General features: G+C 39.0%; 1 protein-coding gene and 1 long non-coding RNA gene across 3 annotated transcripts; one reads left to right on the top strand and one right to left on the bottom strand.

Annotated features, from left to right (window-relative positions):
- Positions 1 to 15848: 15848 nt before the first annotated feature.
- Positions 15849 to 23610, top strand: LOC118778505. Its single transcript, XR_005004986.1, has 4 exons — positions 15849 to 16065; positions 17224 to 17289; positions 20342 to 20396; positions 23047 to 23610. It is a non-coding gene; the product is annotated as an uncharacterized LOC118778505 (long non-coding RNA).
- Positions 23611 to 39900: 16290 nt separating this feature from the next.
- epb41l4a (erythrocyte membrane protein band 4.1 like 4A) lies at positions 39901 to 122835 on the bottom strand. 2 transcript variants are annotated; one of them, XM_036528935.1, is made up of 24 exons: positions 122265 to 122835; positions 121744 to 122068; positions 91585 to 91689; positions 77178 to 77229; positions 74547 to 74625; positions 73942 to 74039; positions 71543 to 71663; positions 64509 to 64596; positions 64143 to 64231; positions 63759 to 63822; positions 59558 to 59649; positions 58113 to 58190; positions 55919 to 56034; positions 54199 to 54289; positions 53845 to 53937; positions 50248 to 50361; positions 48252 to 48299; positions 46986 to 47063; positions 45487 to 45606; positions 42960 to 43007; positions 42767 to 42835; positions 42008 to 42118; positions 41572 to 41653; positions 39901 to 40745 (listed from the first exon to the last, which is right to left on the bottom strand). In XM_036528935.1, the coding sequence occupies exons 2-24, from the start codon at positions 121840 to 121842 to the stop codon at positions 40635 to 40637; spliced, it is 2046 nt and encodes a 681-aa protein (XP_036384828.1). In that variant the 5' UTR covers positions 121843 to 122068; positions 122265 to 122835; the 3' UTR covers positions 39901 to 40634. The 2 variants fall into 2 exon arrangements, with proteins under 2 accessions (XP_036384828.1, XP_036384829.1); XM_036528936.1 differs by having other exon boundaries at positions 74547 to 74622.
- Positions 122836 to 124965: the final 2130 nt, after the last annotated feature.

Raw genomic sequence — 124965 nt, 5'->3', positions numbered from 1 at the left:
TACAAGTATGGTCCATACTCTAAAGGTAAACCCTTCTTTGGGTTTCTGACAGAAATGACCGAAATGACCTACGGTTCTTTATCCCATAGGCCTTATTTTAATACTCTATGGTTTAGTACTCAGCTCATTGTTTATTGTTTTAACAGCATTAACTTCAAATTTTTATGGTGATAGTGGATCAGCTATTATTGTTAGCAGCTAGAATATATCCACCATCATAGCACAGACATAATATGAATAAGCATAATTGTACTGCTGTTACAAAAGGCAACTGTTTCTATTTTTAACATTACATTGGCTAGTGTAACAAAAGTTTTATGCCACATTAATTTTCATGTCAATACAATTAGTGTCAGACCACTATTTGCAAGTAACCTTTTGCAAATGTTTAACTGGCTTATTCAGGATAATTGGTTTGTATTTTTGAGTAGTTTGGCCTTTTTGTGCATGGAAAGGCTTTTTGTTTTATTTTGTTTTTTTAGGAGATCACAGAAACCATAGAGCACAATAACATGCAAATGCAGTGTAGATGCGGGGTTAGGCTCTCAAGTATCCCTAAAAGCCACTCTACAATCCTGCATGTTTTAATTTGTTTCTGAGTAACTTGGTTTTGTACATGTTTTAATATGCTGTAAGAAAAAAGACACAAAGGTACAAAGACAATAACTTTATAGACATTTTTTTTCAACTTGCCTCAGAATAGCATTTAATAAGCATTGCATGTTTGTAGAACTCACACTGTCTTGTGATCAGCAGTGTTACATAAGTGATACATGTGTGAAATTTGACATGTATAACTACCAGAAAATGCAGTTCAGCATCGGTCACTAAATAATCTGGAAAAAATGAGTCATTCTTTCAAGGAAAAATACTCATGAAGTGGGAATTTTCAGAAGCCCTTCCTACAGAGAATTGATTTTTAAAATGAAGAATGAGTCCCTGAAGTTGTGTTTAGAATCATGTAATTATTCTTTCAATAACACCAGAAAGTTTGCACAAGGGTCACAGAAGGGCAGTAAAGACATTCCATCACAGGAATTTTAAACGGTTGGTTTAGAATGAAATAAATTGTCCACTAGGTGGCGATATTATAAAAAAGTCAACAACTGTCTTATGCAGAGCTAGGGGATTTTGTTACTGGTGCATTCATGGGGAAATAGTTTTTGCATGTTTTACATTTAGATGAAAGAAATGAAGTTAAGCTTTGCAACTTTACTGTCATTCTTAGCACGTGAACAGTCCTTTTCAGACAAGATAACCAATAATGGCTTTCGTCAATGCCAGAGGTTGCCAAACATGTAACTTGCATGGTTGTACCAACTAGTTCTGGAGAGTGTCAGGTTTTCCTACAGCAAGAGGTACAACTAATGCTCACATATTTACACTAGAAATATGCTCATCAGTAGCTGCACACTTAAGAATTCATCATTCACCATTTCTACAATGACTGAAGTCCAAGGACCACAAATTAAGAAAGCATTAAAATATTCACTTTCAATTCAATAAACAATACACAAACAGGCTTTGTAATATTTTTACAATATTTTTACGATGTATGGGATTATCTAGAAAACTTGAAAAATATATAATCTAACATAAATATTAGACTATGGTTTCTCACACTACTTTTTGTGCTTGTTCCTGCTTCTTTTTCCACCTTTTCTACTAAATCATTTTGAGAATTCCCTGGCTCAGGAAGTGCAGAGGCTTGTGTCTGGGAGTTGACTACTGGTAGACCTTGTATTGGGTTATTTATTTTGTTAATTTTTTACTGCTTTATAATGAGTTATGCGAATAAACATAAAGGATGGGAGTGGGATAATGCCGATGCCAAGCTGACCTCTCCTTTATTACAAAATGGGACAGTAATGAATTCCAGTGAGGATTTCTTTCAATTCCTTTCAGTGAGCTATGGTCTCAGCATTAAAAAGATAATGTGCTTGATTATTAGTGCAGGCAAGTAGGAATGGAAAGTGTATGAGGGAAAGCTACGGTGTGGTAGTGGTTAGGATGTTGGCCTTGTGAACAGCATGCTTGTGACCTCATGCAAATGTCACGGAAAAACAAACAAAAAGAACGTTTGATAAAAATAAAAAGAAGATGGAAAGGGGCGGCAGTGTAGCGTAGTGGTTAAGGAGCTGGACTTGTAACTGAAAGGTTGCCAGTTCCATTTCCCACTGGGGCACTGCTGCTGTACCCTTGGGCCAGGTACTTAACCCACAGTTGCTTCAGCGAACATCCAGCTGTATAAATGGATAACACTGTAAAAAACTGTAACCTATGTAAATTTCTCTGGTTAAGAGAGTCTGCTAAATGCCAATACTGTAATGCAATGCTACATGTTTGAATCCTACTGTAGATGGCACAACTGTTATACTCATATACAAGGTAGCTGGCCTCAATGGCTTCAGTATTATTTACATTTATTTATTTAGCAGACGCTTTTATCCAAAGCGATGTACAAAAGTGCATACAGTGAGTATAGTGACAGTACGGGGACAGGATGTGTACAGTTCCACAATGAGACAGTAGTTCTCAGCTGAAAGCAAAGTCTGTTTGAGGATGCAGTTCTAGCTATTATTCCAGAGAGCCACAATTTGCTTTGCATAACAGTGTATGATAAGCAAAAATTATGTATAAGTCATCCTAAAAACTATTTTGGACAAAAATGTGACTAAACAAATAAAAACTGAAGTTATATATGGACAAGTCCTCAGCATAGATCAAAACTAATGTTCTAGATGTGAACTGCTGGGCTGTGGTAACACTTTTTCACATTTACATGCCCAAATGATGTCCTGATCATAGAAGTATCGTATAAAAAAGAGATAATTTCCTGTGTCTTGTCATTTCCCTCAGTCCACTCCTCGGCCTTCTTGGAAACGTATCAGTAACTGGTATAATCCCTTCATCTAAATTTATATCTCAATGGCAATAGCAAATGAGGATATGCTTTTCAACTGACAAGACAGACATAGCTTTTCAATAGCTCATCGAATCAACCTTATGTGTGACCATGTGTGCCTGGAACACCTAACCACATCTCTCTATAACCAATTAGACAGCCACTATCAAAATTTTGAAAATTTAAATAAATTTAATTTGGCTTCCCAGGGGGGAGGGGGAAGGAACAAATGGAAGAAAAAAAAGTTTGAAAAAAATAATGATTCACTTTATATACCAATATATTAGTATGATTGGTTGCTGAAAAACCTCCCTGGAAGTCAACAAAATGAATGTTGTTTCTGAGAATTTCTGTTTTGCTTGTGCTATTGCTTGCTTGCTATTGAAGGAAGTGAAGGACTTACTGAGTGTTCCTGGGTTTCACAAGCTGTTTTGAAACACTAATAGAGAAGGAAGACGATTGCTATGGGAACCCTGTGTGACCTTCACACAACTGCTTTTGATGATAACCATTTACCTGATGTTACTTGCTTTGCCATCATTATTTGTCAGATTTCACTGGAACAGGGAAGGTTGCCAGAAAACAATGGTATTACCTGACTGGGCTCACAGACCACTCAGGGGCTGTTAATTTGTCCGAATCCATCCGCATCAAGTTGGCAGCTTTGCAAATTCTCTCAAACCATTCAAAACTTTGCAATTATACACATTTATCCTTAACCTAGAAAGCAATTTCACACACCTTGCTGTTATTGTATGAATCTACTATAATCACTCATTTACCAATCGCTCCATAATTGCTTTGTCAGGTAACAATAATGTTAAAAAAATATTAGAAGGCTGAGCGGTTGCATGATTCATTTGGGATACTTTTCTGCAGAGATATCCTTTAAATCAGTGCTTCAGGTTATCTGAGGTAGAACACTTTGTTTTCATTATGACTAACAGTTGCTATAAGCAAATTGTAGGTAGACGGGCAGGCAAGAACAAACAAGCACAAATTAGGCCTTGACCCACAACCACACCTGTTTCCAGAGTACATACATTTATATATGGGGGGAAAATACTGCTGCTAAGCCCAGCATCTAAATGAAAGCGCAAAAGAGACATTTAAACAACTGCACCATGGTTATGATATTCAAAAAGAATCCTAGAAAAGGCCAGTGGATTTAAACATATTGTCCGTCTGCCCAAAATAATGTAACCAGAGACCATTCACAGGTACTGGTTACAGGTTAAAAGCCAATAAACTGCTATTCTCCGTCCTGCATAGCTGGTGTCAATGCAGGTCTAATTACTATGCAGACTGTGAACACCTGTTGTCTGCCATCAGCCTGTGGGATTTCCATACCCTGTCCTCATACACATTTGAACACCTGGAGATACTGTGTGAGGCCTGGTATTGCTAAAACCTGTGGTCTAAGCAGGCATATGCACACAGGTGATTGAGTTGACTGAAATAACTCAAACAAAGCAAACAATGCAAAAATCACAATCTCCAGGTGTTGCACAATGTGTAGGCTGCAGTTTGGTGGTGTGACCGGCCCCTGAACTTTTATCATTGGGACATTCTAACTCTAGTATAGCATTAAAAAGCATTAAATACCATAGAGAACATGGTGGTACTGGTATTATGCACATAGTCATTTTAGGAGTCAAGACAAAACCTTCTTTGCAAGATGCTTTGAGAGACTCTTAATTGACAATGCAATTCAAATACAATGATACTGCAGTGATCAATAATGTCATCATCATTGTTGTATCTGTACTGGACATTGATAGTGCCAGATACTTGCAAAACAATAGTGATAGATTCCTTTGATCCTTTGTTCTAATTGATCTGAATGTTAAATTATTACATAGACTGAAAACTCTCTGAGAATAGTGATTCACCAATACCTTACCTCACTGTAATTGTAACAACATTTGCAGTTTCTCTGTTTTACTTTTACCTTTTTGCTTGAATTCTTGAGTTTTTCTTTCTGAGTAGCAGCTATCACTGATGTGTCTCATTATCTTAAATAGTATCTATTATGACACCAGCTTCACTCAGACCAAATGTGTGTGGATTCTAGTCATTGAAAGTCTCTGAATCATCCTCAAGTGGTGTCCTTACAAAACCAAACATACACATGACCTCTGGCCATGACTGTTAAACAAAATGGGATGTTTAGTCTTGCACAAAGCTATGTTACAAGGGAATTCCCTGTCCCCATCTCATCTAAGCTTGTTCTCAGACATCTGTTGAGTACTCAGTGAGAAAAAGGCAGTGGGAGTGGTACATTGATGATGAGCAGAGTGAATCACTTGCATGATTTTCTTCTAAAAACAGAACGATTTGTTAGAAAGCCCACACATCAGTCAAGATAAACTCATTGTGCCATCAGGATAAAGTGAGACATAAGTACACTATTATGGTCAAAAGCTACTTGTCAAACTCATCAGACTATATTCTGTAATGTCTCTGTGCCCTAATTCTGCCCTATTGCAAAAGAAATTGTGTTTTAAGTAGTAGGATCATAGATATTGACTGCCAGATGGAAACCATCTGCACTGCACCTCCTGAAAGCCACACATGGTTACAAATGGCCTTCACAGACTCCTAAATGACTCACCCCGAATGACTCATTTCATTTTGAGACAGCCAGTCCTAGCGCTGCTATGACTCCATGCTGTGGAGCCAGCATATTCAATATTCGATTGGCAAAGCTGATTGGGTTGACCAGAGGGAGACGTCTGTTTAGTCACATATGAAAAGCAAAAGTTGAGCAGTAAGATTTTCCATTAACTTGAAACACAGTTTGTTGACCTTTACATAGTTTTACACAGGGCTGGGAAATGCAACCCTGCAAGTAGTTTTAGAACATTTACATCAAAGATCAATGATCAATTATAATCTACCACCACAAAACCCTGATGTATATCAGTATAGGGAACATATGAAAACAATGTGAGAAATAATTTTTGAATACATGACAAAATGTATCCTCTTACAAAATAGCATAAAATACAAAGTAATTATGGTCATTTTCACATATGCAATCTTATTAGATACTTCACAGATAATGCTTTTTGGGCTTTATATACATTCACCAGAAATCTGTCATTGAGACTGTGACAAATAATGTTTAATTGATAGCAGATCTTTGCTCCAATAAATCACAAAAACCTAGAACAGAAATTTCATGCAGATTAGTCTTTATAATTAAGAGATTGGGAGGATCGAAAAACATTCTTGTTTAGTTCTTCATGATTTAACCAGTGAAAAGTAATACTGAAATCTCTCATTCAGATCCCTGTGTTTCTCTCTTTCTTGGGTTCCCCATTAAGATCAATTCTATAACATTTTTGTCTCTGTATGTTCTTTCATTTTCCTGTAGAATGTGGATTGTATATATTTTAAAGTAAGCAGCATCAGTGATAAAATCAGTACAGAAGCCATTGATACTGCTACATACTGTATGCCAAACTAAGAGACCATTATCAAAAAAACTTGAGAATTGAATTTTTCATCATCATTCAATCATTTTTTATATCACATTTTTTATGAAAATTCCCTTATCCTAGGTCTCAGAGGAGAAAAGGGTGTGTGGAAAAGGATCCAAACAGCTTTGAGCTCTTTGTGAAAGCTGAGCAACTTTTCAAGGATCAAAGTAAGAGTGCTGACGACATGGTTCAGAAGTGGTATTAGCTTCTGTGTAAGAGGTCAAGGTGGCTCTGCTATGATCTTGAGTATAAAGATAACTATGTCATAAAGCAGTGGAAGTGTGGGTCAAACATATCACAGCTTCATTTATAAAGAATGGCAGACATGACAATTTTGGATGTAAACAGTACCGTTACATCCAAGTAGTAGACGGTAGTAGAAACAATACATTTTTACATGGAAAAAGTGAGCTTAGATCTGAACCCCTAAGTCTGAAATCCCCTCTGACCACTCCAGCCGATCAATTGAAATAAAAAACAAAAAAAACAAAAAACAAATCAAAACAGATTCAGTAGGAACAAATTTTATTTATTTACAGAGGGGGATTTACTGAAAATGAGTGGGAAGCATGATAGTTCACATTTCCAGCTGAGCCTGTTATCTCTTCACCAAACTCCCATCCCATCCTGCCAAAGCCAAAAAAGGGGAAATCCAAGGCTGAAATCTGAATTTCATGCAGTGTTCACTTTTCTCTGTGATATTTCAACACATGAACAAATGCTTGATTTATATATTGAAACTGTACAGGAAATGTACAGGAAGCATGTGAGTAATTTCACAGCTCTGATGTTATAACATCCCGTCTTTACATTTCAGCCATGAGCTCTGACTTGTGAGTTTTCTGGCTTTTGTTGGGTAATGCAGACTTTGCTGGATAAGAGATTTTACTGAATGAGGGGAGGGGGGGATGTTCTCAGCAGCAGATGGCCAGTCTGCTTTGGTTTTCTGTTTACCCGCTGCTGAGTCAACCTGTTCCGTGGCATAGACACCACTCTTGATGTCTGTGTGCTAAGGAGATCGGGCTGAGCCACAAGTTCTCAGACTGTCTCGTTCCTTTGCTTTATGTGTACCTTCAGACAAAGAAATGTACCCTTTGCTGAATCTCTGATGACTAGTCACTTGGGAAAGGCCTTTAGTGTGGTCCATGCAAGTAAGGGCAAGGGTGACCTCATTTCAAATGATTGACGACAGCATGCAACCAGACCTTTGCAATTACAGATTTTGATTTGACAGAATTTTCTTGACACCAGATCAGACAGGGGAGATGACTTGTTTGATTTTCTTTTCATTAAAAACATATTTGATGATGATTTTTTTCTAAATTGTTTTGTGCAAAATCTGGAAAACTTTTTGGATAATAACAGCAGAGACTATTAGAAGATATTTTGGATAAGTTACACTCAGATTGTATGGATTTTGCATTGATTTTTGTGCTTATTTATATTTATACTTCTGTTTTCTCATTCCCATATTTCCTCCACTTTACTGACCCTTCAGAAAAACCTAAATACTGACATATTAATAAAAAAGCATTACGCTACCATTATTATTAAATCACACATATTATTATACATGTCAAAAAACAACAAATGCAAAAATACAAAGAGTGCCATAATGTCTGATCATTCACACATTTGCGCCAGGAAAACTGAGAAACTACAGCTCAGAAAGCAGTCTGAAAACTAGATAGAGGAGTGGAAAATTACTGCCTTTGAAGTCACAAGTTGGTCTTCCCCCTGTCTAGAATCATGCCCTCAGGGAAGGATTTGGATGTTGGTCCAGGGGAAGGCAGTCTGTGTTGTGCTAAAAGCCAAGGAAAGCATGAGGATCATGCATCACCGAGCATCTGAAAGCAGGCGACTGAAATATCCAAATAAAATCCAACTATGAAGAGATGGGCTCCTCGGCAGATTAGTACACCGCAGTGTCAAAATTCAATGTTTTTTTTTTTTTAATTTAAGAGCTTTTTACAGGGCCAGTTTTTTCTTTGTAAAATATTCCATGTGATATATTGAATATGTGCTGTTTACTGTCCTACTCTTATAAAAATAATTATACCAAGTGAATTCTAAGACCTTAAACAAAAGTAAAATGTCAAAAAAGTGTAATTTGCATTAGTGTAATATTCCACTGTCTGGAGAAGACAGGAGCAATTCACTGTATTACCCCACTGCCATGCTTAAGTTTCTGACCATACTGTGAATTTTTCACTTTACTTAAAAAGTCCAATGCTCTACCTAAATCTGGGACTCTCTTTTAATGATAAAATCCTATCCTGATGATCCTATTTCCTCATGCAGACTGCAAACTACCATTCAACATTCAACAAATCACAACAGGGAAGGTGCCACACATAAATGTTGGCACTTCATATGCCATGAGCACTTTCACCTCCTCTTTATGTAGTTAAATCCATTACATCCATTTTATGTGATGGTACCACATACAAACAATGTTCAGAACAAAAAATGTTATGAAAATTAACTATAAGCATGTAGTTACAGTAATACTGGGCTTGAAGTTTTAGTATCTGTCTGATAGTGACTGATTGTGACTGCATTATAGCAAACATTACAGTGCATGGTTATGATCACAGATTGCTGATGTTTGGCATAAACATAAAATAACTAGTACAGTTCGCTCAGGAAGACTGGAAGTTAATGGCAAGAGGGTTACAGAATGTTGTCCATCAACCAATGAAGCCTATAGAGAGACCAAAAGAAACAATATATAATTACAAGGTGTAGAATAACTTGGAAGTTAGACAAAGCAAATCAACAAAGCTATGGAGAGCTGAGGAGAGATTCCAATATTTTGGTGAGCAAAATCTTGTAAAAACTAGAGGCTATCACAGAAAATAAAAATACCCAGATGGAAGACTTGAACAAAGTAACAATCCTTCACTTGCACTGACATTTTGAATATAGTTACAGCAGTGAATAAATATTGTTGAAGAGAGGGAAGAACATTTAAGTGAGTGCAAAAATATCATTTGAAATGCAAAAAGACAACATCTAACAGCCAACAGCCGATGTGTATCATAGGGAACAGCTGGAACAGACATAAATAAATGGAAAGAGATCAAAGTCAAAATAAGACTAAGTGGCTTGCGAGAGAGACGGGGGGGGGGGGGGGCACAATAACATAGAGAAAAATAGTGAGAAGTGAAATATTGTGTAAGATCTGTCAAAACAGTGTACATGGAGGAGTTAGCAGAAGCACAGGAGAAAAACAGAGGAAACCACAGAAGAGAACACGGTAGACTCCGCAGTCCAACACGGAGGATATGAAACTACTATAGATCAAATATGGAGTAGCTGCGAAATCCAAAGAAGGAGAAATGATTACTGACAAATAAGAGCGATTAGTAAGAAGAAGGGGAATTTTAAGGAAGTTCTGGCCACAGAAATACCACCAGAGATTGCTGAAGAAGGGTAATGGGTAACCAACAAACATAAACATAGTTGCAGAAAAAAAAAGTATCGGGAAAAGAACCAGAAACTGACAACATTCAAGCAGAATTAGCAAGGTTGGACTGGGACACTGCATCATACGCTTAGGCTAGGATTTCTGAGGTTGTTTGAGGAAATGAAGATTTCAGGGGGAGGGACAAGCAGCGGTTGGAAAAAGGAAAAACCAACATATTCTCCGGACCTCTAAAAAAATAAGATTTAACTCTTAGAATCTTGTATAAGAAAATGTTGAGCAGCACTGTTCATTCAGCGCTATTGACAGCAAAGACGCATCCTTGGGAAGACTGTGTCAGCATACAGAGAAGACAATCTCAGCCATTAGTATGGCTAAGCTGTTATATACGAGTGACAAATTCACAGTAGTGCATGATGAGCAATGCTGATGATGGTTAGACTCCCAAATGGCTCAGATAGCGCAGGCTTAGCCCTATGGCTCAAGCATGAAACTGGCTGTCGTTAGAGGACAATGACTGGGAATCCAAGTGGCTCATTTCAGCAGAGAAATTGATGGGTAGTCTGGCCAGGGTCACTCACTGCTCCACTCTCAGCACCCTGGGACTCACTTCGGTGCCTGTGAGTTACTCAGATAGTGTCAGGAGGATGTACCTATCCTCTGATGGCATTTTCCTGTTGGTGCAAGGAGCAAGAGAGGGAAGAGTGTGGAGTAGGGAGGGATATTTGGAGAGCTGAAAGATGAGTGATAAGCAAGAGGAGAGAAAATGTGGATGGAGGGCTGAGACAAAAGAGAGCAAGGGGGAGACAGAAGGAATGAGTGGTGAGAACAAGGAGGTCAAATGAAGACAAAACAGAAAGTAGTTAAACTTTCTGTTTTAAAATGAGGAACTCTGTGGCTTAAGATATGCACACTAAATTTGTCAGCATAACTGTACCTTTTTAATTGGTAGAAAAATGGTTAAATGAAATGTTGGTAGAGTACATTTTGAAAGCATATAAAATGCATATATTTCAGTAAGCATTAAATGCTGGCATTACTTTAATTGTAGTACAGAGTTCTTATTACTTGTATTTGTTTTCAAGAAACATACATCCAGTAAAAAGTACACCGTGCAGTGCATTTTCCAAATTATTATCACAATGGTTTCAACATACTGTACATTCACACAATACATGTAAACCCAGTGATCTGAACTCAGGGTCTAGCAGAGTACTCCATGGGCTAGACCAATATGCTTTCATTTTCAGACAGATCCTGTGAACTGTACTTACGTGAGTTGGTCCAGTTTCCTTTTGTCATTGTGGGAGCTCCTCTAAGCTACTTTCTTCACTGAATTAGCTTCTGGTTTGAGGCTAATCCAGTGGAAACTGGAATGTCTGTCTACTCTCTTTTGATGTGTCATTAATTTGTTATATGACAGGGAGTTAACTTCTGTAGCAATGACACACAAAGTGATACACTCATACAGCTTGCAATAGTCATCGTCTTCAGCTGTACATGGCTTTGAGATTTGCCAGTACACATTTTATTGCAGAAAACACCTTATATGTGAGGTTTTAACATGATGTTTATAATCAGGGCTCATAATCCATTGATGTTGTACCCTGGGGCACGTTACTTAACCTAAATTGGTTCAGTAAATATTCAGCTGTAAAACTGTACAGTAGTACAGTAAGCTATATAAGTTGCTTTGGATAAGCAAAATTAATGTAGGTTCCAACTGACATATCAGATATTGAAATATCTGATTGATGAGAATTCAGCATCAAAATGTGCAGTTTGACATCACATTATATTACATTACATGAATACTCTCTTATAATCCTATCCATACCACACTTTGAAAGATATCTTGAGGTATGTGCTTTTACATGACATCACATCAATAACTTTCCATAACTGGTTTCAACCTGGCTTACAATGGGTATTTTTGACATTTTTTTCTGATGCCAATTTGCTATATTTCACATTATAAGTTATTTTGGCTATGTCCTGGAGCACTGAATAAAAATAAAACCTATTTAATGTATTTGCAATACACCTTTTTGGTTTTTTTTGAGGTAGCTAATAAAAGGCTTTTATTGTGGAATCAAGATGACTGAAATCATATCATATTATTTATGTTTTACTATTGTGCACACTACCCTGAACAATATCAGTGTCTACATAATGTTCTGAAACCCACTTATACTGACAGCAACTGAAGCAAAATGTTGCGCTTACTGGCACAAGAGCAGTGTTCCAACCAGGGATTAAATCCATAGCCCTGGGGTCTAGTGTCCAATGTGCTGTACTAACCACTCAACACTGCTACTACACATCCTTCCAAATGACCTCTGCATCTCTTTCCACATCCAAAACAGAGTTTGCCCATATGTTTCTTGTTATCTGGTTAAGAAGCATGGTGGGTCACACAGACACTCAGCATCAGGCGACCACATATCCTGCAATGAAACATATTAATGAAATATATGGGAGGAAATGCCTGCTGCCATCAATGTTAATGCAATCACGGCCTAGCTTTATTGGGTCAGCCTGTAGAGCTTGGTAACACTGAGAATTTTATGAATATTTCTGTGGTTTATCTTGTAGATATCCATGTTAGGCATTACACTCAGGTTTAACATTTTTCTTAGTTACCTGAGTGTATTTGATTTTGTAATTTGAAAAAGCTGATCGACTATCATATACATTTTCTATACTGAACCCACACCATCGTAAAAATAGGTTGAAGTTTGGGATTTTTTGAAACTTATTCAGGTGGTTAGGAACCAAGTTGTGGTTGTCCAAATGGCCTGCAGATTGATTGACTTCAGGGTAATCACTGACTCAGAGATGAATGTGCAGAGTGCTATGGAGGAAGTGATAACCGTTAATTACATATAAAGGCAAAATAGAAGGACAAACTGCACATAACACACAAGTGAGAAAACACTATTTTTAATTTATTACTGTATTTATAGGTAATAAAACTAAAATATTTTGAAGATTTTCTGACAGTATACACAGTAATTTGGACATACTGTTCCTGTGAAATAAGACCAACTGATTTCTGTAGAATTTCTGTACAGGGGAGTGTGGTGTAGTGTGCATAGATATTTCACCACTCGGGAGTACATGAACTCAGCCCATGTACAGAAAACAGGGTGAACAGGGTTGCTAGGTGACCTCACTACACAAACATTCCTCACTGCTTCCCTCTGCCTGCCACTCACTACGTCTCCCATTAAACAACATGACTGGAGAGAGAGGAGGTGTCCTTATTTAGAACTTTAATCACGAATCACACAACTCAATTAGATTGTCTCTTTCGTCTCCTCCTGCTGAAGTGGGGAGCAAGTCTAAGTCAAGCTGTGTTACAATCAGCGAGGTTTCTTCTGTTTCCTCAGTTTGGCACCGCTGGTCTAATTAAAGGGTTTTTGTCAGCCTGTGGACGGCTACCAGAGATCGTTATCATACCTGACAAGCTTCTGTTCTGAGGGACTGAATAGCCATATGAGCCTGGAACAAATGATAGACTGATCATTACTGAACAAAGAGATACCCTGCGTGTCATCCTGTTCTAACACAGAACCACAATTTTAGTCTAGAAGTGCAGAGCTGACAAAATAGGCATATACCACTACCAATACCACTGTTTTGTGTAAAGTCTGAGATCGTACACTTCAGGTACCCTCTATATTCAATACATAATAGTTGTTGTTATTACTGGCAGCATTTGTGTTAAATGAAGTCCATACTTCATTTTAAATGACACTTTTAAAAAAGATCTATTGCATTCTGAATATATGACACATACAAAGATGAGTTTAAAATAACACAACTCTGATACAGGAAACACACACCTGTTTTGACAATGACGACAAAAGTTAGAATTAAAAATGACACCAATATAGTGCAACGATCACAAACCAAATATCTGTGATTCAAACCGCTGAAAAAAACTGTCCTTTTTTAAAATATTCACATCTTTATTCTTTAAATTGCAGTCATAAAAATATCCATTTTTAACGTGTGAACGTATTCACTGAGACCCAGAATACAGTGAGTAAAAATTTCCCCACTGAGTCATAACACCAGATTGCATCAGAGGGGTGTCACCTCACTCCCATTTCCAAGTTTTAGTTTTATTGAGCTCTATTCAATTTTTGCATTACACAGGCATTGCCATGACCCAGCAGTAATACTTGGATGTGTAGTTTACTGATTCAGTGGTATAGCTCTTCAAAGTAAATGCATTCTTTTAGGATGGATTCAAGTTAGGAGAACGCAGACACAGTCTTAGGAGATGAGTGTTTATAAGGCAAAGGAAGCTCTGAGTCACTCTACTGTCCTGGCAGTGATGGGGCGCTCATTTTACCACTTTGTTTCCAAAGCTGAGCTATTCATTGCCAGATACCGTAGTACTTTCTGTGGATCTGTGAAAATGAAGGACAGACAACTGTAAAGGAGTGTTGGGAGAGACAAGGCTCTGTAGCAATGTAGAGCTGTCTGATCGCGAACACGGCATGCTCTCATATGAGTTCTGAAATGCATCCAACTGCAGCTGGTAGCCAGTGAGGGGACGTGACATTGGTGTAGTTGAGAAGGGAGATGAGTAGTCTGGCAGTAGAGGTCTGCATTGTTTGGTGGGGTCTGCTAAGGAGGCCTGTGTGGAGGGAACTGCAATAATGAAGGAAGGAGGACATCAGGGTCAGGGTCAACAGCTGGTCAGGGCAGATGGTTAGAAACCAGTTGATTCTGCAATGCTGGACACGAAGAATCGCAAGACGTCAGTCAATGCTACATTGCTCTCAAAGAAGGTGAGTATATTGACAATTGTGGCACCCATTTCCATGGGTGGTGGTGGTGGGTCATAGAAAATACCATTTTATATGGAAATGGTGAGGCTGTAGGCTGTGAGGAATCATTTGAGATATAACGCATGTGGCTGAGCAGTCATTCAGGAGGAAAGGACGACTGCTGTCAGTCAAGAGTGTACAGTATCATAAGGCACATGTCTTGTGACAGTACTATTCCCTCCTCTCCTTCTTTAATACTGATTCTGACGAATGGTTTATTGAGTTGAAATTGCTGTTTTAACGGATCCTCTTTCTGATTTTCATCCTGAGATAAGAGGGCTCAAACTATAACTAGGGAGGCTGCCCGTCATCTAATATGTAGCTGTTCACAGAAAGGTCACAGTCAACGATGAGTTGACCATAGTGTGATTTCGATTTTACCTAGTACAGACCACCAATGTGTTATAATTTTGTATGTACATGTAAATGTACAATAATGTACATTTACACGTTTGTACTACTCAAGTAGCCACTTGCACAACTAGCACATAAGCTAATATATACTGAAAGCTTAATACTGAATAGTAAACGACACTACATAAGTATTGTTGGTCTTTCAGTTTTAATAACTAATCACCAGTCTTTGTTATACTGCCTACTTTGGACAAGTAGACTATATCTGCACTAAGCGCTTACGCTGGGCGTTAAGGTTGCTCAAACTTTTTTGCAAAATAAAAGGGACAATAATACTTAAACACAGTGAATGATCGAAATAAAAAATATTTACAAATACCAACGTTTTTCCCCCAATGCCCTTTAGCAATGACCAGTACAGTATGTGGCTCCATTTACCGCTCTTGGCACCTGCTCAAAATCCTGCAGTATCCTCAGCTCGAGTTCATGTCTATTCCTCAAATAACCTTGCTATCAGTCCTAGCGACAGTCTGAAAGGATAAACCAATCAACGCCGAACGCAACGACACGCTCCTCTTTTCATTGGGCCATAAGCGCCCCGTGTCGTTCAATCATATTACGTTTCGGACAGATCCCGGGAAGAAGGGGCGGTTTACGCCTTCATCTTTGTTATGATTGGTCCAGGCGGTGCGTCCAGACAGTGTGGAACCTTGAGTTGCCGATTATTGCCGAGTAAGCAGTCTGGCTGTACTGCAGCTAAAGAGGAGGAGGCAGAGGAGGAGGAGGAGGGACAGATTGGGGGGAGAGGGGGGTGGGGGGGACTTGGCCTTGAGCCAGCAACAGCAACCATCAGAATTAGCTCATTGTTAAGAATATAGCTAGTTGCTACAGACATAGTCAGTCGGTTAAACGCAGCCTTGGAGAGGGTGCTTCCTCCCAGGGCTGCAGGCTGCACCCCTTGAATGCAGTTTTCTTTCTTTCCTACAAATCGTTGTCCTATTTCGTGCACCGATATTGCAGTGCATTTTGTAACTTACAGTGAAACAAGAGGTAAGGAGCCGGCGCCTTTGTCTGTAGAACAGCGACAGAAAAAGCGAACGTTGCTTTGGTTCTTTGGCTATCTTGCTCGCTAGACTCTAGTTACCTTAATCTTCGTGATTAGCTAGACATTGTCCACTGCTTGATAGCTATGTTCTGCTGCAGAGTGGATTCGTTTTGTGGGTTTCTTAAATTTTAGCGTGCTGGCTAGCTGCTGTGTCGGGTCACATGAAAAAATAGTTTATCAATTTATTCTCCCAAATGCGCGGTTTCTTTTTGTAGAAGGAATACTGGTAGGTCTTCGGGTAAGGTTAGCCAGCTACTTTGTGAAGTCACCACAATGACCAGTCAGCCAGCTAACTAGGTAGCCATCGGATTCTTTGTTCTTCAGAGAAGAGACTGTGTACTTTTGGGAATGGGGTGCAATTGGCATGCTTTTCGGGTTTTAACTTTACCACTGCTGCATGTATGAATGACAACTAACTCGCTAACTTATCCACTCATCACAATACAAGACCAATAAATGCTCAGTAGCTAGCTGGCTGTCCTGCTAGCTAGCTTCACCGATGGCTCAGCTGGCTAGCTAGGTGATAAAGTGTAGCTTACTAACACGTCGTTTGATTAATGTTGAAAGTAATTTCAGACATCTGTCTGTGAATGAATACTATTCACTGGTAGCTAGCTAGGTGCTATTTGTGCAGCTAGTATGTGATGTCATTAGTATCGAATAGCGCGTTGCTGCATTTGGCTGTGTCCTCAGAGCAAGTTCAACATGAAGGAGAACTGGCAAAGCCAGCTAGCTACTTAGCTAAATATTATAGATAAGCATCACCGTCGGTATCATGCTTTCCCCCCCCCGACGTTAGCGAGCAGATTACTGTGCGATTTCATGCTTTTGCAAGGGGTCGCCAGGTGCAGTGCTTGCATGGGTTGCTTTGTCCTATATTTAGACACAAAGACAGATGAAGTCATGCATAACCTCTTAGCTAGTCCACATGCATTTCATCTTGACAGTGCTTATGCATTAGTGCATCCACAAATGTTCCATTCCTAGACCGGCATAGAAAGGTACGTTGCATCTGAACAGCACTTTAATGCTTTATTCCGAATGACAGGCATGCCTGACACATTAGCATTACCATTGACTACTGTGACTCTTTTGTCCTGCAGCGTTCTCTCCTACCGCTGTGCAACCCAGACGTTGCAGTCCCTGTACTGCTACCGAAGATAATCATGGTAAGACCATTGAAACTGTTTTCTTCTTCTTTTTATAATTTAGCGTACAGAAGCATTAATGTTAAACCCAAATGGCAAGCTACAAGCGTATATTTTCAGGCTGTCGAGACGTAGATTTGGAAATGGCATGTAAATTAGTTTTACCGTACCTGACAATTGCAGCTCATTATTAATTTGATGCATTTAGAATTTAGCACTGCAGATGCATAGCACAGGGTAACATCCAAGGGTACTCATGTTTTTCGGGAAAAAAACCCCAGACGGATTTCAGTGTTGCGGTTGGCTTAATTGTTGTCATTCATCTCTTAGCCTTCAAAAAGGAATTTGAAATGGTCATTTTTTAAAAAACTGGAGATAGTATGGCTTGGTATTTGGCTTATCTTTTCTTTTAATATTCAGTGGCAGTGGTATGGTTGCAGAGTTATAAATATCACACAGAATATACAAGACCTTAACCTCCCTCTCCCATCAGAATACCAGTAAAACCCACTCTGAAGGGTTGATCAGTAACACATGATTTATGACTTGCTTTGCATTACTTTACCCACTTGCCCACAGGCTACCAATAGGAAAGTTGCTGCACTTGAATGTGAGGAATGTCTAACGATTTGGGGCCTGCTCAGTCACATTTGGGGAGTGTTTCTCATTTCAGATCTGTAGATGAGTATACATTGAATGCTTTGTTGTGGCCAGGCTTTTGCATGAGGTGGTAAAGTGTTACGATAAATCGGATAACTCCCTTGGGTTGGCAATGCACTGTGACTATTTTATAAGCTCACAAAACCTGCCTCTTGGCACATATGCAAAAGTAGGTGTTTCAATCTTGCATATATGGCAGGGGTTCCTTTTAAAGAAGGAAATAAACAGTAAAATGTAAACATTTTTGAGGTGTTCCCAAACATTTTTGGAGAGGGGATCAGTTAATCCAGCATTTGATGAAGGGACACTTTACTGCCACTGTGCCAAGAGAGGTGACACGAGAATGTTCACAAAACCGATTGACCTCAGCCTTTCTTAGTGTTTTTGAATTATTGGGCAAATGGCACATTTTTCAAATTTCAGAGTATTGCTTATCCAAGAACTCAGATACTTGCTTGGCGTATATACCCGAAACACAGAAATAGCCAACTGAATAGTCTTTTTTCAATTACCTCATGATGTCCAGCAATTCCTGGAGAATACCTCATGCCTTAACAGTAATGAACCAAGTGAACTGTTTTGCCGTTCCCACTGTTTTGTCTGTTGTACTCTTTGGAATCCTTGCTATCTTCCATAAGTAGCCTAAACAGATTAGAACAGGAGGTTAGATGCAGGACTAATACGTGATTGGGTTGTGGCAACTGTGTTTTTACTGTAGCAATATTTCGTACATAAACACAGAACAGTTTCCCATTCATATGTAGTCCTGTGCAGTGATCGTATCATTCTTAATACATACTCAGTTCCTGTTTGTCCGGGGCTGTAGCACAAAGCACACCACCAGCACAAGTCTGTGCCGACGGACAGGGCCTTCTGGAGTTTCTGCTCAGCTGCAGCTGAATAAATAAGCGCTTGTATCCCAGCATGCAGCGCTGTGCCGTTGAAGCTGAGAGTTCACTGGGTTCAGGCGCCCTGAATGGCAGACTGGCTGTGGAAAAAAAAAAGTGACCTCCTTTGACTGTGCCTGGAGCTGCTCCAAGCTGCAGTTGCGCGAGTGAGAGAGACGGGTTAGTAACAGGTGGTAGGCCTAGCGTAATGACCGTGTGCATTGACTTAAAAAAAAAATACATCCCACATCAGAATAGCCTATATCATGTGCTTCCCGAGGTGTGCTTTGGATGCATTTTAGCTTATTTTTTTCCCTCCCAAGTCCTTGGCAGCTCCAGATTCCTGAGCTAAATGCAGTCCATCACAAGATGAATTTTGAGCATGTAATTTGAAATGTCCCTGTTTTAAAAGGCTTTTTCAGTACATCAAAGGCCCATATGCATTTTTCCTTGTGTGTGAAATGTTAAATTGTTAGTTAGTGCATAATGGTGTGTGATAAAGGACTCAGACATTGAAGGCTGGCCCAGATAGGGTCTAAGCTCAAGGTTGTCTGGAGCTCTCATGGCACACAATTGATGGATATTCTGAAGGCTTTGTCTGCAAGTCTGCTGGACCACATTAATCCAGAAAAGATTTAACATATTTCTCTCTAAGCTGACCTCTGTGTTGCTGGCATCAATACATCAAAGGCACAAAACAAAAGCATAGTAATAATAATGGATTGTTTTTATATGGCACCTTTCAAGGATGTCAAAATACTTTACAGTGAAAAGGGTTGACTAACTTCAGCCAGCTCCAGTGTGTAGTACCCTGGGTGATTCACAGCAGGCATTTTGTGCCAGAACAATCACCACCCATCATCTTAGGTGGAGAGGGAGGGAATATTAATCCAATTAGACAAAATGGCCAGATTGAAAGAGCCTGATTTGTCATTTTGCTAGCTCACCAGCAAACCCCCTACTCTCTACAGTATCTGCTATGGGATCTGCAGAGACCAGAGTCAGTTGTAATGTCTTATCTGAAAGACGTCCCCTCCTACCATGCGGTGTCTTAGTCACCGCACTGGTGCCATGGTCTTGTGTTTGGTTCAAGTGAAAGTCTGCCCCCTGTTGGCCAAGTAATTCCACTTCCAGTAGAAACATGGTTTTCCCTAGGAGGTCTCCTGTCCCAGTACTAACCATTAGGCAGAACAAAGGTACAGGCTGGTATGGCTCTGACAAAAAACAAAGCATAGCATGACCAAAGACAGATGCATTTTCCTTCTAATTTAGGTTCTGTTTGGAGTGTTGAGAATTCAGGGACACACTGACAATGAGATACAGCTGTTAAACGATTGAATAAGAATTATCAGAACATTTTGCGTATATATTTTATAGAGGTGTGATAGGTGTAAGTAGGTGTTTTTTTAAGGTATCATAAAAGGACCTCTAAATGTACATTACCTGCATACTCCCTGTACATCTGATGTCTCTTACAGGACAGTGTCTAATACTCTTCCCATCTCTTCACCCCCTCCCCTTTACAGATGCTAGCTTCCGCTTCTAAGTGAAACCAGCAGTTGCCATGGAGGATTCCCTGAGGTAAATGATATTTGATGAGAGAATGATTGTGTGCGCATGAGAGAAGAGGTGACTCCAGGGTTGATGCACTGGAACAGTGGCCCACAGTTTTAATTGCCGAACCTTCAGAACATGGCAGATGACTGTATGTATACCCATGTGGAAGAAAGACTTGAAAATAATAGCCCAAGTCATCAAAGCTCTGACAGCTCTCTCCCCCAGTGGCTGTCTCTGCTTACTGCTGGATGAACCATACTTGTTTATCCTTTCATTTAATGCTTTCTTCTAGGATAACCAGAACTGTCTCTTAGCTGTCTAAGTTAATGACAGTATCACTCAAGCTTATGTTACAATGCATAGGTATTAGTCAATTATCAAAGATACAACAGGGAAATGCCTCAAAATCAGAGTGTGTGTTTCAGAGAGGGGGTGTCATGCTTGTCAAGGTGAAATAATGTAGGTATTAAGGTGCAACACCTTTGAAGTAAGTATGGCATATAAACATCATAGAGGTAGTTAAGTTTAACAGATTACCAGTAAAGATGGCATTAGCAAAATCCCCCTCCAAAAAATAAGAAATACCGCTGCATCTTTGGGCTGCCCAGTTATCCAGTCATTAAACTCCAGCGGTAGTGATCGGGCGGGTTGGGGGCAGGGCCTGGTGGGATAAAATAAATAGTATTGTTTTTGAGCTGCCATCTCTAAAAGGAACAATTTGTACGATGTGTACTTGCACTCGCATCCAAGCATTCACAGTTCAGTGAGCAAAACCTTCAGAGTGCCATGAAAGCGGCATGACCACCACCTGCATCTTTGCTGGATGCAGAGAGGAGCGCTGCGATTGAGAGGATTTCTCGGAGTGAGCCAGCTCCAAAAAAGGCAGCGAAACGGACGGGCGCCATCGCAAGCCACTCCTGGGTGAAAATTGCTTGCCCGGGACACTGGAGCACACCCCGTTAGGTTGCCGGAAAGTCAACAGAGGTGGCTTTGTAAAGTTAGTAAACTGTTGAATAGGCTATTTTTGTCCTCGTTCAGTGGCTTAGCAGACGCTTTTATTCAGAGCGACTTGCATAATTGCAATATTTACATATTATCCACTTACACAGCTGGGTATTTATTGAGGCAATTCTGTGTTAAGTACCTTGCCCAAGGGTACAACAGTGGTACCCCAGTAGGGAACTGAACTGGCAAACCTTGGATCATAATCCCCCCTAATGTGTGCCACTGGATACACACTACTGCTACTAACCTCAGTTAACCGACAACCTCATTGGTTTACAGAAGCGCATGTCAGCATGCTAATATTGTTATGATTTCAAATAAAAAACACAACTGGTTTGTTTCATCATACATTTGCTGCATTTGACTGACATTTTGTATGTCTTTTGTAATATAAAAAGCAGCCAGTTTTGTAGTAACAAAATTACTTTGCATTAAAAGTAATAAAGAGCAGCGTCTTTCATGGAAAATCTGACATCAGTCCTTGAATGTCTGTAGCTACAGTACTAGGCAATTTTTAAAAGAGATGTATAAAATGGGATTCTGAGTAGCAGAGTTGGCAAGGTGTTCGTGTCACTGCAGGGACATTAGTTTGCTTCTTTCCACCATTGTTAGGGGTTGGTAGATTGGACAGGTGGAGTAGGACCTATTCTTCAATGAGTGCTCACTCCACTGTAGTGGGCTGTTTTGTCTGAGGTGTGAAAAATACCCATTGGCTGCATGCAAATGTATTGGAGGATTGCATCTGTATCATTTCAGCACTCCTGCTAGAGTGAGAGTGTTGCAATGAGGTGAGCATAATATAGCACTGGAGATTCCCAGTAAGGTTACATAAAGAGGGAAAGGCATGGAAAAATGTACAAAATGTTTTTTATGCTGTGTTTGACTTTTGTCTCTTAAATATGAAAATACCAAGTATTGTGAATATACCTAGCAATATACCTTTTGTACATCAGATGCAAAGGACTGACATGGCTTTTATATAGTGTAATGTATGTGCATTGTAACTACCTTTCATATAAGCAAGTCAGCTCATCTGCTGTAAATATGTAGCACCCGATGAGATGGCTTTTAATTTCAGGCATATGCTGTAGGATGGGTGGGGTGGAGAGCTGACATTCTTAGAGATGTTCCAAATTGAAAACTATTGCCAATGCTCCAGCAATAGTTTAGGCTGGGCTTAAGATCAGGACATGGAGTTGGGGTCAAAGAGAGTTTCCTTACGCAAGAAGGTACTTCAATTTTGCATCAGTTACTAGTTGACTGTATATAGTTGCATTGAACTGTGTACAGGGTGCACTGTAGTTGCATAGCTGTGTTCATATCATGCAAATTGGGTAATTTCACTTGCTGTCCTCTCTTGATGGGGAAAATTAGAGCTTAGAGCTGATTAATTAGAAATACTTTGTCCTTGAAGAAATAGCTCAGGTAGTCTCTATAAAGGTGACCCTAACTGTAAGTGCTGCTGTTGTTTTTGGTAATCTTTATAGCTGTAGGTGAGTGAGGTGTGGTTTGGTCAATTTCATACATCTCTACCAGACCTACCATGCATTTCTACCACCCATTTCTCCATTGGTTGTGTAGGAGGTCTATGAAAGTACAGTTGTGACAGGTAATACGCGTACAGAAAGCAAAATGGCTCTATTAACTGGTCTTTCCGTGTGTTTTATAGGGCTGTTTGCAGGTTCCCTCCGCTTGCCGGGCTGAAGGGGAACAGCGCAAAATCAACATTCCTTTCTAATGATGTTGGATGAACAGTCCCGCACCTAAACCAACAAATGAGAAAAAGATCCTCCTGTATATTTTAATTTTCTGTATCGTGTATTCTGTTCAGTTTTTTTTTTTTTTTTTTTCCTCTCTTTAAGTGTGTGGTTATAGATGAGATCATGACACACATGGGCTATTTCGTCCTTCTTTGTTTATGTAATTAATAACGTGTAGGTATACTTGGGACTCTAAGCCTTGATGATGCATAGTTTTTTCCTCTGGAGCAACATCAAATGACACAAAACAACTCAAGACAGACCTGACAGGCTTGAGCGATGTCAGGGACCCTACGAGGTGTCTGTTTGCAGACTCTTCAGGGTGTCCCTCTTTGGCCGGGATCAACTTGCAGCAGCATGTCTTCCACTTGTCCACAGTACGCATCGAAACGGCTGTAACCTTCTCTCTACATGTACACACTCTTGACAGTATTTTACTGAGGCTGAGAGTCCCCACTTTCCATTTAGTTACTAAACGCTTGGTAGTTTTTCATTTCTTTCTTTGTGTTTTTTTTTTTTTTCCTTTTGGTTGAGTAGTTTTTTGCTTTTTTTTTTTTTACTTTGCTAGTATAAGTTCATATGTTAGACATGTATGTTGTGATGTATAGAAGTAGCTGTAGAAACGCATTGTTTCCTTGTGGTAAGTGACTGAGATGCTGCCACGGATATGAGACACTGATGAATGGTGCTATTTTGGAATTTTATCTGCTCCTTGGTAAGGTAGCTCCGATGGGTTTCGTTTTATACTTTCACGTTCTAAGAAGGTGTTGGTTCTTTGTTGTCCGGTTGTTGTGACTTGGTCTGGATTGACTTGTTTTTTTTCCTGTCGTTTTTCTGTGCGGCTTTCTCATTGGGTGTAAGATTATGAAAAGAAAAAAAAACACACAAAAAAAAAAACCGAAAGGCAGATGGTTTACACGAGAAAGGGATTACATGCAAGATTATTCCTGAAATAAATGGGGGGGGTGGGAGCAATCACAAAACTGCAATCTTAATACTATTTTCCCTTTAATACCAAGATGTGCAATTAAACTGATTACATGTAGTCCCCAGCACTAGGCACTTTTTAAAAATGTGTTTCTCATATTTAAGTTTTGTCTATTTGACAGGCAGTGTGAAATCCTGACTGCATGTGTATCCCTCTGGCGTTTAACATATGCCACACTCCCTGAGACAATATTATTAATAGGCGATGAATTGGTCCCAAAGTAGTCACCAGGAAAACTGGCACCAGCATTTCTGGAATTTAAATAGATGTAAATTATTTCGCCCATGTCATGAAATTGTTTCTTGAAGCACTAAAATGTGGTCTGGAAGCAAAAAAAAAAGATTAAAAAAAAGCAAATGTATCCTGTCCATACTTGCATACTTAGTCCCAGGTTGGTTTGACTTCAGGTTTTTCAGAATTGCTGCACCTTCTCGTACACCAGCATAATGGCTTTATATACCAGAAGTATGTCTGATGTACTAAGTGTGAAACTGTAATGACACAATTCTTATCTCCATCAAAATGCAGTTTCCAAACAAGGCAAATATGTAGCGTGAAAACTAAACACAGGACAATCCTTTCATTAATGTCTTTTAAATGATCAGTGATACCGATGTACAATACTTGAATAATTTTGTAATTAATCTTAGGAGCATCCTTGAGGGGAAAAGAACAAACCAAAAAGCTTAATTATGTTTCGCTAGTGATTTAACATCAAAGTAATGTCATTCAGTATTTGCAGTTTTGTCTTTGCTTCCTGTTAATTCATACCATCTACAATTCTAAATGATAACCAACTTGAAAGCCCACCTTAGTTTCTTTGCTGTCTTCTGTTTTCCTCAATAGTGGGGACCCTCCCAGCTTGTTCTGATCTTTCCCTGACTGATTTTTAACTTTTCAACTGCATGCCTTTTTCCTTTGTTTCTTTTGTAATTATTTTTCTCTGCAATTGTCTTTGTTAGACTAGGAATGCCGGCTGTTTTGTACATAGCCAGTGACTGTATTAAGCAGGTCCTGCATTAGTTAGTTGAGGTATACTGTGTCTACAGTTGTGTTTGATTGATAAATGCCAGCTTTTGTAACTATGTGATCTTTAATAATGCACTAAGTATCCCATGTACTTTGGCTATTTTAGCAGTAGTTAAATAAATATGCAAGCTCTTAATTTGATGTCTCACTTTTTTTGTTAAACTTGCAGCAAAGCCAACAGGTGAATTTGTGCATCAAAAAGAATGCACCTATGGAATTGCTTACTCTCAGATAGACCCCATTGGCAGCTGACATCTAATGAAAGTGGATGATTATCAAGTACATGCTCATTGCAAAAGTGATAAATTGGATCATCCTGCCAAATAGATTTACTGGATTTTGTATTGAAATAAGTTGCAACATCCCTGCACAACCCACCGAAGCCTCATTTGTTTACATGAGGGAAAAAAATGGTTTGCTTTTCCAAAAGTAGCACATGGAGTCATTTTCTGAATATAACGACCTTAAGGTGGCAACTATTTTTGACCCAAGATCTTGCCATGTGTTGCAACAGCAACAATGGGTTGAGGGGGAGGGAGGTGTTATTAGTTTTCCATCTTTAATTTTTTTCCAGCTCATTCAAAATGATGAAAACTCTCCTCAGGAGTTACAGACATCATTATTGGAATAGGGAAAACATTCTTGCTCTTTGTATCGTCATAATTCTCATGAACATTTACATGAAAATTTGAGACAAAAATAAATATTAATGTATTTTCATGCAGCAGCTTTTTAGGGCTGTATGTGAACATACTGCACAATATGAAGATTATTGTCCAAAGTATATTGCCTCTCATGGTGTTCAATACATTGAGAAAAATTTTGATACATTGGGAAAAAGTTTGAGCACTCAGTATTCATCCAAAGCAGTTTGAACTTATCACTGACCATGAAAGTCACACGTTTTGCAAATCCATTTTAAGAGCACTAAATGTCAAATCAATGATGTATTTAGTTCTGTTTAAATTTAATAAGACTTGGTCAAATATGCCCCATAATCTCTGCAAAACTGCACTTTTACATGTCTTTTTTAGTATAATGCAGTCTAGGGACAGCACAAAATTCATTGTAGCCTGGCAATTTAGTGTCTTAAACTTGAATTTGAAATTTGTACTTGAAAATATGGAGGTTGGCAGGAGAAGAGCTTTGTCTCATTGACTACATAGCTTTATGGTGGTGATTTAAGCATGTCTGGGATTAAGCAACGCCATATGCAATATGTACAGCACTACTGTAGCGTCTACTTAATGCAGTATATATGCATCAACACTAGTGGCATTAACCCAGCTGTTACCATTTGGTCTATCCAATGCATAAAATGTAAGTTTGATACATTATAATGTTTATGGAAAGGTACATATTACCATACAGCACCAGAAATTATAGTTAGTGACCATTTAATCTGAGGAGAAAAAAAAACTTGAGTGCAATTTTAATCCCATGGAAAATGCAGTCAAGGGGGAATCTAATGTTTGGCGTAAGAACGTGTTCTTGTAACCTCAAATTGCTTGAACATGTGACTTTTGTGTTGAGTGTGCATAATCTGATCCTTCTGATCTTGAGCCTGTCATATTTTCCACAAGTGAAATAAATACGTTCTTAATGTGCTTTCAAACATTTTGTTTGACTTCAGCTCTTACCAAAAACAAACCGGGGTTCAGTGAGTGTGATGTGACTGTCTTTTTGTACAGATCAGGGATGGTTTAACAGTCATTTACAATCAAACATTATTCACCATGAGGAGACAAATTGCCTACATTCAAAGGGAACTTAAAAGATTTGTGCAACTGTTTGAATTAGTTCTTCTGCATTCATGCATGAAGCATTTAGACTACTCTGGAAATAAGCCAACAGTTAAAGCCAAACGAAGCTGGCAATGTTTACAGTACAGATAACAAGAGAAAAATATCATTGACGATATCCAGATACTCCTGGTCCTAAAGCAAACATTGGTGTATGTAGATTTCTCAGTCTCAGAAATAGATTCCCTGTCTTTAGACTGTGTGAGGAGCTATAAAAGGAAGTAGTTGGACATTGACAGTGGCCATTTAGTGCATGGCCTCTTGAAACGCAGTTGGGAGTTGACAAATTTTAGGGCGCGGTACATCAAGAAGATGGCTGTATTGAATGTTGACATGGAGTAGCTGTGCACTGCATCTTTGCAAGGAGTGGAGACTGGATATTGATTGGGAAAAACAATTTATACCTGCTTGTCTTCATCGTTGATGCTTTCCAGAAGTTTGCTGTATAGTGAGTGAACTGGTCAGTCAACAGATCTTTTTTCACTTCTCCCCCTGAGGAACTAATCCTGAACCAATTGAGTGTGGTTGAGCTAGTGTTTGAAATCAATAATTCTGGTAGGAAGTGAATGCAAATGAGCAACTTTTCAGATGTTAATCTGTCATTACAGGTGCTTAAGTACCAAAGTATCATTTTGTCCAGTCTACCCAATGCTGGTTATTGTGGCTTAGATCTTGTTTCCCTGGTGTGTTCTCTAGTATCAATATGTACTTCATATCATCAGTTTCACACACAGCATACAGTACCAGTCAAAAGTCTGGATACACACAATTAAGATAATGAGAAACATGCATTCAAAGACATTTTTATCTAAAGCCCTATATTTAGATGCTTGACATTTGTTTCTTAGACAAATATAAATGTATGAATTTTTTTCCAAAAATTTTCATTTTAAGAAATATTTTTGGCTACTTTGAAGAACCTAAAATACAAGATAGTTTTCATTTGTTTAACACTTTTTGGTCACTGCAAAATTCTCTTTGTGTTATTTCATCATTTTGATGTCTTTATGGTTATTCTAAAATGAAGAAAATAGTAAAAATAAAGACAGTATAGGGGGTAGGTGTGTCTAAACCTTTGACTGGTACTATAAACCAAGAATCCTCTGGGTTTGGCATGCTTTTTTCTTAGGTTTTGATGGCATCTTTAATCCACCATTTCTATTCCCAAATTACATGTGACACTGAATGAAGATAGCCCTCCAAGAGCCCACAGCACCACTACAGAGAAAACTCGCTATCTGAACTGAGTTTGTCATCCGATAGATGGAAATTTTACATTGCAAAACTGGGATTAGAACGTATCATTGTGGGAACAGAAATAGAAAACTGTTGTTTACTCTTTATATTTTTCATTGTAGATGATTGAAACTGAACTGCAAAAAAAGGTTTGGGTGCATTTAAGGCAGTGTGCTGTAACACTTACTGCAAAAGGATACTTTTAGGGAAATATAAGGAGATTATCCACCCTTCAGGATTTGGGAGAAGCGGTCAAATTAAGTTCGTGCACGCAATGCTTACTTCTTTTATCCATCTGCAAGGCAGGTTTTTGTGAGACATCCAGCATGTTGGCTGGTAGTTTTAGTTCCTGGTTTTGTGGTGGTTTTGTTGCTCTGTGTGGATGATTGTTGTCTGTGCCACATGATATTTGTGGTTTTCCCATAAATATTTTACCCTTATTTTGAAAGTTCCAAAACTGATGTAATTTGATTAGGACACAGATTTATCTTAATGTGGGCTCGACTCGATGTGTGATTTGGGAACAGGGATCACTGTAAACAATCAGCTTCAAAACAGCACTTCAAAACAACATTGGTTGAATGCAGAGTGGAATGTAAAAGAAATTGTTGTTCTATCCTGGAAAGTCTATTGATTGATTAGATTACAAACAAACAAAAATCAATGGACAGCTTTAGAAATCCTCAAGACACACAGCAGATTGAAAGGAATAAATGAGGTTTTGGTTGCTGTCTGCCAGACGCAAGAGAGGAATGACTGTTTTTATAATCATGGCTATGCAGCAGGAAAGATTCGATGTAGCAGCATCACGGCTAAGCTTCCATTCCCTGTTCCTCTTCCAACATTTATAAGTGTACAATATCTAGATAATAAATGCGATTCCATTACATTATGACATACACTGGTTATGAAATTTCATTATACAAGACTCTGGCTCTGACGGCTATTCAGTTCTAGCACTATGCAGCTTATCCTTTTCCTTTGACAAAAACTATTCATTCAGGACTGTCACCTCTTCAGCCTAATTTATCCGTCTGTGACCTTTGACACAGTGGACTGTCAGATCCTCCTGTCAACCATTATGGAGCCTAGCAACCTCAGACACTGCCCTGGCCAGGTTGACCATCGATCTGGCAGAGACCAGCTTACACCAGATCCTCTGAAGGGACTCTGTCTCACAATCACCTTACAGCATAAAAGGCAAGCCCCTCTGACTCAGAATCCAAAGACTATGGCGATTTTCTGATGCGAACATGGCCCAAAACCGTGTTGCTGACCGAGCGGGCCCTCACTCCAACCCACCCTCGTGTCACCTATCGCTACGGTCCTGCTCATTCCCCGCACTCTTCCTCCACCCCGCCTCTGCCTGCCTGCTCCTCCCCTCTGAGCCTCTACTACCAGGGCTGTTACTATACTTTCACATGCTCTGTAATTTGCCCGGGATAAGTGAGTCTGCCAAATATATAAATGGCAACAATACAACATCCTCTCTCGTATCAGGCGCTCCATCGGCATGGTGCCACGTCTGGGCAACTTTCGGATCGCTCGGTGCTCTTATTCACTTCTGGCTGTTCTGCTCGATCACCTATTGCCTCACAATCATTTCCCAGACCTTTTGGAAGCTTCAGATCAAAGTTCTACAATGGTACAAGTTCCTTCTGGTTATATTTAACAGCCTGAAATTAAACAGTGGTAACACCCTGAACCGCCTACAAACCCACGCCACTGGTGAGACGGGTTTGCAGAGTTTTTGCAGTGCTCAATTCATAAAATTAATGTTAATGACATATGCTTAAGGAAAACAAATTCTCCTCATCTTGCAGTTGTTTGTACCTTAATGAATCACTTTGTTTTATTAAATTAAATTAATAAATAAAAATAAATTATTTATTAATCACAGTTTTTGAATGTTCAATTTTTTGTCTGCATAATCTGCATGCCTAATATTTTGTAGGGATATGAAATATTATAATCCTGCAAGTATTCCTTCATTTGACACTTGATCCATGTGTACACCATATATTTAAGTCACAGGCTAAGATGCTTTGAGGGTCAAAAAATGGGTGAGGATTATAAAAAGTGCATATACTTTTATAGAGTGATGAACAAAAGAAATCAAACAAAAAACACTGTTAACCTAATGATACAGTGAACATGAAGACAAATATGGTGTCACAATTATGTGATGTACTGTAATACACACGAGGGCATGTTGGTCATAATTATCATCAAGAACATTATGTTCCACTGATCCGCTGTACTTGCATTTTCTTGTGCTTGTTCCTTGCTTTTGAAGGCACATTTCTTAAACATATTTACTTTGCTACCCCGGGGGGATGAATTGAGTAGATGGTTTGCTTTACATACCAGAGCTAAAGAGCGTGAGAATGGATGCTAGAAGTTTGCCTTCAGGGATCAAGGCTTGCATTGAATAATTTTATAAAGCTTCTGAGAACCATAAGAAAGACCATGTCTCAGAAGGAAAGAGCGGTAAGGCGTTGCAAGTGTTTTAAGAGTTAATTCAGAGCCAGTGAAACGATGGGCTCTTTCTTGCCCATTTATGGTTTTTAATGAGGCAAAAGTTTTTATGTAGTCAGTGAAGATATGCCAAACTGATGTGAAACTGCAGTCGCTTTATGAAATCCTCAGAAGATGTGGATCGAGAGTGGTCTATTAAATGACAGCAACACACAGCTGTTAACCTCAGTGTGCATGAGAGACCAGTATTGAGGTAAAATATTTCCCCTGTTGCCTGAGTGCGTTTCTAACTCTCCATAGCGTAACCAAGGCATGAAGTTTGTGGAGTGACTATGCTGAGAACTACACAGATGTGAATAGTATTTTACTATTTAAATTTATTTCAATGTTGAAAACAGTTGGTACTTAGTGGATGATGATATTCAGCATTTTCCTTTCAAATACAAAAGATTTGCTTTGATTCAGTGACCTAGAACTCGCTGCCTTATGTAAATAATGGAATGAAGTTCTTTGCACTTGAGCGGAACATATTGGGTATCTATTTCTCTCTTAATGGACCGGTCTGTTCGCTCTGAGTGTACAGCAGCCAGCCTCAGATCTCAGTCACAGTTTTAAATGAAATGGCAGGATTAGGGCATACCTCATGAGTAGTCTTCTGTGACAGCAGTGAAACGGATGCTGTTGTAACACAAAGGTGACTTCCTTACAGTTTTTCCTCCAGTTTTCACTCTAGGTTCTAGTTTGCTCATTTAGCTGAATTGCACCATACAGTATGTTGGGTTCAAAGTGTAAACAATCAGGACAGGTTTTTGGAGGTGTGGTAGTGAATGTATGTGATGCAAAAAGAATTAGATGTCACTTAAATAGTTGCAAAAGCTACTTTTCTCCACAAGATCACTGATGAAAAACTCTCAAACTGAAACTTGCTCAGCAGAAACGATCATATGCTACCATATGATAACATTATGTATAGTTCCCTTAAAAAAATGCATTTTTATTTTCATTTGTAAGAACTTTTTGCGAATGTGGCAAATGCATAATGATTAACACAGACAGTGTGACAAAGATTTTTGCCATAAATTAAGTTACAATTATCAGCACTGAAACATACAGTTATCAGGGTATAGGGATGTAATACACCGCTGGTACTGAAATATTAGGAAACATCGCAAGGCCATACAGCACAACTATATTGCTTGTGAAGTTACTTTTTCAGTTGTCTCAACTGTTGTGGGACGTGCAGGAAGGAACAGGAAGTTATCCTGTTTACATAGAGCCAATTGCTACCGGCTATAGTGCTCTAGGGTAAACAGGAAATGTTTGTAAGGGAAGCAGACGTGAAAAGGAAAAAAGAAGTGCATAGTATATTGTGACACAAAGGATGTTAAAGCCTATCTTACCCAAATCTGATAAATATTACCGATACAGGTTGACTGGGTGAATTTTAAAATCCCAGCTACTCATGCTGCCCTCTCCATTTTCCATTGGCATTCAAAGAATAAAAGAACAAAAGAATCCCCTAAATCTCCCGAAGAACATGCTGTCACTGATTAGAATTTTTAGAAGACAGGTACCCTAATGTGTTCTCAAAAGTGCTCAACATAAAAAACCTCAGTTTGTTTATTCAAGAACTATAGAATCACAGGATATCATAACAAAAATTAGTATATGAATGACACAGCAATTATGAGAAAATGGGAGGTACATTAAACTCACTTTTGAGAGAATAATACGCTGAGTACTCCAACCATCCCCCCCCCCCCAAAACAAGAAATAAGAAATATGGAAATACATGCTTTGGCAGCCAGGATCCAGCAGATTATTTTTTTCAAACAGTTTCAGGATTAACAAGAGTCTGAATCATTAGTTAAATGTGAGGCAGATACATGATTTTCTGGGTCTTAGCCTGTTAATACTGCTATCTCTAGGGACGGGGTTGAATAACTAGGAGTAGACCATTGTGCCAGCATACTCTACATGCGATTCTGGTGAAAGTCCAATCCCGTGACTTCATTCTTGAGAAGAGTGTTTGGTTTTTGGTCTCCTGCTTCACATCATTTTCCTATAACAATGGAAGAGTTTATTATTCAGTGCAGCTGCTCTTGTCCTCATTTCGATGGACATGACAGCATTATAAAAATATTGCTGTGTGAGATGTGGAAGGTAATACAGTACGCACTCCCAGGGTTATTTGAAGCACATTACCGTACAGGACACAATAACCTTTGACCAGAGACATCTAGCACACAGCACACAACGCCACAATCCTCTGCCCAGGCATTAAACAGGCCTCTAACATGGATTCAATCGACTGCCTCACTGTCTGCAATGGATTCCTGTTCTCAATGAGCCCCATTACAGTCCTGCCTCCTCTAAACACCCTCAGCAAAGTCAGCCAACCCTGATCCTTGGTTATGAGTCACAGCATCATTGAGACTAGTGTGGTCCAATGCCACATGTTCCCAAAGGGGGGGTTCAAACTGGTCGGCTTCACAACTGTGTAACACACAGCATCTGCTCAAAACATTCTGAGCCTGCTGTGCAATAGATAGAGAACCCTATCAACAAACGGCATCTGCACAGAAACAGTAAGTGTTATTCTCCTGTCCTTCTGTACAACGGCTAGATACCCCTAGCAGAGGAGAGCACATCATAGCCTCCAGGTAGTGACATTACACTTCGTAGGAGACCACCACACATTGAACACGTGTTACTTCAGTGTTAAATCACAGACAAACTAGACCAAGGCAGTGGGCTACAAGGTGAAGAGGAGCAGATTGTAATTGTTATGTTAGATAAACAATAAAGCTTTTTAGCCATATATATATATATATATATATAGTGTGTATTTATACTGTATATACCATAGCCATTTTCAGAGTACATGTGAGATCAAACACAATGAAAGTAGTACACCTAGGACAGCAATGTAGTCTTGTCCAGTTCTTTTTTTCACCTGTTTCAAGGTATTTTTTTTAAACATTTTTAACTGTCTAATATCCTCATTATACACTGGTGTCATAATGCTTTACACTATTCTCATATCCAGGATGACTTACATTTTATTTTCATACTATGCGCTACTATAGCTGGATATTTACTGTTTAAATACCCTTCTGAAGAGCAGAAACTGCTTTTCCAAGTCTGGAAATCAAACTCACAATCTTTTGTTTACGAGCCTTATTCTTTAGGGACTACACTGAACTTCCCATTGTTAAAGCACCAGTCATATCATTTAATTTACTTTAGTCAATTATTACTTACGATAAAGCATTATCAGAACAGCAGCAGTGATAAAGAGTTTTGGCATGCATTTTCAGGTGTAGGTGAGTGAAGGTACCACTGACACTGTCTTTTTGATGCTGATGAAAGATATGTTTTATAGTTCACATATAGTTGCAACTAAGCGGCTGCCAAACTTTTGAAACCTCTGCCAGATTACTGCATTCCAATCATGTGAAAATCAGTGTCAGATTGCTCACTTTCTTTGTGTTCTTTCAACTTTGACAAGTATGTTTGTACTTACCTAATTGTGAGACTATAGCTATGAGAGACTATATGTGTTTGTTAAAAAAAAACTGAATTAAGCACCTAGCACAAACAAACCAAAACAGAAAAGTAATGATGAGAGAATGCCGGAGTACAGTTCTTTGGTTTGACTTGGCAGCGCGGCCTCTTGGAAGTGTTTCATATCCTTCTTAGAGAGAGGTGAGTGAGTGCATTTGGCAAGGTTAGCTGGTCTGCTGCCACATCACATTAAAATAGCAATGTAGCCATGGTTTCAGTGCAGATGTGTTGGGATCACATGGCGCAAATAACATGGCAGAGAGGAATGAGGAGGACAGCTGACATGATAAACCGTAGCACAGGAAGACGAGTGAAAAGGTAAAAAAGTCCATAAATCGAAGAGAGGTGAGTGCATCTGACACAGCACTGTGCTGAGCGGCATTTTTTTTTTTTTTTTTTGCATCTGCCACCAGAATGAAAACATGGCTACTGTCCAGGATAAACACATGTTTGTTTCAACTGACCAGACCAAATAAAGTCTGGGCTCCTGATTTTTTCCCTAAGTACATTAGTTCAATCAAGGCAAAATGAGGTTAAGGGAAAATAAATCGGTGCAAGGCCCGGAATTAATTCAAAACATTCCCCTCTCGCTAATCGCAAACTGAAAACCCGGTACCTACGGTGCACTTTTTAACTTGTCCATTAATTTAAGTTCAAATTGAGACTATTATTGAAGGGCTGTTATGCTGCTGTTTTCTCGCTTGCTGGCATCTAAAAGGTAAAATTGGACATTGTTTCAAGAGACTTATTAAACTTATCATTTAAGCCCTTGAATATTACTCAACTTCTTATTAAAAGCCAGTACAAATGAATAACAATTAAGTGATACTGTATATGATAATAGATTGTGAATATCTGCAGGAACTGCATAATCCCTAAAATTCACCAGTTATTTGCCATAAGATGAATCTTTCCTGATGAAGTCCCAAACACACAAAGCTTGGAGCATTTCTTTTTGCAATGTGTATCGGCTTTCTAGTTACCATTAAATGAGGTCAAAAATGGTATAAGAAGGCTATTTCTTGCTTATAGGTTTCAAGGTGAACTTGAACAAAATACAGCTAGTGGAGTTGTCTGGTCCATTCTTCTGAGAGCTTCTTATCAAAATGAGCTGGTGATAAATGATAAGGTATAGGAATAAGCCAAAAGTACAGTGTGCACTGGTGATAGATGTGTTAGGTGATGCAAAACTATCCAGATCACAAGTCTAATTTATAGGTCTTAAAATTCAATTAGTTTTGCATTTGCTTAAAAGGAAAACATTCTGCTACTATCAGCACTTGGAAAATTTGAAACTTAGAAGAGACAGGAATTTGTAAGTTCAAATTATGCATCATTTTTGGAACACATTTACCAGCTCCAGTGCACAATTTTAAGAGAATGGAATATCTATCAGGAATATGAAGGGTGGAACATTTCACCCTTATCCAGAGATCTGGAGTGATGCTATGTCCGTTGAAGAGAATAGTGAACATTAGTTGATGAGGATTTTGTGGGGAAATGAGGAAATGCAAAGCATAGCCCCTGTCTTTGACTTTTGACCTTTTCATCCAGATCAAGAAAAAAAGTGCTTTCCCCTCTTTTCCTGAAAATACCTCAAATATAGCCTTAATATTGAGATTGGCAGAATGGCAAAACCTGCAAAGATGTTCTTTTCATTCCAGCCCTTTCATTCTGCATAAGGGGGGGGGGGGGGGCAATGTCAAACATCTATAAAATATCTATACATTACACATTTTAATGACACTAAACATGAATCCCATTGTCTGTATGTAACAATGCAATAACATTATTTGTGCAGGTTGCTGTGGTGATTAAGTTCATTTTCCAGACTCTGAAGAAAACTATGATATTTGAGACTGTTGTGGATTCTGATGATTGCTTGGGAATTTGTGGACTGACTGTTCCCTCTCTGTTTTTGATGAGTCTGTGTGTTACACCCCTCTGGAGAGAATGTGGATCTGTGCTTACCAGATTTCCAGGGTCTACTGCTTTTTATGCACCACAACAACAGAGAGATGTAATGCAGCTTAACTGGATCATAACACAGAGAGGAGAAACAAACATAAAAACCCACAAAGACTTGTTTTCTTTTATGAACACACTTCTATAGAGGTGATTTGCACCATTTCATTCTGTAGGCTAGAAACAGCTGTGTAGTAATCGAGAGCATTTCACTCACTACACGCATACATTCATTCGCACAGAAAAGACAAACAGTGAAAATGAGAAATCACATGGAACATCTCTATATAGTAGACATTCTTCTATTTATTGGCATTCATTGGCAAACAAAAACATATTCCACTTCATATAAAGACTGTGCTTCCTTTACCCATGTTACAGTGACCTGTTATTCTACATTTATTTGGGAAGATACCTTCATCCAGCATGACTAAAAGAATGGATTTCATATTTGTAAGTGTATTTGTGTTGTCTTTGGCTCATTAAGATGAGATAAAAACAAAAAATTCTGGAAATACTCACTTGAAATTGAATTATTGAATTGAATTCAATTGAATTATTGTTTGCATATGCACGCCTTCATGACCTAAATGTAGAATTGTAACATTTTGGGAGGGTAGTTGTGTACAGTATATTGTAAGGTTGCATTAAGTGAGCTGATACTGTATGGTATGGTAGCTCAGTCTCAATGGTAACCATTAATTGGGTAGGTGTGGTATGATATGGTTCAATAATGTAACAAATTTACAGTAATGGTAAATATGGTTGACATATTGACATAGTATGATAAGGGGTAATAATTACTGCGTTTCTGAGAGTATTTGTGAGTGTTTCCATGTTGGTGTGTGTGTGTGTATGTGTGTTTGTGTGCGCATGAGAAAAGTATTTATTTGTGAACCTGTGAGTGTTGCCGGTGTGTTAGCACGTGTGTATGAGTTGGGAGAATGTAAGACTGTGTTTTCTACGAACATGTGGAGTGTGTATATGTGTGAGTGTGTTTGTAAAAAAAAATCTTCAATTTCAGTGTGAACCTGCTTCACCTCATATGCAATTAAAACTGTATCACAGAATATTTGGCACAAGGATGCCCTCTTGTGTTCATGTGTGATACCCCGGACGCAATGCATGCAAGTGGAAAGCCTCTTCATCTTAGTGATTTACACTTATTTTGGTTGGCCTGTATGGAGGACGAAAGCTAACAATAAATAAATAAATGTTGTTTATTTCTGTGTTTTACATTTCTACATTTATTTATTTCTATATTTCCACCTTGCTACAAGTATGTATTTCTATTTCTCAATATGTTAATTTGGTGGGCCATCCTGACCTGATTCTAATGTAGCAATGGTTGAGTATGTACGGGTAGATGTACCAGACATCAACACTCAAAAAGCTGATTGACTTTTCTTGATTTGCATTTATGAATGTTCCGAACCCCCTCTCTCAAATGGTATGGATGTGGTGGACCAGCTTCATAACTTTAAATTCCTTCTCTCCATGTTTGTCAGTTTGGTAAAATCACTGGTAGTACCCCGCTAGTAACATCAGGCAGCGCCCTTTTAACTAGGTGAGAGGATGCTTAAAGGGTGATTGTGCACACCTACTGTAATTAGCTAGTTAGCCACCACGTCTTGACTTTGCCCGGGGGTCAGTAACTCAAATGACAGGAAGATCCAGTTTTTTTTTTTTTTAAAGTCCTAACAACAACACTCTGAGAGAATACATTTTCACCTTCAAGAAATGTTAAAAGAAACCGAGTTGGCAGTTGTTTTGAAAGTCAAATGTTTTAAATTGAATGTTTAAATTTTAGTTGGGAGGAGGATTATTTTATAATTCCCATGAGTGTTCCACTTCTCTCACGAAGAAAAATAGTAGGAAATAGTAAAATTCTGCCAACTACCAACCTCCTTCCCATGACCCAGAAAAATGACCACAAGCACTAGATCACTAAAAGAGTAATCAAGTATACTACAAACACAGAAATAAATAAACAATGAATAAATATAAAAAAAATAATGAACAAAATGAATAAATGAAAATTAAATGCATGATCCATATTTATTTCTGTATTTATTCTTCATATTTTTATTTGTTCATTCATTTATTTAGTCATTTATTCATTCATTTAATTTATTTATGCATTTATTCTAAGCATTTATTTATTTATTTTAAATAAGTAGGCTTTTATCCTCCTTAGGACTGAGAATGAAATAAGTGAAAATGTCTCAGATATGAACAGCTCAGAGTTTTTGTATTTTATTTTATATTTTTTGTAGCCTCTCGCATTTCCAATGGCCAGTCATACACTCATCAGTCCGGAACCAAAACCAATAGATATGTAAATATACTTTGAAAGATTATGAATTATAGATGAGGTGTGGAACCAAAATTTAGCTGTTTCATCATATTTGATCTTTTCTTTCTGAACCAATACAAATGTTGAGGATGCATGGAATTACAATGTCCCCCATTCAATACTAAATACCAACATGGTGATTCTGGGAATTCTATATTTTGATTGGCTAGCTATTCTGAGTTTAGTTACCACAGCCTTCAATAACAGGTTTCAAAGGACTACATACATGCAAAAACGGCTTCTTTAGATTGATGAAAAGAACCAACATGTAGAGGAACGTATTAATCACATGTTGCAGAACTGTGGACAATCTAGGACAGGGTTTTATTATTTAGCCTTGCAAAAGAAAAGTGTCTCCAATAGCAAGGTTGGATTAAAAATATGCTGCATTTATGTTTAAAGTGGCATGTGTAAATGGTTGGGTTTACACCTCTATACACCTCCATCTCAACATTGTCAACCTTAATATAGACCATTTCATGCTCTGAATGGATTATGATGACTTCATCTGCGGATCTGAAAATCTCCCACATGATGTGCAGTATGCCATTGCTTTTTTTTTTTAAAAAAAAAGGAAAGAATGTGGTTTTCCATTTTCACAGACAGAGTCCGGTGTTGACAAGTTAAGCGTAAGGAACGTAGTTGAAAAGTTACATTAGTAGCATACATTTATTTTAAACTTGTCTTTTTCACACTTGCCATTTCCTGTATTACATAAGTAATGATGGTTTCAGCATAAGTAACGATGGCTCAGCCAATACATGGTATAAAGTAAATGAAGTGCCGTGTGCACTAATGTTACAGAAGTGGACAAATATCACAAGGACAACAGATTGCTCCTGGAGTGTTGAGTTTTGACAGTTTTACAGTCATCAAAATTGTATTTCATTTCCAGGTTGCAGCTGGATTTTATCACAGCTTCAAAACTCCTGTTTTGAGTAAGTGGTATAGTGAAGATGAATTATTAAAATAAAACAATGTTTGCAATATTGCCTATTATTTCTTAAGTAGGTTTACACAGTGAAGATTACGTTGTGCCTATGAGACATATTCAGCCTTATTTATTGATAAAATGTTGAATGACAGAACTAAATGTTTGTAGTGAGCATATACCTTTTCATCAAGACAAATATAGACTGGTTCTTGATGGTAGGTTGCAGAAGTTCATTAAGCTGTCATCTATAGCGGTTTTCAGTACAAATTAAGTTGTTGGATGTCTAATTGCATGGATCCATCACTTTATGGATCAAGATAAAGAAAAAACCTCCTCAAAGCCATACCTTGCAGAAAGGATGCTGGGTTGAATGTATTAAGGATGACTAAAACTCTGTATTATGCCATTGATAGGTAATTTTTATTGAATAGCTGAAATGGAGCCATCATTGTGCAAAAAAGTCAGGCTACAGCAGCAGAGGTCCTACGGGAGAAAGTAATGAAACACTTGACGATATTTAATACTCAGGCAGTCTTGATATAAAGCCCAACATTTATCTGCATGAAACACGAGACATTTAATACTGTATAGAGCTGAGGTCAAACCACTTGGGGGTCTCTGTGACACAAACATGACTTACATCCTTTGCACACAGCATCTGCCGTGTTGTGTAAATCCACCACCAGAACATCGATACAGATAGACTCAAACTCCCGAATTATTGACAGAACGACGTTGCACGACAGTTACAGACTCTGAGCGCAAAATGCAATACGCAGAGAAGGAGCTCGATTCGGTCGGACACGGCAGCCATGCGCGTTGAAACCACGTTAGATGCACTGTGAGAAAGAGACTCAGGCTTGTTCAGACTCTTTGCAACCCTGACGATACAAGATCACTGGGGCGGAAACGAAACAGCCAAATGTACTGACATTTCTGCACTAGAGTGCTGTTGAATGATTTGTTGAGTGGCCATGCATTACCTAAAATATATACAGGAATACTTTGATGAAGAAGCGAAGCGCTGAACATGGTGTTTCTGCCAGTGTGCGATTTTCCTTTCATTCCTTCCGCTGGATTTTTCATGGTTCTTTCAGGCAACGTTAAGCTTTCCTTTCCGCGTATCGGAGTGAAGAGGCCGGTCATGTTTCCGCCTTCATTCTGGGCGCATGAACTGTCTTTACCACCTTACTGTTGCATTTCACTTCCAAGTCTGTGCTTTCAGAGAGGTTGTCTTTGGACTCATTCTTTTTCTGAAAAAAAAAAAAAAAAAAAAAAAAAAAAAACAAAAACTGAATGAGGGTCACACCCAAGAAAAGATCTGATCCACATGAGTATTCGAAAACAAAATGACTTTCTCTGATGGACAGATCTGTGTTCATATATGTTTGAGCATTTAATTTTTTTCCCTGTGTGGTCTACAAGACTGATGAAGGCAAATCTGCAAATCCTGCATTCCACACAAAAGAAAACACGTGGGTGGCTTATCTCATTCAATGGCTTATGTCTTTTTGCCAGGACTCCCGTACAATGGAATTTCTTGAAAGACTGTCTCAAAAGACTGGAAATGTGTATACTTTTGTGCCGTGAGGTCACTGGAATGGGTTTATTCATTATCTCATTTCTCTGTCCCTTGTCTGTCTGACAATTTCATTGACTATCTTGTTACTGTTGTTAAATGTATAAGAGGTGGTATAGTGGCATATGTGTTTTTGAGAGGTATATTTGCCAAATTAGGGATTTATAAATCATCAAATATGGATGTGAAATTGAGGATTGAATGATGAATGATTATAAATATATAAAGGAATATAAAAGTTATAACATATGACAATGACATACATATGACTATCACCTCACCTACTTCAATGAGCAGCTATGTACATAATAAAGTATATATTCTGATAGCAATAGGGGTTATAGCGTTGTTTGCACTATAGGATATAAAGACACCAGCAAATTTTCAGCCAGGGTAGTGATTTGAGCTTAGACACATTAGCGGGTAATCTACCCATAATGCACAGCTGCCACATGGGTGTGGTGTAACAGGTGTGGTAGGCAAAGACCTCTGGGGCTCACCTGCTGAGAGGGAGGGGCACCAGAGCCATGGGCATCACCTGTACGAGTCACAGGCAAAGGGGGCACAAGATCTGTCCGAGAGCTTGTGGTGGAGGAAAAAAGAGAAATGACAACAGGGTGAGGGGCCATCTTGGTCCATCGAACAAGAGAACTGTACACTCAAGAGCATCTAACTGCAATGTGCTTTGTCTATAAGTATTAGATGTTTTACTTTTTCAATAGCTGCACAAGCTTTTTCCAGCAACCCCAAACCTCATACCATAAGAAACAATCACAAAACAGTTTGACTTGATTTGCTTTAAATTTAAGCCTGAATCTCTCCTTTCCTCACAGATCAGTTCACAGTACATGCTGGTTCTCGTGCCATTTGTGAACAGTGGTCCTGTTTCAACCTTAAGTCCTGAAACCTATTTTGCCTCGGTGCAGCAGGACTTACTTGACCTCGGAGAGCACGGACCGCTCTCCGTCGGAGCACTGGGACCTCCTGTACTGCCGGAAGCTCCTGGGCGAGTGGGAGTGTCGTATTCGGATCGGGTCACCTTGAGTTCTGAAGCGGAGCAATCAACATGCCAGATGTAAGACCATATGCACTTCAGAGGAGCTTGCGATTAGGCTATCCTGCTTGGTATACCAAAGTCACCACACTATCACCCCTCTCCATTCAATATTGCCTTCAGACCTCAGTGGTGGAATAAGTGTAGGTCACTCCTATGGAAAATTACTGCATTTACATGTACCACAGCCGCAGAGGGGAGGATTTTTAAAAAGTGTGATTCTGAATAATTCATGTGATGTGATGAATAACTTTGTCTTGCTCTGCATTTCAAAAAGGGGAAGGGGACTGACCCAGTTTGGATGTGATCATTTTCACCGTTGTCATTTTGTAAAAGAATATGCACATGCGTTATCTATTATTGCAGTTTACATTATAACAAACAGTTTATATTCGATCCAAGTCCAAATTCATCATTCACTTATAATCTGGGACTTTGAGTTAGCTACTCATTTTTATTTAGTGAAACTTAAAAAAACCTGCTTTGGGTATATCCAAAAAAAGCAACTGAAGGTCAGAGCTTGTTGCAACTCAGTATTAGCTTGCTGGCACTGAATTTGGTCTTAACTCCACTGTATACATGAGCTGCCATTTCATTTAAATTGCAATGGAGAGAAGCAAAGAGGGGAAGACTGCACTCACTCCACTTTCTTATAGGGGATCTCCTTCAGCTGTTCCTCAGTAAGGCCAGAAGGATCCACCAGCTCTTTCCTGGAAGAGAAACAGGCCGTTTGTTTATGGGCATGTTTAAAGTGCTGCCACAGAGGGATTAGGACCCGGCCATTCTGTGGAGATGACAGCTTTAAACAAGAGGATCAACGAGTATGAAACCTACTGAATATGCTTCCACAGTTGTTCTTTCGCCTGGACATCTGGACTTCTCCTGTAAGGAATAAATGCACAGAATATAAGAGGAAAAAGAGAAATCACTTTCCTCTTTGTTTTGTTTGGTTTAATACTTAAAAGGGCAGTGGGGAAGAGTTCATCATATTGTATTTCTGTGCTTGATATATGATTGGGTCCACCCTTGAAATACTGAATTTAATAAAGTATGTCCGAACGTACTTCAGATCTCTTGCTCAAGGAAGAACTGGCAGGTATATTGGAAGTATAACACAGACTAAAGGACATAAGAGTAGGTGTCATTTTGGGGAAAAGTATGAGCTTCAGGCCTAAATGATCCCATGTCGCACATACTCAGTATGACTGGAGTATTTCAGTACACTGTGCAGTAAGTGTTCATGCATTTCAGGACCATTAGAGTCACATATACACATAAACGGACATGTAAACATAAAAGGTGTCACTGCACTACCCCCTGAATGCCACACGGGGGAGATTGAGATACCTTCATTCTGCAACCTGAGAGTCACTTGCTTTACTAAACCTATTCCACTGACAGCACACAGCTACCTCCTCCTCATTGACCAAATGGACAAATCAACCCCTGAGCTACAGAATTAAACTGCATAGAGTGCTAAGACACACACACACACACACACACACACACACACACACACACACACACACATACCTGCAGAGTACAAACTAATATAAATTCTTGAAAAGAAACTGTGAAGGGAGGCTCTATTGGAAATTAGTTAAGAGGTAAATTTCAAACCGAAAAGAGGATGTATTTGTTCAATCAGAGTTTAATTCAGTGGAACAATTTACCAGCATTCAGAGTGGAAGTAGAGATGCAGAGAGTGTTCTTGACCAGACTTAACACACTGCTGTATACACTTTAGACCACAGTCGAAAACGACATGCCTGCTTGGGATGAAGAACCTGTTCTCATTAAATGCCTTATATTCTTATTGGTTTCTGTTTTTAATTTAGTTCAACAGTGATAATAAAAACTGAGCTTCAAAGCATTACAAAAAACACTAATGGGCATGAAACCTTACTGTTTAAAGCTTATTTCCCTGTGATGAAAATGAATTTTGAGTAACTCAGTTTCATACTCTTGTGCGATACAGCGGTTGTTTTGAGTCTATGCTGTTAATGAGGTATGAATCCAAAGAGCTTTGAAACTGACAGATTGGTAGACTGACAGCTACATGCTTCCTTTGCTATTGTCTTGTAATTTTGTGTGCAGCGATTTGGTGGCATCTGTATAAACTGATGGTTTTTGCCTTCAGTGTAATTAAACAAAGGACATGTTTGCAGCTTTTAAAATACAATTAATTATGGGTTTATGGTGCTCATATGGTGTAGAAAAGTAAAGCACTGTGTACACTTGTGTCAGTAGAGTTTCATGTAACATTGTAACTCCAACTTAACAAGAAATGCAAATACTAAGATTAAATAACAATGACACACTGCAGTCACAGCTGCACAAAGACACATGAAGCAGAATATTGTAGGAAGTTTTTTAAAAATGCAATTGGCAGTTGAAGCCAGCTGTGTTTACCTTCCATACAGGCTTGTTTTACTGTTAAACCCTTTCAGCTATGCCAATTAAAGACCTTTGTGTTTGTGCAATGTGTTTTCAATGTACAAACTTTCATTATAGAGCTAAAACGCCACAGCTGTAATTAAAATAGGCAGCCTTAAAGAACTGAGGTTTTTATGCATTATGTAAGGGGAACAGATGAAAGTATCTTTAGTAATACCCTTTCAATTTCACATAATGGCCTCTGATATGCTGTGTGCATCCCCACTTTGAGTGATAAAAGCCCTTTTCTGCTGCTGTCGGAGTGGGAGAAACACAGAGTTAAGTGAAGTCAACTGTAAGGCTTATAATCCCCTCCCCAGTCTCATTTTATCAGCTGGTTCAAAGCACTGTCAATAAAAGCTTGGCAGAGCCGTAAGAGGACTACCACTCAAGCACAGTTAACACAGTCTTTCATTAAAGGGTTTTAACTATCTGTAACTATGGAAATAGGCCTGACATAATGGCACTGCCAATGATTAAATAATATTATGCACTATTCAATTGATTATGTATAATTAAAATTGATTAATTAGACTAAATGCACTTACATTTTATGTCCATTTCTTATCAATTTAAACAACAACAACAAAAAAACCCAGTCACACATCTAATATCACCCACTCTAAAACAAAAGGTGTATAATGGAATTCTCTTGAAATGCATCTAGTTCTGCGTATAACTATAGCTGACAAACACATACACATAAACACACACACACACACACACACACACGCACACGTCTTCTCCTGGGTTCATGATTGTTAACCAGTATGCTGATGAAACGAATTAATCCAGCAATCAGCATTTGCTGGGAACTGACTGGGAAATGAGAAGTGTGTCTCAGGCGCTGGTCGGGACTGTGTGTTGGGACGACACTGAGCGTGTTGCCCTGGGGAGTGGTATATGTGTAGTATGACGATCTTACGATCGGGAGCGGTGTCTGGAGCGTCGGTAGTTGGGGTCGTTCTGCGACCTCTCCTTCTGCCGGCGGAGCACGGCCTCCCACTGGGGGGCAGAATCCACCATCTCGTTCTCCTGCCGAGACCTGCCACGCACACACACAGGCACACACCCGCACATGCACAACGTTACAGGGTATGCTCCGCTACAAATTTCACTAAACTGCAGCTAGACATACACCAGATCTCCCTCTGAGCCACAGACGATAGCTGCGCATACCAGTACTATCTTTCTGTGTACACACTCAATCCGACAGACACTTACAGGACCAATTTCACCGTGAAGTACATGCAAACAACTCTTACAGGTCTTCAACTAAACAAACAGGTGTGCTCTCCCTGTACATACGTACTTATACACACTCGTACACACCCACACCGATATAATCATCTGACATGAACAGTACATTTAAGACTTTGCAACTGTCAATACAGCACCAACTAAAGAGCTACATACTAGTACACTGCTGTCTTTGTTGACACAGGTTATCACTGTATAGATTATGTTACCATTTCAGTCAAATATCCAATATCCATACACACTCAATTAATTTTACACATTATTTCCCCTTTTCAGCAAATTGCATGTTCAAACCAAAATTATGAATGTTAGGAAATACAGACATCAAAAATATTTTTTCTCGTGGCCAGAACCACTAAAAGTATGCATTTATGTATAAGTCAAATTCATGTCCATCAAAGTGTATTCTAGATCAGATGAAACCAGATTAAAATGAATGATGTTTCCCACAGAGGCTCCAGTTCAGTAGCACTGTGCAGAAGTCCTGTGAAGTCTCTGATTTCCCCTGGGGCTCTCATGTAATTACTTAAACAGCCATACCAGTGGTCAGCCAGCAGGAAGGAGTCCCGAGGATTTATTTATTTAAGTACAAAGGATTTATGGGGATCTCACCTCTAAACCTCTTCTCATCATCCACATGTGCATAGTTCTCACAGCTTTTACAAAAATGGAGAATGACAAGAGTAATATAGCAGAGGTCATTATCAATACGTGTTGATATTGGATATTTTGTGAAAACAATTACATAATCCCTTGAGGGACACACACTTTGACATATATCACTGGTCGTTTACTACAGACACACAAATGCAACTTCTACTGGGGTGGATTGCTGCACAAACACAATTGTACCATTTCTCTGCCATTTTCTTTCTCTTTTCCCTGCCACAGAATGGAATAAGGAAATTGAAAGATTTAACTGCGGTAGCAGAACAACTCAGACATCTCTCAAAATGTCAGCAGTTACTGGCAAAGTCCCATATGGATGTAAGATGTGTGGGAAAGAAGTCAAAATTTGACAGCAAATAGTCTACTGTTGGTTGTGTCCGCATGGTTTGTCTTGTTCTCTGTATGTGGTTTGACCATTGTTAACCTTAAATTGTTACACAAGACTATCCAGCCGTGAATGACAGACTTAAATAATTGAATGGTGAAGAGGCCTACCTGTTTCTTTTCTTCCGGTGATCCCTGCTGGAATTCTCCGATTCGCTGCCACTGCTGGTGTTGCCACGGGAACGTGACCTGGGGAGAAATACAGATACAGAGAGAGAGAGAAAGAGAGATAATATTAGTTAATACCTGCTATAGGAATGACATTTCTTCTTTCTTAAGTATCTGTTGTATTTTATATGTTCAAACAATTCCAAACCTCAATTAGACCTAATGTTGGTACTGTTTTTTTCCACATATGTTAGAAATTTACATTAAGTGTGACTGTGATGTTTCAATGTTTTATTTAGAGAAAATGGGTTTGGAAAAATCTTTAATCAGCAGTAATTTAAATGTTTTGCTGATTAAATGTTCCGTTAATCCACCCAACTTCTTGTTATTGCCATTTTTACTACTTAGGCTTATCTCACTGCGACAACCTCTTCACTTGTGGGAGTGCAGGCGTGGCTAATACACCCTATGACACCCCTTGCCAGGGTGTCTGTTTTTCACACTACAGTCCCACAGTGCACTAGAGTGAAGTAGGCATTAACTGGAGGATGGGCGCTGTTCCACTGATGTCGACCAACGCAACTCACAGGCCCCTGAAGAACCACAGAGTATTCAGAGCAGTGTGACAAGGGAACCTTGGCCAATCAACCCATCCCTATCCCCAGCGCAGCCAATTTGTTCTCGGCCCGGGCTCGCCGCCATTGTCAGCAGATGACACGGCTGGTTTCAAACCTTGGCCATAGGGCTCAGGCTGCACTCAGAATGAATGCATTGTAGAATAATTTTAATATTTCAATATGAACACAAATTGGAGTATAGTGTTTGTCTTTCAGATGCAAATTGTGAATCGGTCATTTCAATTTCACACTCACACACTACACACGCAGAGACAAAAATACAGCCACACACATGCTCGTCAAACACAACGACATGCACATACACACTCACAAATACCGATGTCATGGAAAATATATTACTTCCATTGTTAATTATATGTGAGAATTACAGGAAGCACTCTCCTCGGCAAACAATATTTTTCCTGGAGCTTTAAAATTCCTCATTAAAAACACACAAGAATTTTTGTAATAATGCACCATGCTCGGTAAACAGCATCAGTCATTATAAATATTTTGTTCCTGTCATAGTAGTTACAATGGTTTATGAACTATTTATTCCGAAGGTGAAAAGTAATTCAACATCTCAGAATGGACAGCCACACTGAACTGAAACAGAGGTGGTAATAGCAGGGCGGTTGGAAGTGCTCTTTACCTTCTCCGCTGCTGTTTGGTCTCTGGATCCTCGCTGCTCTGGCCTTTCCTGAGACACAACAGCAGAGTTGGAATATATTCAGACCTTAAGTGGGAGACTGATTCAGCGCTTTTTGATACATGAGTACTTATTCATGTATTCACGGGCTTGCTTTCATCCTACTGAGACTTGGTGGTATCTAATAGAATTTCTCACTGCAGCCAGAGGCACGAGGCAAGACAATATTCATTATGAAGTTCCCGTTCTCTGCCGCTAGCCATTCAACTGAAAGAAAATGGTTTCAAAATGCATTTCCAATTCGTTTCCTATATGATTTAAAGGCTCTGAATTACATTCTTTGGGGCAATCTCAGTAGTGGCAATGCTTTTTCATGAAACCTTTACAATATACAGCATTACATTTGTGATTTTACACAAATTGACATGTTGGAAATGTTGTAAAAGATGTGCTTGACTTAACTGGGCTAAATATTTGCAGAACATATTTCTTTTTTATTTTTCTCCTCAAAAAGAACAGTGTGTGACAATGGTATCAATGTATTAACATTTTTACAGGATGACTTTAAACTGATGCAGCAGATTAAGATTTGCTGTATGTATTGCTATGGAGTCACACATTAAATAATTTAACTAATTTTGACATATAGTATGAAATGCTATAAATCAGTTAGTATCACATATTCTTCATTTTATTTATATAATAACATTTGGTGTATTCAATTATCAGACCAATAATAATAATAATCACATAATAATATATAATCATCAACTAATATCTTGCTCATTCTAGCTACACAAGGTATATACAACAACTGCCATGTTCTTTCCACATACCACCACTAGAGGGAGAAGTGCTCCTGTTACAACCAGACTAGGCAGTTCTCATTCTATCCAATAGAGAATGAATGATCCCAAAGGGCCTCTCTGAACTTCATGAATTTTCATGGAAATTTCAGCTGACAGTACATAAGCAATGAATTATTTTGTATTACCATGCCAGTATCAGTGTGAAGGATAATTTGTGCCAAAAAGTCAAAAGAAATGTTAAATGAGGCACAGGAATGGCAGAAAAGGAATGCAAAAAGTGAAGAGATGTGGAGCAAGAAAAGCCCATGTCTCCAGTGAGCAAATGACAGATTGCCTGTCTTCTTGTGACAGAACGAGGAGAACAAATGGAAAAAACGAGGAACTGTGATATTTCACACTGAAATGTCATGTAAATGTGTGTAATTAAAGATAAATGCGTTTTTATTTTCCTTCTTTAACTTTTTTTATATTTTACATTCCTTTTCCTCATTGGCTAGTCTTGTTCCTTGTCAAACATTCCTTTTGGATTTTAGCACAAAGTGCTCTCCATACTCCAGGATGGAATGTAAAATACTATTGATGTAAGTTTAAGTAATACCTTCCTTCGCAGCAGATATAGGTAAAATGTCCTCACCATAACACCCTGGCTCTTTCCCAAGTAACACACTAGGTTATTACAGCTGTTAAAATTCCTGTATTTATGTTGTCTGTATTTCATTGTAACATTACACATGGATAATAGCACCATTCAATAATATGTTTTTCTATCATGTTTTGAGTATCTAAGCTTTGAACGCTTACATTCAAATACAGTAATACCTGTGAAATTAAATGCAAGTGCATTTCAGTATCTTTAAGAATGGTGTGGGGGTAAAAGACAACATATACTCCTCTTACAGTAATATGCTAAATATTGAGAAAACCTGGTGAAAAAAATGAGAAAGCTGGTCAGTACCTGGTGATTGTGATCTCTTTTCTGCTGAAAACTGTGGGGTGAGTGTGGTTAACACTTAATGTAATGTAATGTAACCAGGCCCGGTTTACCTTCTGTCCCCTCCGTGGTACTCTTGAGTGAGGGGCACCCGATACCACGTGCAGGTGGGTGTATCAGTTCACCACATGGAAGCGCCGGTAAATGTGTGCGAGGTCAGAAGGTAGGGGGAAGGGTGGGGCAGAGGTGCACACAGTACCTGCGCCTGGCTGGCTGAGCCGTCTCATTCTCACTGCCCCCTGACGGGGTCCGCCTCCTCGCAGCAGGGAATTTGGGAGACTTGTTTCGCTCGTTGGCTGAATTGTACAGACCGCTGAAAACAAAAAAAAGAGCACATTAAACTTGTACATTCAGGTAAAATTCAACTGTATTTTTCTTATTTTGAAAATGAGATGATAATATGATATTCCAAACAGTGTTTTTACAAAGATACTTCTAGCGCTTCACATGAAACATCAAGGATGAGGTACATCCTGTCTCTCAACTGAGAACAGGAAGACAGGAAGGCACTCCTTGTTGACAAAATGTGCTAGCTGATGGTCACTATGGGGCCTGTCTACAATTCAGCTCTACCTGAAGGAAAACGTTCAAGACTAAAGTAACATGCCAGTAGCTATGAAGAACAGTGTTTGAATATTATGGAAAAACAGTTTGCTCAAATAATCATTATTTAACTTAAAGCAATTAATACATTACATTAAATGATAATATTACATTAAATTATTATTTTATTACTTTTAAAATCTGCTCCAATCCCATCAATAAAGATTTAATATTCTTCAGGGAGCATCATGATTCAATCAACACCTTTTGAAATGGTGCCACACGAGGCAAAGAGAATGAGATGGAAGCAGGTTCAGAGGTCACAATTCAGCTGGGAAATCGCATGAAACTTCTTAAATATATACAGAAAGTGCAAAGACCTCACATTTCCAACAAAGCACTACAGGTCATAGGCATATAGCTGAGTGATTTGTAGAAGGATTCAATTTGGCCCTTAATGGCACATAGCTTTGCAAGCCTCTCAAATGACTCATCTAGCCATTTCATTGTTCGCTCTAGGACTTTCCACAATTTCCGCAGGGAGCGCTAAAGGCTTGAACTTAGTAACACAGGAAATACAAATAAAAATGTGAAAATCGTGACAACACATTACAAAAAGATCCCTGAAGCAAAATCAATATGCATTAAAGGTGATATTCAAACCAGCTCACTGAAATGCAAAATGGTGCACTCAATTACTCTCTGGATAATGCTTTCTTGTAATTAGACAGGCCCTGATGATTCACAATGATGATTCGCTATGAACAGGTTTGGCAGCAGGTTATATTTACGTCAATATCGGCTGTTGTGGGGTTATGAGCTTGAACACAGAAAAGAAAAGCGATTTCTAATTGGGTTGCAACATAACACTGAAATTTAGCTTTGAATGTGTTGTCTTCACATATTTGATGCTCCTAGTGCACTGCGGCATCTGTACTGTGGAACACATTTAATTCTTTGTCTCACCCCTGCCTCGCCACACCTCCCCCTCCCCCTGCCCCCTAATAGGCTCTGTGAAGAGGGGCACACTGAGAAACACATATAAAAGAAAAGTGATGTGCCACACTCAGGAGAGCCTTTGGGGTCCATGGCCTGCAGTTTGGTTTCTTTCACACAGCCAATTCCAGACACAGTGTCTCCAGGCTTGCTCAGCCCCTCTGCCTCCTACACGTGTCTGTGTTCAATTTTTAATGTGGAGGTCACTTCTGAAATTGAAATGAGGCCTGCTCTGAAACTGGGATACCTTGTCTACTGTCAGTCACAGTATCCCCATCATTCCTCACGGCCCCACACTTTCGCTCAGTAAATTATTCTGTGAGAATATTAAATATGTCCTCATTAAGGGATCATGTCACATCTCACCATGGTCAAAAAATATCTTGGTGCAGAGCAGCATCATTCCTCTACGTTTCAATACAATTTTCATTGGTTTGTGTTGACTGAAAGCCACTGAAGGCATTGGAGCATTTTGAAAAAGAGATTAAGCTAAACTGTACACACAAGCAAGGTAGGATCCTTAGGTGCCACTCTGCTGAACAATGGGACTGACTGTAGTTAGGCTTTTCCACACCTGCATCTGCAGCACTGTTTTTGAATCAATGTGGGATTACACACTGCCAATAAAATTGCACATGCTGCATTTGTACTAATGAACAGATATTGATATTTCCACAATAAGTAACAGACGTGCATAATAAATGTACCATAGAAGATGAGTTGAGAATTCCTCCCTCATAATGGGTTATTGACAGGGGCATATTGGGTTTAGTGGCTGAGATGGCAAATATATAAATATAAAAAAATATAAATCTGAACATAAATATGGCTTTGTGGCTAATAATTAGAATTATGGCTAATAATTAGAATATTCGAAGGCTAATAATTAAACACCTAGAAGTTACAGGTATTTTAGGGAACCGCGAAAATGGATTTAAAACCAGAAAATATGCAAAGCTACTGAGATAGCATCATTTAAATAACTATGTACTTCATTTCAAGACCCTTGCCAACAATGGGCAATATTAACAAGCAGAATACCAATGGGCAATACCAATGAGCAGGTGTCAGCCAGCTATGTAGCCAAGAAAAAGCCCTTATTCACTCATTAGCAAGAAGGCAGAAATAAACTCCATATTGCCCCTGAGTAAATGGAAGCGCCACACTGGCAATAACATGTAAACGTATTTTACAGTGCAGAATGGATCAATTTCTTAGGCTGTAGTTAAGCATTCACTGACTTGGATCACAGTCAGACAATCTGTCCCCAATTAAACGTCTTCTGCACACTGCATGCAGCGTACTACATGTGGAAGAGCAAATTACACGTTCCTGTTCTAGACTTTCTTTTGTTTGTTTCTTGTTTGAATGGTTGCAGCATTCAAATCAAATGCTGAAATTACTGGACTGTGAGTGTAAACAAAGAACCGCTCTGATTCTTCATCTGATTTTTTAACAAATCATCGTGAGACAAGTGCTGAAATGAGAGGGTTTGCTGACTTCCCGTGGGTTGTATTTGATTGGGCTAGCCAGCGAGGGTCTGGGTTTGAAGAGCAGCCAAAGATTAAAGAGCTCTGTGTCTCATTGTTAGTATGAAAAGTTGGGCATTTTCATGCATTTTCAACAAAGGAAAATATAATTTCGCCAAGGAGCACTGTGAAGCACTGTGTTCCAACCCGTTCTCTCCCATTAGAACCCCTGGCCATTGATTAAAAAGCAACACATTAACTGCGTAAACATGGCATGAGGAATGAGCAGAAAGGCTACCCACAAGGCACTAATGCAGCCCATTATGTTTTGCTAACAGTAATTAACATGGCTGTTAAACTACATCAGGTTCAAACTACATCAGTGCATAATCATGGCAAAACTGGTCTACTGTAACTACAGGTATTATTCCTTCATTACCTTACAGCAACAAACTCTGATACAAGCACATCAATATTACAATCTCCCTACAACACTGGAAATATTTACTGTGGTAATATGATCATTTCAGATTTTTTTTTTATAAGTCACTGTTGAGAGAATTGCCAATCACATGACTGTGAGGTGTTAATTTACAATAAATTGGGGTTTTGTTTATTCATTAGTTCTACTTGTTTTGTTTAGTTTTCCATTTGCATACTAATTTTATGTTGACAAGTTAAATTGCTATAGGGCTCTTTCAAGTATGCAAGTATGCAATTTTACACCTCATCCAGCAAGCAGCCCTGCAGGGCACTTGTGCAGAAGCAGGGCGGTCTCTAAAACAGACCTCTGTGGTGCATTTTCATCCCATGGTGCATTGGGCCTGCCACGCTGGGCTTCTGGACTGCTGTCTGGTTTAGTGGATTTGGAACTGAGGGGACTGAGACAAACAGACAGACAGAAACATTAAAATAAATGGCAGTAATGTTTCACCTTGCAACTATTTCAATGTGCTTCCATGTCTGCCCACTACAATTCTGTGGTTCAGAAAGGAAAATGAACCTTATTTTCACCTGTAACTTGGGCATTTCTTCATACTTGGACTTTTGAACAACTACCTCAGAATTACTTCATTGCTTCGCTTGAAATAAACTCTTGAGATGTCCTTTGAAATTTATTTTGTTGACCAAATGTCTCATACCTTTTTACAGGGGAGGGTGCAATAATTTTAGTTGTTCCTTCACTCTCTCCATTGTCAGTCTTAGCATTTGATCGATTCACGTTGTTGGTTCCTGATCAAAAGGAAAACAGTTTGCAGAGAGTGAGTATGAGTACAGCAGTGGTCTGGAACCTCATAAAATTAGCACATATGCAATAAGTTAGTGTCAGTGTTAGCAGCCTGTAGAATTTTAGTTCAGTGCTTTTTCTTTTGTGCTAATAATCTTAACACGCTTCACTGTGCCCTGTAATAAATCTAACAGCTTGACGTCGGGGTGTATCAAGGAAAGAAAAAAAAAAGCCATTTCTGCTCAGTGATGATTGACTGTGAGTATCTGGTTCAGATTCAGGTTTTTCCCCTGGTTTTCCACTTCAGGCAAAATGAGGTTTATAACACCTCTTGATTACAACCACAATCTATCATATGAAATTGATTTTTTTCTTCATCCTATAAAGATTTTAGAAAGAGTTTAAAGCAACCCAAAACAAACCTCTAAGGTAACAGAAGAATGATCATTAAGATCTGAAGACATACTGCCGCAGCCGACATAAAGCCATATCAGTTGACAAGAGCCGGTGCAGGTGAGATCATTTACAAAGTTACATGGGTGCAGTGTTGCCTGAGGACTTGCACTTCGCGAGCCAGCTGTGAATTTATGAGGCGAGGTTCCCTACTGGAGGCTGAGGTCACGCCGGGGGAGGGAACAGTAATTATTGACCTCAGAAAAGACACTATTACCACAGCCAAGCAGAGGCTCAGAGACAGTGAGGGATCCGCAACTAATTCTGTTATTAGTCAGGCTGCCCTGTGGGAAATAAAAGGCATGAAATCACAGGGTAGCTAGGGCTGATTGGGAACAGTCTGTCTTTCTCCAGCTCATTACAGCAAGGACCCCTCAATAATTATTTACAGCTAATAATCAGAGGCGAATAGCAGAAATCCAGCAACAAAAGAACGAGGGACAATGAGAACAGAGGGTTAGGGCAGAACGCCATCCTGGCTCTTAGCTTATTGAATCCTGCAGACAAAATTACAGAGCTGAGACAGAAAGTGTTTTAATTGCTCTTCCACCATCGCTTCAGCCATGTGTTGGGCTCATTTGAAATATTAAACTACATTTCCCAGCAGGGAAGAGACAGATGCTGTGTAAACAGAAGTATGTGAGTTGCTCAAGTGAAGATAATTGGGATATTTATTGAGGACTTCCATAATTTAATGCTAAGAAGCTGGAAAGTGTGAATTCCACTCATGCTGGAACACACCTGGGCTGCTTCACACTTGGGTAATTAAATAAATGACTACTCTCTCCTCTACCGTGAGATTTAAAACTAGTCAAAATGTCTTAATCCTGTCTTCATTTGTAATTATGGCAGGTCCACTCGACACACTGTCAAATAAAAAGTGGTAGCTCAATTTAATTCTAAGGAAACATTCCATATCCTTAGAATTTAGACAAAGTTACTCTTACAAAAGGACAATGAATAGGCATCCTGCCTAGAACTGTTCCAGTATCAACACAGGAGGGCGTGTGCAAAATATATCAAATGTGGCCAAATTCCACAAATGTTGACTGAGAACATTGACTTGCATTGTTCTGTTTATTTCTTTCTCTAATATGCAGTCATTTAGCAGACATACTTACTCAGAGGAATGTACAAGATAAAAGTACAAAACTGAAAAGATAAAACTGGCTCCAGTTCACCTGATGGTTGTGAGACCCTCTTTGGATACGTCTTGCTGCGGGTCCTGAGAACCTGAAGATCAGGCCGTGGGAGCTGAACAGACTGGTCTCTCCCCATCTGCATGGCGGTTTTTCCACTGGACAAAACAGAGACCAAGAGATGAGACCAAGGCTCTCAGTACCTTCAATCTGTCTAATACCTCCTTTCTCACTGATGTGCAGACATACTGTTATAAGTGCATATGTGGCATCTTGATTTAAAAGGCACCAATGGTTCTAAAAAAAATGCTATGGTTATTTAAGTCTGTGCAGAAAAAGAAACACTTGTATCATCTGAGAGCATCCTTACCAAACTTTCAAACCACAGATGATAACATAACCTACAAGTGCACATGGTGTTAGCCAGTAACAGCAAGAACTTGAAGGCTGGAAGTGAAGCTGCAAAGTCCCTCAATACAGAAAGCAGAGCTCCAATGAAAACAGTCACAAGATAATAATGAAATATGATGAGATATGATGAGAAATGTAAATTATTTAATAATTCCCCTTCCTCTGGAGACAGCAACCTCCTATTTGGGTCTTGAGTTAAAAAAGGAGAAACACTACATTATTAATGAATTTGCTCATTTTAAGATGTGGCATGAGACACAAAGCGATAGGAAAATATCTTTGAAAACATGCTCCTCGCAGAATGCGCCGTCCTATTCAACATTACAGTGTTCCAAGCCTTTCAGCTTTCTCATGGTGACGTGCGTGGGGGAAGCAATTAAAACGTGAAGGAAAAATTAGCCGCCGTGTTTGAGAATATTTATCACATCTTTAGCACAGATCAACACACATCCTGATAGGATGGATTAAGGCTGAAGTGCTTAATACTACTGGATGTACTAGATATACTTTCCATTTGAATTGTTAAATATTCGTGTGTGGTAAAGAACATAAAGTAGGATTAACAGATTGATGGATGTTCCACACAATCATCAGTGGTTTTAAAATACTGTACCAAGTTGATACTAATGTATATACAACCGTTCATGGTCACATCTGTACATACTGGAGATTAGCAGAGTGTGGCGCTGTGTCACATCCCCATTTATCACTGAAGCTACTTGGTGTGATGATGAAATGAAACAAAAATGAAGACTGTAATGATGACATATGGCCGCATATTAACTATACAGATTAAATATTTTATGCCTTATGGTGCTTTCATATATACCCTTGTGGGATACTCTCCTCTTTGTACGGCTTGGCATTATGACAGACTGATCACACATGAACACAGACCTCACATTGGATCTTACTAATTTTGCAAAAGTTTCAAAGGCAGTCCCGGAGGAGACTCCAGAGGGGACTTGCATTTTGACACAGAGGTACTCCTAATAAATGAACTGTGACCCTGTTGCTGTTGTGATAGTGTTTTTCAATATGTTCTTTGCGATGCAGGTAACTAGTTACTGGGTATAGAAGGTGGATACGGTGAAATATGTTTATTTCAACAGTGTTTTCATTTAATTACTGTTTTTACATAAAAATGGCTACCTTTTCCCCTGTCTTTTTTACTCTTTTACAATATCAGCATTTTAAAAGTCTTGATGTGTACAATTCTAGCATAGCATTTGAAAATATTCAATATTAATCATGCAAACTGGAAAATATTATGGAAAACATTATATGCTTTGTATTTTTACATGTAGTATTGTGATGTATTTTGAATACTGTGACTGATGTACCATGGCTTCCGTTGCCTAGTCAGATTGCACAAGCTAACTTGTGGTCGGGCTTGAATGGTTTTATGCTTACACTCAATGGTCTGGGAGTGTTGTTAGCCTGGCCTGACACTTGCTCATTTAACTTGAATGAATACACTTATGTTCTCTTGTGCTTGAAGTTGCTCTGGATAAGAGTGTCTGTTAAATGCATTTAATGTAATGTAATTTTTCTGGCCATACTGAGGATATTCCAAGCACTAAACTGCCAGATTTACCATGTGTGCACCTACAATACATCATTCCTGATAAAATCATACAGTAACAGTACATTCTCCTTTAGTAGTAATTACACAAGGCAGGTATGTTTTATCATGAATGGGTGGGTTGCAATCTCTTACAAATGACTTTTACAGATGTATTTCTTCCATTTGTCCAAGCAATTGCTGTTGGAAATATGAACCACTTTGCATGCCTTTCGGTCATTGGAACAACTGCTTACTCACCTGTAGCGATGTTTTGATCCAAGGGAACCAAATTTTGTCAGTTTTCTTGTCAGTGAGTTGGAATCATTTTCCGGCATTCTGCAGGGCAAAACATTTCAACAGTCATACAAATTGCAATAAATAAGGTAAACATTTTCAGTTGTTTCAGAACTGAGACTGTAATGGTACTGGGCAACAGAGACAGAGACAAGTTGAGCGTTTAAATCCTACATTAAGTTGTTTACTTACATTGCTTACAAATATGCATTTGAATATGCAAGCTGGATATTTACAGCAGCAATTCAGGAGAAGCTAAAGCTAAAGCAACTCTGTAATCATAAACCCAGGGCCTTAACAAGTATGGCGTACCCCCTCAACAGAACTGCAGCGTGGGTTGAAAAGACAGATGGAAAAATGTATCATTTTACTCAGAGGCAACAAAGTGCCCAATGATGCAGGTTTGAATGCTTACCTTCTGCTCAAATGAATGGGTTGGGCTACAGCTATAGTCAGTGCCCTTTAAATAGACATCTAACAAACTAGTGAAGTAACCCTCAGCACATCATGTTATAAGGTAGGTTGACATCTCAAGAAGCTCTCAAGAGCCAGCTTCCTTGTTCTATCATGTACTTTGAAAAGCTAAGAGCATAAAAACACCCGTAAGAGCTTTTGGCCCTCATTAAAATTCAAGTTTGATAGTGCAGCTCTGGAAAAGAGTGAGCGCATTAATGTAAAGGAGAATTTCAAAAGGCAGCACATAATAAAAAAGCCTTCACCCAAAAGCATGTTTTATTAATACTTTTAATACGATTGCAGCATTCGGCCAGGGTTTTTCTTACAAAGCTCGGCTAATGTGAATGGATCACATTGTTCAAGAGCTTTATACCGATGGAGATACATGAAAGAGAGGGCGTGTTCTGCACGGCAGCGGCCGCAGTGTTGAGTGCGGCTCGTAACAACCACCTCCTTTGTCCGGTTACCAGTGGCGTCCACGAGGGCTGGTTTTGACCTAAGTGACTCATTAAGTCTGTTGAGCAGTTGAGCCTGTGCCGCTCATTTGCATATCTGTGACTTCCAGCTACTCGTCCAACGCGCTCATGAGGTACGTTCATTAACTCGTTAGTTATCACATCGCTGCACCAGCCCAGGCGTCACCCGGCTCCCCCAATCTGGGAAGCGTCCCCCCAGAGTAATCCGTCCAAGACTTATCCTGCTTTGCAGCCGTGCCGGCCGCTCCGCGGATTCGCGCGTGGATTCCGAAAGCACCGGCTTCAGCAGTTTTGCGGTTACACGTGGCCACGTGACCGCCGGGCTGCTTTCTGAGAGAGCAGGCTCCTTGAAGCGATGAACGCGGTATGCCTTCGCAAAGCAAACATCTGCCGTTTGTTTGTGCTTGCGCGGAGCTCGGAGTTGAATTCCCACACCTGGGACTGATTAAGACTGGAGCTCCTCTCGTCTCTCCTCACCTGAAGAATGTGTGGTGCTCCACGCAGCACTTCCATAGGTGTTTACAGGATGTTTTATTGGGTGCTTCAAAGAAGAAGGATGTCTCGTTACACTGCAAATAAAAAAAGGAAAGCATGAAATGGCAAATCTAACAGCTTCAGGAAACATATGTAGCCTCCAGTCCCCTATTTAACTATAATTCTATAATATAAATGGAGACTTACTTGATCACACACCCACTTGATGAGATAGTTTTCAACCACTCACCATATAGATAACCAATTAAAAACTAAAAACCATTTTAACAGGTTCTCAGAGCAAGGAGATATCCTCTATTTGAAATGATTTTATATAGAAAAAAAAATCATTCTCCTATGAATTTTTAATACTTCCCTCCTCGGATGACATCTGCTCTGCTGCACTATACCTCCTTTCACGCGTTAATATGCCTTATTCAGTCATTTATGATTTAGTCCTTAAGAATAATTAATAGCAAAAAAAGCCCTTATTCAATATTTCAGTAATATCAGATAATGTAGAGGAGACCTACTCACTCCTAAATGAAAAATCCTTCTGCTTCACTGGACATGGTACACTTAAAGACTTCATATTAATGTTTGAATATTAACTCAAGTCCCCAAAAGCTGGGAGAGCTTGCTTTTCTTGCCTCTGGCTCATAATTAAACTCATTTAAATTCGGATGCCCCCCACCCCTCTTCTCCAGACTGTATCTTTCATTAGTGTTACAGCAGTGAGACTGTGTGAGTGTTTGTTAATGACACATCCACAGTGCAGAGAATCTCTTTGTTGTATTGACCACATTACAACTGATGTATTAGGAAGGTCTCATAGTTCTGAGATGAAATGGACTGCAGGTCCTTTGTGTGTTTTTGTGGGATTACAGGTCTTGCTACTTACGAGAATTACATCTGTCCAGGGCAACGTAACATGGGCATTTACATTTTAAACAATGTTTTTCATCATAATTAACTGAGAAATGTCCATAACAAGTTCTTAAAGCAAGGAATATTTTTTAAGTATTCAGTATTTTTACGTAGTCCTTTTCAAATAAAATAAAAGTGAAATGACTCATGTAAATTATTTTAAATGTCACCCTACAAATTAATGGTGTGGTGTTAGTGACAGTGTTGTGTTCTTCCAGCATCTTTAACAAAATTCAAACATAAAATAATAATTTGACTCAAATATTTTTGAGTGTCTCCATTGTAATTGGCGCTATGGTGCTGTTTCATTTGCATTTGTTTTCTTGATGTGTTGCTTCCATAGTTCATAGAATCATAGAAAGACTTCATAGAATCTTAGACAGCACAGACTACAGAATTCCCAGTTTCTCAGCTTTCTTTCATTTATCTGAATTTTTTTTCATCAGTAGAATGGATCTTTCTTACTCCTGCATACATGTACAACTTTTTCCTATTTCAATTTATATGCTAGATGCTTTTGTAATTAAAACACTATACTCAAATTCTAACATTTTTTTTCATTACTTATACATCAATGCACTCCACTGAGTACCACATTACATGTTGTGAGTGAGCGCACATTGATTCTTACAAGTAGATTGCTTGATTCTAACAAGCAGAGTTTTTAAACAACATTAGTGTGATAATGATTCTGTTTGCATGTTTTTGATTGACTAGATCAAAGAAAGCCCCAATTTTACTCTTCTACAAATGGGTTGTCGCTTTGGTTTCTGTTGAAACCTTACCACACAACCCACGGAGTCTCAAGAACTTTACAAACTAGCTAAAGAGAATGGTTCTTAATGTGAATCTCAGTCAAAATAACTATTTGAGAATGACCAGGGGCACATCAATGTTAGGTTCTGCTTATGGAGAGCGATTATCATTAGACATGATATTACCGGGAGAAATGATAGAAGTATTAATATATACATATGTTTTTAGGCTAGTAAAGGTGAGTCATGACTCAACCATTCTCAGCTGTATATCATACAACACAACTAGAATTAAATCAAGCTATCCATACTGGTCGGTATCTCGCTTGTCTGTCTGATGCGATGTCTGTCTGGCGGATGGAGCCAATATCAACTGAGCCAAAGTTCCATGTCAATCCAGTCCAAGTTTTATGTTGTACAGGTACTGAAAAATAACAAACAGTATTTGCCATTCTCAAGGTTCCATCATTCTTAACAAAGAACTTCTATTGTTTTCATAGATGATGGCTGGCTTATGGTTTACCTGTGATAATTTTAGCCTGTAGACAGACAAAACAGGATGCCCTCATCCTACTGCAAACTGCATAAACACCACCACTCTGTCCCTTGAAAAAGCAGCTCCAAATTTGTGGCACACACATATACATATATATAGTATATTGTGCACACACTACAGAGCCTGAAAATATGAGAAAGTACAAAAGATAATATGTATGTTGCAGCTGCAAGGGTTACAATACAGCTCAGGTCATGTAGGTGTCAAAGTTTAAAAACCTGGCTCCGATCCCTCTACCCTGCACATAAAAAAGGCAGTACCTCTATTTTGAGGCAGGAATATGACATAAATGTTCCATATGACAACATAAACAGGTGCTTCCTTGCAACATGACCTTTTAGCTGTAATACACCATGGAGAAGTATAACCCACCCTCTACAATGTCTACATCCTCCCCATCCTTCTGAATTGCTCAGAGGCACAGCTGATGACAGCATCCCTGTGGAAAAGGCACAACAGCCCAGCCCATGGTTGCCGTCACATCCTATACACCACCCATGTCACCAACACTGAGGCCTGCTGAGGCTTACAGCTGCGCTGGCTGTCAGACAGTCACACAATGACTCAGGGCAAAGAGACTCCACCTCTTAAAGCATTCCTGTTAGATCGATATCACTGCACACCAGAGGTGGACACCCCGGCTTCAGCAAGTAAAAGTCCTGCCACATATTTGTTTCACCCATGCACTACACCAGCTGAATTTAATTAGCACAACTCTTCAGCCAGGTAGAGGAGTTAATTAGTGAAATCACCTTGTTTAGTTAATGGCTAGAACAAATGCGTGGTAGGACTTTTACTTTCTGAAGCCGGGGTGTCCCCCTCTGCTGCACACTACACAAGAGCCTCTCACATCTACATCAGAGAGTTCCAACAGGTTCGGTAAAACCCTACAGGAAGTCTAGAGGACTCCTGCGGATCACCGTTCTCTAGCTGCGCACAACTGAATGATGGTGGTGGTGACTGAAATGATGATTATGATTATGATGATGGTTGTGATATTGATATTTCAGAGTAAGAGTAGCTTTCAGTGGCATCGTTTATCCTTGATTTAATTCTTATTTTTAATATTTCCAACCTTTTTTTTTTTTTTTTGGAAAAACCCTGCAGTTGCTATGCAGCTGCATGGATATTTTGTATCTAATGTTGGATAGACCGATTGTACAGCATATTTAAAATAATAATGCATGGCTTATTTTCTATGTAAATGATAGCCACATCTTAGCTCAGGGATCAGAGAGCCGAAATAGCATTTAATTTCATTACCTGCACAAGGAATCCGATTTACATGCCATAAATGTTATTCACTGACTGTGACATCACTAGTGGTTTACAAGGGGCTGTGTTGTAAGTGCTATGCTGTCACAACTAAAAAAGAGGGTAAACAATAAATTATAATCACACATGCAGGCTTTCCACAAAAACAGCCAGGAGCAAGTTTCCCTTTCTCTCACTATGACAGATTTTATTTGCGTGTGTGTGCTAAGAATGCTTATGGATGAGTTCTTTGCCCTTAGGTCTGGGAAGGTAATTAACTTTTAGAAAACAGGAGGAAGAATTAGGAACATATAAATAATTGAACAGCTAAATGAAATGAATAGAATGTTTTCAACATGTTTTCCTTTGTCTGAGCTTCTGGTTAAGAGTGTGATTTCCACCTCTCTGTATTTCTCTCTTTTTAAATTTATGTTTACTGTAAATTTGACGTTTCATGACCCTCATAACGTAAAACAAATGCTCTCTGTTCTCCTAAAGATCCATGCAATTTACTCTTGTACAAACTGGGGATTTGGCTGTCTCATGCACATCACTCTTTTCCTCTGTTCCTCTATTTCTGTCTGCCCTGCTATGTATGCTTGCTGTGCCCACTGGAAGGTAATTACAAGACTAAAACCTCTATGCATAACATTCATGCATTCAAGTCAATGAAAAATAGAGCATAAATTAACTGAACACAAAGAAAACTTACATCTTTCCCCATGACTCGAAGCTCAAATTGAGTTTCCTTAAAATGCACTTTCGTGATCCTTGGCCTGAAATGAAGGGGGGGGGGGGGGGGGGGGGCATTATTTAAATGTGCTCAAAATGCATTTGTAGTGAGAGATCCCAAAGATTCATTTGTAGCTTCATCAATGGCATCAAGTCTAAATGACAGTATAAACCATGGCAGTTTGGTTTGTAAAACAATTGCAGTCTGAAACAGATTGACAACAACATAAAAACAGAAGTTGCACTGAAGCCACAGAGAGGGTAATGTTACATAGAAACATGAGGTAAGACTCATTTCCATAGCATCCCCCATTGTTTTGTTAAGAGCTCATTGTTTGACCTGCACAAATGCAATAATACCCACCAGAAGTACTTCCCAACTTGCGTTTTGTTCTTGTAAACAACAACTCCTACAGGTGTTAATCCTAGAAAGTATTCAGAATGGTTCTCTCCCTGCAAAATACGAATAAGCCTCAATTAAGCCATCAAACCAAATGGTCTGTGACAGAGGTGTAAAATGTGTATATATTTATATCTATAAAAACAACATTCTCGCCTTGTTGAATGACAGCCATCATTGCAGGGATGATAAAATAGCAACACTTTCCCATATCAAGAGCATCACTGCAGGTGATAAGCTTTGGTTTCTGCGTTATTTTAAGTCAATGAGCCACTTTGCTGTTTTCAGACTCTGACAGATTCCCACCTGCCTGGGAAAGCAAAGACTTACAAACACAGGGTGAAGGTCGACTCCATACATTTCCAGTGTTTTGGCAATTCCTAAATAATTCAGTTCAGCCTCAGAGGGAACCTGACCCCTGCAACAGAGGAGGTTATCTCATTAGTCAATACATTCATACCATTTCAAACCCCTGTGTTTGGCTTCACCCTAGGGCCTGACAGGGTTACATAGGAAATACAGCAAAAGCTACATGCAATTACCATTTTAACAAGCAATCACCTCAAGATGCAAAAAATACACTTAACAAGTGAAACATTTCAAAGATCCAGTGTCTCAGTTTCAGACATTTCCATTTGAGTCTGAAAACACTCATATAGACTTTACATAATATGACATATATGCCGGCTCTTAAGTAAATGTATTGTAACGCAACCATAAAATGTATTTTTATAAGCATTCATACAATTTCATGCCTGTGGTGTTATTGTTGAATTGTGATGACTTCAGATTTAGAATGACAGATGAATTTACTAGTTATGATATTTTTTTTAGCTTAGTCGTTACAGGTTCTATAAGCGCCACTGGCTGTGATAAATTTATTAAAGAGGCAGAAATGGATTACAGCATCTATAAATCATAGTCTTTCACACTCTTACTGAACGCTGAATTGCTCAACACAGAGTCTGAAATGTACATAACACATTGAGTTAAATTTATGGATTAAATGTTTTCTCTACTGTGAAACTGATTCCTATCTCAGTTATCTAATCTTCCTTTTCCCCTTAGAATTATAGCAATCAGACACAAGACATAAATAACCATAAAAACTGGTGAACAGAACGCTTTCCATGGAATTGTTTCTGTAGGAAGTTCTTCAGTTATCATGCACCAAGAGACAGAACACAATTCCTACACGAGGCTTTATCGAAGATGTACTCATCTTCCATCAGACTCTCCCAACCTCCCACAAGCACACTGCATTTCATACTGCTCAACATTGCTAAATACTGTGCACTTACACAGGAACAGTGTAACCTGCATGTCTTCAAATGGCAGTATATTTAAAATGGTGCCCAAAATGCAACTTTTACAAGTCTTTCCAGCCACAAATCTTGTTCGTCTGCACAAATGTAATGTGAGAGGCAGTCTGTGATCTACTGTAAAAATAAATTATTATTATTTTCAGTGATACTATTCTGGGTGCTCCTAGCGGCATTATAGGAAATGCCATAGCTGTGATAAATTAAAAATAATTTACTTTAACTGCCAAATACCGAGGATGTAATTAAATTCTCAATGTAAATCAAACCTTCACACTCTAACCTTCCTTAGTCAACAGATTTAACAGCACTGCGCATTCTAGTGCACAATGATTTATGAAGGAGGAAGGGTAAGGAGAAAATTCCTCTCTTCTGAAATCTCTATTAGAGGGCAGATGGTGACAAATACACAGTTCACGTGAAATAAATCAAACTATTAAACCAACACTAAAAAGGTTCTCGTGTGCAGTTCACACTCAACTGAAACAGAACACTGAAGATTCATCTAGCATTTGTTATTGTTAGATAAGTTGTCAGTAACATAATATCCAAACTGTGTTTTGTCCATAAAAGCTGTTTAAAGAAATCTGGAAGTAGTGTTTACCTGTATTTGCTATCACTGAAACACTGGTTAGGGGAGCCATCTTGAATTAAACCAATACTTTTGTGTATCTGTTGCAAGATAAGAAGGCATCAAAAATGCATGCAAAAAGCAAGAGATACTTGTACAAAACTGCTGCTGTCAGTGATGACATTTCCATAAAAGTGGAGGAACAGACATGGACTGTTTGCGTAAGGAGGTCTGGGAAAGTAAATTAGGTTATTGTACTATTTCCATTTCCTTCAGTAGGCTACATGCTTTTGTGACATTCACATAATAAAACAGAAAGTCCATGCTTTTCACAGTTTAACCATTAACTCTTTTCTATACTAGTCTTTTGTAGAAGAACCATTCCAAATTCTTTGAATTCCATTCCAGAAAATATTGAACGAGCTTAAAGCCTGAATCTGTGTACTCACTGATTACTGATTAACACATATATTCAAGTACTCAACAAGGTCTTGTTTCCAGAATCCACCCTGATTTATGATTTTCATGCATGTATTTTCTCATAAATGGGACAGGCATCTACCTCATTAATTTGGCAAATCACATGTTATTTATTTCCACTTTTCCATCTAAAATACTTTTCATCACATGAGGTTTAAAGGATCATCTTATCTGTTCATTTGCTTCTTTGGTAGCATAACAATCTTTGCCTTGCACGTACTAAACAGCAGTGTGTACACTCAAATCTGAAATTGTGTGAATGTACAACCTCAAAACACATTACACACCTCATTTTCTCTGTACTTGTAGAGAAAAATGTCATCCTCCCCTCTAGCGCTTTATGAATTTCCATCCATTTATAGAAAGGGCTGGAAATGATCACTGATGCACTCTTCAGTAATGGTATAAATATAGAACAGTGAAAGGAGCGGGTAGTTATTTATGAGGGCTTCCCGAAGCTCGGGGGAACCATGAGTCCAGCAAATTGATCCCTTTAATCAGGTCTTTGACGTCTGCACTAGATTGGACGACCAGTCTAGGAAGCAGAATATGTCTCTGAGCTGAGAAAAATGACAAGACATAGCCTGAATCTAAGCAACCGATCAAAGACATCACAATGTGACGGAGGCCCAGGAGTAAATTAGGCCAGCTTCTTGCGTGCCTCTAACATGTACTTAAATCTCACAGAGCGGGCTTATGTGATACTGCTTGCTTATTTAGGACATCTATCACAGGTCAGCCACTGCAAAAGCCTGGATGCTGTGAATCATCATCTGATAGCCTTAATCGCTTGGCTGCCACATCACCGTTTGAGGGAACGCCAATTCATTATTTAGGCTGAGGACAGTTAGGGAGTTGAAAGTCTAACTTTGAAGATCTTCACAGAGTGGACACATTCATGGAAAACCATGAATCTCTCGTATGGATCCAGATGCTAATGTTTCATTTTCAGGAATCCTGGTTGAGGGTATATTGATTCTAATCCTGCTGTTTATTATGTTTCTTCTCTGAGAGACAAAGTCAAAGTTTGATGAAATGTTCAATTATAGACATACACACAATTGACAAAACATTTCCACTCAGCACGGGTGAGTTGACAGTGCATGTGATCAATGTTTTACAAAGTTTGAGAGTCCGTTGTTTCTGTGAATGCAGTATGCTGTGCAAAGGATTATTACCAGCAGCAGAAATGTGAATTCACAGACAGCATGGAAGGTTTTTTAAATTATCACATTCAAGAAAAATCACACGTTTTCTAACTCTTTTTTAGCAGAAATGTTTCTAGCTAGCCATTTCCAGGTCACCGATCCACTTTGACTGTTACAGCTAGACTGACAAAGGCCATTGAGCCTCATGGCTTATGGCAGGGTGACACCCATTTCCCTTTTGGTGTTTCTAAATCAAACTGAGAATTACTTAAGCCTGGGTGTATTCTGAGTTCAATTACAGATAAATTATTGCATGTTTCATATATAACATCATATTCTGGTTTTTCTTCAGGCCCAAATATAACATATGGTCTTTTGCGATTCAGCCTGGCCCAAGCTGTTAAGAAGGGTCACAGTGACCTGCTTAACTTAGTGTGACAAGCTGGGCTGTTTTTTATTTCAGAACTGCATTTTCATAGAACTGATTTGAGAGGAGGACAAGCCATCAATACTTACTTATTACTTGCTCTATTTAGGAGGATGATGAGAGACTCCAGTTAAAGCTCATTTATATATACATTATATACAATTATATGTACATATACATTCTCTGTATAGAGTTACCCTTTATGGCGTTAAAAAAACAGGAGAGTAAAGCAATTCCAGATTCATTAATGGTTCACAATAAATAACATCTACCTTGGAGAAAAGGAAGTTGAGATGTGCTTCCCCTAATGTCATGTGACAGCTAAGAGAAGACTGGATTTTGTGTTTTGTTGATTCACTTCAGTAACAGGAGGATTATATTGATTATATTCTTGTGTTCTGTTATATCAATGTAAAATCATGCTATTCTGCTAAATCTGTGTATTTTTTTCCTTCAACACCACCCATTTGTGAATCCAACAAGTAAATGAACAGTAATTGCAATCCACCACCTTCAGTCAGTCTCTAGAGATTGACATATTTCATTTTCATACTCTGTTATGCACAAGTCTTGATGGTTGCTCCTCTAGAATAGAACTTTATTACAATTTATCTAAATACTTTAAGTGAGAGGAGGTTGTTTGGCCAAGACAGACAGTAGTGTCTCCTCCTGGTATGTGGCCCTTAACTGGTCCCTATTTTCTTCACACATGTGCCAGTACCCAGCTAAAATGTATGTTGTTGATGACTGGACTGGCATAGCTACTGTATATCTGCCAAATAAACTTTTTACCTATTTGTACGTAGCTGTACACAGCTTTTTTTCCCCCACAATACTAAATATGTTGCTAAATGCAATTAGTTTGATACAATTATACTTCAAGTAAGGCAGATTAAATGCCAGTTCCCCTCGCCTCACACTTAAACTGTGTTTGTTTGCGTTTTGTCATTTCCCACACCACTTTGACTGGATATCAGCAGGTCCCGTGGCACAAACTGGCGCCACAAGATATTCTCGATAGAGCATGATGGAAAAAAGCTCCTCAATCTTTTGGCATGTCAGAGGGTAGGCTGTGAACAGTAGGAGGGAAATCATCTGTTCAGTACCACCCTTCCTGAGACTCAGCCCAGCGTTAGGAGAAATAAACTTAAGTCTGGGAGAAAATGTCATGTAGGACGTCAGCCTCTGCGACTAAAATGCATCTCAAAAGCTGCTTTTTTATCCAGCTCTCTAGCGCATTTTGGTGATTCCATCGTAAGTCCACTGTCTTTGTGAGTCTGGGTTTGATCCAGGTCTACAGAAAAGAGGAACTTCAAAAGGTGTCTGAATTAATTCAACACATCATATCCACCAGCCAAACAGGGTATGAAAACAAACATTGTAGAATATAAAATATGTGAAAATAAAACAGCAGATACTCTTTTCATTCACAATGGAAGCCTGGTGATGGAATGATAAAGGACGGTGTTTATTAAGCATGAGTGCAGAGCATACGCAAAAGGAAAATAAAAACAGAAGCCCCCCTCCTGATCTGTCAAATGCAAGGTCTGAAGGAAATGAACGACCTTTCTGTGGGAGATAAGGTCGTCTTCTCTCTTTCTTCCCAACAGGGAGGGTCCGCTGAGAGAGGCGAAGTACAGTCGCTCCTGATTCATAATTTATACAATGAATCAATATTCTGGAACACTTTTACAGTAGATACAAGAGGGAGAGGTCTTCCAGATGCTCTGTATACACTTAGCTATTCGACTGCGTGCTGCTATGTTGACTGCAGCGTTGCTGGGGGAGTTGGTGTGCCAGACTGAAGGGCTTATGTTCTAGGAGGACTAGATTAGAATTTCCAACCTGATTGCAAAGTGTGGCTGCATGCAAAGCTCCCAGGTGTCACAGACAACAGACAACGTGGATACACACCGAGATAACGATCACAGAGTTTGCAGGATATGTTGTAAGGAAAAAACAATATTTTTCAGATGTTTCAAAGGGATGGCGATGAAAGCATGTGACTATTAACACAAAAAGCACATTTTTTTCTATACAGAGCTCTGTGATGGAATATTCTAAATCTAAAAGAGTTTTAATATCAGTTACAAAACTATCTAAAGATGTGTTTACATAACCAAGCCACTGCATTAGTGCAAACTTTACTGAAAACGGGGCTAATTACTTTCTCCTAATTCAGCTAATGGCTTTTGAACACATGTCGTGTGGCTTTTCAAAAACCAAACAAATGTGAGAGATGACCGTTCCCCAATAACAAAGCAAAGATAAACACACGTGCCCACCCAATTCCATTAAACCACAGCGTGAGATGTAATTAAGACGGTTGTTTGATTTTTCAAAATGCATTTTTTTTCTTTTTTATCCGAGGATAAAACATTCTGAGAAGCGCACTGTATCCCATCTTCTTTAACATACAATTAGCACAGCTGGGTTTGTTTGGAACTAAGTGCTTTCAAACTGGGCACAGAGCAGTGTCCCTCTGCTTTTTTGGCTGCGACTAGAAGAAGTATACCCAATGACAAACTCTACCCCTCAATCACTCAACCACTCACCAGGTGAGTGGCTCCTTTGGCAGTGAATGCTTGTACCAACATTATAACACTAGAGGGCGTACGGACCAGCACCAGCAGTGGTCTCAACCAGTGAATGGTGGCTATTCGGTTCTTTTTTGTAATTCACGCCATGCATAAGCAATGAGCATTATGCTGACATCAAGATAAAGGCTGGTAATAATGACCAAGTGCAGTAGATGAATGTGGGAGCAGGGGTCCCCGCAGTCTTGGAATTGGGGTCAGGTACAATAAAAAGACATGTGACCGCAAGGCACAAGAGCACTCATTCACAGCCAGTGGGTCACCATGCCACAGGTCTGTTTTTTCTATTAAATAAATCTCTTCTTTCCTTCACGTTCAGCATGCCAAGCAGGTGAGCGGGCTGAGAACAGGTCAGCATTGTAATTATCTTACAGGGTCTTTCAGTAACAGCCAGCCACTGGCTTGTATTACAAAGACTTCAGTTGTAGCCAGAGGGTGAAATAGTTAGTAGTATGTATAGCGTCCCTCGTACTAGATTCATGTTACTGTTGTGAGACCTTGATGTCAGGTTGGCATTTACTTCCAACTTGCTTGCATTAAACCTAAGAGGCTAGCTACCATTTGAATACACGCTGCCACCATATAAAGCACCCTGACTGTATATGAGACAAAAAATAAATAATTTCTGTTTTGAAGTATGTATTACTGAACATCATAGACATATAAATCACTCAGGAAAGACCATACCATGTGCAGTTCAGATAACAGACTCTTTCATCATAATTACAGATGTCAGGCAGTTAAGCATGGCCCTTTGCGCAGCATAATCTGTAATCTGCCATGAGAAGGATTAGAATGGGGATTTGATGGGTTCCTTACGTTATGGTTTTGTGAATCTGCTCGATCGCTTCCTCCAGCTCCTCTTTCTGATCCGGGACAAAGCGGTATTCGGACACGTAGCCTGCCATATGTTTGTAGGGGTCATAATCTCCCAGCTCAGCTGCAGAAGAAGGACGAGGCAGGACAGGGGATGCATGAGACACACATGTAGCAGCAACACCACAGACAAGAGGGTGACAAGTTTGCAGGCCAAACAACTGTGATCATTTTAGGCACCTATTATACAATGATGTGAACATTTTGTGCTTAAATGCTGGAGAGTTCCTTCTATTTTAAGGATATGCATGAAGCTTTGGGGTCAAGAGAAGGGGAAGGGTTATCTGTCGTTAAAATATGGCTGTAGGGCAATTTTTTCTGCACCAGATGCCTGGAATATCTAAAAAAGGCTTGGTCTGTTTTTGAGTGCAATTACATATAGGTTTGCAAAATTCCGGTAATTTTCAAACTTTAAAATTTTTCATGGAAATTAATTTATCAGAATTTATCAAAATTAATGGGTTGTTTGTGCATTGACTGCCTTTTCCCTCTCAGACTTTTATTCTTTACCATCAAGTGAAATATACTCCACAGGACAAATACAAACAGGCTTTAAAAGCTTTGTTTAGGTTATAGCTTTGAATGTTGAGATAGCTGTTGTTTGTTATCACAACCAATTACCTTGTCCATGAGAGCACTCATCCTTGAGTTGAACAGCAGTTGCAGGTAGACAGTTGGAAGCTTTCATTTTCCCAGTGTGCAGGTGATGAAACCATGATTTGTACATTGGTGCTCAGTGATTTTATAGGCTACCTAATCGCTCATCCAATATGTCAGAACCAGTGGCGTTACTATAGCCCCGAATATTTTAAGTCTAGCCCCGAATATTTTCGCCCTGAACAAGGAGGTGTTTATAGGAAAACAACAGACAGACTGTGTAACAGTGCTGAACTTGACTTGCAGCGTCTGAAGGTGTGATAATGTTTATTTATTATAAAGGTTGATATGACCTCCCCAACGTACGGATGCCGATCTCCCTTCAAAAAAAAAGACAAGCCCCCAGGCAAACTTGACTTAGCCCTGAATCTTTTCAACAGCTAGAAATGTCCCTGGTCAGAACTCAGGACACATTTGGTCATGGAATTTTGTGAGTAAAAACAATATATGATCCAGCGATTAGGGAATTGTTTAAAGATGGGCCTGATTCAAACTGAGAATAATGTGCTCTTGTGAGGGATTGAGAAAAAAAAAACGCATTTCCCAAAGCTGCTGAGAGAAAATTCCCGTGGAAAATTTCCATGAATTCCATGATTACACAGAGTAGTGGCTTCCATAGTATAGTGAGGGAGTACGGCCCAACGAAGGAGGCAGCTCTGGTAGAAATATTCACTGTTTGCTCCAATCTGATACACTTAATGCTTCAGATATGCCCTTGTAGCATTGCTGCAATTATGATTACATTGCATTATGCTGAGCAAACACTCTTAACTAGAGTGAATTACACAATTTACAATTTTTAAATGGTACCCGTTTATACATTTGGGTATTTACTGATGCAATTTGGTTTAAGTGCCTTGCCCAGGGGTACAAGAGTAGTGGCCTGCCTGGGAATCTAACCAGAAACCCTGCTCCTCACAGACACACTATAGTATTTAAGGTTTCACCAGTATTTAAATGGAAATGGAATATTTTGTACTTGAGTGTTCCAGGTTTAGATAGGTAAAGCAGACTGGATTAATAACATGGCTCTTAACAGAGTAATAAATGTTATTTTCAAAGAACAAAGAGCAAATGTCTATTTATTTCATTAATGACAGTATAATAATTTTCAAATTGAAGTATTGGTGTTTAATTACCCACTAAACCTTTGTGATAGTGTTTATATATTCTGTAATCTGTTATCAGTGTAGTTACAGCTTTGTAAGTATCTGTATTTAGAATGCAGTGTGAATGCAGGTTGCTTAAATGGGTACATGTTCTGATGTCATCACCTTGGTATGGAGATCAGTCAGAGGCTGAAAGGTAAGCGACCCACACACAAGCCTACACACAAAGGAGCCCCACCCTTGTGGCTGGAGTGAATGTCGACAACAGGTAAGAAAAAACCAGGTGGGCAAAAAGCTACCTGATATCATGATGGTCATCACTTTGAATTCAATATACCACAAACCCCCCCCACCCCCCCCCCCCCCCCGCTCACACACACACACACACACACACACACACACACAAATACACATCCTCTTCTCCATCAGACCATATGTCATGTGTGAGCATGAATTAGCTGTGGTGGGATCAGTGATCACAGTGCGGACTCTCCGTACAAGCGGCAGAAAGAGCAGATGCTGCACAGCCCTGATCTCAGACTGGGAATGGCGTGTGGGAAAACAACCCAAACTCACACTGGATGGCGTAGGCCGCCAGCTGGGCACTGATATTGAAGGGGCATGGCAGCCGGCCCTGGAGAACATCCTGCTTCACTTGAAGGAAGAACTGGTATCTGGCAGCAGAGACACAGGTCATATGACCAACGGGATAGTCACTGATACAAAATGCCTGTCCCTACTGACAATAGCACAATGTCAGTCATTTAAGACGCAATTCATTTTTTTAGTGATAACAAATGACATGATGCACCAAACAATGTTAAATAATGTAGCAAAATGGAAAATGTGGCTCTTGCTGGAAAACACTGGCAGTTTTCACAGAACTTAAATATTATTTTACTGCAACAGTTTACAAAGAAATTTCATCAGAAATTATTTTCAGAAGGTTATGGAACTGATAATAATTACTTTTTGACATATAAGTTCAAGGTATGTGTTACTAATAACATGATGTAGGAACACAAAACTAATACCTGACACTAGTATGTTAGTCATTCCCATCTATTTCTGACATGAAATCTACAAAAAAATTAATTTCTACAAATACCACTAGTTTCAGTTTCACAGAAAAAAAGACCTAAACATACATTAAAACAGAACACCTTGTTAAAATAGAATACCTTGTTATTTCTTCTTTTAGTTTGCAAGGATCCTCTGCATAAAATTTTACTCCAAAGTACAGAGTGTACGGTGGTCCTGCTGAGGAAACAGACTGGTTACACTCAAAAGAACTTAAGGCAGTCATTAAGCCAAATCATAGATACCCACTATCAACCTAAGAGTGCATTTCAGCTTCTGTACAAAGGAGGTTGTGGAGAGACCAGAAAGTTTTGAAATAAAGGAAGATAAAATAAAGGTGGGTCTCCACAGAAATGGTGATTCATTGTTATGATGTAAGTATATTCATATAGACAGATCAAAAAAGAAAAAGGTTCCAATCAACCCAGGTGATATCAACCAATGAGAAGGCACATAGTTTATTTTTTATAGAACTGCCAGTGGTGCCCTTCAATCAAAAATTCATATAGCCTGCTTTTGTTTACATTGATTTGAAAACAACAACCTGCTTAATAACCTTGCTCTGTGTCAGGGGAGTGCCTCTGAGCTGGCAACAACAATGATGAAGGGGAATAAGCGGCAGTTCAACCTTGAGATAATCACACGTCTAAGGGCATTATATAGCAAAGGAGATTAAAAACAGAATCCATTCTAATTACTCATTGTGGAGCAACTTATGAACTCCTAAACACATATTTTAAAAATCAGACAGAGAATCTTAATCACCTCAGGGGCTCAAAACTAGGCAAGGTAGTGCGAGTTGAAGAAAATTAAAAATGTCAAGAGCTCTCATTAAAATAGTCACGTCCTGAATAATATTAATCGGGAGCAGATGCTTATACAATCTACATTTAATCATCTGAGGGGATAACAGGGAACTAATGCTACTTCTGCCTTGGATGACTGGTAGTTTTGGCAAGTCTTCACTGATTAAGACATTTTCAAGGTGTCCATGCCAGTAGCAGACCCGCCCATGCCTAACTAGTTGGACTCTTGAGACACTGGTCCTGCAACAACTACAGAAGGATGTATATGTGTCTGCGGGTAACTGAAGAAGAGTCTTCCTTCCCCTCCTCCATAATGCCAGCTCAGTACTCGCTTTCAAAGAGGACAGCTGCCCTTTGAATGTAGCACTGACAAGCACTGCAGCCTGTTAGTGCCTTAGTTCGTACCCTTAAAGCTATCATTTTTTAATGGGGGCCCTCTGTCGGTTTCCTGGTCAAGAAGCTTCTTTAGCAGGTGGCTGCCAACCCCACAGACCAGGGCAGCCCACTTCAGCTGGGTCTGCTAGATAATGATATCAATGCACATGGAGTCAGTTTTAGAGCAGCTCCAAGAGTGATGCTACTAGATAGTAAGGAGGAGATGAGGAACATACATTGAAAGGTCATCACAGCCTATCAGTAAGGTACAATGCAGGAATGTTGGGGTGTTAACAGCCCAAAAAAACTATGGGTTGGGCTAACCCATCTGCCACAAGCACTGTTGGTTTTTGAGAGTCTATTGCTGACATCTCAGTTTATGGTCTAAGTGCCTATGCAATAAATATGCACCCTCTCCTTTTATTTAAAGTATAATTCCTATATTTTCCTGATCACAAACACCATATCCGTTTGTTAGTTTTGAGTGTGCACTGGTTGCTCAGAAAGGATTCACTGTCCCATGGCAGGCACTAGCCTGTTGGGAAAGAATCTTCTAGAATCTCCTCTGTAATGTAAAGCAGGTTGATCTTTGCGTGGTTGAAGCTGTCTCGCTGTCTTAGGCAAGGTGATTATTGTCGACCGAGTACCTGTTGAGGAATTTTCCCCTATGCTCAGCAGGCTTTGAACATTTCGCAGCACTTGGGACCACTGTACTTCAGGGCCTCAGGTGGAATTCCGTCAATGCCAGGGGCTTTGTTACTTTCATCTGCTTGTAACCGGCAATATTAGTGAATTCATAATAAGGAGTTATTATATTCAAATGGAATGGAACTGTAACCTTGATTTTTAATGAATCTATGTGGGATGCTTCACTGAAAATTCAAAGCCAACTGATGTGCATATCAATGAATATACACCAAGACTGAATGACATAAACTAGGTGGTGAGTGTTGTCTTAGTTTACCCTTCGACAGCTGCACTGCAAGACAGCTCTAGGCAGAATGACAATCAGGATTCATTACATACCAATGATTAAATGAAACACCTCCTGTGAGTTGATATTGCAATGATGATGCCATCGTACACTGTGCCTAATCACATTTGGATTTGAAGCTTTGTTACTGGGACTTCTGTGTTCACAGAGAATAATGTTTGGATTAGAAATGAGGGCAAACATTTCATTATTCCACTATCTGACTGAATTCTAATCAATTACTTAGACGAGAATTCAAATGCTTGCTTGACAGAAAAGCAAAAAGCACAGAAAAGCACAGAATTTCTTGTAGAACCTAGGCAGTCATATTTGAAAACCTAATGACTGGAAAATGTGCATTCTTTGTAGGGACAAGTCAGCAAAAAAGTTGCTTGAATGAGCAATCACATGGACACAACCACAGTGTAGTCTTTACTGTGGTACTCATGAAAATAAGAAAAAAAGACTTTAATGAGAGCCACACTGAACACTCAGAGGCCCTACACAGTAGTGTTGACTTTTAGTATACTTTCAGTACAGAAATATTAAAAATAAAACCACAGTCAACAAATACCTACTTGTGATCAAATCTTTGTGTTCAGCAAGGGTTTTCCAGGGGTCCAGCCAATACTGCAAAGAGATTGAACAAGCACAATAAACACAATGCATGATATCTGTAAATAGAAAAGTAAAATGATCTGCTGTACCTTGAATTATATGAAATGTTATTTTGATTAACCTTCATTGGTTAAAGACATGTACATACAATGATTTAGAACTAATACATTTACAAGAGCTTGGGCAAAACAGGTACACATTCCTCCTTTCAGGCCAAAGGAACAAGGGAAATGCATTAAGTGCAGACAACTGCCCACTCAAATGATGGTCTGATGTTCTTTAATCCTTATGATTGAATAAGCAGTGCAGGTACATCAAACACACAGCGAGTCAGTCATGCCAGCGGACAGAAACTGAACGCACATTAAACTGACAGACTTTCAAAGAGGCTTGTAAAAAAAAGAAACTGTTAAGAGTTATTAAAATATGCATCAATAAAACATGAAGATGCAGAGCAGGTCATTGCATGTCCTTCATGAGCAGATGGAGAGGAATTGATATTTTGTGTTTGCCTGCTACTGACACAATGATTTCATTAACGTCTCCAATATGACTGACCCATTGTGTTCACCCACATTTTATTGTGTTCTTGGTCCTGTTCACCGCATAATAATTCTGAATACTGAAAGTGTAGCATTTCTATCAAGAACATTGTGTTCACACAAAAACTATGAAGTGGATCTAGATAGGTTCAACTTCTTGCAGGTGCAGCTGTGTTTTACCATTAGGTTTGCATTACATTGTTCAAAAATTGTATGAGAACATTCAGATAACATATGAAAATATGTTTCTAAATTTTTGTTTCATTTTAATGTCAGTGCAGCCTTTGCAACTTTACTCATTTTATACAGGATTCACATGATCCTCTGGTATTCCAAAGTCCACTGTATTTATTAGATGAAACTGATTCAAATTTGTGCAGATGCAATCCCAAATCATGACAGGTGCACAACGCACCTGGGTCACTTCTGGCTCTGTTCCAAGCTGACCACCTTCTGGTCTTCAATTTAAGGCATTCTCTGGGATTTTGGGAGCCCAGTTTGATCCCTGCCAAACTGACATCCTCTTTGGACTGGGCCCTAAAGGTTTCAAGCTTACCAAATTACAGGGAGATTCTTTGCCTTTTGTGTCTATGCATGCCAGACATCTTAGTCACCTGAACTGAAAGGAAGGTGCCCCACACCCCTGCATCCTTTGGATGAGAGAAATATGCTACTTTTAAATGAGTCAAATAAAATTTTGAAGACAAAAAGGGAATTGTTTTTATCAGATGGCAGCCATTTCCTCATAATTCACACCTTTTAGATACCAACCAGCATAATTAGATCTGGTTAAGGCAATTTAAAGCATTGTAAAAAGAAAACCACTCTTCATTAACCATCTTTTACATGTGCAAATGAAATGACCCTTTAGGTGTAATACAACTGTAGAGTAATTTGGAATATTATTAATTAGGACTTTCATTACAAAGCTATAGTACTGTTCATTTAATAGTTTTACCTTGCTTGTCCTGGCCATCCATACAATGACATTTTATTTCAGATCAATTCAAAGGGATGCATATGATTATTATTAGTCATTATGATCATCATTGTCATCAGCATCATCACTTTCATATGATTTAATTTTGAGAATGAGAAAGCACAAGATCCATATAGACTTTATTTACATACTATAAGGAACTCCTGCAGGGTAATTAAAAAATTTAACAGATTGCCAATGTCTGAAATATTGTAGCCACAGATAAGCAATCCCTTCTCTTTCTATTAACAAATGATGTAATACATGTCATTGAAACAAAAAGGTGGATTTGGATCTCAAGATGAATTCAGTGCTATGAAAGGGTAACTCAGTTCTTATAAGCTTTTCCAAGGACCTGGCACAGTGCCATGTGTAATAATATTCTTTTGATTATTTACTGTACAGCTTACTTGCTACTGGGACAGTTCTCACTGATATCAAATCTGCTATGGTTTTACCCTCTCTCAGTATTGACACTTCATCTTTGCAACTGTAGGCCCATTTCAAATAGCTGTAGTGGATTAAAAGAAGACTGTTTTTCTGTTTGGAAGCCATCTCACTAAAACTGATCAGCTAATGAACTGCGCATCCATTTTGTTTGTATGATTGATGGCTCTATTTGAATTGACCACTTATGAAGCTGGTTGGAATTTGCTGGTAATGTACTGGGCTGCTTCAGCTCCTAGTATATATGTCTGGTAGACAGTCTTCAATCTCATAAAGTCCCTCTGGGATCTATTTTGGGGCCTGTGTTATTTTCTGTGTAATTGCAGCCTTTAGGCCACATGATTCACAAAAATAACATCTCATCTTACTGTTGTGCAGATGACACCCCCTCTATGTGTTGGTGAAGGTGAAAACTGTTTAGAGTGTGTATTTATAATATAGGGGTTTCTCTACTGTGTTCTAAGCAACAATCAAAACTAATCTGAGATTAGCCTAATTTGTAACTGCCGATTACAAAAGAACCATTGCATAAAGAAGAAAGATAATACAAATTATGAAAACATTATCTTTTCTAGCACTCAAGGATCCTGCAAATGTCAGCCATCTCCTCTTATTAAAAGCTTTGACTTGATTACATTTGGCACAAAGCGCCAAAGCGCCATCACATACATTTATTAATATTATTATTAGTAATGTTAATGCAGTAGCAGTAATGTGTTTGAGGGCAGAAGTATTTGATAAAATTGCGTCTAACTTTTTTCAAAAGCCAGACTGATGACCTCAGTCAGACAAAAAAATTCAAGAGCACACATACAATGGCAGATTTAAATGGACTTGCTCAAAATAATTCCAATTGTCAAAAACTCAGAACACGTCAGACTGGAATTGTCATACTAATCTCTGAGCTCATGACATTTGAGATTCATTTGCACTTGAAAATATGTAACAGGATGATCTGTCTGCTGGGGTGCCAACTCCTGGCACAATGCCTGTTGCCCAAGCGAACATGATTCACGAGTGTTTATTATTTTGAATGGAATGAAAGCTTTGTTCTCTAAGGTTACTCAGCTGTAATATGGAAAAAATAGGTCTAGGGTACTTTCTGAAAAGGTACTGTCTAAAAGGAAATGAATAGTCATGTATGGTATGTAGGTTTATGTTCTGAGGTGGTTTTCATTATGATGATTAACAAAGAACTTATTAACAAATGAGAAGATTTGTGCATCATGATACTCTGTAAAAACATTGTTATTATGCCAGTGAATCTTTGATTTATTTTTCCTTCCTCCTTTGTGTTTTTAATCAATGAGTAGCTTCTTGAAATTTTCGATTTTAGGTTAAATTGGTTAAACACTTTCTGTACAGTATGTCACCCATGAAGTTCCAGAATATTTTTCTCTTCTCTGGGCAAAATAGGACTAATATTAGTCATACATCTGCCCTGCCTATATTCCTAACTTGTCCCAAATGTTTGACTGAACACATTTTAACTGTCATTTAGTAAACAAACAATGCATGATAGGTGGCAAACATCTACTGAAAATGCAATGTTTGATGTACATTAAAACATTTACTAAATGAACCGTACATTTGCCCCAAATTCAACACAAGAACATTTAAGAAATGTTTTAAGAAACTATAAATAAACCACGGATAACCCATTAAGCTCTCTGTGTTGAGCTTGCACATGTAATGAACAATAATATGTGAATTACTTCTCTGTATAGCATACACTAAAAACAGGACTAGCATTTCCATAATTTAAGCAGCTAGGTGCATCTCCTGTGTGCAGACTCTAACATTAGAGATACCAAACTCTGCTCTCCTCTTAAGGCAGACACGGCATAACGCTGCACAGCTCAGGCTTCCCTGGAGGGTAATCATAACTGAAGACAGTTTGACAACATTGTTCCTCTTCATTTCCTTTAATGACAAATGTTACCAATGTGTTGACATTCGCTAACATCAAATATGCAGAAATTAAAGGGAGCGAATTGACAATGGCATGCAGAACATAAATAAGGGTTCTGTCAGCCTCTCCTACTGAGAAAGCAACCGTTCAGTCTGACTGCTAGGTTAAGAGCTAAACTTTAAGCGGCTGAATTATTATTATTATTATTTTTACAATAGATTTACTACATACTTTTCTACTTGTGTACACATATAGTAAATAATCCTACACTGATGCTTACCACTGATTTTTCATTAAAAAGGTTTATGGCACCTGGGATAAGACCTACTTTTTTGCAAGAAATGGTACCTATACTCCAGAGGCAATTTTTGAAAACAGTGGCTCAGGGAGTACTCTAAATTAGAAGGCATCACTGAGGTTTTACTCCATACAGCTTGGGCATTGATCTCTGAAAGGTTTGGTGATGGGAATCCAATGATTTTTGACGCAGCCTGTGTGGTTTTCAAGATTGTTTTGCCAAGAATCAGGGAGCACAGAGAATAATAGACTGTGAACATTGGTCATGGACAAACTAATAGAAGTCTATCAGTTTAATATTTTCTCATTGCCTCTGAAAGACAGGCCCTTTTTAAAAACTTATAGTTTCAGTGAATAACTGTAGACTGGGCTCCACTCTTCTAATACTTGTACTGTACAGCTAAATCATGTCTGTCGTTAAGAGAATCTGTTACATGAATACTTGTAAATGGAAGTTAAACAAGAAGGGACATTAACAACTAAATGTCCTAAAAACAATGTGTCTTAGTTTAGTATTAAAAGCCCATCTAAAATCTATAAATAAGATGTGAGCAAAAGTCCCTGGCACTTCCAGGTTTTCCAATACCTTGTGGAGGAGGCACTTGGCTGTAATCAATACTAGCTCTGTTGGCAAACTGATAAATATCTTGAGATAAACAGACCAATGGAAATGAAGTGTCCTGGATGCAGAAAGAGATGGGATTGATGTTGTTCATTCGACATTTTTGACCTACAGTAACCACATTCTATTCAATAATTTGTATTAAAAAAAAAAAAAAACTATATCAGTGTAGCCAAATAATGAAAAGAAGAAGCATTTCAACAGCTCTTCTAACCACAACACTCTGCTGATGCATACATGCACACATGTTCATACACACACACACACACACACACACACACACAGACAAACACACACGCTCATCTTTACCTTATTCCTCTATATGTAAAAACACATTCACTATGAATTGGGGAGAAAAATAGTATCAAATACTACACTTTGGGCAACAATTAGCTAAGAGTCGCAAGGGATGATTTCCTTGTGTTTGTGAAGATTTAATTTACATCCGATTTTCATTCATGCAAATTCTTCTTGAGTTAGATAGTAGGGGCAAAGAAATCCTTTTATGTTTTGCACATACAGGCATGGAGATGTAAGATGAATTTATTTTCATGTTGGTCAAAAAGAGAACAAGATTTGACTGAAATTACACATGACTGAATCAGTAAAAGGTAATTGAATTTGTAAATCTCATTTTATCTGCAATAATCACATTACTGCAGCTGCTGTGTTCTAGCACATGCTAATTTATGCAAATACCGTGTTGGAGAGTGTTCTACTGTAGCAGACAGTGAGGGCACCTTTCTAAAACCGTCTGTTTTATAGATAAATGGCAGACCAATCCTGCTGAAATACAACAGACAATCCCAATCCCAAACTCGATACAAGCCAAATCTGGGCAAGTGGCAGACAGATTTGTATAAATAAATCATTTTCAGTGGAAACAAAGGCATCCATTGTGTCATCCAGCAAAGGGATTGCCAGAGCATTGAATTGCATCAATAAGTTTAAACCCGCTCTGTATTTCTTCATTGCTTTAGACTGACCAATTACACGCAAAGTTAAAAGCTGACCACCTAATAACTGGTCTTCTGGGGGTGATTGAAATATTTTCCACAATTGCACATTAGGTTTATACAAGTAGCTAAGCATATGCATACCAACTTGTCATTTCCCTGGTAACATGCGGTTTGACTGCTGTCCTACTGGTGCAGTGATGCAGCAGAGTAACATACATTACTCCTGTAACTTTTTTAAAATGTTCTTAATGCACAATACATTGATAATAATAGGTTATCAATATCATCTCCCCCATTTTGTGATACAGAGACTAGCAATAACCCTGACAGTGTCCCAGTACAAGATACCTGTAATTCAGACATCAGTTAACACCCGTGTTCTTAACCTATTATTTTGAGGAAAAAAAAGAAAGAAATCTTGACTTGTATTTGATTCGTGGACACATGATGGTGAATTGCTATTTGTGTTATATGTTCCAGCTGTAGCAGCGCAAATATACCATCAGGCTGCTGAAATGTTTAACTGCAAGCAACAAGTGCAGTGAGGTGTGTGAACGTGGGCTGTATCTGTAAATACATCTTAGCCGATGATACATCCCAGCAATGCTTCAGTAAACATAAGATGGCTGAGGCTTAAATGAGGCCTGGAGTGAAAGAGTTTCCACTGGTCTTTCCTGAGAGTAAAAAAAAAAAAACCTAATGTGATTATTTTTCTGTTAGTTTGTTGTTTTTTTAATCAGCTTCCCAAAAGACTCTGCAAATTAGTGGGTTGAGACCCCATGAATTCATTATGAAAATGGAGCTCAGCATCTTCATTCCATTAAATCACAAGGGAGGAGCATTATTTAATTATCCTCTTCTTGTTAAAGGACAATTTAGTGTTGAATGTAAAACCGGAAAAAGATGCTCCCTTGCAATACTTTATCACTAAAACACTAGTTAGGATGTCATGAACTCTGTTGCTATGCTACTAAAACATGGTATAGCAATGAGACAAAATACAGGATGTTCAGTGTTTTTTCACATTTCTTTCCCCTTTATGCAATCCTGTTTGGAATTTCTATGCTCATCCCACAGCAACAACCTCTGTAGTTGCAACAGAGCGCTGAAACAAGATAAATCTTCGATACACTTGCACACAGCCAATGGTTGTCTGCACTAATTTCCTGATAGCTAGCTATCCTACCCGACATGTAGGCTAGCTATGTGTCCTAGTGGTAGCTCTTTCGCTGGCTTATGCAAGTGTTGTAGGATACGCCCTGGTTTCCTAGTTCCCAGGATGTTTTGTCCACAAGAAGGGAAAATGCACAGGAAATCAAAATGTCCGTCTATATAAATCACAATAGAAAGGCATGATCTGTGCCTGCTAGCAGGGAAGAAGCAGCAGCCTACTACCCCCCATTTGAGTGAGGTGACATTTTCATGATTCATTCAATGGGATGACTGATGCTGCTGTATCTGATGGATCTATGCCTTTGTGAAGTGTTTCCGGTTCACACAAAATTAAGACACTTATACATATTTGTGAATTTCAACATAGAAATTCACATTTTTTCTACAAGTGAAAATTTAAACATACGAGTTCAGATTTTTGATCTACAAGTTCTCACATCGTATTCTACAAGTTCTCAAAATCAAGTCTACAAGCTCTTGCATTTTGCAACATTACCTTCATACCATTGTCAGCAGATGATATGACCAGTGTCAACCTGGGGCAGACTCAACTTGCACTCAAGAGTCAAACACCTTCCTGTTCACAATGCAGTGCAGTAGTGTGAGCAGCTCAGCAGAAAGAAGTGCTTTCAATACCATGCTGCTTATCTGCCTGTCACATTGCATCTGTCCGGACAGAAGATGTATCACTTCACAGTCAGATGACACTAAGAATGGGAAGCCAAAATAGAGACAACATCCCCTTGCACCAGCATTTTTTACACCTTTCTTACTACCACCTGCACATCCTTAGGAACAAAAGACCAATTCAAAAACTGCACAAAAACCAATTTCACCCTATTACCAAACCTGATAATTAAAAACAATGGATCAGGTGTACTTTCACTGTGGTTTTCATCCCATATCCATTCAAGTGAAAGAATACTCTACTACAGTTTTTGGCCAACTTTTTGGCTAAAGTTTTGATTTGCTCCATGGTGACAGCATGTTTGTTCAAACAACAAGCAAAATGAACACATATCAAAATATTACAGATTCTTACATAAAACCATGTGTGAACAAGGATTAAGCAGTGGAATGACAACAGAAATCTGTGACCTGGTTTTGCCTCTGTCAGTGTGATGATGCTAAACTCATTACCAACTGCTGTGGCCACTGACACTAGGTCACCTGTCATTTGTGATATTGCTTCGCTGCATGATAGGTTTCAGAGCACTTATGAATGAATGGCTGAATGAATTAATGAATACTTTATTAGTCTGCCAGGAAGCCTTTTTCTGTACATCACAGGCAGGCACAAGATAACTCAATAGTGCAGGTAATCCACAGTGTAATACATGAATTATAGGGCATAAACAGACTAAGTATCAACAGAATCTTCCTTGTACAGCATATACAACAGCTGTGACAGCAGTCAGTAGGATACTGTAGTGAAAGGAAGCTCTCTGATGAAAGACTATGATTCATGATATCACACACAGAAAGGATAAACTGCTCTATAAAATGACATTATTCTGTAATGTTGAAATTAATGCTGAAAATACCACCATGATATGCTATAGGTAATGAAGCCAGTATCTCTGTGGGCTAATTTGTTCTGGTATGTTTAATATCATTCTATTAATATCATTTTCAACAGTATCATTTAGGGAGGTAATGGTATATCGAATTTCGCGATATCGTGATAAAAAATGTCTCAATACTGTCCAAATTTAACCATCAAGCAAGTAGCTACAAATGGGGGGGAAATCATATAACCGGGGATTTTCGCGGAGCTGGTATGAGTGGAAAACTTGGCTAGAAGGCTGCAAAGTAGCTAACGCTTTGTTTGCAATGTGACAATGTCAAGTTATGCCGGCCTTACACCAAACGACTTTCAAGCGATTTCACTGTAGCAGACAAATTTCCAATGTCAGAATAAAATTATGAGAGTTTTGCTAGAGTTGTGGTGCGCTCCCATCATCTCGATTGTTTGGTGTAAGGTGGTAATCCAAGCTGTTTTAAGTCAGTCTTTATCTCGTCGTGATATTCCGATAAAATCAACCGTATTTAATATTATCATAGGTTTTTAGTCTTGGCTGATGCAAATAGTGATGTGGACATTGCCAACAACCAATAAGTAAGCTCTCTCAGCACCAAACAGGAAACAGCAAAGCAGATAGAGGAATAGATAGACCGAGATAGACATGGAGGAGACAGGGAGGCCTCGGAAGCCACGGTTCTGTTGGACTGTCTTCTGTTGAACTGTGTCTTCTCTTTTTCTTTTTGGCTGTTTTTTCACAGCACACACAAGGACTGTGGACAAAAGCTGCTTCTGCTTGTGCTCCACTTCTCTTCTTGTAAATTTCCGCCAGGAGCATGATGGGAAATAATCTCAATCTCAGTCTTGTCAAAGTCTTCAAGTGTATGTTTAGCATTAGCTAGCTGACTAATTTGCACAATGCAATGTGACAATGTCAAGTTAGCTAGCTGTTAATTTACCTATTGAACGGGTCACCTTAGCCATCATCGCAACAACTGCCCCCCCCGCCCCCCCACCCCACCCCGAGAGATCTGGCAGAAGCTGCCACTGAATTGTACATACATAGTTCAATCATTCATTGATCAAGACAATTCATGCAAATTTTTGCACATGCTTTGGTCATGGCTGGCTACTTTTATTTTATTTTCTTGAAGAAGGAAAGCAGAAGTACTTTAAGTTAAAAGGAAAAACAAATTTTATACGAATAAAAAATGCTGATTTATTATTCAATAAAGGACATTTTTTCAAGTCATCATTTTTCTTCGTTTTTTAATATTGTGATAAATATCCTATTGTGGACTTTTTATCGTGGTATTATCGTACCGTGAGTTTTTGGTATTGTTACATCCCTAGTATCATTTTACGTATTGTGTTCATAGCATGCTTTAACATTCTTATCATAGAAACAAGTATCAGCTCTCAGTATCAGTATCTTAGCTTGTGATAATGACTTAAAACAGTATTCAGGGTGTGTATTTAGCTGCAGATACAGCAGATGACTCCTACCATGAATCCATTACATTGTTGCAGTACAGGGGGGACATTAAGATAAACAAATTGCTGCTATCGCTGCAATTCCAAATTATCAGCACAGCTTGTAATGTTATGACACGCAAGGTCAGTTATATTCTACTGTTATATTTTACTGGTGCATAATAACACTGTACCACAGAGAATTCATGCTTATAAAATTATAAACCTCACCAATGAATTTATTTATTTGTGCCGTGTATGAGCAGCAAAGTGGAATAATTGTAATGGAGCTGTGCTTGTAACGAGAATGCTGCAGATTCAATTCCCAGATGCTGTTGTACCCTTGAGGACGGCCTGACTTGCTTCAGTAAATATGCAGCTATACAACTGGATACTATAAATGTGAGCTATGAGAAGTGCTCTGGTCGAAGGCATCTGCCAAGCAAATAAATAATTCAAAGAAAAATACACATATTGCCATGTTGGACTTCAGTTTTATGAAGCTTTCAATAAGTCTTTATTTTAGAATGTTGTTATGTAACATCAAAATGTGGAACTATGCTCCATTGATGTTAATTTTGGGAAACTTGAAATTGTAGAATTAAGGACACTTCATTACTGATTTACATGGCATAACATGACATTACATTGGATCACATTCGTTTAGAAGATGTTCTTAACCAGAGCACTACAGAACAGAAGTGTATCCATCCAAGTTAAATGAGCAGCAGTGCTAGACCTGGCCAACAACGCTCCCAGACTTCCAGAGTGAGAGTGAGCACAACACCACTCAACCACTAACACAAGTTAACTAGATGGCCTAGAAAACTAAGGGAAGTCAAGTACATACACTACCATATATCACACAGTCACTAGATCACAGTATCCATAACACATTGCAATACTAAAAGTAAATAAGCAGCAAGTAATAGTAGTAGCAGGTGTTAAAGGGTGGGTGGGGACTGAGGTGGAACCGAGATGCAGTCCAAAGATGTGGGTCTTCAGTCTACATCGGAAGATGGCCAGTGATTCTGCTGTGCTGACCCCCGTGGGAAGTTCATTTCACCATTGGGGGACCAATACAGACGTGGATGAGAGGAGCAACCCTGTCAGAAGGGGACATTCACTTGCTCTGAGGTTGCAGAGTGTAGCAATTTGGCCAGTACATAGGGTTTAAGGTATGAAGGGACTGTCCAATTCACAGACCTGTATGCCAGCATCAAGATTTTGAATTTGATGCAAGCAATAACAGGAAACCAGTGAAGTGAGGTGAGGAGGGGTGTGACTTGACTACATGTAGAGAGGTTGCAGACAAGGCATGCAGCAGCATTCCAGATTAGCAGCAGGGGTTTGATATTTGTTATTGAATTCTTGATTTCCTAAAACATAAAGCAACAGGTATGCTAACGTTCAGTACACTGTAAATTGACTTGAAATGAATAACTTGTAGCTACTGAAAAAAAATTCTAAAAAGACTCTTTTCCATCTGTTGATTTGGAATGACTTTATGTTCATAAGCATGTTTATAGAAGGACCTCATTCTAGGTGTTAAGATTATATACTTCTGGTGAAAACTATTGTGAAATCCTGAAAACTATTTATAGGTTTATTTATGGTCTCAAAGAGGTTTACTGAGCACCTCAGGGACTTACTTAACACTGTGTTAGTGCAGGAATGAGGAGTTATTGGTGTGCCTCAGGGCAGCAAACATTTTCGGAGGGTGCCGTTGAATTCACAAATCAAACAGGCACAGACCATGCTCCTCATAAATGTTGCCCTGACTGAAATGATTGGCAGAAGTTAGCTGGCAGAGAAGCCCACTGACTCCATAATTGGATTCAACTGGAAGGGGAATGTGAGGTCTAACAAAATAATTTCCATATAACAATGAAATCCAAGGCCATGTCTGGTGTGAAATACTCACATTTCCCCGTATGAAAAAAAAAGAATTCTGTGAAGAAGATAACTTCCATATAACAATACAATTATCCTACGTTTAACAAAATGTAGCATGTAATTCCACTCAACCATAGCATTCATTGTGAAATAACGAGTAACGACATCCATTTTGTGCCTATTCATGCTACAGTTGTGCTTTCCATAGATTTTCTGACCTTGCTGTTGATGAGAGACAAGATACAAGACACATGACAATAGGCATGTATTTCACAAAGGATGATACTTTGGTGGAGCTAACAAGAAGCTGACAGCTTTCACTGTCAGCTGAGTACTACATGGCACATGAAGCAACAGTTTCTGTCGATGAAGATACAAGTACAACATGCCCATGCTTCACTGTGAATGCTGTGCACTCCACTCATCTTTTGCTTTCCAGAAAAGCCTCTCAAGATGAATTACAAATAAGCTTGAAGAGGCAATTAAAACAATCTGACACCTGGTTTAACCAAATTTAATGTACAGATGAGATGTCATGGACTGAGGTAATGAGAATTAGATGCCAAAGAACTGTCAATGCACTATTCAGTCACTAACTATACAACTGAGCATGCAGGAGTCACCCCTCTAGCAGATGTCAAATCGTGTTTGCTTACAGTTGTGATTATGAGTAAGTGCTGTTTTGACATGTTGTTTTCCGCATTTCAGAAAAAAAATACCTCGTTGAAGGAAAATGTCGGCAATAGTAATCCCACAAAGCATGAAATCCCAGATTTAGCAGTCATAGAATTGAGCAGCATTACCAGCAAATCTTAAACATTTGTGTATTCATTCAAACAATAGCTGCTTATTAAATTGTTCAGAAGCACACCTAGTGATGCATTCTATTGTAGGCACCCCCACGTCTCTTGATTCCTGCTCTGAAGGATTTCGATTTATGAAAATATGTAGCATGCATATTTTGAAAGTGGAAAACATGTTTTTGAAGGTCCACCCTCTTAAAATAAAATAAAAAAAAATCAATAATCACTAAAACAGAAAGTAAAGAATTTATGTTTTTGTATCATTGATTTATCACGCTATGGTTTCACATTCCATTATGCCTTGAGCTTCCAAACAATTTGTTCAATTTGTACATCCTTACATAGCTGTCAGGATGAATATAATTGGTCATTACCATATGAAAAAATGTGGTATGGGGGGGTCCAAGCAGACAATCTGTGTTGAAAAAGTACAGCAATGTGAGTTAAATAGTAGCTCTGGCAGGCAGTCTTTATAAATGCACACATAAAAGGATTTCACTTTCTTCAATGATAAAGTTAAGATATCATTGACTGATTGTTTTGTGGTCATCTTGTGGATGTGCTTGGGGACACTGAGGAATACAGACATACTTAAGGAATATCATACCAACTAAAGGCTATGATTTGATTACCTTTCACAAATAAAAACTATCCCTTCTGCCAAATGAGGCATTACATTACTTTTTGGGGCATTAAAATGCTAAATACCTAAATCAGAACCTCTCGTTTATCCTTAACCTTTGAGTAATTTACCCTTTTCCCCATTCTTCTACAACATTTTTCATTAATTTCAGAGATTGGTCAGCTCATAGTGTTGTGCAATTATCAAAAAGTACCACCTGTAGAGAGGAATTGTGGAGAGTTGTATAATTTTGAGTGGTTTTATCTTATTTTACCAGGAATGACCGGTGAAAGGTTTTTCATGACCGATACTGTATGTCTGAGACCACAAAGATCAGTTAAATAGCATTACACTTTCATGAATCATGCATGACTTAAAATTTATATTTTTTTCTTCTTACCTGTACTTTACATTTCATTTGCAAAACGAGCCAAATACTGCTATGACTCATTAGATCGATAAGTACTTAAACACTGGTTTCAACAGTAGAAAACAGTGGAAAGAAAATCCCAGACTCTAGTAACCTAATGGCCTGTTTAGTGAGGTTTGGAAATAAGATGTCACAAAATGTCACAGAAGATGTGTCCCCACACATCTCTGAAGCTCACTGTTCTCCCACATCAACTTCCACATTGTGAAGATCTGAAAACCACACATACAGAAACCCACTTTAATCTTACGCTGTTCCAGGGATAAATTAGAGCTCCACAGACATTCCCTACAGCCACTAAAATGGATAACTCTCACCAGAGACACTGAAAGCGACTTTGGAGTTACTGTGTGCTTTTACAGGCCCGCACTCTGTCTAACCCCTGCCTAGCCTTCAGGAAAAGATAATCGCTCTCCTCCCCTCCCTGGCGTGCCACGCCCTGAGAGGAATAGCCGACAGTTGAGCAATCCTTGCACTGTGAGTGGCTAGCCTGTCTCACACAAATCCATCCCATTCATCTTGCCCCTTGACTGAGGCCATAAGAGCACTCCCTCGAGTGCCCTGCTGGTCCTTTAAAAATTCAAGAGCATGACGTCGGCCCGAAGGAATGCGCCGGTGCAGGCTTTAGATTTTAATATGAAAGGCAGAGCGGTCACTCTCCCAGTCACCCTCCCGCCACCTCCCACTCACCGTCTGGTGGCTCCGGTCACAGTAGCGGAGGCCGAAGTAATCCGTCTCTGCCAGGTTCACGTGGCTGAATACGTAGTCCAGGACAACGGACCCCTTGGTTGACTTCTGTAGAGAAGAATGCAAATGTGTTGTCTTTGTTTCCTGTGTGTGTGGGCCTTGCAGTGGGAAACAAACAATACACTCTTGTCTGTGCAAAGAGGGGATGCTGCTTCGGGACGTGTGTGGCCAACTAAACAAAAGCGGGATTTGGCTGCGCGATTCAAAAACCTTTAACCTGAGAGTGATTTGGCCTTTGTCACTCTATTAACTGTGAATTAAAAGGGGGCTGCATTTATATAAAACGTGGTTAGGAAGCGATAAAAGATGCACGGTTAATACATCAATAATGTGTAAAGAGGACCACGGATGTGTTAAAGAAGGAATTAAACTCCTCTTCTTCATCTTGAGAGTCTGTTGGTTTAGCTATTTCACAAGTCAATGATTAATTAGACAGGCCCTTTACTCTAAAAATCTCTATGAACATTGCTGGGGTATAGCTCACTAAAAATCATGGCATTATTTTGTACATTGTTATTTCTGTTGGTGAAAAAACTCCTGATTCACAGCATGTGCCATGACAAGCTATTTGTAAAATTAATCTGAAGTTAACTGGTTATCTAGACAAGACATTTGAGAGCAGAAGCACAGACACTTATTTCTCATGGAAGGCTAATTGTGGAAATTAGCCTCAAACACATCTGCACGGGTACTAGGCCTCCTTGACAGCGGAGGAGCTCCAGGAGAAATAGTCTAGTCTAACAGCACAATTAGAACACACCGTACACGTGAAAAGTATTCAAATAGATAAAACCCCCACATTTCAGTCCGACGGAGAGCTGAATCTGATGTCTCGTTGTGTGTGTGTGTGTGCTTGCATGTGTGCTTGCATGCGTGTGTATGTGTTACTGCAACCCCTGTTCCATATACACCCACAATGAAATTCAATGATAAGAAGGCACTTCCCACAGTGGCAACTAGTGAAACAGCAACTAAACAGCATTCCATCCAGGTAGACTGGACATGCCCTCCCCATATTAAGTGTCAAAGAAATGGGAGTAGAGTTACCTGGCTGATTGGATCCAGGGGATTTAAAAGCTTTCTGATCAACAAGATTTAATTACTGCAGTTGAAGCAAGTTTTAGTTACAATACACTATTATGCAAAGATCCATTTAACTGAGCTCAAGAGCCCTACTGCTTAGCTCAAGCTTTAAAGAACTGTTGCAGAGTGAATCTGTCATTTTGGTCATTTAAACCAATGTCCTAGTCATTTTCCCCAGTCTTTTACCAACACCCTCTGTAATTTTGTTCTCTGAGGTTTGCGTGAATTGCAGCACTATTTCTGGGCTATTCACATGTTTTGCAAAAGGTGGAGCTACCAGTATTATTTTTGAAAACATCTGTTCCCTTGGTAATGTGCTTTGCATAGAAAGTGTCCATGTTTGTGATCAAAAAATAATATCCATTTAATGTACAAAAATACAGTTACAACAGAGGTGTAATCAACCCAGTAGAAAATTGTTGCAATATTCCTGTTTTAACAAAAAACATTTACAAATCAAACGAAGACTGACTTAACATCATGATATGTCTGCCATCTTTAGAAAAGGGTGGATATCTGGAGGTCTAAGGTGAATATAACATCTTCAGGAACAGACTTCCATCATGGACAAGACAATGTGAATGCTTTAAACTGAAGCTGGCAGTGATTTGTCGGAAGGCAGAGATAATACTGGCACTGTTCCCAACAATCTTTGTGCCTAGACATATATTTATGGTAATTCTTCTTTATTAGGGCATCTGAGAGTCTGAAAAGGTCAGGCTTAGTCTTGGACACTGACACCAACATGGGCTTTATTACCTGTCTGAGACCATCTGTCCACCATCCGGTGAAATTCTAGTCGTACTTTCTTTTACTCTGTCAGAATGTGGCTTATACATACTTTTTTCAGTTGATTCTTAAATATAATTTTTGTCATTTATAGCATAAAGCTAAGGCTAAAATGGTACCACTCATATCAACTAAAGGAGTAAGGAAAAAATATACCAGCAGATGGTATATGAATTCCTTCAGACAGTTACCAATGCATTTGTCCACAGAATGTTTTATCTTTCATTTCACTCAGTTGTGAAGGATATACTCTGTAATTCAATCAATATTTGTCCATCATTTTGACTGACTATTACATGCATATTTTTTTCTTTACAAACGGTTGGGGAAATTAAGATTTTTATATAAAAATATGTTTGTATATATATTTACAAACCTGAATTGCGAATGATGAAAATCTTACAAAGCCTGCTGTGGGACAAACAACAATACCATTTCTCTGCATTCTAAGTATTGTTCAATTCATCCATGGATGAAATAATCAATTTTCTGACATCACCCATCACGGGGGGAGTTACACTGTACTCAGTCAGGGAGAGGGCACACAGCAGTTGCCCAAATGGCTGTTTGGACCTCACCTGTTTTAAACACATTATTATACCCCCAGTGGGAGCATATGACCAAAGAAAGTGCATCATAAACGCTGTAATTATGCAGTCATGCCACTGATTCTATCATCCAAAGTGACTGTGAATTTAGAGACTCAGCCCCGCACAGCTGTTACTTCCTCGAGTCACAAAATGAGAAAAAAAAGCTGTACCATGAACTTTACCAAGGACAACTATACCATGGAAGTGCCCCACACTCTTGTGTATCCACTGCATTGCACTATCCCCCAGTTAATTCATGTCTAACAATACCCTGTTGACAGGCCCTCTCTTCATGCTAAAAAGGGCCACAATTAAAACCTAGCGGCGGAGATGGAATATGTAATGCTTTTCATATCATCCAGATCAGTTGTCCGGGAAGCACGGGAGGCTGCAGTTGGATAACAATAAGAAGGGATCCAGACTCCCTCCTGAGACCTGGCAGTTCTTCCTGACTGCGGACCCCCAAACAGCAGGTTTCAAGGGCAGTGCATCATATTCTGAGCCTAGCTGATTGTGCATGCCTAAAAGCCGCAAAACCAGTCCTGAGAGGTCAGAGCTGTCAGAGGTTTCACCGCACAGAGATGGAGGTCACATGAGATCAGTGGGTATTTTAGATATGACTATGGCGCCTGCATGGTTTAACCCTTTGTGGTCATAACTGTGTTGTAGGGCTGAAAAAACAGCAAAGAGATATTACAGACTGCCTTTAATGTGTGAAAGTTAGGTACTAAAGAGCCTGCTTCCTGTGGTCAAATGTACATATTTTTTCAGTGTTAAATTGTACAGTATAGTCAGTTGTGACATGCATGTAAAGAGCAATCACAAGGGAGTCTCACAATTCTCAAAAAGCAAAAAAAGTCAAATTAATCTATTATAATGTAGGATAATGGGCATACAGTTAATGGCAACTGTAAATTGGAATTTACAGTTTTTATTTTTCCTCCAATAAAAAACCTCCAGAAGAAGCTACTATTAAAATGTTCTGTGTAAATTCCTTATTTATTATCAGGTGATTTAATAACATTTCCATGTGGCTAACCGTAAGCAACCACAAAGATGGGCCTTTCTAAATCAAAGCATACTGAGAAAGTAATTATCCTTAGCTTGCCATTTGCTCACCATTTCATCTCTCAATGGATGAATCGGGTGGACTCAGAGTATTGCTGACCTTTGCAAAATGCTGTAATTATTGTGTGTTTCTCTTGGGTCCTCACATTCAACATTGGCTGGCATGCCCCAGTGTGTAACAATCAGTCATGCCACCCTCTAAGAGAGGCCTACAACTCTTATCCTCTGAAACTCCATCCATTGGGAATTTTACACTCATGAAAGATGAGCCTTCTTTAGAGTTATGGATCCAGGTAGGACAGCAACTTAATTATTAAGCAACTGATATTGCGAACAATCAACACATTTTTTTCCGGCTCGATACAGCCTTGGAGGATCAATGCGAGAAGAAAATACCTTCGGTGAATAATTCACCCACCTTGGGCTTATTTGCATTGGGCCCAACGCTATGCTCTTGGTTACAGACCACCTCAATCAATCTTGCCCGATGGGAGCTGCTCTCTTGTCTGCAAGATGCTCGTATTTCATTTCCGCTGACTGCTGTTGACAGTGGGCGAGGGCTCAGCGGGTTTGTATTAAGCGCTGAAACATGGCAGGTTAGTCTTAACCACAAACCAAGCCTTTCATGAATCACACACACTGACAGCTCCTGTGATTTACACCAGCAAAGGCGTGAGTGCACAGTCTGTGAGAACAAACACGAAACTGGGAAAAACAATGCCACGTTCAGCAATGTATTCAGTCTGCAGGCCAGTTAATTAATTCTTCTAGTGTCAAATTCATAAACTTCATGCAGAATTAAGAGAATACATTGGGAAAATTACATCATGAATGTCCCCACATGAATATACAATAACCTGACAATCTATTGGTAAGCTGCCTTCACCAAGACCCCTCAAGGAAGACAGTAGTCATGTCTTGTATGAATGAATTAAAGGTTCACATTACTGATGTGGTAAACAAACAGCTCACAGAATCCTTTGTTTGTAAAACAGGAGTATATATTTACATTTAATGAGACCTGACTGGCATATATCACCTTGACTGCTACTTGTTAATTATTGTATCACCACTAAGGCGACTTGCTACAATATAATAACTGAGAAATAAAGTGTGTTTGAATGAAACCAAAAATTGTCAACACCTTCTACATGACATTTAAAATTCTGGGACCAATGGGCATCTACATCAGATCCCACAACTATAGTTACAGTTGTGAGCAATAGCTACTGTGAGCAATTGGGTATTATATATTGATGCTGTACCCTCCTGTGGACCATTAATTCTTCTGGTAACGCTTGATGCAATTTAATACCAGAAGCGGTTCAACCAGAAGAGTTTTTCAGGAGCAGGGTATGTGATTGGTTTACATAGCTTCAGAACACCCTAATGTTCACTCAGACACATCTCATATATACTGTACAGAGGGACATTGTTAATATCTTCAACTTGATATCCCAGTGTTCCTCATGGCAAAATGGTTTAATAACCCCTTCCTATGCCAAATAGATGTCCATGTTAAATGAAACTTTTTAGATGTTCTGACTATAAAGATACACTCCACCGATCACTATGAATGTATAATTCATAATGTTGTAGTAAATTAATTGAATACATAAGAACTCAGAGTTCTAAGAGTTAAAGCTTGGGAAACATGTTATATTAATTACACCTAACATAAGTGATTCACTCCTGTTGTGGTCTGTGCATTGATTCATCCAGATGGAACAGCTTGGAAACACTGGGTGAGGCTGGAATCCTTGTATATAAATTGCTAAATAAATAGGCTAGGGAATGAAATGTAAAATGTATTTTTTAAGATGCCAAACTGATCCAGATTTATGGTAACAGGGGCACCTCTGGACTAGGGTAGAAACCCCTACTTTCATTTTGTGTGAATTACTGTCATAAACAGCTTATGTTTGTTCACACATATCTGTGTGTAAATCTACAAGAATGTATATTTCTTAAACAATGTATTATCCCTTAAGGACTGTCATAACAATATTCATAAAGTTAAGACAGATAACAATTTCTGTTACTGTAACATGTTCTGAGTGAACCAAAAACTGGTAAACTTTCTTTGACTTTCCCATCTTGTGATTTACACAAGCTTGCTGTATATATCATTACTTAAATCAAATGTGCTACCATTGTAGCTGTACATTACATTGAAAGGAGTTTAGTTTTTGTCATTTTTAGCAAATATCAATAGAGATATTCAATGGGTTAATTGATACAGGTTGTGTGCTTTTTCCAGCACTTTTCCATTAATAAATATACATTTGATCTTTTGTACTCAAATAATCTTTGATACACAGGCTTTTGAATTAACTGCACGGTAACTTAACAGGATAGTCTGGCCTTACTCTGACAACTTTGTCACATTCAATTATTCTCTTGCTAAAAGTTTAAAAGACACGTATAATTTATGCATTGACTTCATATTAATCCTTTTCAATTTGTGGATGAATGGAGAAACGTTATGAGTAAAAAAGTGACTTTTTAAACTGCAAAATTTTATGCTAATTTGGAAATCATTCTGCACAAAAGAACACATATTCACCGTAATGTTGATAAATTCAGTGCATTTCCCTGTGCCAGGGCTTCACGAGTTGGTAAACGATTTCAACAGCAGAAAGTAATTTGTATGCATCCTGTGACCTGACAGGCTGGTGGTGGAGTTACAGGGATTTACAAGTGGTTGATTGATGAAGTTATCGCTGTCTGATTTACCGCCTTGATTAAATCACATGATTCATACCCTGTCAATTGGTGGACAGCTGTTTCACTGTTCTGTGTCCACCGTTTGTGCTCCCTGCGAGGTACTGCTGCCCAAGGAACTATTCAGCTGACAATTGCTCAGCATGGGATGTAGCTAAATGCTCAAATGCACGGAAAGTTGGTCTCCACCCTCTGGCAGACAGCAAAACCACTGTGGCATCACCAAAGCATAGTATGCAAAGCGTGAGCCTGCCAGGTAATAATGAAAAGGAGCAACAACAAGAAACCAACGCTCCACAATGCATGCTTGAGTTAAAAAAAGCATGACAAGATGATCTCCTTAACTGCTGCTCATTAATCATGTAGCGAAAAGCCTCCTCATCCCTACCATGACAGATTCTGGAGCACAAAGCTGCCTTCATATTCATGTAATGTCATAAATACAAATAACATGAAATCTGGCACTGTTACTTCTCTTGACAGCATTTTAGTTTTGCCTACTGCTTCAGCAACTGTGCTGTATAAATAAACAGCGGCAGTAGAATGCACAAAATCTTGATTTCATTAAAATGTATGAGAAAGTTTTCCTGAACATATTCCTCTGCTGGAACTGCACTGGTTTTAATTGTCATTAATTCTGGATTTTATTTTACCATGCTCTGTATGTCACTCTGTAAGTAATACCAACATTCTATTTATGCTTTATGACACAGATTAATTACTGGATTAATGGAGATGTAATTAGTAAGTAAACAAATTATCATTCCACAATGCTTGGTGAGACCATCCACACATTTCCCTCCGATCTTTAGAGGAGTTTTTGATGCACTTGATCGACTTCTTCTATTTTTCAAAAAGACTTGATGGCCCTGACTACCAGAGACAGAAAATCCATTATTGAGGAAGAGTCAGCAGAGTTGATGTGAAGATGTTACAGTCTCAACAGAAATGACTGGGGAAACAGCCACAAACGTCCCATAAACCCTTTTGATCGGCCCTCCAAATGGAATACTTTATCATACAGAACTGCATCATTTTTCATAGGGTCATAAAAAAGAGGGTGGGTGTTTTTGAAGTGCCACAAAACAATTTGTGTTATATAAAGTGTTTACTATTCTGCCGCAGACACTATCTTGTCAGTTGGACAATGCCCACAGGGATATTACAAAGGAGGACGCTACATCTGTATATATACAAACGAGTACATGTGGTTCCATGAAAAAAGTGAAAAATATTCAGACTTTCACCTAATCACCCGTTGGCTCCTACCCACTATAGAGACAATGACAGATTGCATTACATTGCGGTTGCTTCTAACCTTTAAATATGCCTGTTTTGCATGCAGATGCCCAGGTCCTACTTGACAGTTAGAGAAACATTTTTCTCTCCTCAGTCTTCCTTATGTAAGCAGTCACTTTCCCCTTCTCTTCCTTTTCCACTGATAACAGGAAATAGGTGCAAAGGCTGCTTCTATCTTTGGCCACAGCACCCAAAGGGGACGACCCTCTGATGAAAGGTAAGCACTGGTGCAGATTTCTAAAGCTTGTTGTTAATATTTCAGTAGCCTCTCATTTGACTTTTCATTACCTCTTTCATTAATTTGTCTTCTGACGATGAGTGAAAATGAAAAGAAATTTCCCAATAAACATCCTGTGTGAACTCTGTTTTTGTATAAGGTGCTTTGAAAAATAAGCATAATTTGAATTATACACTCCATAAATATATACTTTTCTTATGGACAAGAAGATAACTATACAATTGTGTTCACACTGAGTAAAATAGCTTGCATGGAAAAACTTTCAGAGACACAGTTTACATCATTTGATTTCCATGGTGTGGTATCCAAGGCATTATCAACATGTACAGAGAAACATCACCTGTAATTGACAAATGCAGAACTGGAAGACCCAAAAGCTGTCTGGGAGAGATGAGCACTTTAAGATAATACCATTAAGGAATAAAAAGAAGACAAGAATTGGATTGACAACAGAACTACCAGACGGCTCAGGTGTTACTGTCCAACCACCAGCAATACGAGGGTAACTCTTGAAATTAGGAATTAAAGGAGGTGTTGCAATAAGAACACCTCTGATAAGAGAGGGATACAAGCCTACATACACACAAAGGATTAGTTTCTTTGTGCATCAGAGTGTAAACATGCAAAAAGCCTAAGATGTTTGGTTGGATACACAAAGAAACCTCAAATCATTCAACACAGAAACATTATAAGTCACCCTTATAAAAGCATTCCACTCGGTGCTTGTTTGGAATTTTTGGAGAAAGTGCTTTCCCTGGTTCAGACAAACACCTCACTGCATTTTATAGCACATATTTAAGCAGTCTTCAAACATTCTACTTCTGTGGTTATGGATAAAGCTCTCACACAGCTCTGCATTGTGCAAATATGTGTCATCTAGTTTGACAAGATTACATGGACAAGCAATCCAGGAATTTTTGCTCTCACAAAATTCTTGTTACTATGCTCTATTATTCCTGCTTCTTCCATCACCACTCCATAATGAAGCAGTAAGTGAGGATATCACCTTTAATTGACTAATCCTCTGTTCCTAACTTATTTATCATGGTCTTTCTCAGAATGTCCCAGAATGCCTCCTGCTGTTCTTTACTGCACCATGTGTCAAGACAGATATACGGAAGCTTTAATTAATTATTAATAACTTTACTTTTGCCGAAAACAGTTCATATAGAACATAACAGGATGGCATTTTCAGAAAATCTTTATAAAAAATACATTGGTTCCAAGCTCATCCGGTGTCATTTCCACATGGAGACAAAGAATTGTAAGTTCAAAAACTACTCTTCAAGTGTCCAAAATGTCAAGCTGATAATAGGAAATAAAACTTAGACAATTAGAATGAGTATCTTTAGCAATCCATTTTTTTAAAAAAAGGCGATTTATTTTACACTGTTTACGCTGTATTTGAGTGGCACCTAACTACTCATGCATGCAATGACTACATGCATAAAAAAGCCATATTATAGCCTCCCAGACACCACCATCTACATCCTTTGTGTAATGCAAACATGAACTCATCAGGTTACTTAATCACAAGTATGACACACCACCAGTTGCAGGGAAGGACACCCTACCTTCAGCCCCAGTGACGTGAGGGGAACCTGAACTCATTTCTGTGTTTGGGAATATAACCTAAGGCGTGTGGGCACTCAAAGAAGTTACACCCTCTATGCTATTAGTCCCTCACATTGACAGTAAATCTGCCACAGCGCTGCCTCGGGATAACTGAAATTACAAGGGAGACTGCGGACTGAAACTATGACTCCATGACATCAGACAGGGCCGGCACACCAAAGAATTATGGAAGCATTCAGCACGGACACAGGACTGTTTACCAGGAGGGTTACTCCCAAATACAGTCTCCGAATTCCTCTCATAACTTTGCCACTGATAACATGTTCCTGTGGCTAGTCAGAGAGATTACCAAAATAACATTACATTGGCTATACACTACTATAACTATACAGATATATACAGAAAAAAGGTCTTGCTAGGTTTAAACAGCACCTATTTTATATTGGGAAGTTCAAAACAAAGTAATATTTATAAAAAAAAATTACTTTCAAAAACAAATGAGATGGCTATGTGTAATTCTTTTCTGCATATTTAGTCACACTGCAGTGCCTTCACACAGGCACTGATCAACCCATACTGAGGGAACATCTGGTGAGTCACCTTGCCCTTTGGTACTATCAGGACTTGCTGAGAAGTCCTCAGTAAGATTAAATATGCAGAGATGAATGTTTCCTTGAGATGGGAGGGCACCTTTCCCCAGAGCCACACGATAACAAAAAGTGTGGCATCACAGAGGCCCACTGCAGACCTGCACTTCTGCTGCTCTCTCCTGTGACCTGGCAGATTATTTACATCATTAAACCACCAAAGCGCCAACATCATTTTGACTACTAATTATGAAGATGAAATCAAATAAAGTACAAAGGAGTTAAAAAATAAGACAACAGTTAATGTTGCTTAAAATGTTGACTTTTAACATGAATAATCCAAGGTCCCATTTATCATTGTTTCCATTTAAATATCATTTCAATGCTGTCAAACATCAAGACAAAGATAAATTAAGGGTAGCCACTGACCTTTTGGCTAATGGGTTGCAATAATGGAGAAGTATCTCAAAATGACTGCAGGTTGGGGGGGAGGGGGGGTGATCAAGATTCAAATTCGTAAGAAATTCTGATCCACACGTATTATTTTTGTCACCTGAAATAATAAATGAAACAACTCACACATCAGCAATAACCTATAGGAATTCACAGATTTTAATAAGATAGAATAGAATAGAAACTGACAAATGATAAGGCTGTATGAATTAATGTTTCTTTTAAAACACAGGCGAACATGTCTGTCTCTCCCTGGAAAATGGGTGGTTGCAGTGTACGGGGAGGAGCCAGGTACAGATGGGGCGGAGGCAGCGGATGAGCATGAACCACGGACTGCTTTCATAGATGTGTCTCCCTCTTGCGCTCTCTTCTCCTCTGATCTTGCCTTTTGGTATGAAAACGGGTGTGTTCCCCATCTGCTGAGGTGAAATTACACTAACAGGGCCACGTGAAAGGGTTATTGCATGGACCAGGTTTGGATGAGGGCCCACAGCCCTGCTCAGGAAGTGCCTATTAAACCCAACTTGGGGGGTGGGGGGCACTCAGTTCTATCAGATGGATGTGCCCTCATACTGGGACTTTCACAGCTTCCCTTTAGAGACCACTTATCCTTTGTCCCTGACAGAGGCAAGTATATGGGGGTGGGGCTGTCAATTCCACCAAGGAGACACGGACGTATATCAAGAATTGCAGCGCTCTACATTCAACCAGCAGGATGACTGTGTAGCTCCATGGGGCGGTGGCCCATTTAATCCCCAAAAGGGACCATATAGTGTTGTCTCCTGGAACCTTTCCAGATGCCTGAGTTTGGCGTTTGGTGCCAGTGTAGGTCCTCTGGGTTTCCGTGGTTACTCAGCCATTTCAGTGAGCCGCTGTGAGCCGTTAACCACTAGTTTGCAGGCCCATCTACAAATATGAATGTGTATCTTTAGCCTCTCACATGAGCTGAGGCACATTAGTCCATAAAAAAATCCAGACAAAGGAGAGGGCAAGTAGGGTGGTCAGAGTGCGCCAGCCATTCACTGCAGAGTGGGTTTTAAAAGCAGCCAAAGGGCAATGTTGTAATTTCCTTAAAAAAAAAAAAAAAACAAGCCAACATTATAGTTGGGCTGAAAGCTACACTCTTAATAATCTGTAAACATCCAGTCAAAAGCTGTATGGCATGAAAAAAGGCAAGCAAAAAAGGACAAAGGGCATGTATTAGGAACAAGCATATACAGTATACAGGAAAACATAGTGTAAATGTTAATATATTAACTACAATAATGCCAAATGCATTACAAATGCCTAACTACAGGAGGACAAAATGGTTGCACATCTACTATTGAACACATGTGTACAACACATATCAATTCACTGCTGTAAGACCTTGAGCACACCTTGATCACAGATATAATTCTGTTTTAATTTACAGAATGTAAGATAACATACATGGCATACCTAGTTTTAAATAGCATGTTCCTGGACCATAGGAAGCATTTGTACATTATGATCTACATAGTATGTCTGTCAGCTTTGTGGAAAGAAACAGGGCATATTATAACCTCATTTGACAGGTTTCAGATGAGTCTGCAGGTATAAATTTAGCATGACTGGAAATGTCTCATGATTGCCTCACATCTTCCTAATGAACATTTCTGGTGTTTTCCAAGGAATATCAGCATATAAATTCCTGCACATTTGTGTTAGGAGCAGAAATAAAAAAGACATTGGTATAAATCCTTCTGGTTCTACTCTTTTGAAAAATCTACTATATTGTAGTTGCTTACTCATAGAACATACAGATTACACCCGCTGTTGTAACCCCAAGTCAGGAACTGAGACTTCTGTAGTAGTCCTTGGAATTGATTAAAGAGGGGATAAGAGTAGTCTTTCACAGAACTGCAAATAACACATCTGGCAATGAGGCTATTGATCATACCAAAATCGTAAGCAAACCCCTCCCCCAGAGAATGTTTTCTTTCCATGTGTTATTGATCTTATTTTTTTCTTTTGTATTCTTGGCTAATTTGTGAGCTTGCTACATCTCCAAAAAGACAATTAGAACCGAATTAGTCCGCCAGAGACTGAGAACAAGGGAATGGGCTGCTGCTGACGCATCCACAGACGGCTGTGCTTTGGTGCAAGGGAATCTGTATCTCTGCAGTGCAGGGGTTTAAAATTAGACCTTCAACAACAGTAACAATTCATATCTGGAAGGGCTGTGTTAATATATGGAAGAATACTGCTGGTTGTTTTAACATTGTTTCCTTCAATTTTCAATTAGAGGTACAATGATGGCATCCCAGGTGACTCATTTGGAGTATGTCTCCAGCAGAATGAAGAATACACATCTGAGACAGCTGAAATGTCTGCTGGAACTGATAGCATCCATGGGGATAAAAGTGAGACAGAACCCAGAACCCTAGAAAAAGTGGTCTGTCTTATCAGTAGCACAGAGAAATGCAGAAGAGATTATACAGTAAGTATAATGATCATATCCAACCAGCACCTAATATTTGTGATGTTGAGTTTTGTGGGGGTGAGATGGAATGTATGTACTTCTGTTTCTGGGTTGTGCACCTTTTATTTTTTAATATTATTATTTATTTCATTAAACTCTAATAAAGTGAAAGGGAAAATGATTATATACATCTACTACAAACCGCAGATCAAAAATGGCCAATACAGTTATATTATGAAAACTTTGTTTAAAACTGGCCATTTTATTTAGGTGGAGCATACAGCATGGTTTATGCAATTATGAACACTTTTCTAAGTGATGCTCTTATTTTGTTAACTACAAGGGGGCTTTTGGGATTGTTCAGGGGTAAAACTGCTGAGGACATAACATGACCAGAGAGCTGACACATTTAAGCTCATACTAATACACAGGTAGAATCACTGGATGCACAAAGAACTGCCATTGTAAAGCTTTATACGTGGCGGAAAATAAAACAATAGTCAGTATGAAGGCAAGTTATTAACTATATTGCGCTTGGATTGGTATATTTTCATTGACAAGACCAGACATAAAACTTACATGAATTTGCCGATCCTTACCCTATTCATCTGCATCAGAAACCAGCGAAGCAAGACTACTGCTGTTGACGTAAAAATAATCGAGTACATTTATATATAAATACAAACATCAGATTAAAAGGAATACAAGCAAAAGGAGAACAGAGCCCAACATGTCTGCGGAGAAGAAAACAACTAGGTGTGAGGCCGGGTTTTAGCATCGTTAAATTAGTCTGGACTCTCAGTGTGTGCCTACAAGGAAATCCTGCTGTGTGCTTAAACAAGGTATGCAGATAACAACAATGTAATGGGACTTACTCTGTGTTTGTCGATAAGGAGACTGCATACTTCGAAGTGGCCTAGGCTAGCCTCTAATAGAGCATTTACAGCAATGCCTTTGCCAACCTTCCTTTAATGCCTCATATATTCGTATCATATCATTGTTTCATATCAACACAATGCAAAACAACATAACTTGAGCATAAGACCTTTTCGCACCTTGTCAGTCTTTAAAAGCCATGAACAAATTGTGTTGCTGTTTGCTGACCGCTATAACAAAGGTAAAATATAAACTTGAGTAACTAGAATGTTAATTTTTTTGACAACTTGCTCATGACAGTTCCTTTCCCTGTATTTACAGAATAACACAACTTATGTATGAAGTATATGTGTTGGTAGCCAATGTTTTGGTTAGTGATAGTAGTAATATTTGGGGTGTATATATAAATGTTTTATATACAGATATAATATGTTCACATACAATATCGCTTATACGAAAGCGCTGTTGCCATTTGAAGGATACTCCCCTTAGGGTAATTTCTTCAGCACAATATAGCCCCTCACATTCCCCACTATGGAGTCGGCTATTAGTTTTATTGAATACGCTGGAGACAGGCACTGGTATTCTCCAGACACGCACCGCAAAAACTGTTCCAACAACACTCTGACAGAGGAGATGGGGAGTGTGAGAGGGTGGGGCTGTCTGGAATGAATTTCCATGCGAAGTCCTCCCACCTCAACAGTGGTAAAGCGTATTCACGCACAGGTTCGTTAAGCTTGACTTGTTCCACATACCTGACGCACGACGCATCCCCTCATTATCGCATTAGAGGGAAGTGAGGGTTGAAATGATCCACCCATAAGCGGCTGTGTCTCAGTGCACAGACACACCCTTCTCACGTAAAATGGGATGTTTTCAGTCAACATGTGAAAGCTTACGGCAAAGCTGATTTCGGGAGCAGACGTCATGGAGCTCACATCATGAGCCTGGTCTGTGAGGATATACTGTACTGTACAACTGCAAGGAGAGTTCTAAACAGGCGTGACGGTCAATTGGTTCAGGGATTTATAGAGGGATTTTTCCTTAAATCAGGATATTAGACACATCAAAGCGGACTGTTAAGGATGGTTGGGTCTGAGCTCAGCTGAAAACCCTCCCTTTCTGGGCTCAAGAATAATTGTAATAAATGAAGACATTTTTAGTTGTCCCTGATAAAGATATAAGCTAAAAACAGATCATACAATCTCACAATCAACATATATCAAAATTATGCTTCAATGGAATGTTACACAACTTAGTTTCATGTCACAAAATGCTTTTACCACTGGCACTATCTTTCAAAGCACATACAGTTCTGAAGCAATGCTCAGTACATATGTATATATACTGTACATCATGTGTACTGTATTTAGATGCATGTTCTCATGGCCAGTGAAGCATGCTTGGAAACAGAGCTATTTTAAGACAATGTAGATGGCTCACGAGAACACTCTTATTCCCAACATACGTAATAGCAGAGCGACTATAGGGTTCGTTTGGTTCCAATCCGGAACAAACATCAGATTATAAGCAACCGTCCAACACAAAGGTAATGAATAGGATTTGTGATCTCAAGGATGCAGATTTAAAACTAGGGCATTGTGCTGCTGTGTACCCTTGAGCGATATCACAAATTCAGAAGTATAAATGGACAATATGAAAAACAGAATCTACAAAAGTTGCCCTTGATGCAGGCATCCAATACATAAGGAAGCCTAATGCAATGTAAAAACACAATGTCACAGTAACACTGACACTTTTCCTCATGGTGCTTTTTAGGAGCACCTGAATGGTAAACACAATGACCCCAAAGCGATGGAGACATCCACACAAACAAAGCTCCAGCTTGTTCTTAACAGGTCCATGAAACTACTCTGTAAAGGAGACGTCCTACTTTCGATTTTTAAATGCGTCACTTTTTGAAATGTAATCATTCATACTGGTCAACAATGTCATGTTGGCTCTGTATATACATCCTATTCAAATTCCCATGCATATGTAATGTCAATTCTGAATGTGTATTTTTAAAAATACAAACACATTAAAATGCTAATTTTTGCTGTAACCCTATGCTAGTGTGTACAATATACCCAAATGAGGACCACGCTAACAAAAATAAGTATGATGAATAATATAAGTCACAGTACGGCTAAAACCACATTATCTGTCCACAGAGGAACTTGCACCAATCAGAGTGGTAATGAATGGGAGTCCTGTCCGGCCTGGTTCTATCTTAACTCCTGTCAAGAGAAATCTGTTCCACCCCATCAGACTCACGCTAGAACTCCTCCTTCATTGTGTGGGCTCAGCACCACGGTACTGTAAGCCCTGGGCATGCTCCCAAACACAACACAGCGCCCACCACCTCTCGAGAACAGCGGAGGCTTTCTGAATGCCTGTCCTTACGGCATTTTACACACAAGGATGGGTGGGGATGAGGAGGGGAGAGTTTGCCTGCCCTTGAAGACAGTAAGAGGACAGGCGAACTCTAGTGAGGAGAGAGTGGGTTGAGCCAGTGCTGCTTAGAGCTGCTCCCCAGGCACTACATTTATACCGGCCTTAACGGCCATTCTTCCAGAGCCCCTACCCGATAGCGTGATCCAGAAGCGCACCCCTGAGGAAGGCCTCTGATGTCAGCCAACAAGATAACTGAAGTGAACATGAGCTGATCTGACATGACGACAAAAAGAGCCGACAGAGAAACGCACAATGCTCTATTTGAGCCGTGTACAAAGGCTGTGACATCTGACTTCATTGGTCACTGGTGAAGGTCCATTAAGGAACGTCCTCGTGTTAGCTCCTCCATTCACTCCATCTTCACAGACCTGACAGCAGGCCATCTGCTTATCAGATTCTTGTGCTGTTTAATGGCCATCAGCATCACTCGGTTCTAATTTATATTATTCTATAGCTGATGACATGGTCTCCTTCAAAACGTTTTACCAGGAAAAGGTATCCACGGAATCTTAATGACAACTTGAAAAAAAATATTGTTTTCATTTGTTTCATTTACACAGAATGTATCTTTTGGCTCCAGGCCAAACTTTAAGCAAAAGAGATCATACTTTACCAAAGTTACTTCATACAAAAACCAGTTACCTCACCTGCAATGCAGCTTTTTGTCATTTTCTTTCCCAAAGCATGGCCGTCTTAACAAATTTAACTTAAATGAGATTACACTGGATTAGACACAAGTTTATTGTCATTGTTGTATACTGCTGTTCATCCAATATTTTTCAAGGCTTTAGTTCAGCTCAAATTCAAGAAGGATGCTTCCCATACCACTGACTGAGTCTAGCTGTCCCACTTTCAGGCTCACATAATGAATGGTACCACAACATACACAACAGTATGCTCAAAGATGCATTACATAAGGCTTGTCCACTTAATGCTCTGTTCTTTACTTTTGCAAGCTGATCTCAGCTTCCATTGCAAGTAATACCACCTTCAGCATAACCACTGGTAAAATCCTGGGTCAGTCAAAAGCTTACATGTTTTTTTAAATAAAATTAGATAATTATGTGTCAATTTTACATAACTGAATGAAGCTCTAACAATTCTGGTAGCACAACAGAATTTCACTCACAAAGCTCTTCTGCATCTCATAAAATTCTGGTGCAAGTTGACTGATGTGTTCAATTTGAAATTCCATACTGCTGTCGAAACATCCTTTCACACCATTGTTTTGCAACAGAACGTTTTATGACCTGTAGCAAGCAGGTCTTTTAAGTCAGATCATCAGAAGAAATGGCCTTTTCATTCTTTTCAGTGTTTTAAGGTGACCTGTTGGAAAAACACAGTCATTGTGTATATGGAAAGTGGAGAACAAAGGGCGAATAAATCTTGTCAGGAAAGCAGCTGTGGCCTGTGCTGAAAGTGTCCATGTTTTCATTAATTATTGGCCAAATACAAGAGGGCTAAGCGCTCCTAAGGCCAGAAAAAACAAAAAGCCCCTTAGGGTCAGAGCTGTTGTTTTTAGGTTGCTTTGCTCTGTTATGGTAGCAACACGTGAGCGGTTTTGTACATCGCGCAAAATCCCACACAGCCTCGGGGCAGACTCAATAAGGCCTTTGTCTGTGCCACAGAGCACACAGTGTTATGTCTTATTGTATTACAGGCAAGCCAGTGACCATGGGCTAAATGCATTTTTCCCCCTTTTCAGCTTTTGATTAAAACACTGTCCCTGCCAAACAGCTTCGTCGATGAGGTGGCTCGACAATATCAGGCAATAAAATTCACAAGTCAGTGACCCTTTTGTCCAGCTCTCTTTCAAGTGATTTTTGAAGGCAGAGATAGTGAGTGAGCACTTACAGCTGATGGCAGCCAGTATGGTTTTGCATGACACTTTAGGGACATGCAAGCAGAGGTCATGGCTGGCATTTTCCCAGCAGTGCTCCATGGCTGAATTTAAAAAGAATCTGCCAGACCGAGCTGCTTGTCCCTCCAGAAAAATGTGTCACCTGAATGCACTCTTTCTCTGCCTTCTTATTCCCAGCTTTACCTTTTGTCCCCGCCTTTCCAACTCAAACACTGTTAGGTTGTTTATCTGAATTTTCCTGTTGCATAGATTTTTCATCACACCACTAATGCGTGCAAACCCATGTAACGCCCATGCAGTGCAACACCTATTTAGTGTATGTTAAGCTGTGGTCGTGTAAACCGGAACAATGTCGCTCACCACATTAGTCTGGACCCCCACAATTACACCACTATCCACATGACTGTGACAAATGGCATGATACATTGCGCCTGAAGCTCAGGCAGTTGTTGATGTAAATCAAAGGAAAAAAAAAAAAAAAACATGACCATAGTGCAATGAAGATGTTTATTTCACCAAACATCCTTGTAAAGGATCAACTGACATACAGTACCTACAGTATCATCTAAAACACCTCCTTATTAACATAACACAAAGCTCTTGTAATTTTTCATATACCCTGCATCACATTTCCTCCCATTCACATTCTACAGTCTCAAATGCATGCATATTCACAAGAGGATCTGGAAATTGACAAGGTCATGAGGCCACAATCACATACCACACATTCACTCATTACAGTATGCCATTGCCTCAGAACCATGATTTTATGAATTCAATTCCATGCCAAAAAAAGATGGTCCAACAGGAGTGTTTTTCCCAGATTACTCTGTTGTTGGCTGGGGTTTGCAAGCTCCTCAACTTCCAGCCACCTTTGTAGTGGTAGAGAGAAAGGTTCATAACCCAAATGTTATTGGTTTGGTCTATATGGGGGGCACCGTTGTTGTACCCTTGAACAAGGTACTTAACCCAAATTGCTAATGATATTGTAAGCTATGCTGCAGCAAGTATCCAGTTGTATAAATGTTGATAATGATGCAAATTACGTAAGGTGCCCTTGTTAACAGTGTGAATACAAGCAAATGATACAATATGTCAGCAGGTAATCAACATGTTCTGTCAGATTCCAGTGATCACAGCTGTAAGATATCAATTTGATTTCATTTACTGTTCATTACACTGTTTCGCAAAATATCAAAAATAGTTTCATAATCTATTGTCATATCAATTAATTTTGCCATATCGGTTGCCATGTCAATCCAATGCACTACTTGAGTCAAAATATGTTTATACACTCCCATGGTATTTCCTTCATTTAAGTGCTATCCTTTTATGGCTCTTGATAAATGAGGACAACACGTGCATTGTGGGGATCCAATTCTGCCCTATTTTTGGAATTTACAGCATACAATGACTGGTTTCGTTAAGCAGACTTACTGCATCCCAACGAGCAACTTACTTTGGCTAACTACACAGTAAAATAAGTACTGCCTTCTAATTTATACCTTTTTAATTGGTTGCACAACATTATTCAGTACCATTAAAGAACAGCATGAAGTACATAATGGAAAAGGCAGACCTTGCTGAAAGTTAAGGATTAGCTAAATCCAACCCTACATCAGTCAGCTACTTTCCCAGAAATTCTCTCACACAATAGTTCATGATTAAGGTTGTGTTGACATTGATATGATTTCATTTTCAAAAATCTTCTCTATACACCAATACTGGGGATTAACAAAGACTTCCCTTCTGAATAAAAAATTCAGTTTCAGCAATCACACACAATAAAAGGTTGCCAATAGCAACTGAAAAGGGAAAAAGAAAATAAATCATTGATAATAAACAACACACTTTTCTTTCCAAATGTTATTTAATGCAATTTAATGTAACTTGAAATACAGCACCATTCTCCAAGTCAATCTCCCTCATGACTTTTGCTGTGAGAGGCATAATCATGTTCACTACCTCCGCATTGCACAAAGTGATGAAAAGTCTGTAACTGTGCTAAGTCTGCACACCCAGACACACCCAAGGTTCATTATTTCACCAGCACAGAAGGGCAACCTTCTACCTCTCACCTGCTGACCAATTCCAAGTAATTGGAGCCTCTAGTGTGAGATGCAGTAGATAGCTTTTGTTGTTGTCCCATATCTAATGGTACCGGTAACTGTGCAAAGCAGAATGATGTTCTACTACGGCCTGCTGATGTTGTGTAAATGTTGTATATATGCTCTGCAATTACTGGTCTGCTGGCTAAGCCCCTTTGGAAACTTTCTAATTATGATTTACAGAATATGCATCGGTATGACAGAGCTGTACACAGAATATCTTGAAATTCTAATAATACCTAGTTTTGCCCTGTAGGTGTTCAGTTTAAGCCAATCAAAGTCAATGAGATAGTGCAGCAAAACATTCCAGGTATGTCATTCACTACATGGCTGTTATCCATCTTCACCCATCATATCTACACTGAAAAATGTATGCATGTGTGTTCAACTCAAAGCAGTCAGCAATGCTTGCCTTTTCAGAATAACTTAAAAACTGTACCTGATGTACAACCCCTGAGTATCTTCTGGTCTTAACCAGAATGCAGTACAGCATGAATTTTGGTTTTAGTTCATTTTTACTACATTTTAATTGACTCATTTGTTTCTCACGTGAAAAAAACATACATGATTTTTTGTTTGTTGGACAAACAAAAATTTGCTTTACTTTAAAAAAAAAAGTAAAGTAAAACAAATGCAATAATCAGTACATAGGGACAAATTGGTAAGCTGTCTGCCCATTGCTTGCTGATGAAAACATCTAATGATTGATTATGAATACAGGTTAATATGTCATTATGACTGAGCACACAGTATGCTCACATTGCCCAGTGCTTAGAAGAATTTATAAATACAGGAAGTCACAAGATACAGACAAAAAATTATAGACATGCCAAGCCACTGTCAAGCTTAGCACAAATGAAATGAAGGCTGTAACATTTTTCAAAAATATAAAAAGAACTGAACCAACACCTCAAGATTTTTCCTTTAAGACAGACTACAGCACACCACAGACAATGCAATCCACAGTCCTCCTTCTCTGACACATTTCTTAATTAACAGCATATAAAGCATCTTTTCCAGCGACCAACACTGGAGGATGGTGAAATTGATTAAATCTGGGTGCATTATGCTGAGATTTCATGCTTTCACAGCAGGGAAGACTCATTTATTCCCACTGCCTGCCCGCAGACTGGGAGCATTGTCTGCGATGCTGGCTTGACTCAGACTCTGGACGGGAAGGAGACAGAGTCAGAAATACGTGATCCCGCAGTGCCCAGAAGCATCTACTGTGCCATTCTCCTGTTACGATGTAGCAGGTTCAGATGTGTCAGGTTAGCACACGTGACGCATTCTGCCCCACACACTGCCTTTCTCCTTACATTAGGTCATCCGCTGAAAACTGCCCTTTCACTTGACTAATCTCATTCATAATGAATGCAGCTGTGCCCAGACAAAAGCTGTGTCCATTATACTTCAGCTAGGAATATTTGATTCAATTTATGTTTATAAAAACGGAGATGACAGACGCCCACCTTATGGCATGCAATGGGGGTTGGTTTATTTCAATAATGTCCAATTAATTAGAATGTGGACTTCTACATTAAAATGACAGTAAATGTAGCAAAGCCATCTTAGTGTACTGGACAAAAAAAACACCTATTTTTGCCATTGTTCCCAAAGGATTACAGATGCAAAGTTTGAGACCAAAGCAATTCATTAACTGTCTGTCTGGTCACACTTCTTGATAACTCCCTATCGTGTCATCACATTATTGTGTCTGGTGCTGTTACTGCTTGCAACAAAGTGTTTGCCACCTAGATTGACTGGATCTAATTTATATTCTGCTTTGGGCTAAAAATACTCTTTTTCCAGTAGCAAGAACTGTCTAAAAATCATTTGGCTAACCCTCTGACAAGAGGAATCAAAGATGTTTGAAAGCACTTAAATTTAGGCATTTCACCACAAGGGACATTTAGGGACTTTTTACATTATTCATGCAGAAACAATTTTGTGTCAATTTAGAAAAATACTTGCAGTTACAAAGTATCTCAGTTTTATTTTATCATAGAATGCCTGGTCTGCCTATTTTCCTAATGCCTAGCAGCCACTTTACAATTTTAGATCCAATTTAGCTTATTGCTTGCAAGTTTCTTGAGAGCTTGCCACAACTGTTTGGTTGTGTAGTATGTCAGGTCTTAACAGCAATGACAATTTCGTACCTTGTAAGTGCCTTGCAAGCTGTTGATATCAAGCAACCTCTCAGTGTTGGCGATTCTTTGTCAGTGTTGGGTTTCATGCAAGGCACTACCAACAGCCAATAAAAGATGCAATGCATCAAAAAATAAAATGTTTTCTATAAGCTGTTGTTTTTCCCTGTAGAAACATGGCAAAATCAGTGCAAGAGCCTTGGAATTAGAAAAATAAAATGTAAAAATACATAATGGACTTGAGTAGAAAATGAGAATTCCTTTGCAGTATGTTACGCTCACAAACAGTTACAACAGAAATGAAAGGAACGATGAGTAGGAAGATAAAGCTTAGTGGGCTTTGTCAGTCCTTTGTCAGTTATGGTGCTTTACAACCAAACAAACAGGACAACATCAGTGACCAGCTGGGAAGCACTCTGTGGTTCCAGAATCATTGTGCAGTCATAGGTTGGTGACACACAGTACAGTTCACAAATTTCACTGTTCATATGTCTGTGAGCCCTTACTTCCCTGATTCTCCAATAACTCGTAACGTGTAAGACTGACTTGCAACGCACCCATGATTGACATGATTTGTAATACATGTCCAAGCCTTTATGGACAGATGAAATCACATGGTTTCATGTTTATTTAACTATAACAACCATGAAAGACTGCACTTCAGAGACACATTCAGTCTCCTCCTACCTAATGATCACCGCTTTGGTCATTCCACAGCTTCAGGTGTCTGCAGTCAGCAGTATTTTTCTAAAAATATAAAAGAAGTCCCACAGCCACACTGCACACTAAATGGATCTACTATAGTAAAAGCCCTAATATTTTATTTTTATAGACATCATTACCATGTTTAACTGAACTGGTGAATGAATGAAGGCTTGAAGACTTGAGATCATTTGGATGTAGAAATTTGTAATGCATCTTTATACAGTAGCCTCTTCTCCCGGCGACTTTCAACCTTGGATACACCTGCACACAATTCTGAAGCTGTAACCGAAGCAACGTTCAAAGGAGGGAAGCATGTGGTGACCTTGAGGACTGTACGACAAAAGCCATGAAAGGCACGTGTGTGTTCATGACCTCCTTAAGTACAACTGGATTTGTCTCTCTGGGACTTTCCCACTACACTAAGGAAACCTAGCTAGACACATACGCCAAACACAGCCTCATCACAACATACACATTAATTAGAGTGGACATCCCCAGTCTTTGAAAAACGAAGACAGTAGACGCACGCATATGGCTGGATGTCACAGACTGGCCCATCTGCTCCCGTTATCTTCAAGGCCTGAGAAACCCGATCCCTCCGACAGCCTTTTGTACTGAGAGCGGCGCACTGGGAGATTAATGACACGAAGGGGGACGTGGTCGCACACTAAACCCCTGCAACAGAGGCCATAGGAACAGAAGGGGAGGGGCGCCAGTGTTTGCAGCAAGAGGTCAGAGTGACAGCTGGCACACCGAAAACAGAGGGAGGCTTGTTTCCTACCTGGCACGGGACACAAAGCTCATGTATGCCCAATGAATGCCCGCTACCTACTTCCCTCTGCCCTGGCAGGTAAAACAACACCAGGGACTTCCTTAACTAGGAACTGGAGTAAGGATATCTTCAGAGTCTGGCTTTGCACAGGTGCATGCACCACTGTTAGATGAGGACTCCTTGGAATAGCTGCCAGCCACCACAGCCACTTCATAACTTGACAAGGTTATATGTTGCACATGTACCGCTGTCCCACATCTGCAAAGACTGCAGTCATAGTTCTGGGGTATTTCAAAGATGCTCAGAGACCTTCTACGATGGACTAACTGTATGGCTAGAATTTTCTACCAATGAAATAACCTACAACGAGTCACAGAGTTCTTTGGCTTGTTATTCTTCTGATTCTTTACGTTCAGAGATGCATGTCAGTACTAGTCAAAGCAATGCTTTTTTGACACAAACTGGTCAATGAAGACTAGGAATGTTTGCTAGGTAGGATTTCAAACCAAATTACTAGTGTGATATTGATCATAACCTATATTTAATAATCAACACAGACCATTTGCATTCAATTTTGCATTCAAAACCCAGAGGCCTTAACCCCCCCCCCAAAAAAAAAAAAGTCACAGTAGAATCTTTTTATGTTAAATACAAAATTAATATATAGTGGGTAATACTACTGAAACTACTGAGCAGTTATTATTTATGTGCATCTAGTTAAGTGGAATGGGACTTTCTGATTTATTGTAATTACTGGTTTGCAGCCATACGCCTATTCAAAGCCCTAACATCAACCCAAAACCCCACCCCAACCCCACCTCTAAATCTAACCTCAAACCCAATTACTAACCTTTTATGTTTTAAAAAAAAACTATGCAACACTACATTTTTGTATAGCAACTGTAGCAACAGCACAGTACTTAATTACTCCTGAAATATCCAAATCCATTGCTTGCCTGTGTTCTTTTGTTCTACATTTATCTTCCTAATACCAATGCCTATAGAAAATGAATTTATTTTCAACCACAAGGATTAATACATTAGCAAAGTATGACTTTGATTCTGTAGAAACCGCTTGATGACCACACCTCAGATCTACTGTCCTTTTTTTACAATGTCCCCCCATACGGCTGTGTCCCTATACTGAGCTACACATCCAGCGGACACACCCTTTTAAGGTGTCCCTTGTGTTGCCAACAGCCACAGAAAGAACAGTAGATATTTGACTGAGGGCAGACCTGGGGACACACCTATGGATTCAGGGAATCTTGAATTTTGCTTTATAGGTAGGATATATTCCAATACCACCAACTATGTCAGTTCGTCATCTATATGACACTGTAATTGCGTTTTAAACACCCGTTTTAACAGGTGCAAATATTCCAGGTTCCAAAAACCGAGGTTAAAGAGTGATGTGGCCATATTCAGGAGGGAGCTCAGTAAGGTCATATGTCTAGTTATTCACTAATTTGCACCATCTCGCCTCATTAAGAATCTCTTCTCTTGCACTAGCTTCCCAGTTTCTTTCTGTGTTTATTTTAGAGTGGCTCCTCCTGGGTGGCCACAATTAATTTACCATGGTCCACAGTCACTCCTCTGTTGACGCACACAGGCTGTAGTGCAGGAGACAGAAAGAGAGAGGAAGCTAAATACGTGAACAAATCTGTGTCTAAAGTTAAAGGCAGGTTTTCCTCGAGATCTACACCAAGGTAATTTTGTGCATTGTCAAAAGCAGAATATATTTCTTTATTTCAACAACACAATGTATATGGAGTGGACAGGTCATTATTATATTCATAACAGAATGCAAATTTCATGGGTCCACCAATTGTGCCGGTGTAGTTAAGATTCTGAAAAAATACGGCTTTTTTATTGGAAACAATTAGGTCATTAGGTAGATTTTTTGCTAATATAACATGGATGGTTTTGCTGTGTTCTGTGGCGGATAAAAAGGATTCATTATTATTCACTATTCAACCACATTTCCCGTTGGGAGGACTAATGACTTAGGTTGGATGAGTTTGTAACATATTTCAGCAGCATCATGCTTGAGCAGACACATGAGCAGAGCGTATGCACATGCCACATACTTTACTTTATTTGGGTCTGGCCCTTCTGAGTTTTCTCTATTGGGATTTTAACAGGTGGGTTGCTCCTTATTACCTCGCCCACAGCTTCTTAATTATTGCCAGGTAGCTGCACAAGCAAACTAGGTTAGCTACTATTTTCGTCAGTAATAAAAAGAAACACACACTTCAAACACAGTACATACTCACCACGCACACAGCAATGATACCATCTGTATGTAGGAAATCACTCCTCTAACAAAGTCAACAACTTCCGAAATCTAACTGCAACTTCTCAAACCATATTATTACATCTGTACTAGAAGTAAACATTATACTAAATCTTGTTTTCAGTTGGGTGGCTGAGGATACTAGGGAATGTCAGGCAAATGACAAAGAATAAAATGTCCCACTTTTCTGTATCTTGATAAAGCACATTTTTATAAGGTGAATGAATGGAAAACAGAGGTGGCAGCGAATCCACCGAAGCCTGGTCCTGAAGCAGTTGCTCAGGAAGAGGCAACATCACTCTGAGTGTACAGTGAGCTGGCTGATGGGAAGAATTACCCCAAAGTCAGACTTAGCTTATTCATTGAAAATGAATAAAAGAGTATGCTACCTGTGTGCTATTTAGACCATGTTAAAAAATAAAGCTTTTTGCTACCATTAACACATGGTAGTTCATATTTCCATTAATATACATTATGTGTAAGACCAAAGATACAAAGCCTGTAGGAAAGGAATATAAAAAAACCTCCATGTTTGTTCAGATGAACATTTATTACAACCACAGATGTTAAGCACAACACAACAACCCCATAGTGTTGGTAATAAGAAATTGGCTCCATATGTAAAACAGTCAGTAGATTAACTATGTTAGTAAAATATACTCAATTGGAGACCTTGTCTTATGTCAGTAAGATATACTCAATTGGAGACCTTGTCTAAAAATGAATACTGTCTTGGAATCTCAAAACATGTAAAGGATGAATAAACAGCAAAAAGAGACATTCAGATCAACATGTGAAATCTTAAGGTGGGTATTAGTAACAATATGTGTTTATTACTGATGTGCATGAGAAGTTGATTGAAAGTAATGTTAGAGCCCTGAACTTGATGGAATTAGTGATTTGTAATAATGATGAGGAGTTTCTCATATAATCAGTGGTGGGTAACTATCTTTGCCAATGACAATTTCATTTAAAGAGACTGTGTCCCAAATAAAGGATTTTATACCATCACGCCCGAATGAACAAGTAGCTAGCATTTCAAACAGCTCACTGTGCTTGAACTACCAAAGACTGTATCGTCATTAAAAGGTGTAGTCCTAAAATGCCATGGGAGTATTGTTCTGTAGTTGGCCATTCTTCCCAAATTCAGGAGCATGGGGTGAGGCTTAAAGGATTACAGCACATATATTATTTCTAATTTGTCTCCTGTCTCCTGAGGTGTGCCCAGTTCAAGCAGCATACTGTTCTCCACTGTGTGTGCACGTCCTTCAATCATTGGATACAATGAAAAAATACTTTGGAGTGGATTATGGGTCAGTGTGACTCCATGAGGTCAATGCCCCCTATTTCTCTCAAACAGTGGATTCTTAGTAATCTCATGTTTAATGAAGGCAATAAGCTTGTATACTGTGGTGAGAGACTATAAGATTCCATTAGTAGGTTTTGATGTTCTGCTCTCACATTTTGGGAAGAAAAAAATACTAACCCATCCTCTAGCCTTTCAAACAACCATATTTCATTATTATCTATATTGACCTCTGTCTAGGTTTATTGCCAAATGTCAATTAAATCAGAACATTTTTGCTTGTCCATATTGGTCCCAAATATACAGTTGTAGAAGAAATAATCAAATGACTGAATAAATATGTGTTAGGCATTAGCACAGTTGTTTTGAAGGTTAACAGCAACCATGATATTATTACCAAAGCTATAAATGTTGTAAAACACAGAGACCATCAGACACATCTGTGCAGTCTACATTCATTTTTAAACACCATGCGTGTTTTGAAACTGCTCCCTCTCTGAAAACGTAATTTTTCCCTGCAGCTCTTCTTTCAAAAATAGCTTATGAGTTTCTGGATCTGTATTGCACTCAGTAGATTGGAGACATAGACCTACCGCACAACCCATATGAAGTCTAAATCAGTGTAGGGTTACTCTCAATATCACTACCTGCTTGGTTAATTTTGTTACTCTGTCCATACACTGCAACCACACAGCATTCTTTTATTAGTGCAGGTGGCTTTGCAAAGGGTTAGAGAGAGTTTTATCCCAAAAGACTTTTACAGTGGCATACCATAGATTAGCACTGATACATTTAATCTTTAAATGAACAAACAACCACGTTGTGGAGCTACAGCAGGATCTGATTTTTGTGTGCAGTAGTGTAGCCATTGTTCTACTGTTATTACTCACATTAACCACAAAGTCTGAAAACAAAAATACTTTCAAATTCAAGATTATCATCTGAAATATATTTTTTTCCAAATGTGAGGAACACCTCAAAAATCAATATGCTAAATTGGATGACACCTGTTCATACCCCATTGTCTCTGGCTCAGTGTTGTGATGAGGTGGTATTGTGAGGGAGGCAGTGTGATTGATTTAGTGTCATTTTCTACCCCCCCTTCTCTAATGCTGTGTTGAGTACAGTTTGTCATCTCAATGGCTTTTCCTATAGTGTGGGAAGGTGATGAGCATGGGGCCAATGTAGCTCAGAGGCTGATTCAGTTATGCAATCAGAGACACCGCAATCAACAGCAGACTAAGAGGAACAGACCCTATCCCATCACCCATTAAATATCACTCAGTTCGCATACAGAGTACATAATATACTAGGAGGGGAACTTGAGTTAGTGTTCTATTGATTATTTCATGCATATGGTTTTAAACCATTCATGATTACCTTCACACTTACAATCCATTTTTAAAATGTGACTCTCTACATAAACTACATATGACTCTCTACTCATATTTATTTATAACCTATATTTCATAAAGTATTTATTACAGAGAGTAAGAAACCTGGGAAATCTGACGTTTACAAGGAGCAGCAATCAATTATCAAAAGATAAAAGAGAAGACTATGCATTGTCATGTATTGTCACACAGAAAGAAACCATTCTATTCCACTTGTCCATTCTATTCCACAGTCTACCTGAGCACAAAAAGACAGATGGTTCATTCGTTTGGAAAGTGTCCAGTGACCACACCATTAGTGAAATGCCCAACAACCCTTATTTCAGTGACAAGATGGCACATATAACACAGTTCATATGTTTAACATGTGGTAAGGGGAACCAGTGACATTACCTTATCATGGTCCTGTTACTTTTAACCCACTAGATCTGTCTGCAAATGTAGTGCTATATATTACAGTTCAAAAACATGACAGATGCTTGCACCCCGATGCAAGAGGAAGAACAATCCTATTAGTATTTTATTGCAATAGCTTAGTCATATTGTGCCTCAGGGTAAAAAATGAAAGGACACACTATACTTCTGTTTATATTCTCAGTTTCAGTCCCTACTTGACGTAGAGGTAAAGCCTGTTTTCTCTGCCGCATGACAAATTTAGACAACACAGTTAAGAGTGAGGAGAGTGCGAATTGGACATACATTTTTCATTCATCTACTCAAGTGTGCTTGTACCTGTTTTTGATCGCTTTGAGATGTATGCAAGTTTTATCCAGGAGAAGATTCAAGCGAACACCACAAGACTGATGCTACACAGAAACACGTTATCCTTCTTCATGTTTCAATGATGTACTTAACCTCACATGTTTGAGGAGGAAACGCAATATTACTGTTTTTAGATTCAGTTTCAGAAAAACGGCAATAAAAACTACTCACAAACGCCTTTACTGGTATTTGACGCGCCGGGATCTGATACAACAGAAGTCTTTGTTAAAATGGGGGATGCCAGAAAATACACACGATTCATCACTCCTGGAAAGAAAACTGGCCCATATTGCTAAAGGTAACCTCTATTTCTACGAAAGTAAGTTATCTACTGATATAATATTTGACTTTTGTCTAATTATTAAACCATGATCGACCAAATTTAAACAATGTGTACTACTCATTCTAAATAACCACAGGGAGCTGTGATCGACGGACAACAATGGCACAAAACAGTACAACACAGATTCAGACATAAGGTGTAATTACCATTTGAGTACGAAGCGTCTGCATTTACATTGAACTCTACTGCTTCGTGACAGGGGCGACAGGTGACGGCATTTGCTTACCTTTATGCCTTGCTGTTGTGTGGTTAACGTCAGCTTAGTCTCATCCAAGAGTAAAACTTCACAGTAAAATTCTTCTTGTACAGCACAGAAACAACCCATTGCGTACTAGGGATTTTATCAATGATGTGGCAAAAAATAAGACTTAAAAGGGTATAAGTGCCCCAGAAACGCCACTGAGATTTCGAAAACAAAAGATGTTGATTCTTGATCCGGTGATTAGGAGTGTTCACGTGCACTCATGGGACATATACAGACATCCAGTTTATCGCAGTTTTTAGAACAGGTTGATTACTTCTTACGTAAAACGTGATATTTGGCACAAAATCTGGAAAACAAACCACAAACAAGCCAATCTGAAACGATTGTACACTTTTACATTTACTTCACAACACACTCTTAGAAACTGAATAATCCAATTCTGCATTTTAATTAATCTTCAGTTTGAGTATTTCTGATTTTATCACTGGCTCAACTAAAATATACATAGCATCTATATATAACTGCCCTGGGTTGATTCTCACCTTTTCATTTTCCCGAAATACTCCGAAATACTGCCAAATCCTTTGTTTTGGATGAATGCGTTGTCCTGTTATTTTTTCCCCAAAGATTACAGGCTACATATAGCCTTTAGAAAATAAATGTACCTATCCAGTTTGTTTCCGCCTTACTGTTAACCAATTAAATAGACGTCATTACAAATGGAAATCCCTTATGTAATATTTTCTTATTTTTCTTCATGCGGGGTCAACCCGAATCCCGAGCCGCACTCTACTTCAGAAGCGCTGTTCCTTTACATCGATGAGTTTCCCTCAAGCTGTGCTTCATTTCCAATAAGCACATGGGTTCTCCGCCTTAGCGTATACCCTAGGTTCACTCGTATCCGTCAATTCCAGTCTTCTTGTAAAAGTATAGCTCACCGAAATGTAATTTTTCTTCTGTTCGTCCCGTTCTAACCTCTTTTGTATGTCGTACGGTCGCTCATCCCTGGCAATACAGTTGCCCCTGTCGGCATGGAAGTATGACCATGTAACCTTACTCTTCAGTATTTCATTCTGTCTGTTGCTAAGAAGCCTTGTCCGTCTCCCACGACTATGGTTGTTCTCCCACTCTAACTCCGCCTTCGTGGAATTTACACCTTGGACTAGGCAAGCATCGGTGAGACGACTCTGCCACCTGTCGGAGACGACTACTGAACCCCAAGCGTGCACTTTCCTGGAACGGGTCCACAGGAACAGTATGGTTCAATACGTGTAGCCTAGTAGTAGACGGAGTAGGCCTACAAATGCTTCGTAGCCTAAAATACGTTGAGTATGGATCTTTCTACCGAATGTTTTTACCATTAACTAATGAACGAAAAGTGGATCTATGTCTGAAAATTAGGAACTACGATATTACATTTTAAATAGGTGCAAAGTCAGATATTACACAATAATTTGTTCAAAAATCCAATCCAACAACGCATATTGTGTCAGTTACTTGTTATAATTTTCTTTGATGTTTCTGCTTATTAAATCATTGTGCTTCTCAGGATGTTTTGTGAACCGCGGTGAAGTTGGCTAAGCTCTGCTCTGCTCATTCAGAGCGTTGATGTCTATGACTTGGCGAAATTAATCGGAAGATGTGGTGGAGTTCATGGCAACAATGAGACATATGCTCAGTCAATATGCGTTGAACATTAGACGGGAATCTGAGAAGTCGCTTTGGAAACAACTATAGTACAGTATTTGCACAGCTTCCATTGTGACACTTGCACATTTTAGCTAATTGCATTGTGCAATGAAAAGCCTCCTTTGTGTCACGCTGCAGTAAAATGTAGTTTTAGCGTCATCTAGTGTTGGAAATATGTATCTTAATTCTTAAATTCTGAGCCGAGGAAATGTCTCACTCTGCACAACGTACACGAGAATAAACACGTGTAAATTCAAATAGCCCCTTGGGTGACATATAAAGTTGTATTGCAAATCTCTACAAAGAACACTAAATTTTACTATAAATATCTTCCATTCAGTTGTAAGTCTCCTGTCAGGTAATTTGGAAGCTAAGCTAGAATGCTGTAATTCTGAACAAACACTTTCTGCATGTGAAAGTGCCTGCCGTGGTCATGAACACTCATTAGTACACAGCAGGACATGTAATGTGTAGTATGCTAATATACATTAAGTCTGGAATATTATGATTGGTATGTTATTGAACATTACATTTCATTCATTCAGCAGATGTTCTTATCCAGAGTGACTTCCAGCACAAAAAACATAAGTTTATCAATTCAAATTGAATGAGCAGTAGTGTCAGACCATGCTAACAACACTCCCAGACCAATGAGTGTGATCATAACACTATTCAAACCCTACCAAAAGTTAACTTGTGCAAACTACCTAGACAAGGGAATCCAAGTATACTAGCATACAACAATCATTAGCTCACAGAATCAAAAACACATTGTGATACTACAGGTAAAATAAACAGAAGCAAGTAATGCAAGTAGCAGGTGTTAAGGGTGGGGACTGAGGTGGAGACAGGTATTGTGTCTGAGAGGAACCACCCCGTCGGGATGGGACAGTCAGTTGCCCCATGGTTGCAGAGCTTAGTGATCTTGGCGGAACATAAGATTTGAAGACCAATTGTAGGTATGAGGTGGCTGTCCCATTCATTGTCCTAATATGTCAGCACCAAGGTTTTGAACCTGATGTGAGCGATAACAGGAGCCAGTGCAGTGAGGTGAAGAGGGGTGTAACTTGACTGTGTTTAGGGATATTGTAGACAAGTCATGCATTCTGGATTCTGGATTAGTTGTTGGGGATTTCATTGCACAGGCAGGACGGCAAGCAAAGAGGGAGTTACAGTGGCCCAGGCATGAGAGGACCAAGGCCTGCACTAGGAGCTGCATTGAATACATAATGAGGTAGGGGTAGATCCTTCAGATGTCGTCCAAAAAGAATCGGCATGTCCGACTCACTGCTGCAACCACCATGTTATATATGCTTGATGTACATATGCTTAAAGAATATAGAAACTAGGTTTTGTCCATTGAAAATTAAAAAGAGCCCCCAATTTGTAATAGTCATGTTTGAGAAGAAACACATTTGGAACATTTTTAAACATACCACCTTGCTTGCTTGATATTTAATTATTTCTTTCTTTCTTAACTCTCACTCAGCTGTGGAAACACAGTAAGTCTCAGCTGGCAGACTGTCTATATATAGCATTCCTTCCTTCCGCAAA

Source organism: Megalops cyprinoides, chromosome 5 (genome assembly GCF_013368585.1).
Source record: "Megalops cyprinoides isolate fMegCyp1 chromosome 5, fMegCyp1.pri, whole genome shotgun sequence".
In the NCBI taxonomy this organism is placed as follows: Eukaryota; Metazoa; Chordata; class Actinopteri; order Elopiformes; family Megalopidae; genus Megalops; species Megalops cyprinoides.
Note: the sequence above shows the minus strand (reverse complement) of the source record. Positions and strands in the feature narration are given on the sequence as shown.

Coding starts and splice junctions, on each gene's coding strand:
- epb41l4a (XM_036528935.1), bottom strand. CDS start 121,842: ATGGGTTGTTTCTGTGCTGTACAAGAAGAATTTTACTGTGAAGTTTTA. Junction 50,362..53,844: donor GATGAAAATGCACCACAGAG/GTCTGTTTTAGA, acceptor TTTTGTTTTCAG/CGGTCTGTACAATTCAGCCA. Junction 41,654..42,007: donor TCCGTGCTCTCCGAGGTCAA/GTAAGTCCTGCT, acceptor CTCCACCACAAG/CTCTCGGACAGATCTTGTGC.